Source organism: Meles meles, chromosome 1, assembly GCF_922984935.1.
Source record: "Meles meles chromosome 1, mMelMel3.1 paternal haplotype, whole genome shotgun sequence".
NCBI lineage: Eukaryota > Metazoa > Chordata > Mammalia > Carnivora > Mustelidae > Meles > Meles meles.
This window is the reverse complement of record NC_060066.1, coordinates 115641683-115749131: the sequence shown is the minus strand read 5'-3', so window position 1 is coordinate 115749131 and position 107449 is coordinate 115641683. Positions and strand designations below refer to the sequence as shown.

The 107449-nt window shown below is 49.4% G+C and overlaps 1 protein-coding gene across 4 annotated transcripts; it reads right to left on the bottom strand.

The window, feature by feature from the left end:
- Positions 1 to 2548: 2548 nt before the first annotated feature.
- Positions 2549 to 99670, bottom strand: IGSF3 (immunoglobulin superfamily member 3). 4 transcript variants are annotated; one of them, XM_046003812.1, is made up of 12 exons: positions 99534 to 99670; positions 98192 to 98864; positions 46549 to 46926; positions 43952 to 44362; positions 38639 to 39028; positions 37160 to 37219; positions 34339 to 34740; positions 30453 to 30857; positions 15457 to 15867; positions 11574 to 11981; positions 7697 to 8173; positions 2549 to 5721 (listed from the first exon to the last, which is right to left on the bottom strand). In XM_046003812.1, exons 2-12 carry the CDS (start codon positions 98232 to 98234, stop codon positions 5471 to 5473), a joined length of 3636 nt encoding a protein of 1211 aa, XP_045859768.1. In that variant the 5' UTR covers positions 98235 to 98864; positions 99534 to 99670; the 3' UTR covers positions 2549 to 5470. The 4 variants fall into 4 exon arrangements, with proteins under 4 accessions (XP_045859768.1, XP_045859783.1, XP_045859777.1 ...); XM_046003827.1 differs by having other exon boundaries at positions 37160 to 37216; XM_046003821.1 differs by lacking the exon at positions 99534 to 99670 and adding an exon at positions 99285 to 99305.
- Between the last annotated feature and the right edge of the window lie 7779 nt (positions 99671 to 107449).

The following is a 107449-nucleotide window of genomic DNA, read 5'->3' as shown; positions in this document are numbered from 1 at the left end:
TAAATCTTAAAAGGTATCCCTATCAATGAAATTTCTGGGACCAATGTCATGTACCAGGAAGCATCCTACCTGAAGACATTCCCTATCAACTGTAGATACTCGGAACATGAGGCAGGTGCAATGTATAGCACAAAATGTGAGAAAATCACACTTCTGCTCTGTGTGGCTGGTGGGAACTCAGGCCAACTGAGAAAGGTAGGATGAGGTCAAACTTTTAGATTGGAGAGCCTCTGAATGTTTTTGAACTGAGAAGTGATATAACAGCAAACATCTGCTGAGCACTTACTAAGCCAGGCCTTGTGTTAAGTCCATCACCCAAACTAATTTAATCTTCTTGCTGCCCCTATTTTCACAGAAGAGGAAACAGACACTCAGAGAGGGTAAATGACTTGCCCAAGGATGCACAGTAAGGGGCAGCATGGGCAGTCCAGCTGAAGTTAAATCTAAAACACCACTCTCGGGGCGCCTGGGTGGCTCAGTGGGTTAAAGCCTCTGCCTTCGGCTCAGGTCATGATCCCAGGGTCCTGGGATCCAGCCCCACATCGGGCTCTCTGCTTGGCAGGGAGCCTGCTTCCCTTCCTTTCTCTCTGTTTGCCTCTCTGCCTACTTGTGATCTCTGTCAAATAAATAAAATTTTAAAAAAATACGATAAAACACCACTCTCACCCTCTCATACAAAAACAGCCATGCTATGGACTGAACTGGCCAGCAGATGCTGTCAGTCCAGCAGGGCTGTGGAAAAGTCTGCCCAGGCACATGGGGCTGGGAAGTATGCCTCGGGTCATGGCCTCCAGACTTTGGGTAAGGAATGATTCGTTAGGTCTTCTTTGGTTAGATGTTCCTCTGACCAAGTCCAATGAGCAGTGCTAGCTTTCTCATTAAGAGAAATGCTATGCTTCTATCAAGCCATTTTGGGGGAAATATGTATTTCACACCCAATGTGTGAAATTGAACCCCAAAACCCAAGATTAAGGGCCTCAAGCTCTACTAACTGAGCCAGCCAGGGGCTCCTTCTACCAAGCATTTTTGAGGAGCTTCTACACGTGGTCTAGCAGACTTCATGAGTCAAAAGTGGCTCTGAAAAGTGGACCTGAGTTAGGCAATGGGCCCAAAAGGCTCTATTTGTATACTGAAGACATGCCCCCAAAAGGAGAGCAGATGTGTTTTTCATCCGGTACCAGTAGTGAGGACCAGTCACATGTGCTTATCACTGCAGATAAATCATGAACTAGAGGGAAGAAAGGAGGGCTCATCCAGCCTGCTCACGTGGCATGGGGTTGCTGCTCTTCCTAGCACGTCCCTCTCTGGTTCTCTGGCTCTAGTTCTTAGCCTACCTTGCAACTACCCCCCGGGAAGCTTAGAAATCCCAGAACGAGCTGAGCGAAACACTGCTCCCAATCTCACATATCTTACATACATGGAAACTGTCCCAGCCTCTTGTGGAAATATACATTCACTTCACTCAGATAAATACTGGGCAGATTTGCACCAAAGGCGTGGATGGGTAATCTTCCACAATACTCCATTTCCCTTTTTAAAATGTGCCTTGGCAGAAAGAGAGCATTTGGTAGAAAAATTAGGCAAAAGTAATGCGTAAGACATAACATGGAACCATTCTGGGTACCCAAGGGATAAACAATCCCATTTCAACTCCTGGCCAGGCCAGCAGCTGCAAGAAGTTGATAAGGATGCAGCAGATGGGGCTGCGAAGCCGAGGAAAGCACACATTAAAGCCTTTGAAAGGTTTGATTTTTTTTTTTTTTTTAAGAGGAAAGGAAGCACCTCCCTCTGCTTTTTACCCGCTATCTAGTTTCTTTTGCATAGTCAGTGCAATGTACAAAATTATAGATGGGTTTTTTCCAAATCATGTGTCACTGCTGTGATTTTAATCATTCTATCATTCTCACTTTGCGGAAGTGGTGAACTCCTCAGTACCATCCCAGTGCTCGAGTGGTGTGGGGAACGTGGACGGGTGTGCTGTGTGGGAGGGCACCCTGAGCAGGAAAACACAGCTCTTGCTCAGCTCCTGCCTCGCGGAAAATGCTTGCTGATAAGATAAGTCCACGGTTGATGGGGACAATACTCCATTGTTGGAGAAAGGCGGTGTGGTCTTGTTGTGGAGACTCTCTGTAGCCAAGGGGAAGTTGTTCCCCGTTCCTGTGCTCCATCAGTCTCCTCCTACCCCTTCCTGTCCCACCCCCTAAAAAGGAAAGCTGGTTAGGGAGCTCTACTTGTGAACCTGCCTATTGGGCCTCCATGTGTGTGGTGCCTGCGCAGATTTGGGGGCAACATGGTCTCGACTATGTAACTGTGTACATGTACTATGATTCATCTTTAGCAGTTGACAATAAAGCATCTTGGGAAAGGCCCGGCCCCCAATCATCTGTACAAGGCACTCTTCAGGCTGGGGGCAGGGAGGGGTAATTCAGGTTACAATGTTTGACCCTTGAGCCTAGCAGGCCAAGGCCAGGGGCAGAACACCACACCTCCAGGGCCCACTTTCAGAGGAGAGAGGCAGTTCAAGAGAAAGGAGGACAATGGGCTCCAGTAACTGTAAACAGCCGTTATTTTCAACATAATTTACTACAGTCTCTGAAGTGTATATAAAACATTTTAGTGCAACATTTTACAAATAGTTTTCCTTTAAAAAAAAACAACAAAAAACAAAAAAACCCCAAAAACAAATCAACAGCTCTCTACATCATGCATGGGTAGTTTTCTTACCCTACCTGTTTTGTCAACAATAAACGCAGAGAAACCATTGTTTGAAAAGAATATGAAAACCTGCTACAGAGACACCCTGATGAAGGAGGGTATGGTCATATCCGTATCCTGGGATGGGCCTAGCACAGTGTAGTTTTTCATGAATGCAACATTGTAGCTGTAGATAAGTCAAGAGAACAGCTGGTAGTTTTCCTCTCCGGGTCCTCCGCCTAGAACTCCAGTAGGCCGTGTGCAATGAGGTCTCCAGCCACTGGGGGGCACCATTACCACTCATCTGACACCACATTTCCATAGAAATGGCCAAACAAGGTCCTGGGTATTTTTCGAAAAAGCTGAAACGCTCACCCTTTGATGGTAGCCCCCAGCCCAAAAGAAAATATACAGAGGAAAAAGAAAAGAAAAACCCAATTATTAAAATACTGGCTTCGGTTTCTTTTCTTCCTTTTAAATTTCCTGCAACTGCTTCACATTATTTAATTTGTGCGTTACCTACTTTTCTATAGCTGAGAACCGATGCAAAGTCAACTCTTCTCTGTCGTTTATACTCCCAGTCCCATCCAGCCCTCTGGAACCTTCCCCTTCTCACAGAGGAGAAAGTAAGTCATCTTCCCTCATTGACTCAAGCTACAAATGAGGGGCCAATTTTCCCACAGAAAGCCCATGTGGCTGAAAGGAAGAAAGGGGGCCAAGAACTGCCTTCTTCCCTCACTGCTGAGCGGGCTGACTACCTCCAAAGTGTTGACGCAGCCTGCATCATAAATGGGAATGAGCACATCAGGCTACGGGGGGCTGAAGGGGTGGTGCCTACACACGGCCCCATCCATAGGAGAGCAGTGGAGTGGAGGGAGGAGAGGGAGGCAGGCTTCCCCTCAGCTGAGACCTGTGCCACCCGCACCCCCATGGACCCCGAGATGGATTGGCACCCATGTGGCCTCCTGCCATGTCTGTTCAGCCTCAGAACAGACAATAATCTCTCTGGTTAGACTTAGCTCCAGAATCCCTGGTGGCTTTTTCTAAACTGGGAATTCCCTTGGGATTCAAGATGCGAGCTCAAGAGTAGAGGAGACGGCGCTCTTGGCCGGCAAAACAGAGGAGCCCAGGGCATAAGCACTCCTCCCATGGAGTGGGCAAAAGGCAACACTTGTAAACCCAGATGGGGCTCCAGGGGAGCCAAGCACACTGCCCCGGGATATAAAGGAACAGGTGACACTGGCCTTGTTGGGCTTTGGTGGGCATTCAAATGAGACGCCACCATAACAACAAATAACCAAATCACCAAAACCACAAACGAGATCCAAGAAGGCGAAGGGAAGGCCTGTGAGGACTTCCCGCCGAGACTAGGGCTTCTGAATGGGTCACAAAAGGGCTGTGTCTGGACCTCTCCTGGGCAGATAGATATCTGGCGGTAAGACACAGGGGGAGAGAAATGGTGAATAAGAAAGACAGGGCTTTCTCTGAGGAAACTAACTATAGGCAAGAAGAAAAACCTAGTCTTCCTACCTCCATCGCAGCAGTTACATCTCCCCTGGTCTCCAAGGACAGGCTCCCTCCAAGGTCAGACTCCAGAAACCGCCTGGTCCCACCCTACCCTTGCAGGTACTTAGCCGTCAGCCCACCCTGTTTCCCCTCCAGGTATATGGTGTCCTGTGGTAGCTGCTCCGGCCCTGATGTGTTCAGCTCAGACTGTCCCCTTTCCAGGCTCCCTGGCCACTTTCCCTTCAGAGTCTGGCAAAGCACCTTAGAATGGAAGCCCACCGGCTCACAGTTATCAGTTAAGAGACTGCTCGTGCAGAACAGATCAAGCCAACAACTCGTCCTTTCTCCTTCCTTTGCTCATCACTGGCTTTGACCAATCCGAAAGTCAGGAGCTGCTAAACGTAGCCTCTCCCGACTTCAGCTGGCAGAATGTGTGCCATTTGGAGCTTTTGACTTCCTCTCCAACAAAGTGGGGGTTTTGTGTTGTTTCTGTTTTTGTTTTTTTGGCAAGCTTGGGATGAAGCCTGTTTTTCGCCTCCCTGACAGGCTGGTTCGGTACCATCTACTCCTAATGGGGTTATGCTGGATTTCTCCTGTATGTACACAGTTCTTTGAAGCAAAATTCAATGCTTTCATCTTGACTACAAAGGGGTTCCAACCACTCCAGCTGAGGGAAACGATAAGATACAAATTGGGCCCACACTACACATAATTTTCAAGTCTCATTAAGAAAGTAAAAAACGCTCGGGCAAGTTCTGATCCATGGGTAGCATTTTCAAGTATGCAAAAACAATAAGTCTTGGAAGAGATTCCTTTGCGCCGTAAAGTTCATCCTTCCTTTAGCCATCAGTGGTACGTTAAAGAGAAATTCGTCCGTCACATTACAGAATCCAAAAAGGGTAAACCGAAGGGATTTAAAAAGAGTCCATTACAAAGAATAAGAACCCCTGTAACATCTACCTGGGAATACTCTATAAATCAGTGAGTAGACGTGGTACCTGGAGCTACTCACTACGTTACTGGAAACAAAAACAAGGAGCCTAATTCCGCAGGATAAGGACTTCTGCTCCAGAATAGCTAACCAACCAGGACTGCCACCTCAAGGCAGTCTGTCTCTGTGACTGATCGGGGACTTCGAACGCTTCTCAAGTCTGACAGTTTTCAGCGCGAGCACTCCAGGGGTTGGGTGCCGTCCACTGTGCGGTCACAGAGCAAGAGGCAGGAAGGGAGAGTCTCAGCTCCTCCGTGGCTGAGGTCCGCTGGGCTCCCCTTAGTCTATGGCTCCTGGGTGGATGCTGAGCACAGGGGGCTCCAGGCAAGTGGGGGAGTAGTTGAGATGTGGCTCTTTGATCCACAACAGGGGCACCCCGTTCTTCCCGTCCGAGTTCTTGCTGGAGTTCCGGCTCTTGAAGCGCACCAGCAGGATGGTGATGATGAGGATGCCAAAGATGGGGAAAGGGTAGAAGAAGATGAAGTAGAAGAGGGCGTCGTTGGAGCAGATGATGGACTGCAGGGTGGAACCTGGAACAGAGGCAAGACTGTGAGGGCTGGGAGCCTGGACCTCTGGCCCTCGCTCCCGGAAGCCCTCGCCCAGCCCGACCCAGCTTCCGAACCCACCCTGTCTTTTCTCGGCTGCTGTGAAGAGAGGAGAGACCACCCCCCTAGCCTTGCTCTCCCAGCAGTGCCTCTTCCCATTCACAGCTGGAAGTTCATTCAAAGCAATGCATCCGTCTCCCATAGGGAGCCAGTACTGACTGCCTGGAGAGCCACAGAACCAAATGCGGTTTATTGATTGTGAGCCCAACGGGATAGTGAAGCAGCTGAAAGTTCTCACCACCTGCCCAGTGAGAACTTTACGCGTCCCTCTGGACTAAGTTCTGCTCCAAATGTCCTTCTTAGGAAGGACACGTTCTCTCCCTACCTCCCAGCTTCTGAAAGCAGTTTTACTGGAAATAATGCTTACTCACTTAACATTATCAAGTGAAATGCCATTACGGACCATTTACAAATGTCCACAGTGTGTGTGTGCCTGTAAGGAATTCAGTGCTAGTTATTCCTGGATGTGGAAGGGAATGAAACCTGCTCCCCCACACCCCAGACCCAGTCGAGGTCTGCTCTGGTATATGAGACCTCAGCAGCGGACCGTTTTCTCTGGAAAACAAGGCTGCTGGATGACCTCTATGTGCTATGAAACTTAATAAATAGGAACATCCACAGTGGGAAGATAAAATGTGGACTAAACACCTTTGCTTGTACTTTGGGGTTATTCAGTGGATGATGAGGGGGTCTGAGTAGGATTTAGGCTTTTCTCTGCTTCCCTTTCTACTGCATAGCCATTGCACAGTATCATTAAGAAAATTCAACACAGGGGCGCCTGGGTGGCTCAGTGGGTTAAAGCCTCTGCCTTCGGCTCAGGTCATGATCCCGGGTCCTGGGATCGAGCCCCACATCGGGCTCTCTGCTCCACAGGGAGCCTGCTTCCTCCTCTCTCTCTGCCTGCCTCTCTGCCTACTTGTGGTTTCTCTCTGTCAAATAAATAAAAATATTAAAAAAAAAATTCAACACACACTTATACTTGTTAGATTTCCAAAGCATATGAAATTGCTGATAGTCACCCACTTTCGACCTACGAAACCTCAAATTCATATGGTTCCATGTCCCAAACAGGAGGTAGTCAAAGAAAAGAAAAAGCTGACAAGACGAAAAAACCTCAAATCAAAATTACCCAGTACAATGTTTTGGCTGAAACGGAAAAGAGGTTATGGTTTCCCGCAGATTTTTTATTTGTGCATTGCAGGCCAGTTCTATGATGACACACGCCATCTTCTGTCTGCTCTATGCCACACTTGGACAGGAGGGCAACTTAAAAGAGCAACTTGTGAGAACAAATCATTCAGGCCAGCAATGACTTCTTCCAGTCTCTGGCCGTGGAGTCCCTTGATCTGATGGGAAGTCTGAGCTCTGGACCTTTCTGGAGCAGCTGATGGTGAGCAGGGCCCTACAGCATCACTGGTCATCCCAACTACTCATGCAACATCCAGCTCCACCTCCAAGTCACCCTCCAAAACACACATGAGCCAGGAACTTGAGAAAAACAGAGCAGCAATGTACTAGGGCTTCATTTTGTGTCCTTCTGAGTCTAAAACACGCTAGCTGGCTAGAGCAGGACTAGGTGAGATATTCTGAAGAGTGACACCATAATGTTGCTTGGATACTTGGATAATGAAATGTTACTAAAAGGGAATCTGGTGGAACATCCAGTTGATTAGTAAGATTACTGGGTGGTATGTTCCCACTCTAACTCCTACCCTCAATTGAAGGTCAACTATGCAGACTGGTATGGCAAAGCCAAAATGCCCTCAACAGGTGGGAAAACTGCTTTGTAAGCCCATAACCAAGCTCTGATTTTATTCTTCCAGATCGCTGGAGTCACCAGCTGGAACCAACGGTTGGAACCAGCAGAGACATCCTTCCCCTGTAACCTGGGCCGACTCACTTGTGTCCAGAACCCGGATGCCGATGGGGGCCGACTCCTCCTCCGTCAGCCGGTACCACTCCTTCTGAGGGCTGGGCAGCCATTCCTCCACATGGCAGGAGTAGTTCCCAGTGTCCTGGGGGCTCGCCTGCAGCACGGTGAGCCGGTAGAGCAGGGGGGAAAGCCTCTGGAAGCGAAGCCTGCCCTCCCAGGGGCTGCCTTCTGGGCCAAAGACGGCATCTGGGCCCACGCTCAGCAGGGCCGTCCGCTCCGTTTGGTCCTCCTCTTCCTCCTCTTCCTCCTCGTCCCCTTCCTCCTCCCGTTCACCCAGGCCAGGGCCGTCCCTTTCCCCTCTGGCTTTAGTCCTCAGAGAGTACCAGGCCACGGCGAAGCGGGAGTCCTGACTCGACCGAGACACAATGCTACAGTCCAGCTGGAAAGCTGCCTTCTCTGACACTGTGGCGTTGGGGACCACTGTGTCCACCTGCAGGGCAGCATCTGGGGGGGTGGGGGGCAAAAAAGGAAGAAGAGGTTGCTTTAATTTCTTTGCTCAAAATAACCTGAATGTCCATCACCACATACACTCTAGTAACACAGTAATAATATACAGCACACACCTATTGAAAGGAGCAAGGTGGTGCCGTGTGCCTGGCGTGGGGGAAGGAGACTCCAGAAAGATTGCTAGGCTCTAGAACACTGTGTACTTATTCTAGAACACTGCAGAATAAAATATATTTTATTTCGACACATGTATCTGTTTATGTTTGCTTCGAATATCCGCAGAATTCACAAGAAGTCAGTAGCATGGCTGCTTATGGGACTCTGTGGAGGAAGGAACATTTATTTTCACTGCAACCTCTTCTAGGGGCTGAAGGGTCCCCCTAAAACTCACATCTATCTGGACTCTCAGAATGTGACCTTGATTGGAAATCATGTCTTTGCAGATGTGACGAACTCACCCTGGATTTAGGGTGGGCCCACATCTAATGACTGGTGTCCTGATAAGAAGACAAGGGGACGCAGAGAGAGAAGGACCTAGAGGCAGAGACTGAAGCAATGCAGCCACAAGCCACGGAACACTCGAGGCCAAGAGACACCAGAAAAGGCAAGGAAAGATTCTTTCCTAGAAGCTTCATGGGGAGCCTAGCCTTGCTGACAGCTTGCTCCTAGACTTCTGGCCTGCAGAACTGTCAGAGAATAAACTGTTGTTTCAAGCTACCAAGTTTGTGCTAATTTGTTATGGCAGCTCTGGGAAACTCACTCAACCCTCAGCAGCTTCTGAGTTTGAACCGTGTGCATGGGGACTGTTACCCACATCACAGTGAACCCAGGAGCTAAGTGTTCTCCAAAGACTCAAGCCCGAGACCTGAAAGGGCCCCTCACCCTGAGCACAGACCACCCCCCACCTCACCAGAGGATGACACGGACAGCATCCTCCCGACTGAGACAGGAGACACAAAAGGGCCAGGGAGAGGGGCCCAAGCAGGTGAGTCACACGTCACAGACACCACCAGGCAGCATAATCAATTTCTTTATTTTGCTGCTGCCCTATTTTTTTTTTTTTTGACTCAGTGGGACAAGTACTAAACAAATAATCCACTCCCTACCTCTTAAATGGCCTGTTTAGCTCTGTTTATGAAATACTCATGACAGATGCCAACATAACGGCAACAAAAGTAGAGATACCACATTGGATTCTGCTTGGAGGAAAACCAAAGATGAGCATTTCCCAAGTATTGTCCTGGGCTTTCGATGAATTGGCTTAATGTTGCTCACAGGTGAACACAAAGCTGGGGTCCCCTCACCTCTGTGGGGCTCTGCCAAGCCCCTCGAAACCCCCCAGGGCCCATCTAGAATCTCGGTGTGCATTGCTGGCACAGAAAGGCTTGGGAACCTTCTACAGGTGGTGGGGACAACGCCTTGGCCCCAGCTCCCAAGGGGGAGGACACACCGGAGGGCAAGGCGGCGAGACGCAGGATATCCATTCAAAGGCAATTCACATTCCTTGGCTCATTGGCTTACCCTTCCAGAGAGCAGGGCTGACTGTAACCCCAGAGCCATGAGAGAGAAAAGCTGCAGCTCAAGGGGCGGTCCACATATCTTTGCTCTGCAGAGCCTACTGCACTAGTGTCCTAAAGCGCCTGGCAGCCAGCCAGTGAGAAGCAGTGGACCCCAAACTGCAAGACGATCAGCTCCTGGACATTTAGTTTCCCGGAAGGATCTGTTCCTCATCTACTCTCCCTTTGTTTTCTTCTCGCCTGAATGCTTATGATCTAAAGATTGATTTATTTATTCTAGAGAAAGAGCCTGAGCAGGAGGGGCAGAGGAAGAGGGAGAATCTCCAGCAGACTCTGTGCTGAGCACAGAGCCCAATGCGGGGCTCGACCTCGCAACCCTGAGATCGTGACCTGAGCAGAAACCTAGAATCAGTGCTTCACGGACTGCACCACCCAGGCGCCCCGAATGCTTAAATATAAGCAGGTGAGTTTTAGTTTAAATTTCCTGGCTCCCTCGAGTGCCTCGTCTGCAGAAATGACTCAATGCAAGTTTTTTTAATGAAACGAATGCCCACCTGCCCACACACTCCCCCTCCCCTGAACATACCTCTCTACTAATTTGGTTGCCCACGTCTGTCCCCTTCTAGAATAGGCCCAGCCATCTCCCTGTGCACACCTGAGTGCTCTTTCCTGTTTCAGGTACAAGCCCCAGGAAAGAAGGCCACCTCCACCTCTCTCCTGTATGTTGGGCTAGAATGCAGCAGGCACTTAGTAAATGTCCGTCCCCTCCTAGTTGCCCTGCAGCCCCGGAGTGGGGACGTGCACATGGTTGGGTGCTGGGGGACAAGAGCGCTGTGCAGTCACCTCTCTACAATTTCACCTTTGAGAGAAGACACGCAGCAGTTTCTAGGCATGGTAAAAAGAAGAAAAACAAAGGCTCTTGGGAACTATGAGTAACTCGAAGCAGAGGTGATTTCCCATTCTGCGTAGGCAAGACACAGAGCACTAAGATAATGCCTCTTTCCCAGAACAAATGGCGTGTTCACTCCGAGGTGTGTTCCGTGACACATGGGCCTGGGCACAGCTGCGAGGCTCCCGTGTCCTACCCACGAAAAGAGCGCTTTTGGGAGATGTGCCAATGTGACAGACACTTCCAACAGACTATAGACAGGAACGCTGGGATACGTGGGAAACGAACAAGTCAGAGCATTCACGTGGACACAGGCCACCAGTCCATTTCTGCTCCATGTCCTCTGGGGGACCACTGACTTTTTGCTGGGACCAAGATGGATGAGGATGTGGTGTCCCAGAGGACCACCTCTGCTTTTATTATGGGTGGAAATGTGTGACCATAATCGTACTGAGTAATTATGCTCATTTAGCTACTTTAGAAATGACAAGGACAAGAAAGGCCACACAGAGTGGTCACTGGCACCAAAAAATTATTAGGTAGTGAGAGATTAACTTTCATCTTTTCCTATGTAAAGCAGGCTATTTCTATTTAAAGCACGTGAATCAATTCTTTTCCACTGAAAATCCACAAGCTTAACTTTTTTAAGCCACATGGCTACTGTTTCAAGATTTTTGCATATCCACCACCTTCTGAGCTGGAATTGTACTCTTTAACAAGGAAATACTCCATGTTCTGCAACAGTTAACTGAAAAATGCTATTCTGGTTAAGAAATAGAACCACTTTAGGCCAAAGCCCAGATGTGCCATTTTTCCATTCACTAGGGGGAAAAAAATGTGAGACAATTCTGAATGCAAATACAAAATGTAAATGGTCATATATTTAACTGCAAACAATGTGTTAATACACTCAGTCTGTGCAGTGCACCAAGTATAACTCTTAGAGGGGAAAGACCCAGAGCCCCGTGGGCCTGGGGACATTAACGCTCACCTGGCCGCGTGACAGTCACAGCCATCGGCCCAGCAGTGTCCTCTGCCCGCTTATACCACATGCCGCTGGGGCTGGGCAGCCACTCCTCCACGCGGCAGCTGTAGGTCCCGCTATCTTGCACAGCCACGTTCTGGATGAAGAGCCGGTACACGCCGGGGGAAGGACTCTCCAAATGCAGCCGCCCCTTCAAGTTATTTCTGGCCGCCTGCTCCCCGTAGTGGAAGGTAGCCTCGCGGCTCAGGCGGGCCACGGTCTCCCGCTCTGGGTGGTTGGGCTTCCACACAAACCACTCCACTAGGAGCTGGGAGGCCACGCTGGTGCGGTTTAGCACCACACACTCGAGCTGCACCTGCTGCGTCTCCAGGACGGACAGATTCCCCTGCGCTTGGCTGAGCCTCAGGCGGCTGTCTAGAAAGGCGAGGAAAGACATATTAGCCTCATGGAACAATAGGCAACTCGCATACACCCTTTCCATGTGCAGGCCCATGGATGTCTTCTGCGTACTGTAGGGCAGCGGCCCGCTCAGTTAGCAGAAAGTTCTCCCAGCTGTGGCACCCCACACATTCTGAGTCCCTTGATCATGTACCTGAGTTCACAGACTGCAAGCAGTTCATGGAAACAGCTGTCCCCCAGTTTCTATCTCATCAGTTCAGATGCATAGGAGAGGATAGCACAAGGTACAGATGACTCCGCACCCAAATAAGAGCAGCCCATGAGCCTATGGGTGACTGGCAAGGCTGGCTGGGAAGGGCCAAGCAGATGAGGGCATGGTGAAACCCTCTTTCAAACCAAGAGCAAATTTTGAAAACTGACCACATGACGGCTAGAATATGCTGGACCATCTACCACAAAAGAACTGCAGACAAGACAAATATGTTCCCGAGTTGGCTCTACAAATCACAATTCTTACTTTCTTGGGGTCCCTCTCAAAGTGAGAACAGAACAGATCTGACCTTAGTAAAGAAACGTCTGATATTAATGGAACCAGTGACTTGAAAACTCAGCCAATCAGATTCTCTTCCAGAGAAAAAGTGTCACTGATGATGGTATGCCCTGATGACATGCGTGCTATTTCATAAAAGGTCCTGATGAGCCTACCTGGACCAGGGGAGCCAAAAACCTACAAAATTGTAAAAGCACAGAAGCACCTAGGGAAGGACACCTCCTGAGTGATACCTGAGGTGGGGGTGGCATGCATGAGCAATTTTTACTCTTTTTACACTTCAAAACTGTTGGAATATTTTCCCATGCAATTCAGTAAGTTTTATAATTAAAAGGTCAAACAATTAAAATAACAGAAAAAAAGGGGCGCCTGGATTCAGTTGGTAAAGTGACCAACTCCTGGTTTTGGCTCAGGTCACGATCTCAGGATCATGAGACCAAGCCCCAAGTTGGGCACCACACTCAGCACAGAGTCTGCTTGAGATGCTCTCTCTTCCTCTCCCCTCACTCATTCTCTCTCAAATAAATAAAATCTTTTAAAAAAAAACAAAAAATATTTTTTAAAGATTTATTTATTTAGAAAAAATATTTTAAATAACCAGTCTCCCCAAAATATACATATATGTGCACGTGCGTGTACATAAAGCTATTAACTCCGGTGGTCTCTGGGTTGAAAGATTATTTTCTTCTCTCATGTGTGTTTTCCAAAAGTTCTATAAGCATATTCTTTCTCATCAGGTAAAGAAGGAGAGGGGTGGTACGTAGAGAAAAAGAATTGGAAGCAGAGGAAGAAGAAAACAACAAAGAAACAAACAAAAAAATCACTGAAAAGGAGGGATGTGTTGTTTGAATCAGCATCCTGTGAGTTTTCTGTTTATAGTGCTGTATTCCCACCAACAGAGATCTCACTAACTATGTTTTGACAAAATCCGTGCAGCCCTGTGTGTTGGCCCAGTTAGCTTGCTGTAAGTCTGTAGTCTCAGATGGGGAAATTCCCTCGATAAATTTAGGATCCACTGAGAATCTCTTCATTTCTGCACAAATGAGCAAAAGCATCGTTGATGAATGGTGACTAAGAGGGAACTCGAGGTGGGCGGGGATCAGGTCCTCCCAGCAGAGAAAGTGACCCAAACTGAAAACAGGCAGGAAGAACAGAAACCTAAAAGAACATCTGTGGGCCAAATGACAACTGTCAGTTTTCAAAAGCCCCAAGGACCAGCCTGAAGTCTCTGGAAAAACCAAGAGGGATAATGGAGACCAGAGCTTCCTTCGCAATGCACCCGCAGAAGGGTTCACAGAAGTGTCACCGTGAGGGGCGGAGAACCCTGCATTGGGGCAGTTTCAGCAAGACAACATCCCGAGGGAAAAGAAGGGGAATGGCCCCAGTGCACTCAGTGTGGGCCAGGCCACGTCCTGGCCTCTGCCTCTGCTTCCCTGTGCTGTCTGAACAAAGGTGTACCGAGGGCCCTGGGAGACAAGCCGTGGGAACAGAAAGGTGAAGAATATATCCACACACATGCACATATTTAGTTCTACATATAATACATACTATCTGATAATAAATGCAAATAATAAATATATACTATCTGATAATAAATACAAAAAAATAAGCAGTTCATAATTACTCACATACAAATAGGTAAATAAACAGAATGTCAGGTGGTGATGTGTGCTGTGCAGGGCACAGGGAAAAGGGTGCAGGGGACAGGGAAATGGGTACAGGGTGCTAGTGACGGGTGCTAGTTTAGTTAAAATGAGCTAGGAACACCTCTATGAGGAAGAATGAGATCAAGGAGTATCCATGGTCAACGTGTTCCCGGCTAAGAGAACAGTAAGTACAAAGGCCTTGGAGTGTTTGAGGAAAGCTGCCATTTGTTTCTTACTCAATGAGTATTTATTAAGGGTGCCATGCCAGTGGCTGAATATACAAAGACAAAGCCCTGTCCTCAAAGTTCTTAAAGTATAGTGGAAAAGAAATGCAAACAAATAATTATTACATCAGGTATTTTATAAGGAAAAAGGAACCTCTGGTGATATGGGAGAAAGCAGGGAAGGCTTCCTAGAGGTGGTGCTGAGTGAAGTCTTGGGGATGGAGTGAAAACAGGAGAAGCAGGAGAGGGCCATTCCAGGCAAAGAGGAAAACATAAATGAAGGCACGGAGACAGGACTTGGGGTGCAACAGAGCACCCTGGCCCATCAGGAAGGACAGGCTAGTGACAACAGATTGCAGGCCACGTAGGAATGAGGGACGGAGAGGGAGCTAAATGGCCACATCATGTGGGGAGTTCAAAGAACCAGAAGAGCTCTTTAACAAGAAGAAAGGGAGACTGACAGGGGCACCCTCCACATGTGAAAAGATATGACCCAAACTTATTCTGGGTTGTTCCGGGGGCAGATCTAAAACCTGGAGGGGAATTACAGGGAGGGGTTTTTCAATGAGCAGGGCTGCCCTGTGGTGGATGGGAGGGAGTCCTGCAGAGCTCAGGTGCCTCCCCTGGTCTGTCAGAAAGCAGAATGGGGGCCCACCCACACACTCTGAGATGGGGGCCGAGGGTAGTCTGCTTTGAAGATGGGAAAGAATCCCCCCTGGGTGTAAATGGGTGGTAAGGAAGAAAGTGGGGGCAAAGGAGAAAGACCAGAAAATGCCTCCCAGGCAAGAATGCTGGGTATGGAGCTGACACCAGCCTGAGATCCAGGGCGCAACCTGCAAACCCAGAAGGAGATCCAGGAGCCGCTGGCCTCACCGCCTCGTGCCTAGCACAGCCGTCCCGTGGGGCTGGTCTAGTGAGGAAGATTCTGTCCCTAACAGCAGAGCAGAGGGTGCCTCAGCACCAGAAGGCGTTAGGATGAGTCTCCCTCCTCCCCCAGCGTGGGCCCCACAGAGCCCAGTCCCTCCATGCTAAAGCCACTGGCCTGGGATGGCCATGACCCCGGTCCTTACCTGGCTGCTTCACGGTGACCTCCGTGCGCCCCGAGACCTCCTCAGCCAGCTTGTACCAGGCGTAGTTGGGGCTCAGCAGCCACTCCTCCACGTGGCAATAGTAGCTGCCGCTATCACTGACCTCGGCTCTCTGCACCGTGAGGCTGAACAGGCCCCCGGAAACGTGCCTCTCGAACTGGAGCCTGGACCGCAGGCCCTCCTCCTCAGCATAGGTGCCGTACTCGAAGGCCGAGCTGTGGGTGGTCTTCAGGATGAGCTTGCCGTCGGCATCCGAGGGCTTATGCACATACCACAGCACAGCAAAGTGGGAGTTCTGGCTGGTCTGAGACTTGACGGAGCAGCTCAGCTGGATGGGCCTGTTCTCCACCAGGGTGAGGGTCCGCTTCGACTTGCTCACCTGCAACTTTGTCACTGCAAAGGCAAAGGGGGACAGTTCAGCGGAAGTTCCCCACATGCCTGGCCAGGAAACCTGGCCGTCCCCGGCCTCGCCTGTGGCCCCCAGCCAGGCTGTGCCCAGCACAGCTCCTGGAGGACTGAACGCGGGCAGGCTTCCCCCTAAGTACGGCTCAGAGTGAGGCAAGTGGCACGGAGCTGGCTTCACCCCGACATCCCTCCACCTTCCTCATATCACCAGCCTCCAGGGGACTCTGAGAACACTCAGATCTGCCCAATCACTTCCTGCTTAGGAAGTTTAATGGCTCCCAACTATTTATCGCTTATAAAGAAAAAGTAATTCCTTTTCCCAGTACAAAGTCCCTCTAGGATCTGGCTCTTGCCCAACTGTTCTGGCTCATCTCCATGACTCACCCCTCCAACAAACCCCCCCATCCCACCACACCGCTCCCCCAATCCCTCTACACCTCCTTTATTTTTTTAAGATTTTATTTATTTGACAGAGAGATCACAAGGAGGCAGAGAGGCAGGCAGGCAAAGAGGGGGAAGCAGGCTCCCCGCTGAGCAGAGAGCCCAACATGGGGCTCGATCCCAGGACCCTGAGATCATGACCTGAGTTAAAAGCAGAGGCTTAACCCACTGAGCCACGCAGGTGCCCCAAGCACCTCCTCCTTGAGCTCTGGTCTCTGCCCCTCTCCTTCCACCATCTCCCCTCTGGCTCTTCTGTGCATTCGTCTCTCCACTCCCCCTTCCTTCTTCCCACTCTGGGCCAGCAGCCCCAGTCAGCCTGGTATCAGAACCCTCTAAATATCTCCCTGCTATTTTTCCTTAGTCTCTCTTCCACCCTAATCTGTGAGCGCCCTGAGGGCAGAGATCAACCTTTTCCCGACAGTCTGCAAATATTTTGAGTGTACCCCTCCTGATGTTGAGTGCCAGGGATGGCCTGAAGAATACCACCACTGTGCCTAGTGGACGGTCTTATCATTACACCCCCCAGAGGCTGGCACGGTGCCTGGGCTTCAGAAAGTACGTGCTCAGTGTCTGCTGGGATCTGTGGGGGAGAGTGTGCCCGAGAAATGTGGTAGCAGGCAGTTGGAGGATTGCTGGGGATAATCTTCCTGCGGGCAGAGAGGGGGAGGAGGCTGAGAAGAAAGTGGCAAGCAATGGGACAGAACAGAGCTAACTCCAGGGTCCTTCCCCTCACTGCCCTGCTCCAAAACCAGAGGAAGGGCAGACTCCACAGTGCCACCCTACCTGCTAATTAAGGACTGGGCTCACCTTTATGGTGGCAAGAAGCCAAGGTCTAAGGAAATACGTCTCATGAAGGTAATCTGGGATCATACCCACTCCACCCTTATTACACCTAGCTCTGCTTACTCTACTACCCACCATTATCCCCCTACTGAAAAGGTTTAAAAAAAAGGAAAAAGACACAGTTCCAAGTTCCTCCTTGGGAGCTAACAGTGAAAACAGCTTTTCACACCCCAACTGAAATTTCTGAAAGCCCCAGACCGTCATTTGGACACCTTGGTCACACACAGATCAACATTCTGGATGGCAGAGAGGATTTAGCAAGCTAAGGGATGGTGGGATCTAATACCCAATGCTATTACTACAAAAGCAACTCCAAGAACAAGTAACTCAGTGTGAATTAGGAGACACTGTTCACGAAGGACTGCTACAAGCACATTCCCACAGACCTTCCCAAACCATTAAGAGCAAGCCAATATGAGTGGCGTCTGGGCGGCTCAGCTGGTCAAGTATCTTAACTCTTGATTTTGGCTCAGGTCATAATCTTAGGGTCATGAGATCAAGCCCAGGAAAGGGCTCCATGCTGGGCTTGGAGTCTGCTTAAGATACTCTGTCTCCTGGCAGGCCAGAAAGAGCTGGCATGAAATATTCAGAGCACTAAACGAGAAAAACATGCAGCCAAGAATACTATATCCAGCTAGGCTATCATTGAAAATAGAAGGAGAGATAAAAAGCTTCCAGGACAAACAAAAACTGAAAGAATTTGCAAACACCAAACCAGCTCTACAGGAAATATTGAAAGGGGTCCTCTAAGCAAAGAGAGAGCCTAAAAGTAGTAGATCAGAAAGGAACAGAGACAATATACAGTAACAGTCACCTTACAGGCAATACAATGGCACTAAATTCATATCTCTCAATAGTTACCCTGAATGTTAATGGGCTAAATGCCCCAATCAAAAGACACAGGGTATCAGAATGGATAAAAAAACAAAACCCATCTATATATTGCCTACAAGAAACTCATTTTAGATGCGAAGACATCTCCAGATTTAAAGTGAGGGGGTGGAAAACAATTTACCATGCTAATGGGCATCAGAAGAAAGCTGGGGTGGCAATCCTTATATCAGATCAATTAGATTTTAAGCCAAAGACTATAATAAGAGATGAGGAAGGACACTATATCATACTCAAAGGGTCTGTCCAACAAGAAGATCTAACAATTTTAAATATCTATGCCCCTAACGTGGGAGCAGTCAACTATATCAACCAATTAATAAGAAAATCAAAGAAACACATCAATAATAATACAATAATAGTAGGGGACTTTAACACTCCCCTTACTGAAATGGACAGATCATCCAAGCAAAAGATCAGCAAGGAAATAAAGGCCTTAAATGACACACTGGACCAGATGGACATCACAGATATATTCAGAACATTTCATCCCAAAGCAACAGAATACACATTCTTCTCTAGTGCACATGGAACATTCTCCAGAACAGATCACATCCTGGGTCCTAAATCAGGTCTCAACCAGTATCAAAAGATTGGGATCATTCCCTGCATATTTTCAGACCACAATGCTCTGAAGCTAGAACTTAATCACAAGCGGAAATTTGGAAAGAACCCAAATACATGGAGACTAAACAGCATCCTTCTAAAGAATGAATGGGTCAACCAGGAAATTAAAGAAGAATTGAAAAAATTCATGGAAACAAATGATAATGAAAACACAACGGTTCAAAATCTGTGGGACGCAACAAATGCAGTCCTGAGAGGAAAATATATAGCTGTACAAGCATTTCTCAAGAAACAAGAAAGGTCTCAAGTACACAACCTAACCCTACACCTAAAGGAGCTGGAGAAAGAACAAGAAAGAAACCCTAAACCCAGCAGGAGAAGAGAAATCATAAAGATCAGAGCAGAAATCAATGAAATAGAAACAAACAAAAAAACAATAGAACAAATCAACAAAACTAGGAGCTGGTTCTTTGTAAGAATCAATAAGATTGATAAACCCCTGGCCAGACTTATCAAAAAGAAAAGAGAAAGGACCCAAATAAATAAAATCGTGAATGAAAGAGGAGAAATCACAACTCACACCAAAGAAATACAGACAATTATAAGAACATACTATGAGCAGCTCTACACCAACAAATTTGACAATCTGGAAGAAATAGATGCATTCCTAGAGACATATAAACTACCACAACTGAACCAGGAAGAAATAGAAAACCTGAACAGGCCCATAACCAGTAAGGAGATTGAAATAGTCATCAAAAATCTCCAAACAAACAAAAGCCCAGGGCCAGAAGGCTTCCCAGAGGAATTCTACCAAACATTTAAAGAAGAACTAATTCCTATTCTCCTAAAACTGTTCCAAAAAATAGAAATGGAAGGAAGACTTCCAAACTCATTTTATGAGGCAAGAATCACCTTAATCCCAAAACCAGACAAGGATCCCACCAAAAAGAGAACTACAGACCAATATCCTTGATGAACACAGATGCAAAAATTCTCGCCAAAATACTAGCCAATAGGATTCAACAGTACATTAAAAGGATTATTCACCACGACCAACTGGGATTTATTCCAGGGCTGCAAGGTTGGTTCAACATCTGCAAATCAATCAATGTGATACAACACATTAATAAAAGAAAGAACAAGAACCATATGATACTCTCAATAGATGCTGAAAAAGCATTTGACAAAGTACAGCATCCCTTCCTGATCAAAACTCTTCAAAGTGTGGGGATAGAGGGCACATACCTCAATATTATCAAAGCCATCTATGAAAAACCCATCGCAAATATCATTCTCAATGGAGAAAAACTGAAAGCTTTTCTGCTAAAGTCAGGAACACGGCAGGGATGTCCATTATCACCACTGCTATTCAACATAGTACTAGAAGTCCTAGTCTCAGCAATCAGACAACGAAAGGAAATTAAAGGCATCCAAATTGGCAAAGAAGAAGTCAAACTATCACTCTTCGCAGATGATATGACACTATATGTGGAAAACCTAAAAGACTCCACTCCAAAACTGCTAGAGCTTGTACAGGAATTCAGTAAAGTGTCAGGATATAAAATCAATGCACAGAAATCAGTTGCATTTCTGTACACCAACAACAAGACAGAAAAAGAGAAATTAAGGGGTATTTACCCTAAAGATACAAACGTAGTGATCCGAAGGGGCACGTGCACCCGAATGTTTATAGCAGCAATGTCTACAATAGCCAAACTATGGAAAGAACCTAGATGTCCATCAACAGATGAATGGATAAAGAAGATGTGGTATATATTCACAATGGAATACTATGCAGCCATCAAAAGAAATGAAATCTTGCCATGTGCGATGACGTGGATGGAACTAGAGGGTATCATGCTTAGTGAAATAAGTCAATCGGAGAAAGACAACTATCATATGATCTCCCTGATATGAGGAAGTAGAGATACAACATGGGGGGTTAGGGGCACAGGAGAAGAATAAATGAAACAAGATGGGATTGGGAGGCAGACAAACCATAAGTGACTCTTAATGTCACAAAACAAACTGAGGGTTGCTGGGGGGAAGGAGGGTTGGGAGAGGGGGAGTGGGGTTATGGACATTGGGGAGGGTATGTGCTATGGTGAGTGCTGTGAAGTGTGTAAATCTGGCGATTCACAGACCTGTACCCCTGGGGATAAAAATACATTATGTTTATAAAAAAATAAGAAATAAATAAAAAATTTAAAAAAACAAAGATACTCTCCCTTCCTCTCCCTCTGCTCCTCCTCACCCCCACCTCCTCCCCCCTCTCTTAAAAAAAAAAAAGAACACACCAATAGGAGAGAGAAATCCTAAATCCCAGCCCCACCCTTCTTTTTGTCTTTTCTGTAAACAAGCCCAGTCCCCAGCCTTCTCCTTTCTTCAAACACACAAAGTCCTCCAGGGCACACAGGAATCCAGGGCAGGGTTTACCAGTAAGCTTCCCAGCTCTGCAAACTAGATGCATTTAGCTTGCCAGTCGACTTTTCCAATCCGATTCCTACAATACTTGAAACAACCAGCTCCCTTTTCATTCCCTTCCAACCCAATTCACCACATGCAAATGATATCTATATCAGCACAAATGATACCACCTGAATTATCTGGTTCTTGTCCAAAAAATTGGGTTGTTCAGTGTAGAGTAGAAAGAGCTTTAAAATGTATTATTAATTGGGGCCAGATTATTTTTGCAACTGTTACTAAGGAAACCTCAATTGCTATAGTAACTGCATATGTTAAACTGAAATCCTATGACTAAGCCTCAATTTGGTCACGTGGTCTGAGAACAAGAATCCAAGGAAGGAAGATGTTTTAAAGCATTTCCATTTTTTCTTTCCTTGCCATGTCAAAATATTGTGAAGTGTTGAAAAGCTTGAAAGAGAGGCACTTTTGAAATGTGGTGCCTGTCTGACAGGTGGGCAAGGGGTCAGCTCCTATTCTGTGCTTGGAATTTCCTTCCCCATCTCAAGGGCAGGGAGGGCCTTGCCTGAAGCCCAGGAGAGCCGGCAGCCCCCATGCCTAATTAGGAAGATCTCAGGAGTCCTGTCTGGTACTGCCCTGGGCGGTAGGAAGCCTGCCTGCACCATCGTCCTTCGTGGGGAGGGGGCAGCCCACTTTAGCTTTAGGACTAGTAGAATTTTCTTAAAAAAAAAAAAAAAAAAAAAAAAAGATTTTATTTATTTATTTATGAGAGAGAGAGAGAGAATGAGGGAGAGAGAGCATAAGAGAGGGAAGGTCAAAAGGAGAATCACACTCCCTGCTGAGCAGGGAGCTGGATGTGGGGCTCCATCCCAGGACCCTGAGATTATGACCTGAGCCGAAAGCAGTCGCTTAACAAACTGAGCCACCCAGGCGCCCTAGGATGGTGGAAATTTCATCAGTGTGATGACAATACCTCATAGGAGTATTGTGTAGCCTAAAATGCAATGGTCTATGGAAAGTTTAGGAAGAGTTTATTTACATTTTTACCACTTCCATTTCATTTGGTCTCTCGGTTTGGTGCCACGTTCAAAGCACACCACGAGATCCAGAACTGTCAAACAAAGCGGCAAACTTGCTACTAGACATGCAGCCCCTGGCCTGGGCCTGGCATTGCCCGGGGAACTTGACAGAGATGCAGATTCCCGGACCCCTACTGACTCAGAATCTGCCTCTAACAAGATCTCTGGGTGATTCACGTGCCCTAGAGCCTGAGAATCCACAGACGAAGCCCCATGAGTGAATGGATTTCGGGAGGGAGACAGCACACGGGTGATGGAAAGCCAGGGGCAAAGGCTGGGTTAATCCCCAGCTGGGAATCAGCAGGAGGTAGGGGCGGGAAGAGCAAGTGAGGCCCCACCTGCCAGCACAGGCTCCAGTGGTGCTGCCTCCAGGGGGCGCCTGAGGCTCCCAGGGTCATGCCGTGCCCTGTTTGAGAGATGGGCCCTTTCTTTGTGCACCTGGAGTCTTTCCTAGGCCTTTCATGGGGCGGGATCCTGGGTTTGGCATTCTGGGAGAGGTGGCTGTGTTACAGCAAGGACAGCGTTAGGAGGCGAGAGGCGTCTGGAGGAAGTCAGCAGCCGGGGAGAGCCGCGGCTTCACCGGCCAACCCACCCATTCTGCAGACCCTGTTTCTTATGCCATCCCCCAAGCCCCCACCCTGAACTCCTTTCTTCCATCAGTAAAGGATTTCCTTACACCCTGCAAGAGCTCCTAGAAGCTGTCTCACGTTGAGGTTCGTTTTCTAAAGGCCTTTTGTTTCCTAAGAAATTATAAGCATCTGAAGGCCAGGGACCATACCCAACCATTTGCTAAACAAATTAAGAAATGGGTGATTGAGGGACACCTGGGTGGCTCAGTGGTTTAAGCCTCTGCCTTCCGCTCAGGTCATGATCTCAGGGTCCTGGGTCCGAGCCCCGCATCGGGCTCTCTGCTCGGTCTCTCTCTGCTTGCTGCTCTGCCTACTTCTGATTTCTCTCTCTGTCAAATAAATAAATAAAATCTTTAAAAAAAAAAAAGAAATGGGTGATTGAATAAATAGGTGACTGATCTTTTCTTGAAGGTATGGGGATCTAAAGGAGAGGCGTTTAATCCCGGCTGCGACAGGAGGGACAGCACATTTCACAAAGTGTGTGACATCTGAGCTCAGCCAGCCCTTGAAAAACAAGTGAGTAGGTGTTGCCCAGGCACAGGAAGGGAGAGAGCGGGCACCCAAGAGAGAGGGGACAGGGGAGCAAAGGTGAGAACTGCTCGGCGCACCACAGTCAGGGAGAGTAAGTGGTCAGTCCTGCAGATGAGGTCAGAAAAGTAAGTCTCCACCGGTCTGCAAGGGGCCTGGGATGCATACCAGACGCTGAGCTTCGCGGCTCTCGGGGGGCCATCTGGGGCCTTGTGGGGCCCTCCGACATCAGCATCACCTGGGGACTTGCTGAGACCACTGAACCAAAAAGCTAGGGCTGGGGTCCAGTGAGCTGCAGCCTCATCAGCCCTCCAGCCAAGTGGGAGGCACGGTGAGTTGGAGAAGCCACAGGTGTGGCTGTGAGATGGCTGCAGGTAACGCAGGAGACAGCAGTTTCTGTACGGGGGTGTGCAGGGCCGAAGGGACAAGTGAGGAGACTCGGGCAGTGAAGGAGCAGAGGAGAGAGGAGGAACACTGGGCTTTACTAAAGACAGGTGACAGCGATCAGAACAGTGAGGCACAGACAGGGCCAGTGGCTGGACAGCAGACGTCTGTCAAGTTGAGGGAAGCAAGTCAGGCGAGGAGGGAAAGCTATGGAGGAGGAATGAACGTGTGTGTGTGTGTGTGTGCGTGTGTGTGCAGACGTCTGTCAAGTTGAGGGAAGCAAGTCAGGCGAGGAGGGAAAGCTATGGAGGAGGAATGAACGTGTGTGTGTGTGTGTGTGTGTGTGTGTGTTGCACCCTCCCTCAGGAATGAACGTGTGTGTGTGTGTGTGTGTGTGTGTGTGTGTGTTGCACCCTCCCTCAGGAATGAACGTGTGTGTGTGTGTGTGTGTGTGTGTGTGTGTGTGTGTTGCACCCTCCCTCAGAGGACAGGGCAGAGACACATGCCAGTCAAGCAGCTACCATACCCTACAGTCCCTCTATCCTAAGATCCTGCTCTTCTCTACCCCGACAGTCAGGCCCTACTTGACCCCTAGCATCTCTGGCTGGCCATACTTGGCCTGCAAGGGAGCTCTCCAGCCACCCCGCCCTGAACCAGCGGGAGCTTCCTAAACGCAAACAGGAGCTTGCTGCTCCCAGCCTGGGGCCTGCTTGGGGCTCCTCAGGACCACAGTTTTCAGCAGATGTCAGTGAAATCTGTGGGCAGGTCTGTCTTTGTCACGTTGGTTGGAAGTGGGGGTGGGGGTGCTGAGTGGATGAGGGCCAGGGATAGATGCAAACCCAGGCCTGGGATGGCTCTGGGCCCCAAACCTCTGGCTCTGTCCTGTGTGACTTTCAAATGACATTCATGTGGGGGAAAACGCCGTCCCTGAGCCCAAAACCGACTTTCATTTTCCTACCACAATACTTTTTTTTTTTTTTTAAATTTTGCATGGTTTTAATATATGCCAGGTAAACGAAGGGAGGATTTTCCTTTGTTTTGTTCCACATTGCAGCAAGGGGTGCTCAGGATTTCAGAAAGCATGTCGGGGAGAGCAGCGCTGCTGGGGCTGATGGGCCTGACAGTCGGTAGGTGTCTCTAGGGACAGAGTGGCTGCGTGTCCGCCCAGCGTAGCTGTCCCTGAGCACGGAGTCACTGCGCTACGAACTCCTTTTCAAAGACATTCATCCTTTATCCCACAATTAGGGCACTGTAACCATTTCTAAAGGTTATGTGAGTAGGAATGTTATACTGTCTAGGAATTTCATTTTAAGAGTAGTAAAGGGACTATTCTGAATTGTTATCAAAAGGATATGATCTGAGCACCATCAGAACTCCTGATTGCTCAGATTAGAAAATGTTATTTAACCAATTCACAGATTCCTTTCTATGTGCTAAGCACTGTTGTAAGCACTTCATAAATATTGGCTATTTGGGCTATTTGCTCCCTGCCAGATCTATGAAATAAGTATCATTATCCCCAAATTTAGAGATACTGGCCAAGGTCACCCTGCTGGTAAGTGGTAGAGCCCAGATTCAAACGCAGGCTGCCTGGTCTGTCCTTGCTTTTAACCATCACATGTGATGACCCTCCACACTTTGGTGTCTAAAAGGGGCTCCCTTGGCCCTCACCCACATACCTGGGGCCAGAGCCCTCCGTGACCCCATGCTTCAGTAACATCAAAACATGCGTGCTGCTTCCTCCCTCCATGATGTTCTCTGTACATGCTGTTCCAAGCCTGAACTGTCCCACTGCCCACCCCCAGGCCGGCCCTCCCACCATCCCTGTGACTCTTCCCCAAGCTTCGACATCTTCCCAGGCTATAGGACAGCCTGCCAGGCAGGAATAAGGACATGCCCTGTCTGCAGCTGCAGTACCAAGCATGGAAACTGGCACACAGTAGGTGTTCAAATGTGCTTGCAAAAGGCAGCGGGAGGGAGGACCGAGGAGAAAGCAGCAAAAGTTTGGAAGTGGAAGCAGCTAATGAGGAGTCACCCAGACATGCCCTGTCTGTCTTACCTGTCTGCAGACAGAGCAGTGACCCTTATGCGCCAACTGCAAACAGGTGTACCTGGCATCACCATGACAACGGGGCCTGAGGAGGTGGGGGAGGGCTGGGGGACTCCCCTAGGGCTCTGGCACTCCTGCTCACTGTCTCTGAGCCCCCAGCAGGCAGAAGCCGCATGCACCCGGCATGCCAGGAAAATGAACCTCAGGTTCTCCTAAAAGAAAGCAGGGGCCAATCCCACTTGGGATGAGGCGGGCTGTCACTTACCAGACTGTGACAAGGAAAGCCACTGTTCACATGCTCTGGACCCATGCAAATCAAAGAAAAAAGTGCTCAGCCCTCCCAATCTGCCAGGTCAGCAATAAGAAACTGGAGAAAACGGATTTGGCACCATCCACAGGGTATTAAATATTCATCCTGACTTCCCATCAGTAAAATCCCAGCAGAATATACCCACTGACAAGTTGGGCTTTCTACACCGGAGGCTCTCATCTTGGAAGCTTGTTTATTGCTTTGTCAATTTGAATGTGCAATATTTAATAGCCAGACCGAGAGAGGGTCGTAAACACTTGGAAAATGAGTGCTGACATTTCCCTTATTGCTTCTGTATTTAGGAATATGTGATTGGAGGTGTTTTTTGGAGCTAAAGAAAATCAGAAGAAAGCAAAGCGATGCTTGGAAATTAAAAGAGAAAAGAATTGATTAAGAGCGAGGAATCGAATTTGTTGAACTGGCTTAAAGTCTTGCCTAAATGCCCCGTGGGGGTCACACTCTGTGGTCAATGGGAGTCAGGCTAATCTAAATCAACAAAATGGGAGTGATGGTATTCCTCGAAGATCTCCTTGGGGACACGCAGATGGAGCAGGAAGTAGGTAAAAAGAATGGTCAATGATAGATCCACGATCAATCGTGCCATCCAGCCAGAGATTTTAATGCATCAAATACCTGTGATGTGGTCAGGCCAGCAGGTGGCCCTGGCAAGGACCGGTCTGGGCACAGATCACACAGAGCCCTTTGGGAGCAGGTGACATGAACAGTGAAAGGCTGACACATGGACCAGCACGAGACAGCCAACAGTCCCTGGGTTTCTCTGTGATTCTGTTGGAATAAGAATATTTGATAAAATATTCTTAAAAGGGGTTGGTGGCAGGTGTTGGGCGGGCGGACACTCGATGGAAAACACCAGAGCAGGGATAAGAGGACTGTTTTGAAGGGCAAGGACTGGAGGGAGAGCAAAAAGAAGAGAAGCCCAGGCTGGTTCTGAGCTCTAGTATCCCGAAGTCTTAGGAGCCATCTTGTGGCAGAAGTTTGAAGAAACTGGGCATTAGAGGAGACAGTTAAAATCCTTCACCATGGGGTGCCTGGGTGGCTCAGTGGGTTAAAGCCTCTGCCTTCGGCTCAGGTCACGATCCCAGAGTCCTGGGATCGAGCCCCACGTTAGGCTCTCTGCTCCACGGGAAGCCTGCTTCCTCCTCTCTCTCTGCCTGCCTCTCTGCCTACTTGCGATCTCTGTCAAATAAATAAATAAAATCTTTAAAAAAAAAATCCTTCACCATTAGCAGACTAGAACCTCTACGGGCACCGCGTGGCCCCAACTTGAAAAAAACAAACTGAAGTATTTCTAACGGGTGTCAGGAAATCACGGACGGTAAACCAGAGAGAGGTGAAGTCAAATAAAAGTACCTGGTACCGAAGAGGATCCCTGAGAAGAAAAAAAAAAATTGCCTAGAAACTATGCAATATAATCAAATTAAGAGCTTGGGTTGTGGAGCCAGACTGCCTGTCTGGATTTGCATCTTGCTTCTGCTTCTTATTATGGATCACTGGATAATTTATTTAATGCCTCTGTCCATGTCCTCGTCTATAAAATGGGTGAAACCTGGTATTGTGAGAACCAAGGAAGCTACTGCATATAAAGCATTCAGGCTGGTGACGAACACACACAAGAAATGCTCTGTAGAGATTAGCTGCTGCGTCGTCGTCACTGCTCTCACTGCTACAACCACCTGTGCTGTGAGACTCCCCATCAGTCAGCTCCAAAGATAAACTTCTTTCTATTAATGAGGCTGTTAACTCAATGCATTAAGTATGATCTCTGATGATATGGCCTTAAAGAAAGTCAAAGTCCCCCTTTCATCATCCAACCCCACTGCTTTTTAACAAGGCACACATGGGTTCAAATCCCAACCTTCCCTGCCCTCACTACTTACTTGACTTGGGCAAGTCAGAACCTCTGTGAGCCTCAGTGACTTCATTGATAAAGTGGGACAGCAAGAGCCTCCTCCCAGCGTAGCGGGTGAAGACGACACGAGATCACACATGCCAAGTGTCTGACACAGTCAGCCCTCTGGTATTTTCCACTTCTACTTCCCCTGCCTGCCCCACCCCACACCATGAAGGCTCAGTACCAACCCGAGTGTGTGGGGAGGAAAGGAAAAAATGACCGTGAAGCTCTTTGGGAAAGATGAAATGCTAACTGCATAAATATTTAATAGAGGAGAGATGGTAACATTAAGCGGGATGGACTCTCCCTCATGTGTCAGCCACACCCTGGGCGGCGGTGTGTGGCCCCAGCACCCACTGGGCTTTCTGCAGCCCCCAGAGGACCTGGCAGCAGAGGGGGCACATCACTGCTCACCTCGGAGCACAGGCCACGTGACCCGCAGCCCCTCCCCGCAGGCTCCTGCGCCACTGCTGCCCCTTCTCGCTCTACAGACTAGTTCAGCACAAGCCACAGAGACCCGAGACAGGCCTCAGAGCAGACCCTCACCCCTAGCTCTCCAGCTACATTTTCCACCCAGGAGGAATGAGATGGTGTGATGGAAAACGGAGAGACCTCTGGAAGCTGAGGAGACCGAGGCCCACCAGCCCCGGCAAGCTCGGTTTTCCACTTGACAAGCTGGTTCACTGCCATTGTGCCTCCTAAGCTACTGGGAAGAGAAACCACAACAGGGATACAAACATCTCCATCGTTACAGTGTTGGATGAATTTTTCACATAGGTGCTAGTAAGGACAAAGTCTGGCTCCCAAGAGGAACTTACCACATTTCTACCCTTTATTCTCTTTAGAAACACCGTAAGTTCATCGAAATCCAAATAACTTGAATCTTTGCTGAGCTAATTCCTGAGCCTTCCCTTACGTGCTCCAGCCTTAGACTCCAAACAGGGACAGAAGCAAGCAAGTATTAGGAACTGATTCAAAAAGGCAGTGTCAGGCAAAGTCCTGGGGTCAGCACCGAGCCTACCTTCTACAGCTGCAGAACCATGTGACGGCACCGTGGCTCACAACGGCGAGCTTGAGGGCCAGAGGAGACCACAAAATGCACAATTATAACTAGAATGTCCTAGTCAGTGAGACAGGCAAGTGTGTCCCTCAGCATTTCCACAACAAGAGGTCATACAAAATGGGGTCTCTGCTTAACCCTCCATTAACCCAAAAATCTACTTAAGCAGCACAGCATCTTCTTTGAGCTTCTTGTTGCCCAGGCTTAGGCTGTAACTGCCCAAGGAACCCCTTCCCATCATTTATACAACTTGCTTGTTTCAAACTCTGGTACAGAACAGGGCTTTCATGGAGCTAGAAGAGGCCAAGGGGAAGCTCAGACAATACCACTGTCACCATATGACGTGGCGGAGCAGACCAGGTTGGTGAGTGGGTAGAAAATCCTCTTTGCAAGGCATTCAAACCATCTTTGCAAAATGGGCGGGTCACAAAGTCAGAAAGTCATGTCTCATCCACATAACCCTTCACAGCGAGGGTGCCTGCCCTTTCCTACTTAGGGGCCCAGCGGCCATGGCAGGGAAGCCGGGCCCATAGCCTGAGCTCCACCTTCCACCAGCTTCCAGCCAAGTAGGAGATGGGACACACATCAGGGACACCAGGAAAGCACAGATACCTACCCCCTCCCATGCATTAGGAAAAGGGTCCAACGAAGGAGCAACCACTCCCCTCTCCCACCTCGGGAAAGAGCATGGGGGAAGAAATACAAGCATTCAAACCCTGGGTCCACCCTTTACCAGCTGCGTGACCCTGGGCAAGTCACAGTCTTTCCTGGGCTTGTGAAAGGCTCATAAAACCAGCAACACTAAGCACCTGCCACGAGGGAAATAACTCAGTAAGGGACTCTCCCGTTCCCTGTCACGCTCAACATTCCTTAGCTGCCAACAGGGGACAATGGTCCCTCCTCCATGGTGCTGTTGCAAGAATTTAGGAGATGACATTAAGTAAAGAGAGTCAAAAAGACAAAACAACTAAAAGCAGTTTGCAATCCCTGACTGGATCCTGGTTTGGAAGGAAGAAAAGAAGGAAAACTATAAAGGACATCATAGGGACAACAGGGGAAATGCTGGCAGCATCCCGCAGTGGTGTTGAATTCCCGGGCCCAACAGCCGTGTCCTGGTTGGACAGGAGAGGGTCCCTGTTCTTAGGAGGCACACACTGTAGGATCTAGAGGCAGGAGACCAACCCCTGCCAATGACCCTCAAATGGTTCAGAAACAACGACCCAAATCAAACACAGGGAGAAAATGAACGGGGTAAGAGGTCAGCCATGGACCAGCCAGACCAGCAAACGGTCCTCTTACAGCCGCCTACGGATCTGAAATTTCTGCAGCTACAAAGCAGGACCACTGAGGGCTCAATGTGCATCCCCTCTCCGTCCCCACGTGCTGGCACCCATGGCAAGCCCCTGCCTCCCCGCCCTCATGCCCACCCCACTCACCCCCCATGCCACTGACCTGGCTGCAGCACCCTGATCTCCAGGAGGTTGGAGGTCCGCTCGGCCAGCCGCGTCCAGGTGTTGTTGTAATTCCTCCGCCACAGCTCGGCCACACACTGGTACTTGCCCGCCTCCGTGTCGCTGGCGCGGCTGATGCTCAGGCGCACGTTGTTGCTCGACTCGGCCTTCTCGATGGCTGTTCGGGTTCGGAAGCTGGAGGACCTGTCCCCCCACTGGACTCCTCCATCCCGGGTGAAGGTCACCAGGTCATGGAACTCGAGGGTGCCTACCGGCTGGAACCGCCACGTCACTGACACGGGGACCCGGGCCGGGTAGTGGGGTTTGATGATGCACTGCAGGTCGAAGGAGTCACTGTAGGTCACTCCTGGCGTGCGGGAGATAGCTGTGACGGCGAAGCCCATTTCTGTGGAAAGAGAAGAGACTCCAGCTGTGGGAGGGAGGGGGGACACCTGGCTTTCTCAGGGCAGCGTGCCGCAGTGATGGGACTGCTGGCAAAGCGAACGGAGCACCACCGAGGCTCTGGGTCTCTCCTGCTGCCTGGGCCACAGCTACTTTGGCTCTCACCTGGAAGCATAAGCCCAGGTCCCAAGAGTCTGCAGACAGAGGCCAGGGCAATTCTCCTTGAGCAGCACTGAGCAAGTCCCTCCCAGTGAAACCTTCATTTTCATCTGCCTCCCATCAGTCCCCTCACAGGACCTGAGGTTTGTAGGCAGAACCCATCCTAGAAATCTTGGGATCCCGGGCTAAAACAGGAGAAAAGGGGTGCCTGGGCATAGTCAGTTAAGTGTCTGCCTTCGACTGAGGTCATGATCTCAGGGTCCTGAGATCGAGCCCTGCATCAGGCTCCCTGCTCAGTAGGAAGTCTGCTGCTCCCTGTCCCTCTGCCTGCAGCTCCCCCTGCTTGTGCTCTCTCTCTCTCTCTAAAAAATAAAATCTTAAAAAACAAAACAAAACAAAACACAGGAGAAAAAAGCCCCCAAGCCAACTTCATTCATTGCCTGCAAGGTGGACACAGCCTCCAGCCCCGACACCTCCCCTGTCTGGTCTGCAGCACATCGGGGCTGGAGAACATGAAGGCAGGTGGCAGCACATGTCCCATGTCCCTGGGCCCGGCAATGGAGGTTCACTCACCTGTCCTTCTTTCACTTTCCTTGTGAAATTCAAGGGAGATGGGCAGTGAGGGAGCCACAGCATGTGGCCAGACCTCGAGCAGGTGGGGACTTGGGGTGGGGTGGGCTTCTGCAGTCACAGGAGGCTGAGCGGCTCCCGATACTCCTCACGGACGGCCAGCTGACTAGTCCCTGACACCTCCTCAATGGGGGCTATCTGACTTCCCTCACCTTGAAACACTACTTAACATTAATACACTTGTTGTGCTCATAAAACCAGGGCCAGCCAGCATTTACGGAGCACCATGCGCCAGGCAAGCTGCCAATGGCTGCTTCTTCCACACTTCACTGAATCCTCAAAATGACCTCACAGGACAAGAAGACACACCATCCATTTCTTATGGGTGAGGAAGGGGCATGGAGAAGTGAAATGAATTGCCCACGGTCAAGCTGCTAGCCAGTGGCAGTCGGATGGTGTTATCCACGGAAAGGGGTTAAAGGCACAAACCCCTGAGCCAGATGCCTGATGGTGACACTTTCTAGCTATGTGACAGCAGCAAGTTACTTCACTTCTCTCCACCTCTATTCCCCACCTGTAAAATGGGTCCTTGTGAGGATGAAATGAGCTAATATTTTGCAACATACTTGGCATGGAATAGTACCTGGCCCACGCCCTATTCTGTCATATGTGTCATTTGCTGAAGAAACAAAATGCACATAAAGGAAAGTACTTCAGATTCTGTGGGTAAAAGACCAGGCACAGAATGAGTTTTTTAGATTTGTGTGGGGCAGTTAAGACAGCATAATCTGCTGAACACTCTGGATTTTCAGTTTGGATTTCATAAGCTATCTTTATGTATCCTTTAAAAAAAAGTTAAGACCCAGAGACCCAGCCTTAAGCCTGAAGTGGTTGTGGTGGTCACTTGGGTCTCTGCGTGCAGTATGTGTTGCCCCGAGGGTGGGGGAACGTAGGACCTCAGGGAGAGGCCATGTACCAGGGGTTCCTGGCCGCAACACCCTAAGGAGAGAGAGCTTCTCCAGGCAAGACTCTGTCCAGGCTTGACAGAGCACACACCAGGATCACGGAGCACAGGGCAGCCGGCTTACTCTAACTGAATGGTCATGATGGGCCAGGGCAGCTGGAGGGTATTCCCACCTGTCATCTTCCCGGGGCACCTGCTGAGAGCCAGCCGTACCTAACTGCACCAATATGAAAACTCGTGTGGGTCACGATCTAGACTGACAGGCAACGTGACCCCATAGTGCCCTCCACTCTCCCTGTCCTACCCCCTTGGGCTGCCCTAACTATGGCTCTGGCCAGAGGCGCCTCAGAGGTAGAGAACAGGGAAGTAGAACCAAGCCCTGGGATCCCAGTTCAGAGCCCCTGGTGACCCTGACTGTGAGAAGCACAGACATAAGGCGAGAAGGAAAATTCTCAGGGGATCAGCAGATTCTGTGAGGTGACCTCTGGAGAAGTGCTCCGGACGAATGTTAACCACTCCTTGGATGTCCCTAACTTCACGATGTGGGGAAAAATGCCCGTGACTGGAAAGTCAGACGTTTCTTCACAGGTAGCATCCCCAAAGGCCCATGCTGGTGCTGACTGAGCCGGGGGGCAAACTCAACCAGTGGACGAAGTTTCCACAGACGGAAATCTGAGCAATATGACGACTGCAAGAAGCAGGCCAGTCTTGGGGATTAAGCTTTTAGGGAAAAAAAAAAGGGTATTTGTAATCTTGGGTGGGGAGGAGAGAGTAGTCCATTGAGGGAAAAACCAGCCACGGCTGTCATCATTATGGGTGTGTGTCTAAAGGCGCCACCAGCTCTACCTATGAGGAGAGTGGACAATGTGGTCCCAGGGAGTGGGACACAAAGCCACTGAGGACAGCTGATGTCACAGCTGTCCTCATAAACAGGAAGACCTAACAAGACAACAAGTAGCCGACTGGCCTTTTACAATTTAATATGCTGATCATATTAGACAGATAAACATTGATAGACACCTCCTTCACGGCCCCGTGAGAAGCAAATTTAATTCTCTGGTTTTAGCAAATCTCAAGGTATCTTTTAATTTCATGCTAATGAGGAAGTGGCTTTCCTAAGAAGGTGCCTTGTAGACGAAGAGATGAAAGCACAGGCTTTGAAAGAAAAATGGAGAGACTCTTGGCTTCCCTGGTCTGGATGATGGGTCTGTCCTTTAAAAGCTGTGGCCCTGGGCATATGAGGTAACACTTCTCACGCCGTTTCCTTGTAAAATTGGGTTTAGCTCCTGGCTAGGTGAAAATTCAAAGGGACGATTGAGCTTAAGTGCTTAGACTCAGCCAGGAACATAGTAAATGCTAAATAAAGGGCGAAAAGAGGTATTTTTCTACCCTTGTATGTGCTGCTCTGGCCTTTTGAGGAGGGCTGAGCCCCTGGGCTGCAGGGCAGGAGAGCCTGGGGGCAGGCGAGAGAGGCTCTGCTCTGGGGGGCGGCTGGTTTTGGCAGTGGCCACATTCCTCCACCTGGGGCCACCACTCCTGCTGGATGGCCTCAATCCCCTGGCCAGAGTTCTTCCAACTTCACTCCTTCCATGCGGACCCAGGAAGAGTGAGTGCCCCCAGCTGCCACCAGTCCCCAAGGCCCTGCAACCCTACCCACACTTTGGTCACAGGCCCTTCAATAAACCCTTCAGAAGGTGCCACCGTTTCCTGCCAGAACTCTGATGGAAGTCAGGGTGAGGTTCTTGACAGGGGAGCAGCCTCCCCACCGAAAGACCACCAGATGCTGCCTTACCAAGAGCCGTGATGGAGACGGGGGTGCTGGCCCGGCGTTCCCCGACGATCTGCCACTCGCCATCCACAGCCCGCACCCACTCGGTCACATGACACTCGTACTGGCCCTCGTCCTCCTTCCTGCTGTTGAAGACGCCCAGGCTGAACGCGCTGGGCTGCACCTGCTCCATCTGGACACCCCCGAAGCTGCTGCGCTCCCAGTAGGACGCGCCTGGCTGCACGGTGCCATCCCGGTCTAGCCACATAATGTTGCTGCGGCGGTTCTGCCGGTCCACGAGCTGCCAGATGACGGAGAAGCGGCCCTGTGGCCGGCCCGCTGTGCGGACGCTGCAGGAGAAGTGCAGGTTCTCCCCCTCCAGGATGACACTGGCGTTGCTGGCCACCTCCACGGAGATGCTGCTCTCTGGAAAGAGGGAGAGAGGGCCACGCTGTGGCTTTCTGGCCGCTCCCGCCCCCTCCCCGTAGAGGGGAAAGGAGGACGGGGGCAGAAGTCATGCTATGCAGGGGTTGGTCACCTGGAGGGTAAAAGCCCCGGACACTTGCTGCCACTGCGAGCCCTGGCTGCTTCTGGGCACTGCCCTCCAGGATTTCAAGATCCATAAACTCAGAGGCCCTTAGCTGGGTGCCAGGGTAATGTGCGGGATAAAGAGGGTCTGAGACAGAGACTGAATTAGATCCTAAGAAACACAGAGTAATGACCTTACGCTTGGGGGCATAAAGGCATTTATCGGGGAACCTGCTCAGCTGGGGTTCAAGGATTTTTCCGCTTGGGAGTTTGAGTAAGCTGAGTGATTCTGGAATTCTACTTCACCTCCATCTTCCTGCCATTCGGTGATATGGCAGGCAAATAAATGCTGGACATCTGTAACATGTCACTAGAGCCCTTCAAGGCAATATTAGCAAGCAGCACAAAAACAACGGGACATACTTGGAAGATAAACATGAGCTTGCTTGGGTGTGGGTTATAATGGGCACCGGCGTCTCATTTCACAGAGGGGTGGAGAGTACGCTCTCATCCTTCTCATTAACGCAGAGGAACAGACCAAGGCCACCAGCTCTCCATCCTGCCACCCACGTTCAGCCCTGGTTCCACGGCTACAACCTCAAAACCTCCTGCCAATCAAAGTTCGGGCAAAGGATCCATTTCCCCTTGGCCCTTCACTACTCACTTAGTTTGGTGACGTCACTCAGTCAAATTATTTCAACTCTACATGCTTTGTCTCCAAGATAGGGATGGTGACATTTCTATCATGCATTTTTTTAAAGATTAAAAAGGAAATAAGACTATGTATTTAAGTCACCCAACACACTGGAGGATTCCAAAACGTGGTCACAGTGATCATGATTAACCAATCCTAATAACTTTTGTTTTCATAAACATCCTGGATGTTCAAATCTATCTTCATTACATATACATTCTTTTATCTATACTGAGTTTTAAAAAACCCACAAGTATTAAAGAATACAAACACCATAACGAATTCGGCTTCAGTTTTCCAGGTACCACCCACATGAAACACAATGATTTAAAATCAGTCAATGAAATCAAATCCCAGATTAAGCGGCACAGCCAATCACGGAGGGGGGACCCACAGACACCCGTCACCATGCAGTTGAATCGATCTCCTCTCCCCTGTATTTCTCCCACAGGCAGAAACAGACAAAGATGAGCACCGAGCCCCAGCAGCTAGTTCGTGCTATGGCGAGGGTGCCTGCTCTCCATTCTGGACTGGCTTGTTCCACGTGAAAAATCGATCTGGGTGGGGTGGGAAAGAGGACTTTTCCCAGGACAGCAACTCCCCAGGAGCCATATGAAGATGATTTACGGAGATGGTGAGGCTCCCGGTTAGCCATCATCCACGGCACTAAGAAGTCCTAAAAACATGGATCTGGAGGCAAGCAGATGGGGACTCTAGGCCTGGGTTCACTGCTTCCTAACTCTGTAATTTTGGGCTCTTCTTCAACCTCCCCACACTTCCATTTCTCCTGTGCAAAATGGAGGCGCTAAGAGTTCCTAATTCTCCAGGTCACAACACTGACAGCATTGGAGGAGAGTAATCATTTCGCTTTGTCATCGTCATTAATGATAATTCCTCTTTAAGTTAAAGACCCATCCCTAGCAAGATTGTTCCACGTGGGGAATTGAAAGGACAACTCCGCACGAAGTGATAAAAGTCCCTTCGCTTGCCTCCAGTCAAAGAACAACGTGCAGGGCGTCCCTGCCATTCCCTTTGGCCACCCCAGTGGACTCTTCCAGAAGCCCTGGCTGGGTTCTGGTGGGGGTCGCCTGGAAGAACCGCACGGTGAGATGTGGCCCTCAGAGAAGAAAGACCAGGCTGGCGGGCCAGGACCAAGGCAGGTAAGAACCCAGGGGCTGTGCTGCCTGTTAAGACTAGTTCCGAGCATTCCCGGGCCTGAGAAAAAGGCAGCCGACAGTGTAGAACTCTCTGGATTAAGCGAGAACGAGGACAGACTAATGAGAATCGGACGGCACGGGCGCCGGTGAGATGTCCCATCAGGAGGTGGGTGAGGCAGCACAGGCTAAGCATGGAGCAGCGGGTCTGGAGCTAGAAGCAAATATTCCTGACGCCACGCGCACTCAGCCGCTCATGGGACTGGCCCAGCCACGTCTCTGCACGGTGCTCTGGCTTCTTCCTTCCTAGGATGGATAGGATTGTGGCTTCTGCAGGGATCTCAGGGGTGGGAGCGCAGGAAGAAGTGATCTATGCGGAAGCACTTGGGCTCTCGGAAGGAAAAGCGCCATTAAAATCCAAGGTATTATCACCATTCCCGATGTGATCGCTGTACTTTGGTAGACTTACCCAAGTGGCCTTGGGGCAGGATCTGGTGGTGCTGAGGGACTTTAACTACCCAGTTATCTGCTGGAAAAGCAATATAGCAGGGCCACAGATCATCAAACAAGTTCTTGGAAGGGGTCGGGGGAAATCTCTTAGTACAAAAGACACAGGAAGTAAAACAGCATGGCTGCCCTTCCCTGGATCCTTACAGCACAACGAGGAATTAGTTGCAGATTTAAAGGTAGAGAGTCCGTGGTTAAGGCAAGCACAAACCGACAGAACACAGTCAGGAGAGTGGGCATTCGATTCAACCATTTCAACTCTACAAATACTCAGCAGGCACGTTCCCTACGCAAAGCACCATGCTAGGCATTGCAAGGAAAAAAATGAAAGAGTCTAAGAAACAAAATAATTTTGAGATAATTAGATGTGTGAGAGAGATTTTAAAAAATAAAGAAATAAGGATGAAAGAAAGGAATCCCATGGGTGAGAAAAGAGAAAAGTGGCAAGACCCCCCTCTGTCTACTTTATCCTTCTTGCTTGAGGAGAACTATATTAAAAATGGAAAAGGGAAAATCAAAACATAGAGAGAACCATAACAAGGATAAGGGAAAGAACAGTTGGAGTAGTTGAGAAAAAGGTTAAAGGTTAGTTTAAAAACTTCACTGTCTTATTTAAAATCAGGACATGGTAAGCTTTAACTCTCTTTTTAGTAAAAACAGAACTATGAGAGAACTGAGATGTTAATAACATCCCGATCCTAGGGGATGAGTAAACACGGTAGGAGCAAACTCGGGTAGTGTCCCCAGTTCCCAGCTGCAACGGCTCCCCGCCCAGCTGAGGCCGGCTTCCCTGGAGACAGGAGCCTGGCCAGAGCCTTGGAAACCGGCTAAGCTTTCACAGGAAGGCTATGCTCCAGGAAGAAGGGAAAGGTCCCATCCACTGACTTTTGAAAACACAACTTCAATAGGGAAGAGACCCTTAGGGAAATGCCAACCCTTATACACAAAAACCCAGACAGCAAATCCTTTTAAATAAGGGGCTTTATAACTGAAAATCCTCCCATTAAAGACCAACCCTTGTAAGTGATATTTCAAGGTAGGCATCTGCCCACTTCTTCCGGGCACTTGATTCCCACGTGGGAACAAACAGTCATTCCCAGATTCCTGATTTTCCTCCCAGCTGAGCTGGCCCGGCCAGCATTTACAGAGGGCTACTAACGCTCAGCTCTGGGATGCCCCTTCCAGCCTGCAAACACACCCCAGTGCTCTGAGTCACTTTGTCTAAGTGTGGGCAGGCAAGCTGGAGAAGGGAGAGAGAAAGATTAGCGGGTTTCTCTGCCAGCGCTGCCTGAACCCTTGGGTTCCACGAACCCCCGGGTTCCACGAACCCCCACCGCCCACATAGCTCATCTGTCCCCCAACTTCTTTTCAATGATGCCAGCTACAGACCAAACGGGGGTGGGAGGGGGGCAGAGAAGTGGCAGCACGTCTCTCTACTTACTGATGGGGAGGACTATGATGGGGATGTTCTTGGGCCGCTTGCTCTCCTTGTCAATGAACTCCCCGGTGACCGTCTTCTCTCTCTCTGTCACACGACAATTGTATTTCCCACTGTCTTCCTGGCGGAGATGGTAGATCTTGAGCACAAAGACACCGTCGCTCTCCTTGGCCACTTTGAGCTGGCCCCTGGCTTCCCGATGGGCGAATTCACTGTTGAGGACTGGCACAGCATTAGGCCCCATGCTGGCGATGAGCGAGCTGTTGAAGGCCCAGGACACAGCGAAGTAACGGTCAGGAACGTTCTGTGCCTCTAGGATGCATCTGAACTCCGCCGGCTCACCCACCGTGTACAGCCGCTTCTCGGTCTCCAGCCGAACGGTGAACTCTTTGTCTAAGGAAACCAACGACAAAACGGATGCATTCTGGGTGAACACAGGGACCCCCAGCTACCCCAACAGTATCCGCAAATTCCCACCACCGGGGCCTTCTGGGGGCGTGCTAACTACAGGAAAGGCACGTCCTCGCTAGTCTTGGGAGAAAAAGCCAACCCACACCCAGGGATGATCTGAGGACCGGAGAAACTCCTGAATATCTGAGAGAGAACTCAAAGGTAGCGAGACCCAGACAGTCTAAGGGGCTCATCATCCCAGTTGAGACGGAGGGGACTGTGTGTGCAGCCTATGATGTCCAGAATTAGACCCCAGAGGTCAATAAGGAATATCATTCCTGACATCACTTACCCAGATCTAGCTCTCACCTATAACCCCCAAAACTCCATTTAAGCAATAGGCCTACAAACATTTTCTGCCAATGTGGCGGGACCCATACAATGGAAATGTGAGAGACAAAGTTATACAGGGGCCGAGGCACTAACCCCAGTGCTAAGGAATATTCAAAAATGTACCTATAACTGAGATATGTTCTCAGCCCCCTGTGCACGCTGGAAATAAGACACAGGTAATTATGACAATCCCTCACACAAAATTCCACAAGGTGAAAATGAATGTCTCTCCACCAGTCACCACCTGTCAGATCAACTCTCGAGAAGGAGGGAGAGGGAAGTTCTGCTGAAAGTGAATGACCTCTGAGATGATCAGTGAAGCCAAGCACCCTCCAGAGAGCTGGCTGTCTGACCGGAAAGGAGCGGTGCTCAGAGAAGGAAAGGCTCATTGCCACAAACAGCGTCCCATAGATGGTGAGACACTCACTGCCCCTCATGGGCACCCATGGCTGAAGTGGGGGCTGAGATGAAGGATGAAGGTTTGCAGAAAACAGAACCACGGGGCCTTGGGTAGAAGGGCTGGAGCTAGGTCCCTCCTTCTTTCAGGTCTAGCTCTGTCCCCCTGAAGACGGGAAATCACATCCAGGTATGTTTGAATTCCTTGTAGACCTGTTGGCTCTGACCTCGACTACCTTCCTTATGCTGGCATTTCCAAGCTTCTACCACTAACTTTATGACCTTTGCCCCATTTTTGTCCCCCTGTCCTATGCACCCTTCGAGCAGATAAGAAATTCTACTTTCTCTGAGAAATCACAGGGATCACAAGTGTGCATCTTTGACATCCTCTTTTCTAGTCCAAACTCGGCTTTTCCTCTCCCTGTTCCTGAGGCTCTCAACAACCTCCCCTCATTCTTCAGCAAATTAACTCCTTCCTTTAGGATCCCAAATTCCTGACAAAGCAAACCCCAATCAACGACTCCCAAGGGCTCACCTCCCAGGGGACAGCTGCTGCCCTGCTTCCCCTTCCTCAAAGACCCGTCCTACGAGGTGGGAACTAAAGTGAGTTTTGCTCTCTCACCCCCTGCCCGAAAGGAACACACCAACAGGGAACTGTGCCTGTGTTATCGGCCAGATGGTGGCTCTGTGGTAAACCCAATTACAGTCACTTGACATCAGTGATTTTAAAAAAAAGGAAAAAAAAGGCACGCCTTCCAGATAAATGGCACGGAAGGCATGCAAATGGGTGCCTGAGACCTCAGAACTTCCCATTTCCATTTCCTCAGAGTTAGGCTGGCTACACCTGTGGCTTTCTACTTGTGGCAGCCAGAGACTCGTCTACTCCTGTGGGACGACCCCATGGTTTGGTGAAGCCTGCCGTTCCCAGGTTGAAGACACAAGACTTACAGTGTACCACCGCCTTCCTGTGCAGCTGGTCCTTGGGGATGATGCCCAGTCAATTACACCTCCAGAAATTGATTTCTGCTTTTTCCAATGCCTCTCACTCTTCAACTCCCTGAAGTTTGGCTTCTGGCCCCTCTCCCACACTTCACTGTCTTAGCAAATGTCCACAGTGATTCCCCTGCCCACCCTGATCCCCACCCATTGCACCGAAGGCTTCTCTCAAGCAGGTTTCAGTGGGACCCACTCTCCTACATTGGGTTCCATGACACCTTCCTTCCTGATTCTCTTCTTGCTTGACTGACCCCTTGGTTTCTTTTTCTTTCTCACTGAGACCTGCTCCTCTGACCTCTCACTGCTGCTGTTCTCCCGGGCCTTTGCAATTACCACCACATGGGCTCCTCCCAGGCCCTCATCCCTCCCAGGCTCAGCACGGACAGTGCTTTTATGTACTGAACATCTCTGTAAGCTTCTGCGTGAAGGATGGAGTCCTGGACTGAAACGGACAAAAACTGAAGAAAAGACAACCAGGGCTGCCACCGACCGGGAAGCAGAGGCTTTGAAGTCCTGCTTCAAATACCTTTCCTTCCCCCGCCCTCCCCATCCCAATTCAAGGAATCACCCAGAGCCCTGGCCTCAGGGTGCCCAGTACGTGGATTCCCGCTCCGTGTGGTGCTCCCCATTCTTCTGTCTCTAGCACCCGCTGCCTGCTTTCCAGACTACCGCCCACCCACCCTGGTCTCAGAGCTCTCTCCTACCCGGTCTCTCCACGGCAGGACCGACCTGTTTAATCAACCTCCTTCTGGAACCAGAACTCATTGTGTCACTCCTTGCTTTAAAATCTCTATTTCCCCCTACAAGTGTCTGCAGCAGTGGTTTTCAAACAGTCCTCGGGAGGGGGCGGAGGAAAGGGCAGTTTCTTTATGTAAAATCTTCTGTTGCTCAATATAGAAAACATTTGGTTGAGGCCAGTGAGGGAACACTGTGGCCCTCAGCGTGCCTTCCTCCACCACCTCCTGGCAGGCACCTCTAAGGGGGCTCCCAAGATCCCAAGAAGGACAGCTTGCAAACACTAGGGCTATGGAGTCAAGGCCGAGCTCCGCACTCCAGCACATGGGGCCTCAGGCCTCCTCTCGTCACTCATTTCTGGGCCTCAACCTCTACCCATGCCGGACTCCTGTCTGCTGGCCAAACATGGGACACATTTTTGTGCCCTTAAGCTTGCCCCTCTGGTGTCTCCTCAAGCTTCAGACTCAGCTCCACTTGCCCAATTTGCTGGTTTTCCTGGATTCGCCTTCACTCCCCCATCCAGGGAAAACTTCAGGTCGCCAGGGCACTGCTTATTCACTGTGTCCCAGAGCACCGTCCACATAGCATCACAGACCTCAGGACACCCCACTGAGCCACCGGCCCTCACAGCTGCCCCTTCCCTGAGGGCAGGCCCCAAGAGCTGTTCATCTGCAAATCCCCAGCGGATCTCACCGGACCTTCACCGCTGCAGAGACTCACTGAATGTTTACCAAGAGGGACTAAGGGAAGGGCCGAGATGGGGCTGCGATCGTTGAGCCTGAAAGCTTGGGGGCACCGAGTAAAGGCATCAACTTCTTTTTGCATCGAGTTTTCTCTTGGCTGGCTTCGTCTGAATACATTTGCTGGGCAAATTCAAAAAGTCCTAATCCCAAATTGGTAAGATTAAAATAAAGAAGATTAACTGATGCCACCTAATTTGAAAGCATTAAGATTCAAAATTTGGTCCAGACTCCTGAAGCTGATCTTAAAGCCAACCAGAAAGGGAAAGGATAAATACGAAATGAAGTGCCTTCCCCAGAAGTCTTAGCCAGAAGATCCAAAAGCTGCTAACGGCTCTGGGCCCGACAGAGCAAATAAAGCACTCTCTTTCCCGGAGCCGATCCTTCTCATGAAAGCCCATCCGCTGTCCAGAGAATCCCTTCTGCCCTGTTACCTGTAGAGCTGTGCTGGACAACACAGACAGCAGAAGAATCACCTGGGATGTGTACTGGAAATCCAGCTTCCCAGGCCCCCCAGCCCCGCCCCAGCAGCCTGATTCAGGAATCCAGACCATTGGGTAGATTGGAAGCACTACTCTAGACGGACACAAGAAAAGTGGCAGAAGGCCAAGACCACAGACTGTGTGTAGCAAACAGGACAGTGAGGTCAAGGTCAGGTCCTGAAGATGAGACCCCAAATGTACCACAGCTCATCTCCCATAAACCACACCTCCAACTGCAGCTCCTCCTGGAGATGAGGAACACAGGAATGTCCTCGGGCTGCTTACTGCACCTCGATGATGGCACGATGACCAAAGTCAGGGCACTGACGTTCTCATGGAGGGCCTGCCACTGCCCAGCCAAGGCAGCCCGCGACAGACGTTAGCTCTGATCTGGAGCATGGCTGGACTCGGGGGCACGGGGCAGTCTGAGAGTGTGGGGAGTCAGGGAGGATCTCCGCTCACGGTGTCATCATCTTCTCGCCCCAGCTATAAACATGTCAACTCAGCCTCCTCAGGGAGCCCCCTTTCCAGGTCTTTCACCAGTGAAAGCCCTTATGGGAGAATCTGATACTCGCCAGGCTGACCTCGATGCCCTGCCCTGGGACTTCTCCCAGGGCCCCACCGAAAAGCCACTGCCCTCACCATCTGCCCCACCACTGAGTTACTTTGCAGAACTTCTGAGGAACCCTTAAGTAATACGTGATAAAGCATTCTGGAAATTATAAAACACCACCAAGGACATAGTATTAATATAGAAAATAATAATTTAAGCCAAAATTTCCCTAGATCATAATTTCAGACTTCTGATGGAAGGCTCATAATCTCAAATGTCTTCTACAAATAAAATAGGACTGGTCACCGAAACAGGTAATGTCATCAAGGGGGGGGGCAGCCCCTGGGAACCCAGTTCAATAGATACAAAACAGTTTATGTGAAATCTTCCAATTTTTAAAAATGAACCTGTAATTCAAGAAAAAGTATCAAATACCGCGTGGGTCCAAGAAACCCTGTCTGTAAGCCGAATTTGGGCTGGCTGGCTACTCTCCAAGAGTCACTAGAAGGTCAGATTTTAGGCAGGCCCCTCTATGTTCCTAGTACTTTCAGAGGTCACCAGAGAAGGAGTCTGCACCTTCTCCCAGCATCAGACAACCCTTCCCACCAGCAAGAACAAGAGAGAGACTGACCTGTGGGCTGGACGTTGACCACAGTCCCCTCGGACCGCTTTCGGGTCATGGCGTACCACGAGCCATCCGGGTCCTGGATCCACTCGGCAGCCTCACAGTAGAACTCGCCCTGGTCGGAGGGCTGCAGGTGGAAGACGGTGAGGCGGAACGTGGTGCTCCCCAGCTTGTCCAGCCGCACCTCCCCCAGGCTCTGCCTCTGGGCGTACTCGCTGCTGGAGTGCAGCACGAAATCTCGGCTCAGGGCAATGACCTCTGCGGGCTTCTCACCCCCTCGCTGCCGGAGCCAGGCCACTGACAGGTGGCTGTGCTGGAGCGTCTCTGTGGTCACCTCACACGTGAGCTCCAAGGGGTCCTGCTCCACTTTGTGCAGAGTCTGGGGCACGGCCGTGGTCTGTAGGGTGTCAGGAATCACTGCAACACAGAAATGTCCCGGGCGCATGGTCCCAAAGCTGCAGAACCTCACCCTTGCCAGGGGGCCAGCCACTGACCCCGCACGGCCAGTCACCGGGAGGCCCCGGTCAACCCCGGATGGCACAGAAACAGAAGGAGTTTCCTGCATGGATTTGGACTGCAATTTTTTGGCACTTAACGCTTACCTGTTTGGTATTTTAATAACACTTGGCTAACATAGGCGGGATGTACTTCGTTTTCTCGTAGTAAACGAACTCCCTAAAAATACCGTGTCAATAAGAATTCTTTTTTAGGCCAAATGAGATTTTGTTGTTCCTTCTGGTACTGCTTCAAGATACTTTTGCTTGGCTTCTGACCGATCCTCCAAAGGAAATAGTTCCTAGAAGTTGCATTTTCACATATCTGTGCACCTTGCTGACTTCCTCCCCTCTCACTGCCCCACCCCCACATTCTCCCCCACTCACTTCAGCAATGCAATGCTCTAGCAAGGCTACATTGAAAAAAAAAAAAAAAAAAGAAAGAAAAGAAAAAAAAGTCTTTGGCAGAGGAAAGCAACAACAACCTTGATCATCAGGTAGGTGGAATTTTCCTGTAATTCATGTGTTAGAGGGGTCCATGCTGGAAGGAAGCCTCAGTTCTGGCAAGTGAGAACATGGCCCCATGGCCCCTTGGTCAGAACTATACTCTGGGGGTGCCTGGGTGGCTCAGTGGGTTAAGCCTCTGACTTAAGCTCAGGTCATGATCTCAGGGTCCTGGGATCAAGCCCCACATTGGGCTCTCTGCTCAGCAGGAAGCCTGCTTCTCTGCTTACTTGTGATCTCGCTCTCTGTCAAATAAATAAATAAAATCTAAAAAAAAAAAAACCAAAAAAAAAACTGTACTCTGGAGACTCAACAACCCCCTTCTTGGCCTACGGCCACCCCAGTCACAACCAGTGTGTGTTTTCTTACTGAGCTCATCTCAGGCCTGGGTCTCACAGGACTGTCGATAGGATACAGACCAACAGAAAGGAAAAGCAAGTTTGGTGTGGGGTGGGGAGGGGAGAATTCAGTGTGGACAGCACTGGGGTGTAATGTTCACCCATGCGGAGGGTCAGCAATAATAAAGCTATTCTGTTTTTCTGCTCAAAACATAATTTCCAAGCAGAACTGTGATAATAAAAATTGGAGATTAAGATTTGGGCGGAAAAACAGACCAGCCTTGATATCGTTGACCCTTCCAAAACAGCAAGCCTGGTGGCCCACAGCCGTCCACACTGAAATCTGTCCCCTCCCCCCAGCAACCTCCAACATTCAGGGGGTACCAGGGCCAAGGGAGACAGCTGGTGCACAATCCCTTGCTTGTGCAGCCGGAGGACCTAGGCAGGGGCTCCAGGTGTGAGCAAGGACCTGCAGGTGCACTCTGCAGGTGCACACGCCTCCTGATTCAGCAACACTCGGCAGGTCTCAGAGCCCCTGTCACTCTGCAGTTTCGCTTCTCTGCTAGCTGATATCCTGTACTCCAGCTCCATCACTTCTTCAGACAGAACATCCACCACAAATGTCCTTGCCTTCGATTTCCGTATCTCCTTTCCCCAGCTACAGGGCCAGTTAACCTTCTCCAAATTCTTAACTCCCGCACTCGATCTTTCGTCTTAGCCCCAGCCTTCTATTTACAAGGGATTTACAAGGGAACCCACAACCTTTGTTCACTCATGCTACTGGTTAACCACTAAGACATGTGGGGAGCTTTGGGTTTTTGTTGTTGTTGTTGTTAAGTCAAGTAAAGTTGCACTACGAAAGCAGGGACTCAGTAATCTGGACTCAGTATTTATTTCCTCCCCTCCCCTACAACCCAATGGTGAATCCTAATCCTTCCTTCTCCCACCCCCAGTGGTGTTTGGAGGTGAGGCCTCTGGGAGGCGATGGGGTCATGGAGGGGGAGCCCTTGGAAAGGGACCTCAGTGAGCTCTCTCATTCCCTTTCTGCCATGGGAGAACAAACGAGAACTCAAAGGTTGGCAACCCAGAAGAGGGCCCTCACCAGAACCAACCGTGCCTGCCACCTTGACCTTGCACTTCCAGCCTCCAGAGCTGTGAGAAATCAATGCTTGTGGTGTCAGCCACCTGGGCTGTGGCATATGGGTATAGCACCCAGAGCAGACTCACTGGGGCGGGATGCCAGCCATGGGAAACGTCATCTCCTTACCCACGAGGTTCATCTTGGCACTGTAACTCCCAAAGTACTGGTTGTCCGTGCTGGGCGTGTGGCACTCATACTCCCCGGCGTCCCGGGCCTGCAGGTCGGTGATGTGGAGCAAGGCCGAGTTCCCCTGGACCCTCTCCACGTAGATCTTCCCCCCGCGGACTCGCTGGGTGTAGATGGCGTAAGGGAAGGAGGAGTCCACGGTGCTGACGATTTGAACCTCCCTTTCTGGGGCAGATGGCAGGTAAATGGACCACTGGAAATTCTGCTCTGAAGGCCCCTGGTAGCCGCTCACGTTGCACCAGATGGTGATGTGGGAGCCCTCCGTGCGGTACAGGGGTCCTTCCTGGACGGCGACATGTCGCTGTGCCAGCACTACACCTGTGGGGGACACACAGACAGGCTCGCTTACTTCCCAGACCAAAACGCAGAGTAGGCAGCTATCTTCAAAAGCGTTTGTGATTTGTATGACATGATCATATAAATAGCTTCCTGGCCCTCTCTGAGGTGCTCTGTGATTTATAAATATTAATTAAAACACTGTGCTAAAGCTCTGTCCTGAATTTGCATATATGGAGATCTGACCAAGCAAAGCCGCAGTTGGTTACTGATTCAACGTCTGAACCCTTGGGAATTTCATTTAGTCCCTCTGTTTGTCATTTGTGTAGCGGCTTTATATCTACTTATTAATGCCGTTTATAAAGTTTTTAATGAAATGAGCAGGAAACGTTGACTCCTCGACACCCATTCCCAGGAAAACAAATAAAAGCAACCGTCCTGCAGTCTGGGCCTATAGGTTGAAGGGAGTCCTGCGGCCCTCGCTTTGGTGCTGCGCCCTTTGTTTTTAGATGTAGCTCTTCCCAGCACAGGCGGTAGAGGAGCCGTTCCTTACCTCCTAGAGCTCCTGCAGGCCACTGCGGCTTGAAGCTGAGTGCACATGAATGTGGGAGGACGGCCCCGATGCCCGCACACTGGCCATGGCGGGAGGGGAGCTGCCAGTCTGGCTGGCTATGCTGCTCTAGGGTCGCCCCTGCCTGCCTTCTCCACGTTCTTCTCAACTGTGCTCTCCCCCATAGACTCGAGAGCGAGGAAAATGGTTTTCATTTCTCATTCCATGCTAGCCTGAGGTTGCTACTGCCTGAGCCCCAGGGCAGGGAGGAGAAGGCACCCCCCACATCTCCTTACCACCGCCCTCCCCACCCCCAGGCCCCAGGCCGAATGGCCTTCCTTCCCTGTAGCAGCTGGGTACAGCAGTGAGGCACAGGGGGCAGGTGAGTTCCAGCCCCTGTTCTGCCAGTAACTAGGACTGGCTGTGTCATCTTGGACAGGCAGCTTTTCCTTTATAGACCTTGATCTCTTCATCTGTAAAACAATTTCTAAGAAGGCTTGGGAGTGGACCAGCACCTACGTTAGGGCTGGCTTTGTCACTTACTAGCTGTGACCTTGGCTTAATTACTTAAAACCTTGGGCCCTCAGTTTTCTCATCTGTAACACCAGGACAATAACATGGGCCTCACCGAGTTATCAGACTCAGTAAGATAACACCCATAGGGGCCCCTGGGTGGCTCAGTGAGTTAAAGCCTCTGCCTTCCGCTGGGGTCATGTTCCCAGGGTCCTGAGATCTAGCCCGGGAGTCTGGCTCTCTTCTCAGTGGGGAGCCTGCTTCACTTCCTCTCTCTCTGCCTGCCTCTCTGCCTGCCTCTCTGCCTGCCTACTCGTGATCTCTGTCTGTCAAATAAATAAGTAAAATCTTTAAAACAAACAAAAGCACCTGTAAAGCCCCCAACACAAGGTCTAGCCCACAGTTACTCTTTAGTGCAGGGCTGCTAGCTGAAAGCCCCTCCTGGCTGGAACATTCTGCAGCGCTGGATCCATGGGTTTGGCCAGACATCCCCAAGGACAACCCAAGGGCCCTGGACAACGACAGCGTCTCTGGCCCACCCACCTCCACCCACAGCAGCAGCCCCCTTCCACGGTCATCACATGACCGTGACATGACACGTTCCCCTCTCCCTCTCTGAAAAGGAATCCAGCTGCCCAGATGTGAACCGATCTGATGGGGATCCAGCTGGTGAGCAGCCCGGACAGCTCGAGGACACAGGGACACAACTCGAGGCCAGTCAGGGGCTGCACTTGGGAGGGGGCAGGGTGGGCACCTCCGAGCAAGCTGGCCTCAGCTACAGGATGACAGACTTTACTACAGACTCTAGAAGGAAAGACGGGGGGCTTCCGACCTATAATTCACGGAGACCCTTTCCTCCCAATCCAAGTCCTACCCGGAACTGAACAAATGACGGGGAGGGAACCAAATCAATGGATCAAAGTGGTCTGTGAATGTCACTGATCCATCCTGGCTGACAGCCCTCATTACTACACTGAGAGCCACGGAGGAGACAGCTCATTAGTTATTTTCAGTCTGTGAAAACTGTGGTGTATAACATTTGACTATGTGTACTCTGTCTATGACAACTTAAAATATCTGTATGGTGACATTCTGAATCAAATGTTTGCACTCCTCCAGAAACACAGAACTCTGAAAACAATCTAACTGCATTCAGAACATTCAGGTCTCTTTGTATCTCAGGGCTTGGGGACACAAAAGCCACAGCCGCTTGCCAGGAAGGCCACTAGAGGCAGGTGAGAGGGAGCCAGCTTCTCCTTCATGCTGCAGCCACACTGGAATCACCCGGGGACCTTTCCGACACAGCAGGGCCTGGACCCCAGCTGGTGTAACTGGTTTGGGGTGCAGCCCGGCCAGTAGCAATTATAGAAATCCAAACGCATGGCACGGTCGACAACTGCTGCTTCCATGGGTCTCTATGTGCTGGCAACCAGGTGTCCAGATTTGGGAGGCCATCTCCTCCCTTCTGCAAAGACTCTCCATGAATCTGGGTCAAGAGAGCATCACTCTTCTCTAGTGAATGGGCGCAGCAGAGGCCCGTCCGACGATGCTGGCTCTCCTCACGTGAGGCAACCCGGAGCTTTAGCTAGCCCATGCTCTCCTCACAGACCTTACCACAGCATTCAGCCGTCAGATCACACACGTCACCCCCTGGAAAGTAAACAGCGTGAAGCAGCCTTGATGAGCTGAGGCATCGGGGTCAAACTAACTTGTCCAAGCCCGAAGCAGGCTGCAAGCAGCCTTGTTGAACAAACAAATAAACAAACACCGGGCTGGACTTGAACCACACACATTCGGCCACACTTGTTCATTCAAGATCTCCTTCATTTCCTTCCTGCCCCACAAAGGGCCTCTGGTCCCTGAAAATAACACCGTTCTTAAAGAGTGGACCCTAACACAGAAGTAGAAATTACATTTTCCTTCTCAGTTTAATTCCCTTTCTGCACCCCGCCCTCCACATTTCCTATTCCTGGCACTGCCCCCTCATTTTCCGAGACAGCACCATGTCTTCAAAGAGACCCAGGTCCCCTACCTGGCCAAGGCCTGCGCTGGCCTCGAGGCCCCTTCCATCTTCCCTCTCCGCCTAAAACAGGAGACTCCTCCTGGGCAGGGATTACTTTTTTTTAGTGTTATTGCTTTTTTGCACTTTAGACATTCTTATATGTTTTGAATTACTTTGCAACAAGCAAATACCACTTCTGTAATTTAAAAAGAAAAGAACAAACATACACAGGGTCATATACAGCCATCTAAAAAGGACTGAATGCAAAAGGCAGAAAAAGAGTGGAAGACAAAAATAAAAGCAAGGAGCAAAGGCTACAAATACAAAACAGTAATGTGTGTGGTAGATATTAATACAACTATATCAGAAATCACTCTGGACGTCAATCAATGGTCTAAACGTGCCAATTAAAAGGCAGATTGTGAGAGTGGATCAAAACATATGAGCCAAAAATTAACAAGTCAGGAAATGACAAATGCTGGTGAGGATGTGGAGAAAGGGGAACCCTCCTACACTGTTGGTGGGAATGCAAGCTGGTGCAACCACTCTGGAAAACAGCATGGAGGTTCCTCAAAGAGTTGAAAATAGAGCTACCCTATGACCAGCAATCACACTACTGGATATTTACCCTAAAGATACAAATGTAGTGATCCGAAGGGGCACATGCACCCAAATGTTGACAGCAGCAATAGCCCAACTATGGAAAGAACCTAGATGCCCATCAACAGATGAATGGATAAAGAAGATGCGGTATATATACACAATGGAATACTATGCAGTCATCAAAAGAAATGAAATCTTGCCATTTGTGATGACGTGGATGGAACTAGAGGGTATTATGCTTAGAGAAATAAGTCAATCGGAGAAAGACAACTATCATATGATCTCCCTGATATGAGGACGTGGAGATACAACGTTGGGGGTTTGTGGGGTAAGAAAAGAATAAATGAAACAAGATGGAATCGGGAGGGAGACAAACCACAAGAGACTCTTAATGTCACAAAACAAACTGAGGGGGGCGGGGGGTAGGGGGATAGGGAGAGGGTAGTGGGGATATGGACTTTGGGGAGGGTATGTGCTATGGTGAGTGCTGTGAAGTGTGTAAATCTGGCAATTCACAGACCTGTACCCCTGAGGCTAATAATACATTATATGTTTATTAAAAAATTAAATAATTTTTAAAAAAGAAGAAATCATAGAGCAACACAGTGTTTGGCGCAGTCATGAGAAAGCACTCCATCAATTTTCACAATTTTAAGCATAATGTCAATGCTTAATATCAAATGAGATAATAATGTGGAAGTATTCTGTAAAGTGGTACAGGGCTGTACCCATTGTTGAGAGTTTCCTCTACATAAATGCCTCACATTTCTTTGATGCCATAGTGACAATAGTCCAGTGTCATGTTATTGTAACTGAAGGGTAATTCTCTGTATATTTTGTCTGTTGAAGGCGTGGATAGAAATTAATTAAGCTCCCTTCACTCTACAAAAAAACAAAAACAAAAACAAGACACACAAGCCAATATATAATATCTTATATATCTTGTAGAGGTTATATATCTACAAGAAGTCCACTCTAAATATAAAGGCGCATATAGATTATGGGTAAATGGATGGAGAAAAATACCCCATGTGACCACTAACCAAAAGAAGCAGGGAGGCACCTGGGTGGTTCAGTGAGTTAAGCCTTTGCCTTCGGCTCAGGTCATCTCAGGGTCCTGGGATCGAGCCCCACGTCGGGCTCTCTGCTCAGCAAGGAGCCTGCTTCCCCCTCTCTCTCTGCCTGCCTCTCTGCCTACTTGTGATCTCTGCCTGTCAAATAAATAAATAAAATCTTAAAAAAAAAAAAAGCAGGAGTAGTTCTATTAATCTCAGAACAGATTTCAAGGTAGAGAAAGTTATCACCGATGATGAAGGACATTACATAATTCTCCACAAAGACATAACAATTCTTACGAGTATGCACATGACAACAGAGCATCATATGGATGAGGCAAAAACTGATAGAACTATACGGAGAAATGGATGAATACACTAGCAGAGCTGGCGACTTCAGTACCCCTCTCTCAGAAATGGACTGCTCCATCAAGCAGAAAATCAGTAAGGATATAGCTGAACTCAACAACACCATCAATCAACTGAACGTCACAGATGTCTATTGACCACTTCATCCAACAGCAGCAGAGTACTCATTCTTCTCAAGCTTGCATGGAACAGTCTCCAAAACAGACCACATTCTGGGCCATAACACACACCTTAGCAAATTCTGCATTAGCAAATGCAGAAGACTAGAAATTGCAGTGTCTGCTCGCAGACCACAGTGGAATTGTATAACAGAAAAATAACTGGAGAATCCCCAAACATGTGGATATTAAACAACACACTTCTAAAGAACACCTGGATCACAGAAGAAATCTCAAGAGATATTTAAAAATATTTTGAATTCAATGAAAATGAAAGCACAACTTACCAAAATGTGTGATATGCAGGCAAAACAGAGCTTAGAGGGAAATTTATATCGTTGTACACATGTATTAGAAAAGACAAAGTCAAAAGCTCTTCTTTGAACAGATCAATAAAATCTATAAGCCCCTGGCCAGGATAACTAAGAAAAAAGAGAAAGGACACAAATTATCTAATATCAAAAATGAAAGAGAAGACATCACCACAGGGCCCACGAAAATTAAAAGGATAATTAAGGAATCCTATGAACAAGTCTGTGCCTACAAATTTGATAACCTACATGACATGGATCAATTCCTTGAAAGACAGAATCTGTGAAAGCCCACATGAGAAACAGATGATTTCAACAGACCTATAGTCCTATCAAAGAAATTGATTCAGTAATTAATAACCTTCCAAAGCAGAAAGCACCAGGTCCAGATGAGTAAATTCTATTGAACATTTAAGGAAAAAAGTATGCCCACTCTCTACAATCTCTTTCAGAAAAATAGAAGCAGACGGAACACTTCTTAATTCATTCTATAAGGCCAGCACTACCCTAACACTCAAACTAGACAAAGAAATTCTAAGAAAAATACAGACCAATATCTCTCATGAGCATAGATGCAAAAATCTTCAACAAAGTATTAGCAAATCAAACCCAACAATATATAGAAAGAATTATACACCAAGATCACATAGGATTTCTCCCAGGTATGCAAGACTCGTTCAATATTTAAAAATCAATTAATGTAATCTATCACATCAATAGGCTAAAAAAGAAAAATCACATGATCATATCAAGAGAAGCAGGAAAAGCATCTGACAAAATAGAACAATATTCATCATAGAAAGTTTCAATAAAGTAGGAACACGGGAATTTTTCCAACTTAATAAAGAATATCTACAAAAAACCTATAGCTAACAGCAGACTTAATGGTGAGAAACTCAAAGCTTTTCCACTAAGACCAAGCACAATGCAAGGATATTCCTTTTTACTACTACTCCTTTTCAATATCATACTTGAAAGTCCTTGCTAATGAGATAAGGCAAGAAAAGGAAATAAAAAGTATACAGAGGGGGTGCCTGGGTGGCTCAGTGGGTTAAAGCCTCGGCCTTCAGCTCAGGTCATGATCCCAGGGTCCTGGGGCTGAGCCCCACATCAGGCTCTCTGCTCAGTGGGAAGCCTGTTTCCCCCTCTCTCTCTGCCTGCCTCTCTGCCTACTTGTAATCTCTGTCAAATAAATAAATAAAATCTTAAAAAAAAAGTATACAGTTTGGGAAGGAAGACATAAAACTGTCTTTATTAAGAGATGACATGATTGTCTATATAAAAAAACTAAAGGGACTGACTAAAAAAACAAACAAACCCTGGAACAAAAGGAATTTGAAATTTTGAAAACACAATACCATTTACATTAGTACTCCCAAAATGGAATAGTAGAAATGTAACAAAATATACAGAAGATATATATGAGCAAAGGTACAAAACTCCGATGAACAAAATCAAAGAACTAAACAAATGGAGAAAAATTCAATGTTCTTGGATAAAAGGACTCAATATTATCAAAATAACAGGTCTTACCTGCTTTATCGATTGAATGCAATTCCAATCAAAATCACAGTAAGTTATTTGTGTATATCAACAAACTGATTCTAAAGTTTATCCGAGAGGCAAAAGACCCAGAATAGCCAACACTATAACGAAAGAGGAGAACAAAGCTGAAGGGCTAAAGCTATGCAACTTTAAGACTTACTATAGAGTAAGAAAACAGCATGGTATTGGAGAAAGAAAGGGCAAATAGATCAATGGAATGAAATGGAGTCCCATAAATACTTCACTGATCTTTGACAAATGGGCAAAGGCAATCCAATGGAACAGAGATAGTCTCTTCAACAAATAGTGCTCACATGACTGTATAAACACATGCAAACAAATAAGCAAAAAACCCAAATCTAGACACAGACCTTTTTCCCTTCACAAAAACTAACTCAGAATGGATCACAGACCTAAATGTAACACGTGAAACTATAAAACTCCTAGAAAATGACCTAAGAGGAAGCCTAGGTGAGATTGGGTACGGTGATGACCTTTCAGATACAAACATTAACGGCATGATCCATGAAAGAAATAATGGATAAGTTAAGTGCTCTTAAAATTAACTCCTCCTGTACTCCTGGGGCTAATAATACATTATATGTGTATAAAAAAATAAAAAAAATTAAACTCCTGCTCTGTGAAAAACAAAATCAAGAGAATTAGAAGACAAGTCACTGACTGGGAGAAAATATTTGCAAAAGACACATCTGATAGCGGACTGATAACCAAAATAGATAATGAACTTTCGAAATTCAAAAATAAGAAAAAAAATGATTAAAAAATGGGCCAAAGACCTTAAGAGACACCTCACCAAAGAAGATATCAGATGGCAAGAAAACGTATGAAAGGCTGCTCCACATCTTGTCACCAGGAAAACAGAAATGAAAACAACAAAAAGACACCACTCCACACTTGTAAGAGCTGCCCAAATCTGGAATACTAACATCACCAAACGCTGGGGAGGACTTAGAGCAAGAACACTCATTCATTGCTCATGGGGATACAAAACAGAATAGCCACTCAGAAAGACAGTCTGGGGATTTCTGACAAAACTAAGCACACTCTTACCATATGATCCAGCAACTGTACTCCCTGGTATTATCCAAAGGTGTTAAAAAACTTATGTTGCTACAACAATCAATACATACATGTTGATATCAGCTTTATTCATAATTGTCAAAAGTTGGAAGAACTCAAGATGGTCTTCAGTAGAGATCAACAAACGTGGTACATCCAGACCACAGAAGAGAATTCAGCCCTAAAAAGAAACGGGCTTTCAAAATAAATAAATAAAATATACAATAAAAAGAAATGAACTTTCAAAATAAATAAATAAAATAAATAAATAATAAAAAGAAATGAGCTTTCAAACCATGAAAAGGCCATGAAAGACCTTTACACACAAATAAGTGAAAGAAGCCAATCAAAAAAGGCTACACGTTATGTGCTTCCAACTATGTGACATTCCACAAGAGGCCAAACTATGGAGACACTAGAAAGATCAGTGGTTGCAGGGGGCGGGGAGATGAACAGGCAGAGCACAGAGGATTTTTAGGGCAGTGAAAATACTCTGTATGATACTGTAATGATGAACACGTTTTATTACACATTTATCCAAACCCACAGAGTGTACCACGGAGGAAGGGTGAACGCTAGGGTAAACTACGGGCCTCAGGTGACTCTGCTGTGTCAATGCAGGTTCATCCTGGGTAACCAACGTGCAGCTCTGATGAGTGATGTGGGTGATACGTGAGGCTACCTATGAGTGGAGAAAGGGGTGTACAGAAAATTTCTGTATCTTCCTCTCGATTTTGTTGTAAGCCTAAAAAAGTAGAGAGAGAAAATACTAGGTAAAATGATGGCAAGTGATTTTTATTTTCTTTTTTTCCCCCACCCTTGTTTCTCTGCAAAGAGTATATACTAGTTGCATAAGTAGGAAAAAAAAATTTAACCAAAAACAAAAGTAAGGTATGACTGCTGTATAAAATTTCTTCTGTATTGACTAATATGGTAAGATAAAAAAAATACATACTTGGTTTTTGTCCCTGGTTCCTGGCCCAGAGTTCCTAAAACCCTTGGAATTTCCCAAGTGATAGCAATGTCTTTTGTCATTCATAAAGAGCCCCTTTTGCCCCCAAGGAGTGATGCTAATGATTTAAAGCAGGCCTTTGACAGTTTTAAGAGAGGAGCTGGCCCAGCTTAGAGAGCTGATACTTTCTACCCCACCCCACATACTCCAGGGAGGAAACAGGGGCAAGAGACTGAGTTCAACCACCAATGACCAATGATTCAACGAACTATGCCAGTGTAATAAAACCCCATATAAAACCCCTAAATGACAGGGTTAGGAAAACCCTGGAGTCAATGTAGGGAGGGTGGTGTGCCTGGAGAGGACAGGGAGGTTACCCTCCATACCTTGCCCTCTGCTCTGACTGGAAATGCAGAACGCTGGAGTATGACTCCCAAGGCTAGGCGGGAAAAGACACCAGGGTTTCTGCCTTGCTCTCTAGGACCACAGACAACATGTCAGGAGGATATCAAAGCAGCCCTCAGGGCAGGTCTACCTGAGCGCCCCACCCCACCCCGCTCAAAGACCAGCCTGTAACTGGCCCATGCTGGAAGCGGGTCCTCCAGACCAGTCAAGATGACAGCCCCCCACCAGGAGTCACTGTCAGAGGTGTCAGGTGTCAGAACCACCAGAGGTAAGGGCTCCTGGATTCCTGATGCACAGGAACTGTATGAAATAATGTTTACTGTTATCTTTGTGTGTTTCTGACTTTTTGTATCATTTTAAGAATTTTATTGACAACTACAGTAATTCCTGCTTTCACGGAGTGCACACAGCTTCTCCAATCAAAATTCTTTTTTAAGATTGCACTTTTTTTGGTGGGGGGAAGACAACAATTTTAGGTTTATAGTAAAACTGAGAAGAATTTACTATTGATTTCAGCCTGAAGTGTGGGGGTAATTTGTTTTGCTCCAATATATGACCAGTATCGACACCTGTGAGTCTTAAGATTTAATGAAAAACTGTGTTCGCTGCCCATGCATATGTTTTCTAGAAGAGGGGTCCATCAATTTTAAAAGATTCGGAAAGCAACTCAAGGCCCAGGAAAAGAATTCAGAATATTGCTTTAGAGAGTACATGATCATTAGGACAGGCCATGTCCTTTCAGATTTACTTGTGACCGTCTCCAGTCACATAAACAAACACCAGGTATCTATCACTTCACTAGTTTTTCAAGATCGTGCATGTCCAAGGACGCCCTTTTTCCTTTGTTCCCAGATGAAACTGGCTAGGGGTAGTATGATTCAGGAGTTACAGAGCAGGAGGGGTCACTGTGCCTGTGAAAACTAGCTTCTCATGCATTTTTTTGGAATACGCCTGGGCTTGGGGAACCCACGTCTCTAGGCAAAGGGTCCAACTGCTATGTTCAAGATGCATGACCAAGCATGTCGAAGTGTCAAAGTATCTAGCTCACCACTCCACGTCTGCTCTTCCAGTCGTGGCCTCTCCAGTTATGAAAGCTCCCTCCACACCCAGCTGGTAGAAATTCTACACGCAACCCTGCCACGCTGGCGTATCTCCTTATCCATACGATGGGAACAATGTAAGGCACCGTATCTCGATCTCGCAGGTAGCCCCAGAGATCAGATAGTATTGTGAAAGCCACCCAATGAGTATTTCAAGATTTCATTTTCTTCCGCCCCCTAGGAGATCATCTAAAACCAGGGGAAAAAAAATCTTTGTAACTACAAAAGCATAAAAAAAGAACATCGACGTTTAACTTTTGGCTAAAAATGCAAAACTGCATAGGTAGTAAAATTATGTTTTAAAAAACCCAAAACTATACCTAGAAAAATGACCCCAGAAAACAATGATCCTGGGCTAAATCTTTGAGTGGTGAGAATGCTGGTGACTCTCCCCTTCTCTTTTCTTTTTATTCTCCCATTACTTTACGAGACCAGTGCTCTAACCCCTGAGCTACGGAGCCTATTCTCCCATTACTTTAAATTGGCAAGTCTGTGTTGCTTTACAATGAAGAAAAAGGATGGTAACGACCGGCACTTTAGGGGACCAGACACTACCCTCACAGCTCCACGTCCATCATCTCATTTAATTCTCACACAACGAAGGTTAGTTGATGTCATTAGAGCCATGCTGACCGATGAGGAGCTGTCCTTCCGGGTTAAGCCACTTTCTCAGGACAAAGAATGTGACTAATACTTTTCTTAGTCTGTGGGGCATGCCGAACGTGGGAACATCAGAGTTAAGTGAGAATAAACCACAGACTGGCTTTCTTACCAACCTCATCCTGACAACTGTCGTGGGGAATCTCTAGAGCCTCAAGTTTAAATTGCCAAATGGACCCTCTGCAAGGTGGAAATTGGACCCCATAGAAGCTTCCCAGAATGTAGGTTCCTGAGAGAGAGCAGTCAGGGAGGCGACTCTGGTGACAAGGTCTGGGGGTCCCCACTTGTTGGCCTTCAGCCAAAGGAGGACAACAGTAGAATCAGCGAAAAGGATCCCCGTGTGATCCCCTTCTGGACCAGGGGATGGACAGATGGACAGACACAGAGGTTGGCCCTTGCGACAACAGCCAGCACCTGCTGGACCCCAATGGGGTACCAGACACTGTGCAAGTGCTTTACAGGTATTAACTAACGCATGTCAACGCTCGAAGCAGCCCTGGAAGGACTATATGCTTAGCGACTCCACTTTACAGATGTAGAACCTGAGGCAAGGGATGGAGGAAGCCAGACTGCTCGCGCCCGCACCACCCAAAGCACCTTCACAAGGAGGGTCCCGCTAGGTCAATGTCAGCACCCACGAGAGGCAGCCTGACGGAGGTGTGCATATACACACACACGCAGGAAACCACAGGGACAGGACAGCTGTCTGCTCCACTTCCCCAGATCATGGGCATGAAGACCTCTAGCTCAGTCCTCGTTTCCATCGAAATGTCCCCTGAAACAGCCTCTGACTCCCACGAGACGTGTGTGCAGTGCCGCCACCCAGCAGCAGATCTGAAGAATGCAGATGATTCCAGAAGTTTCTCCTTCCTTGATCTTGCACAGCACAGGCTGAGAGACCTCGGCTGGGACTATGGAAGCTCTCTGTGCCTCAGCATCGCCCCATTTGTAAAGTGACTTAACTGTCACCTTGTCGTTGAAGGATTAAATGAGTTCTTCCTCCAAGATTCTGAGCGCGTGGCCCATCCTAAGTGCTCCACGGGCATGAAGTGGCCGAGTGCCAGAGGGCCTGCAGGGGTGACACGAGCTCTAGCCGTGAACCCAGTTTCTCCCACATGCCCTGGCAAGGTGTATTTTCTTTTTTCTTTTTTCTTTTTTTTTAAAGATTTTATTTTATTTATTTGACAGATAGAGATCACAAGTAGGGAGAGAGGCAGGCAGAGAAAGAGAGAGGAGGAAGCAGGCTCCCTGCCAAGCAGAGAGCCCAATGCGGGGCTCGATCCCAGGACCCTGGAATCAGGACCTGAGCGAAAGGCAGAGGCTTTAACCCACTGAGCCACCCAGGCGCCCCAAGGCCTATTTTCAAACACAGCTCCTGTCCTGGGTGCTCTTCCTCAGTGGGACCAGGCCATCGGGAGTGGACTTTAATCTCCCTCCCTTTGAACCGGGGCAGGCTGGTGACGCTGTGAGTGTCAGGGTCAGGTCGTAGCAAGTAACGCAGCATCTGCTCTGCCACCTGGTGCCCTGTGCGGCCGTGGACAATCTCCAGTGTCCTCAGGCTGCCGGGCTATGAGGAAGCCCAAGGCGCAGGGAGGGGCCTCCCTCCACGCCGTCCACAGCCGGACGGAGCTCACCACCCACAGCGCGCCGTGTACGTGATCGAGCCTTCATAGGACCCCTCAGCTACAAGCAGCCTCCCAGCCTTGAGTCTTCCTAACTGAGGCTCCCGGATAGCAGCACAGAGAGAAGCCATCCCCGCCACGCCCATCCCAATACCTGACCCACAGGTCCATAAAATAGTCTGAAGCAACTGAGTTTTAGAGTAACTGGTTACAGGGCCAAGAGGACTGGAACCTACGCTACGCTTTCAACCAACAGTTTCCAAGTACCTGTTACATGAAGGGGGGCCCAGCCCCAAACTAAGGGAGGGATTAATAAGACATAGTTGTATGCCAAGCTAACAATCCCAAAGGAAATGCACACGACCGATCATTACTGTATAACAGAAGGTAACCACGGTGAGGGGCAGAGTGCAAGGTGAAGATTCCCTCAGAAGGAGACTGCAGGCTTCCAAACAAGCTTCACGGAAGTAGGAGCATTGAATTGGGTCTTGAAGGGTGGGCAGGGAAGTATGTGCCGCATAAAAACACTACCAGGTCACTGCAGGACCAACGAGAAGCCTGTCGGGGGCTCTGGTCACACGACAGGAGAGTAAGGAGTCCCAGGCGGGAAAGGGCACCGAAAGGCACACGGATACAGTCAAAGCTCTCCTCTGGGATAGGGGAAACTGATAAAGAGCCTAGCACAGGAAAAGCAAGGACACAGATCGGGTTTGTGTTTCTGAGTCCTCATTCTGGAGGCAGGTGGAGGACAGAGCAGAGGGCAAGACCCGACGAAGCAGGGAGACCAAACTCACAGTCAAGTGAGACAAGATGATGGTCTGGCCTGGTTTTAAGTTCAAGGACAAAAATATCACTATTCCTTCTCTTTTTTTTTTTTTTTTTTTGGTTTAAATCCCCAGTGGTACCTAAAATAGAGCTCGTCTAAAGATGATGATTAGTTAATGTTACATTATTGATGCCACTTGTAAGGAGGTATGACTACCTGCTACAGAACCAGCAAAGAAGATGGCAAACACAATGATTCACTTCACCCCAAACCGACTTTGATCTCTGTGACATGTGTCCTGCTGAGTCACGACGAGGCTGCCTGCCTGTCTGTCTCCGGTAGGATTCCCAGCGAGTGAGCCCCTGGGCGGGGTCCCTGCTTCCCAGCTGCAGCCTCATTTACTTGGTCCTAAATGCTGAAGCTGCCACCTTAGAATGCTGCTGAACGATGACTTCAAAAATACTTTAAACATTCTAATATTTGCTTCAATTAGAATATTTAAAACAAATGATAATGAAAATATTCTAAGCCTTCAATCTCTTCTGACTACCAGCCATCATCTTGCTTCCCACGTCGACTCCTCAGAGACTAGCACTGCTATGAACCACTCCAGACTTTTCTTAAAAATCCACGTATGTACAGAAATACAGACACAAACAGATATGTGTATATACGTATATAAACATATATATACACAATCATTGAAAATACACAGTATCATTACATAAATACTTTGGTTCCATACAGACACATTCCTTGGTTTTGCTCCCTAATGTTTTTGAGATTAGATATAATTCTAGTTCCTTCCTTTTATATAGCTAAATGGTATCCCCTCCTGGGATTACACTACATTTTATTTGTTCCCTTATAGATGGATATTTACGGGATTTCTCATTGTTTTGCTATAGCCAACACGTCCTCCTCTTTACGCATGCCTCCCACTGGAACTGCACTCCAACGGGTCTTAAGGGATAACTTGCTTTGAGCTTATGCACTCCTTGCTTGCTGACCTAAGTCCCTTGGTCTGGAGCAGAACTAACCTACTTTCCTTGAGATTTGCAGACCACTGGCCTTGAGGAATGAAGGAACAGACCTTCCCAGAAGATAAGGTCTGACTCTATGAAAACAGATGCCCCAGAAGCCAGCAAGTCTGCTCAGGTTCACGTCCACCTCGGACTAACCACCAGGGCACCTGCTTCTCCTGCTCGTGTGCTCCTCTCCCCCTTTATACCTTTCCAGCCTCAACTATACGGGGAAGACAGTCTTTGAGACGTTAGTCCACCACCTTCCCAGGCTGCCGGTTTCCCGAAGAAAGCAAGCTATCCTCTCCCACCATCCCTTGTCTGTCAAGTATTGGTTTTTGAGCAGCAAGCATCTGAATCTGAATTCGGCTCCTGCTCTCCGTCCAGAAGCACTAGGTCTTTGTCCTCTCCTCGACCGAATTTGTGCAATCCCCTAGCTTCTCCCTCTTTAACCACTGAACCCACAGGGGAGAACTGAGCACTTCTAGGAAGTCCATGGCTCTTTCACCCATGATGTGCCTGGCACTAGGACCAGCCCCCAAGACCACAGCCCCCTGCTCTTCTTCCTCAGCCACGCCCCCTCCTGTCACTGAGCCCTCCCACGGCCTTCCACTCCCGGAAAAGGCAGAGCTAATGCCCCAGAGTCCTCCCACCCCTCATACCGCACCCCCTCCCTCCCCCCCCCCCACTCCCATCCCAAGGTCGGCACAGCCCGGAAGCTTCTGGAAAGGCAGATGGGGAAGCCCTGCAGCCTGCCCTCACCCAACCATGTCCACAGCTAAGGTAACAGACCCTCTTCCCAACTGCACCAGGAATGAGGGCAGCATATCCAGGGGAAAATGCTTATAATTGAACAGAAGTACCAGTATTCACCTTCTATTTTCTGGAGGAGAAAAAAAAACAACAACAACAACTAAAAGACGGAATCAGATTACTTGCCTGTAAATGCTCTCCCTGTAATTACCCTACATCTACTGACCACTGTTTCCTTCCATCCGGTTTCAAAGATAACAGAAATGGACTGAGTGTCAGGCAGTTGTTTTTAATAAGAGGTCAACCTCATGGCACAGTTCTCTGGCCGAGTCTGGTGGCCTAGGAGGCACTAGTTTCACGTCAGTTCCCGTAAAAGGACCCTCACTCAGAATCAGCAAAGGCCCCCTCCTCACCACCATGCATTTCATTACTCTTGCAGCTGACATCCTCAAAGGAAACATTCTGGACCTGGAATGCCTCAGTTTCACCAAGTTCTTAGACAGTTTGAGAGGCACCTGCTGGATATCCAAGGAGTCACTTTACTGGCCGTCACCACCGTCCCCCATGAGGAGCAAGGTAACGCCTCCTTGGTTTGCCCCATCACCCCTGTCCTCCGGTTCTTCCTCCTAGAAGCTGGCAGGCTTCCTGTCTATGTCTCCCTTGATTGTCTCGTGGCCCCAGGAAGAAGATGCTAAGCCCCGGTCCTTCCTGAAAAATGCCCAAAGGGCTCCTGCGGATTGCATGAGGAGGTCAGTTCACTGGGGCAGCAAGGAATGCAGGAGACCTCGAGGGCCATGACTTGGGAGGGAACCAGAGGCCACGGCTTCAGGAAGCTCCTGAGAGGTCTACCGTGGCCCTCAACACAATTGTCCCACACCCTCCCCATTGTCTTCCAATGCCAAGGCCACAGGTATACACAGACACACATAAGAAATGGGGGCTGCCCAGCTGCCAAGGGATGTACAAGTTTTGAACGGGTGGTCTTCAGATGGGCCTCAGAGCGGCTTCCTACTCCTGGTGCAGACCCTCCAACTTCCCTCCAGGGAGCATTCCTTGTACCAACCACTGATGCTCTTCTCTCAATTCCGCCCAAGACCACAGCCTTCTCCCCTGGGTTCTCTTGGCCTCGTGGAGGCCGTGTGACTCCCAGCGGGAACCTCTGCACACTGAGGAGCTCTGTTACCATCCATATGTGCCCTGAGCTCAGCGCTTGGGGCTTGTCAGACACTTCAGTATATGTCGCCAATGGGGGAGCCAACAAGCACAGCAGGGTCCAAGGGCCCCTTCTCTCAAGTTAGGAAAAGCCCAGAACATTTGCCTTCAGTCCCAGAAGTACTCGGGCAGCTTCCTCTGGGAGCCAGGCTGGCTTTGCCGGCCGGTCAGGGAAACAGATGCGCTGGCAGCTGAGATGACCATTGTCCTGACTGTGACCATGCTCATAGGTGTGTGGGCCATCCTCTTGGTCGTTAGCCAGATCTGAGCTCAGGGACCCATTCAACTAGCTCAAGTGGGTATGTGTGGGGTGGGGCAGGTAGGACAGGGGACACCATGGACGTTCAAAACAACCCAAGAGTATGGGTCACAGTCCTTAGAAGTCCCAGAACTGGAAACCCACATGACCTAGACTACTTCCTCAGGGCAGCTGCATTCCTCTCTGCAAGGATGGGCTTCCTCTACTTGGCCGAAGTTTCTGGGCTCCAACAGTCCAGCTCGCATATGCCTACCGTTACCTGTGCACTCACCTGCAGCTCCCCACTACGGCTCTGGTACACTTTCCCCAGACAGCAACCTCAAAGGCTCCGGTGTGGATCTGGGGGGTTGTATATGACACACACTTCACCCCACCCAGGCCCAGCCAGACTTGACCGGGTGGGCTTCTATATTCCATTATCTAGCGTACAACCACTGCCCCCTCGGTCCCTGCTTCAACTGTGAGCAGCCAGGCATCCTGAAATATGTCCAGCACACTAACAAAGAATCAACATCCACACTCAACTAAAAATTAATAGTCAAGTGCATGGACACCGCCTCTGGGGATTTCCCAAGCCCCTGTTACCTCTATCATAATAATTCACAGCCATTCCTCCTCTCAGCTTTGACTTTCATTGTTGGTGGTTCAGTCTCCTCCTCTGAGGGCCGCCCTGGGGATGCCTCATTTTCCAATTTAATTCAAGGAACACGCTTTGAGCAGGACTGTCACAATGGAGTGAGCAGCAGGTCCCTTGGTTGTTCTTACCGGAGCCAGGAACACATAAAACACCACTCTGCCGCAGCCCAGAGACAGGAACTGGGGAGTTCGGAACACAGCCCTGGGAGGTGTGTGGGGCTGTGCTGGGGGAGAGCAGAGGAGCCTTCCAAAGGGTGGTAGAATGAGGAGCAGCACACGGCGGGTGGGGATGGAGGTCTGCAGAAGCGGGGAGAGGTCCAGCCAGAAGGCTCTGTGACAGAAATGACAGCCCTTCTCCAGCAGGTGAACTATTACACAGTCATCAAAAATCACAGAGCAAAATATTATGAACCCCTAAACAGGTCCGAAGCATTTTACTAAGTTAGAGGAGGAAAAGGCTCTAGAGGGTTTACAAGTGTTTTTATCAAGAACCGCTTACCCCACTACCTATGTATGGGGAAAGTGCCGGGCCAACACACAGGAAATTGCTAAAGGACAGGAAGGTAGTAAGTGACTGGTGTTCTCGGTGTGTTGTGTTTCCTAAGCATTCTGCACTCCGCATGGATTACTCTTGGAAGGAGGACAAGCAGTCACAAAGCATTTCTCAGACTGCCTTCCCCTGCACCCTCCCTCTCCCAGAAAAGGAGTCAGAGAAGGGTGACTGTTATTGTACAGATGAGTCCAAGGCTGGGTGAGTGGGGGAGGCGGGGAGGGAGAGGGGGCCAAGCGGCCTTTGGGGGTGGGGGAGGGGGAAGGGAAGGGCTGAGAGACTGGATAGCAGAATCGGCCAGGGCAGGCTGGCCAGGTGACCTGGCAGGTGTGACAGGTCGCATGGTTAATCAGTTGCCCTCTATTTGAGCTTGGTACTTGCTCAAGGGCCTGGTTGAACAGGTTCGACCTCATCTCCTTTTTTTTTTTCCCCAAGCTATTTAGTCACTTTGCTAAAACTCCTTATTTTCCGAGTTATTAAACTTTCAATTCCGTGTTGATCCATTCCTAGCCCTTGTACACATCTCTTCTGTTTCTTCCAACTCGATGCCCTTGTGCAGCACGGATGGAGACCATGAGCCCTGGTGACAACCATCCTTCCAGGGTACAGAGAAGGCCCCTGAGTGACAGGTGGCTGGGAGAGTTCTGAGAAGGCAGAAGTCTAGGCATCACCATACAGGCTGCCTCTGACTTACCCGAGGCCAAGGATGCACCCCAAGTCCCATGACTGTCTGCAGTTCCCTACTGAAAGAGAGGGCAGCTGCACCAGTAAGGCCCTAGAGAAGCCTTGAGGAAGAGAGATTTCAGGATTGGGATTCTGAGCATTGGCTCAGTGGTCCCACGAGGGTTCAAAAGCCTCTGCCCCTGGTGGCACACTCCGCCCAGAAGCTGAAGGCACTCCCCAGACACCCTATCCTAATTAGAGGTGAGAGGAAAAGCCCTCTGGGTGAGACCAAAGACACAATGGGGTCACAAGATGCTCCCCCTCAGCTGTCACCTGGAAAGGGCCATAAGGACTGAGTACCTGTGAAATCCCTGGGTTGGCCAAAGCTGCACCATGCAAGCGGTTTCCACAACTGTCCTCTCATCTGAACTTCACAACCGCCTTGCAAGAGAAGGATGCTATCGCCATTGCACAGAGGACGCGCGCAAACGGAGGCTCAGAGAAATTAAGCACCAAGGGGATACGGGGCCAGTACTACACACTCCTTTCTCATCCAGTCCACAACTGCAGGTGTTGCCTCTCCCTCACCAGGCCCCGTGTCAGGCTGATGAGCTACAAGACCCACATTCTCGCCATCTAGGAGGTGGAGACAGATGTGCAAAGTCAGAAGGGCTAGCGGTGCGGCGAAGGACACATGCGGGGCATGGGGCAAGTGGTCCCCACTAACTGTGGGGAGTCAGAAGAGCTTCAGAGATCAGAGCCTCCTGGTGCCAGTTTTAATTAGGGTGAGCAGATATGCCTGCTTGGTGAGGCTGGAGGGACACAACCAGGCCCTCCGCCCAGAAGAGCCCACATGCACACGGATCCTGGGGGGAACAAGAGGGTTCACAGTGTGGACACACTGGGGGGTCAGACCGATAAGTGGCAGGAGCAGCAGGGCAGACTCGGTGGGGCTCGGTCGCCACACTACAGAGGCTATGATCCGAGGGCAGAGCCACTGAGGTGTCCATATTCCGAATGTATATTCTGAGTCATGTCTTGGGAAGGTGGTTCTGGCGGGAACGATGGGAAAGAGGTCCTAGCAAAAGATCCTTGCAACGGTCTGGAAGAGTGCCACTGAGAACCCAACGAGGGCAGACCCCAGGACGGGGACAGAGGCAGTCTGGAAGAAGAGATGCTAAGGAAATGTGGTCAAGAGCCCAAGTGTCCAGTAGCTGTCCAGAGCAACTCACAGATCTGGGTGACAGGATGCGTATATGGAACAAAGACAGAGGAGGCAGGATGGCAGGGGGTGGGGTTGGGGGTGAGGGGGGTGGGGGGAGATGAGTCACCATCGGACTGAGAGTCCATTCTCCTGTGCCCGTCCGACCCTCCAGACCACCATGCCACTTGCAGCTAGAAATCACCTCCTCCCACCACCCTCTGCAGGACAGAGGGGGCAGAGAACAGTCACACAGCTGATGGAGGCAAACACTCAGACAGGAGGTGCCTCTGAGGCCAAAATAAGCCATCGATCAATTGGATCAATTGGAAGTTGCCAGAAGACAGTTAATTCAAAACTGCTCCCAAATAGCTGGCACTCAGTCCCCCTCAAAACCTCTGTCAGTGGAGGACCCCCCAGCTCCCAAATGGGCATCATTACCACAAAGGTCCAGACATAGCAGAAGTCGCCAAGGGCAGAGCCGTTCCTGGAAGGCAGTCAAGGATCGCAGACTCGCTCCACGCAATCAATGAAGGCTTGATTGAGAAAAGAGAGGAGAGGCAACCAACGTTCAAAATAGAAAATGATCCCATTAGTGAGAGCCCTGATGATACGGCTGTGAAGGTTATCGCTTTGCTAGGGCTGCACGTTTGAAACAGTTATAGGTAATCAAAACCAGAAAACGCTGACCATCCCCAAAGGTCTCCAACGCATCTAGTGCTGATAAGTGGAGTTATCAGCTGTCTTTTGTGTATACGGCCAGAAGAGCTATGGATCTGTGTGGCAGGGGGCTGCCAGCGTCTCTCGGCACAGCAGACCGCCATGGAGAGGCGACATCCTCACCAGGATTTAAAGAGCATCTCAGAAACCCCTTTCAAGATAACTGTGGAGTAACTAAGCATGCCACACACTGAATGAGGGGCGCTCTGAGGCAGGGTAAAAAAAGCAAACCTGGAAGGAACAAATGGGGACCCGGAATCCCACCCAGTGACCCTTTTTCAGCCACTTACTTCTGTCTCCCCAAACTCACAAGGATTGTAAAGGAAATCCACGCTCTAAAAAGGAGAAGAAAGATTGTACCCATTACCTTAGAGCTCTCCTTGGCTGGCAGGATTCACTCACTGTACCTATAGAGCCAAAAGCAGGACCCACAGCATGGGGTGCTTTTCAGGGGCAAAAGAGCTGCTGTTTAAAACCTTTTAATGAGTTGGATGGCACAGTCAGTTAAGTATCTGACTCTTGGTTTCCGCTGAGGTCATGATCTCAGGGTCAGGGGATGGAGCCCCAGCCCCGTGTGCATTGGGCTCTGCTTTCAGCATGGAGTCTGCTTGAGATTCTCTCTCCCTCTGCCCCTCCCCTGGCTTGCACACACATGTTCTCTAAAATAAATAAATAAATAAATAAATAAAATCTTCTTTAAACACCCAAAAAAGCGTTTCTCAGAAACTGTAGCCAAATCCAGAAAAGTAAAGGGCTGCGGCCAAGAACAGGGGAGGCAGCATCTATAAAGGGGCTCGGAGAAAGTTTTAAATCCCCATGCGTGTGGTGGTGACATTAGTGTGTACAGAGCATTTGATTTACTGGCTAAGGCAAAATTCCAGAAGGATGAGACACTGGGACCTGAGCAGAGAGTTTCTTCACTGCAGCTGTCCCTGACAGGCTCATTGTAAAGTAATGAATTCTGTGGACACTCAGAGAGAAAAAAGAGCTTCAGATGCTACAGATCGATGCTGCGCACTGCAGAGACACAGCCCCTGGTGTCGGCGAGCTGTGTTCGGGTACCGCGCGGAGTTCAGCTGCAATCTGTCCCTTTGAAGGCCGGCTAAGAAGTCCCCCCAGGCCTGGGCACAGTGCCAAGGTCTTGCGCTCAAGCCGTTTGGAATCTCCTGGGCTCAAGCGTTCCTACCCAGGGCTGGATCAGGCACTTCCCACCACCTGCTCCAGGGACTTGGGGGTCTCTGCAGGGCGACGTCCATCCCAGGAAGTAAAGCAGGGCTGGTTTTGTGGGAGGTTTGTGGGGTTTTCTGGCACAGAGAGGACTTTAATCTCTCAGTTTTCTCTCTGGAGCTGAAATCCCTATGTGTGCAAAAAAAAAAAAAAAAATCCAAAACAAAACAAAAAGGGAAAACACCTAGACAATCCTTAAAGTCCCTTTTCAGCTCTAAGTTTGTGTGATTCTGAGACACCAAAATTCAAAGCCCCTGGGCTCCCCCAACTATATGTATTTCCCTCTGCCAGGGAAATGTACGTGTAACTGACAGAATAAAAAATACCAGAAATCATGGTCTTGGGAGTAAAAGAACACTTAGAAACCACACAAAGCAGAAATGAAGAACCAGCGTGGAATGAATCCAACCTGAATTAGAAGCAACATCTAAAATGACAGGCTCAGAAAAGCCTGATCCGAGCCCCAGGCTGAGGCTGACCCTGAGTTCACAGGCCCGGCCTTCTGGTGAAGGTGGGTGAGTCCCTCCGGAGGGGAGGTCCGGGCTGGGGAAGAGCCTGGGCGCCAGACCAGAGAGTCAGCATCACGGCGGCGGAGCCCAGGGTGGGGAGAACACTGCCTGCACAGCAAAAGCGGTGGTCTCTAGAGGGGCGGGGTGAGGAGCAGACTTAATTTCCACTGTCTATATCCTTCTGTATCTTTTTAAATTAGACACGTGCATCTCTTCGCTTATTCCAAAGTAAATGAATAAAAATGCATGCTATGCCAAAGTAAAATCTGGATACAATAAAAAAGACGAAGATTACTTAAAATTTCTCCCAATTAAGTGTCGTTTAGCAATCTAAGGGGAAGGTGGGGGGAGGGCTCCAGATAGTGAAGAAAACAACACATCAACAAGAGCCCCACACGTCTGGCCAAAAGCACTTCCCCCTTGTCCTCCCTCTCCCGCGGAGGACAGCTCTGGCGTCCCTCTTCTGTGGCCTGCATCCCTGGCTGCCTCCTCTCCTGCGTGCCCACCAGACCATAGGCGGTGCCCCCCACCCTCGGCATCTAACAGCACTACGGGGTAGTTCAACTGCTCCTGCCATTTGCACACCTGAGCGAGTGTATCCCGAAGGTGGCCGCAAAGCTCCCTTCCCTTCCGTCCCACGTGCTCTGCTCACCTGACTCCACGGCTCCCACGGAGAGATGGATCTGGGTCCTCCCCTTGGACCTGGGCGGGCTTATGACTTCAGCAGCAGTGACACAAGTGACTTCAAGGCTAGGTCATGAAAGGCTTCCTCCTGGCTCGCCCCGGCGCCTGGCTCCCCTGGAGCCCTGGGAGCAGCCCGATGGCACTGAGCCCGCCATACTCTGAGGAAGCCAGGCCAGCCCCCAGGAGTGACCACAGGAAGAGAAAGAGATGCTGTGCCCCCACACCCCACCCCACTGCTCCACCAGCTGGGGTCCCAGCTAAGAGCTGCCTGCAGCTGCAGGAAAGACACCAAGGGAGGATCACCAGCCAAACCCTTCCTGAAGGCCTGGCCTGCAGGATTCCTGAGAGAGAATAAAAGGATTATTCTCGTAAGCCACTAAGACTAGGGTGGTTGGTTGAAAAGCCCTAGGTAATGGATAACTGCCTCTCCACAACAGAGTCCCCAAGGTCTAGACCCCATCTCAAACTCACTTCAGGTTCCCACTCACTGGTTTTAAGGCACAGAGCTTGGTTAGCCCTTGAGTCAAGCTGTCAATTCCAGAAATTTGTTTAAATAAATTCATTGTATCTGTGCATATTTGACTATTCCTCCAAAAACAATCTCCACTGATGTCTGCCTTCCCCGGCTCTCTTCCTAGCAGAGAGTGGTCCTCACTCTTCTCTCCAAACGAACTAACGGCCAGTGAAGGGCCGAGGGACGGGTCCGATATCCTGTTTACTCCCAGTCACTGTCAGCCCCTCCCAGGCCCCCTCCTGCAGCCACACCTCCATCCACCCGCCACCCTCCGCACCTGGCCCTCCGGCTGCCTCCCAGCCCTCATCCCGCCCAATCCCCCACACGCAGAGCAGGAAGAACTATTTTTTGTTTTCCACCCACGGTGTTCCAGAAAAGACTGGTGGCAGCTTAAGCACAAAGAATTCTCAGCCTCAAACACTGGGATGGCTACCCTCTTTTTTGGGCACTGAAGCACAGATCCCCCATCGTTCCAAGAATCAAATGACCAACGCCTGGTGATGGGGTCTCTGCTTCCACCCACAAGAAGAAGTCCAAAGACTTCAAAACCCTTCCCTGGAATGGCTCTTTCTGTGCCCTGCACCCAGCCCACTCCGAGTCCCTCCTGAAAGCCCAGCCCATTTGTCTTCTCTGCTGGAAAGCCTCTTACTTCCTCACCCCCTCTTGTGCGGTGTGCCCCCAGCTGCACCGTGGAGGGACATTTCCACACCAGTCTGCCTCCCAGGCCTCCGGGCAGCCAAAGTCAGGGCCCCGACGTAACCCAGCTCTGTTGGCCCCTCTGGGCTTCCGCGGCAGGTGCCCAGGACATGCGTGGGACGAATCACACACTCATTCTCCTGGAACCCTCTTTCCCAGTGCACCTCCACTCCAAAGAACAACCTTCCCCACGGGTGCCTCACTCCCCCCACCAGCTGAAGTGAGTCCCTGCCGTGCAGACAGCGCCACTCCAAAACCACCTTCCCCACACCCACTTTCCGGCTCCTTGCACGCTCAGAGGTGCTCTGAAGGGCATCTGTTCAGCTCTCCAAATCTCCACAGCCTGATTTCATGCACTTCAGAGTTGGCCCTCGTTGCGCCCTCTCGGGCCTCAAGCACACCAAGAGGAAGCCTGCTGATGACTTTTCCCGAGCTCACAGCAGTCTGCATGCCCACGGTTCTTACGCCTGGAAGAAACACTGCTCTCTAGTACGGAGGATGCCGTTCTGCACATCCTAGGTCTTAAAACTAGGAAAGCGTTGGTGCTGCTCTAAGAACGGTCCCTGGTACCAGAGGAGCTCCAAGTATTAGCTAAATGAATGAAAGGAGGAAAGCTCACTGACCTGAAGAAGGTGTGCTCGGCTGAGGCTCCTCTCCACCAGGCACCAGGGACTGAGAGAGGTTGCATGACTCAGCCAAGGTCACCAGCAAGCCAGTGAGGGCAGGTGGAACCCCGTCTCTTGCCTCCCTACCCCTCCTTCTGCCCCACCCCAGCTTTCTGGAGCCACCCACCACTTCCATGTTCCAAAGGCAGCATCTCCACGAGGAGTTCTGGACAGTGGCCAGGAGTATTTTTCTTCCTGGCTTTAAAACAAACTGTGACAAATGGCTCTGCGGATCTGGGCCATGAAGCTGAGCAAATGGGACTGCGATTCACACTATTAACTTAAATCTACTCAATGTTATTTCAAATTAGGGCATTTTAACCAGAAATTATAAAAAGCATTGTTTGGGGAGGAGGGGGTGCGTTTCTAAGTTGCCAACAGATTCATTTACAAATCTACTTGTTCCTGGCCACCCTCAACCATCACAGATTGGTACCCACTCCCTTTCCTTCCCTCCACACTAGGTCCTGACTCAGGGATATAAAGAATGATTCTTGGGGCCTGCTGGGCTACTGACTCCCCACACCTGCGGCTCAACTCCATGGGTGGCAGCTCGGGTCAGGAAGCTCTGTTAGAACACTCTACTTAGAACTGAACTTGGGCGCAGGGGTCCTGGACACAGACTGAGCTCAGTCTCTCATTTACCCATTCACTAGGTAGTAACTGAGCACATTCTAGGCACTGAACACTGAAACAATAAGGAAAACTACAGAGAGATGCCCAGCAACCATCCTGACACCCAAGGAGCCTGCCGTCTAGATGCTCTGCGGCTTCTCCTCCCCAGGCTGAAAAGCCCGAGACCTTCCACGGCGGCACGCGTGACATGGGTTCAGTTCTCTTCCCCGTTTCTCACAAATGGGCTCCTGGTTGCCTCTGTGCCTCCACCTGTGTTGCCTATAACCTCACGCCATCCCCCACCTGTGGTGTGACCGGCACAGAGGAAGGACACCAGCACCCTGGTTCTGGACACCAAATTTCCTCCAGTGCAGACAAGATGGCTTCGTCCGGGGGCCCCGTCACATGGTTGACGCCTGCCAGCTACACAACCTGCCACCCCACCCACAGCCTCCCCCTCTCACACTTGGGTAGCTGGATTCCAAACCTTGCCTTCATCCCCGTTCCATGCTAGCAGAAGGCAGCCCATCCGTCTGCCTCGCTTTTTATCTTCCCCACCAACCAACCTGCCTGCTGTCTCTTCTCATTTTAAAGTCCTTTAAATGGCTTTAAATGAGTGTGACCTTCACCTCCATCAAAACTCGCTGGAAGAATGCGGAAAGGTCAAGGACAGAATCCCACAACACCCTAATGCACCCAGCGAACTCTGAACGCAGTGCTTGGGCACAAGACTTACGCGCGCCTGTCCTGCCCTAGGCGCATCACGTCACCCCACCTCCTGCTAGCCCATGCAACAGGAATGCTCAACAAATGGAATATGATGCCAAAGCCTAAGCCATTCCACACTTATCAAAAATACAAATAAACTTTGAGAAACTCTATTGGCTCCACTCTGCCAGTCCCTTCTTGTCTAAACACCTCCTCTTGGTCATCAAGGTGTGCAAATTCACGGCCCACTCCCCCATCCCTCTGATCTCCCCCCAGTCCTTCCAGAATTAGCCTCCCACTCCCGCCCCCCCCCACAAGACTGCCGTTTGTCATTCCTACCGACAGGCTCTTCTTATAATGTCTTCCATCTCCCCACTTTGGTGGGCAAACAACAGTGAGCACAAAGGAAGAGGAAGGAGGGAAGGTAGAAGGAAGACAGGAGGAGGGAGGAACGAGCGGTTCTCAGCACTGGGTCTTGCCAGGCCCTGCTCTGGATGCCTCACGTGTGGCACAGGTAATCCCCACAGCAACAATGTGAGGCGGGTGCCTTTCTCCTCTCTGTCCACAGATGAATGCTGAGCCAGGAGCTTAAGTCCTCTGCCCCGGGCCACATGGGAGTTTGTGCTCTGAACCATTCCACCGGCATCGCTGTCCGGGAAAGGCCTAGAATGAAGCACCAACCCGCTGAGGAGTTATCTGTGCCAGGGCCGCAGTGGGTGTCAGCCTGGGGACGCAGGGAGGGCATCTCATGGAGGTCCTCTTGATCGGAGTCTCAGGAGGTCAGCAGGAGTTGGGCACGCAGCTCAGGGACCAGTGTGGGGAGGCACTCGTCCACATGCGAGGACAGGGCACAGGCAAGGCCAGAGAACAAAGGGTGAGCTCACCAAGAGGACTGCTGTGGGCCCTGGCAAGAAGGATACTATGAACCCCTGTGACAATGGACAAGCAGGGACCAGGTCTGCACGGTCTGTGTTTTGAGAAAGATGGGCCCTTCATCCTGCGTACATGCAGTAACCCAGGCCTTGTTACAAAAATCTTACCTTCTCTGAGCCCATCTGTCCTACCCCAGTGCAAGCCTCTGGTGTTAACCAACCGCAGGTAAGAGGGAGGAAACCACATCTAGGACCAGACTACATATAGGGAGGGAAGGGGTCCCCCTCCACCCCTCCCTCCACTCTGTTCCTACCTTCTCCAAAAGGAGAAAATACAAAGTAATTGATTCTTCTATAGCCTGTTAAGTCAAATCATTAGGGTTTCGTTACTTGGCTTTCCCTGTCAATATAACATTCTGGAAAATACGTAGAACTCTATTAAATTTAGGGGGATCCGTGACCTACTGTCATCAGATAACAAAATATGCACTTTCTCTGGACTGGATGAGTGTCTTAGCTTCAGTCTGGATGCTTACGACATCACGTGAGCACAGTGGCCATCTCCCGCTCAGAAGATGAAAAGTAATTACAAATTTCTTGAATTTAATTTTTAAATGAGGAAGACTTGGAAACCTAAAGAAGAGTACACAGTATAGGAAACAGACATGCCTATCCAGGACTGTCAAATCCTGATATTTTGTCGCACTTGCTTAGAATTTTTTTTTCCAAGAAAATAAGCCTCACAGACACTGCCCAAGTCCGAATTTCCCAGCTCCCTATCCCATGGCCCCACCCACCCCCAAAACAACATCCTGACCTCAGCGTTTACCACTCCTGTACGTTTTGATGCTTCAATATAGTCTTTGCACATTTCCAAACTGTTTCTGATGGCACCATAGCATGCAGTTTGCATCATGTTCACTGGACCATTTTTGAGGGTAATCTCTGTTGGCATGTGTCACTCCAGCACGTTCATTCTGACTGCTGCATATCACAGTCCCTTCCATGAACGTTCACTGTATATATACAGATAGATAGATAGATCATAATTTATCTATTCATCTGTCTGTTGATGAACTTCTAGTGGTTCCCAACTCTTCACTACAATAAATATGCCTGTAATCATTCATCTGAGGGGATCTCCGGTCATGCTGCGCATGGCCCAAATGGCTCTGCTATCCTGGGATGCCAATTCGTATTCCCAAGGTCAGGGTTAAGTGTTCTTTCCGTCCTAGGTGCTTGTCAACTCCCCGGCATGGTCTGGCCATTACGTTTTCACCAATCGGATGGGGACAAGATGCTACCTCCTTGTTATTCTGGAGATGAATTTTGAATGCAAATGCAAATTACTAATAAGCATGGCCTAACAGCCAAGAGTTCTCCACAACACATGGGCAAATCATAACTGTTCCTGGGGTTTTCTGGAAAACAATACAGGCAGGGTAAGAAAGGGAGCAAGTGCAGATAAAACAAGGCTGGGGATGAGCTGTTAATGGCTGGAACTGGGTGATGTGTGCGTGGGGGCTCGGGATCCTATTCTCTCCACTTGGCGATACACTCACAATTTTCTGCAATACGGAATTAGACGAAGGAAAGGCAGTAAAAGTATCCGGGGCAAAGAATGCTCAAAGAACAAGAGCAGGGGTCACGGCAGAGGGCAGCCTTCAGAGCAGACAGAGCGCAGAGCACAAAGGGCAGCAGAGGACAAAGGGAAGCCAGGAGAAGGTCTTCTGAATTGTTAGTATGATTTAAGTCAGAAAACTTAGGAACCATATTCACGAAATGTTCGTGATGACCCTGCCTTGGCTGACAGAATGCTACATGGATGAAGGATGAAGGTGTTGTTCCATCAAATTTTCCTTTGAAATACAGCACATTTCATTTGTTTTCATGCTCCCAAATGTGCTTTTTAATATGTGCAAGAATTATCTGGGACAAGGAAAACTTTAGAATGACAAGAAATTGGCCCTCAGGCTTCCGTTCTTGACATCTGGGGTGGCCTCCCTAAGGGTAAGAGCTCATATTGCGTGCTTCTGAGTGCAACTGCGGTCTTGAGGACTAATCTTAGAATTCCGGATGCTTCCAAGCACCTAGAGCTGGAAGGACCTGAGTCGCCCTGCTTAAGGGGCAGGGCTCCAGGTCTGGTATGACAATGGTCAACCTCAAAGAAACAGAGAGTGGGATTTGGGACAGAGCAAAACTTGACCAGGGAGAAGGCTCAAAACTCCTGTCACATGGGGAGCAAGAAGCACATTCACTCAAGTGGGTAAGAAAACTTAAAAAGGCACCTGGTGGGGCTCAGGTGTTGAAGCATCTGCCTTCGGCTCAGGCAATGAGCTCAGGGTCCTGGGTTTGAGTCCCACATCTGGCTCCCGGCTCAGCCGGGAGTCTGCTTCTCTGCCCTTCCCATGACTCATACTCTCTCTCCCTCATTCTCTCTCTCTCAAATAAATTTTTTTTTTTAAGGTGGGAAAGAAAAGCCTCAACCGAATCAGAGCCAGTGATTTAGAGCCGGAGATGCGGGCTGTCTGGGAAGAGGTGTCCTGAGCCCAAGGGCGTGGGGGCCACAAGCAGAGCCCCTCAGGGACATAGGCTCCTCCATGCCACCATCGATCACCACCCGCGGGTCGCAGGAACTCAGGGTGGCAGATGGCAGCGTGGGGCTACCAGGGCCACCTGCTGGCAAGCCCGCAGCAAAAACTGCTTAGCGAAGTCACTTTTGGGTTCCTCTGCATATTGCTGCCTAAAATCATCCCAGCTCAGAACCCGCATCCCCCCACCTTCCCAAGCAGCCTCCCCCCTCCCTCCACCTCTGCCCCAAAGCAGTCTTCATTAACCACAGGGACTGACCACCTAGCAGTAACAGAGGCGGCTGGCACATCTTGGTCCGAAAAGCACAGGGTGAACAGCGAGAGGTGATGGGGTTGGAGGGCCTCATTCGCCAAATGCTGTGTGAAAACTCTGGAGTGGGGTCATGCCGTCCTGCACCCGTGTTCACAGAAAAGGAAACAGAGGTCACCCCGTGCAAGGTCACATGGTTAGTTCCTGACAAAGGGGCTTAGAGAATGCGGGTCTCCGGATTCCTGAGCAGTGCTCTTGGCTCTCCCGCAAGGCTGCCCCCTCCTAAAGACACACTCGCCTCTGTGCTAGACTCCAACTACTTTTGTATTCACACCCCCGGGTCACCGAGAAATTCCATGTGGGATGGACATTCGTCATGTGACCTTCAGGGGCCTTGACTCACTCCCCTGACAGTCCTTTGTGTCCTTGACTCCTGGGCACTCATCAGTGGCTCTGTTCTCTTTTATGCATTTATTACTGTCAGTCTGTGGGAGCAAGCAGGAACTTCCCATGCCCCGTGCTCAGAGGACAGCCCTTCTCAGCTGACCCCACCCAGGGCCAACCTACCCCAGTCACACCGGTGTTTCAGGACCATTTCTGGGCTCAGCGCTCCCCCGAGACACCAATGCCTTAGAGCAGAGGACCCATGCTTCCTTCATCCAGACCTCTGCCCAAGAACAGCTGTTGGTGGTCCCCACATAGGAAATGCCACCGCAAATAAAGAGAAAAGCGAACCCAAGCAAACCACATGCTCCTCAAACTCCTTCTCTCATCACCAAGGCTAGCTGTAATGTGACAGTGGGCCTGTCCATTTGGGGCCGTCAAAACATCAGGGATCTACCTGGAAAGTACGAGAAACTGCAGTTACTGGACACCTGCTAAGGACAGACTTCAAATTACGAACAGAGGTGACGGCAGCAAAGAAAGCCAGCAAAGGAGGACCGTCTGTGTGGGGGCAGTGGTCAGAAAAGGAGGCTGCCCTGAGTCACTGAGGGCCACCTGGAGAAAACCTCTCTACTTTTCTAGAACCTCATCTGGCTCCAAACATGACAACTTTTCCAGAAATCCTGCATTAAAAAGGCGGCCTCCGTAACTTGTTACTATAACCTGCCACCACAGCAGCCAGTGACGGAACCAAACACATCTGTGAACCGTGGAATTCAGAGGATCTAACCCTTGAGAACATGCGTGGCTCTCAGCTACTCGGCTGAAATCTTCAAGAGGGAAAATGAAAGTTATCCTAGCGAAGAAAAAAATCACGCCTCAGACCACAGGGTAAAATCCTGCTGCATTTCCAGTATGTGGGCCTGCCCTAGAGACTTCAAACTTGCCAACCCCACAACCGCAAGAATCATTCCAAAATTTAAATCTCTTTACGTGTGTGTCTGTGTGGACATCTGGACATTCATATATATGTGTACATGTACATATCCACATACACATGCATACACGCATGTATGTTCACGTTGTAAGTACTTACGGGTTTTTCCTTAGGAGACCCTATCTGAGACGGATTTTGGTGCCTAGCATGGTTCTAGAAGAACAGAGTCTTAAATATGTGTCTTCTAAAATGGTTCTGGGGTTTCTGGAATTGGCTCACTAATCTGAATAAATTTAAAAGCAAACAACTCTTTAAAAAGAAAAAGCAAGCATGAACTCAGGGCAGATTACTATGATTATGAGTCATTTACATCACAGCAGCTCATGACCCTGAGGCTGGGTGACCAGAAAGACCCCAGACTAGAAGTCAGTGGTGTCAGGTCCCCCTCACACGCTGCCGGTGGGCATGTGGGGTGGCACAGTCACCTGGGGAGACAATCTGGCAGTTTCCTATAAAGTTACACGTACACTCGCCGTACGACCCAGCAATCCCGCTCCTGGAATTTACCCAAGACAAATGAAAGCCTGTATCCTCACAGAGACTCACATGTGAAACAGCAGCTTTATTTGTAATCGCCCCAAACGGGAAACAACCCAAATGGTCACCCACGGGACATTTCGTCCATCATGCACTGTGATCTGTCCGTAGCACAGAATACTGCTCAGCAAAAAACTAAAGTACATCTTCACAACCACGTGAATGAACTGGAAAAGCATTATACGGAGGGAGAGAAGCCAAATTCAAAAGGCTCCAGACTGTGGGATTCTGCGTGGCCCACGCTCCAGCCAAGGCAACACTGTGGTAACAGAAACCAGGCCTGGGGCCACTGCGCCTGGTGGTGTGAGGAGGGGGAACGTTCTAGGGTGACAGGAGGGCTCTCTATTTGGTTATGACGTGTGGTTTACATGAATGTTTGCATCTGTCAGGACACAGAGAACAGCATATTCGACACTTAATTCTGCTGTACATTAATTACACCACAATAAAGCGATTAGAACATTACTCAGTTCCTCTTCCTTAGCAGGAAGGGGCCCCTGTTGGCCGTGACTTGGAGAAGTCACAGGACCCTGCTGTGCCCTGACTGTCCGATCTGAAGAGGGGGCTGTGTGACAGTCCTCAGACCTGAAACTGTAGGGATGAGGTCAGAGAATGCGAGAGAACGCACAGAGCGTGGACTGACATGGGAGTTCAACTGATGTCTGCTTCTGCTTCCCTCCTTGGTGCAAAGGAGCCACCCTACCGGTGCAGGAAACCCCGCAGCCAGCCGGGGTCAGGGACGAGCCAGAGGACTCGGTCAAGTACCGAACCTATGGGGAGAGCAAGGGACAAAGGCTGGGCCCAGCCAGACAAGGATGGGGGCCTACAGCTCAAGTGGGGCACCGTGGGTGGAGGGAAGCTTGCGGCTGCAGCCATTTATGGGGCTGGAGGGAAGACAGAGGCCAGCACGGAGAGGGTGGCGAGGGCCGGACCTCTGTGGACCATTTTGCACAAGGCCAGTCTGGCTGGAGCCTCCAGGCCTCTCATTTCCTCTACCTTAATAAGAGGTCATGCAGCAAGTGCTTGCCCACAACTGCATCATCTCCTGTCCCCAGCTTAAACACAGAGCCGAGCCGGAGCAGGACAAAGTCTCCTTTATAACCCACTGCGGCCTGTTCCCACTGCTGCTTGAACCCTGGGGCTCTGTGACCTGGAACACCAGCTTCGGCCACTCCCCGGCACTTTCCGCAGGCGCAGGCGCCAGGACAATGCATTCCTCTGCCTGGCTTCTGGGTGCATGCCATTATTTATCGTTATCTTCAGAAGGAGCTAGAAACTTCTGTGGGCTGGGGTCAAAGAGAGGACGGGTCTGCAGGACTTCGAGGAACCGTAAAAGGCTTGGAAGTGAATGGTGCCAGCTCTTTGGTGTCTCACTGTCCTTGAGAAGTCCCTCCCAGCACAATACACTTACCAGCCAAGGCAGGGTTAGGTTTTGGTTCGTACAGAGCAAAGGCGAGAATTTGGTCAAGTCCCTGGCGGAGAGTAGGAATGAGGCAGAAAGGGGCCACTTCAGAGCACGTACAGGACACCAGCGCTGCCTGAGGCAGAAGTGAGCTGTCAACGCAGAAACAGAGGAGGAGGACAACGAAGCTGGGACGACAAAGGAAAGCAGGGGAGCCAACGGTGGGTGCCTCCGGTCCTGAGCCACTGCCACCGGCAGGAAAGCCTGGCAGCTGACAGCATATCCCTCTTCCCGGGTGTCCCTCCAAACCCTCCCTGGCATGCCGTCCGGCGACAAACAGCTCACTTGCCAGGACCCTCTAATCACTCTGCAGCTCCCTGACACTCAAATGCCCACCCAGGTTCTCTCCATAAAACCCAGCGTGCTACGTGAGATGACATCAACACCGCTCCCTGAAAGTGCTGGAAAACGAGGCAAAATGAACGAAACCCTGAAGAACAGGCAAGAGACAGGGGCCCCGACGGAAACAGGAGCTCGAGCAGATGGAGAGGGCTGGAGAGGAAAATGGCTCACATATCGTATGAAGGCAACATTTAGAGGCAGAGGTGTGACAGGTGGCGAGAAAAGGTGAGGCAGGCGAGCAGGTGAGACCCAGGCAGTGAGGCCCCATCAGTGGGCTGAGGACCCCCCTCCCCCAGAGCTGCCCACGCTCTCAATATCTCAATATCTCAATATCTCAAGATATCCCAAGGAATGCGACAGTGGGGTCCAAAGGTCTTGCATTTATGGCTCGGCAACTATGTACTGTGGCCTAAATCCAATCTCCAAATGGCCACAGGTGTCCAAGGCAACCTGCAGCCGGTCAGCTGACTGGGGAGTCGCCCAGGCCCTGAGTGCCAAGTACAGTTTCCTGAGCACGGACCAGGCCCCAGGCACATGGCGGGCGCTCAGGTGCTCTCCTCCCTGGGCCCCATTCCATTCTGATACTAACCCCCATGAGTGGCTCCTATTGTTTTACAGATGAGGAAATAAATGGGAGCTTAGAAGAGTTAAGTAGCTTGCCCCAAATCCTACTGCTGGCTCAGTAGCAAACGCTTATTGAATGTTGGCTGGGTGGACAGATGGAAGGATGACTGAAAGGACAGATGGACAAGGGAAAGGCCAGGCTGACAGATGGCTTCAGTGTCATCCTCCTCCTTGGACGACACTTGGACCTTCGAGGCCTGTCAGAGGAAGCAGGGAGAGCAAAGGGGAAAGCAAGAGTGGCTGCCCAGGAACAGAATGGCACCAACAAATATTTAAGACACCTCTGTGTCTTTGGAAGACGAGGAAAAATTATTAAAAAAAAAAGAGAGATGGCTCCTTCATGCCTTTAAGTTTTCAAATTCAGGAGGACCTGGAAACTTCTAGGGGGTAGGGTCCAAGGGGTCCATGGCGGCTCTCCCACCCCAACCCCACCCCTGCCTCAAGGGCTTTCCTCTGGGTATTTGTGGGCTCAAAGTTTTCAGTGAGATGAGAAACAGGACACCCCAGAGATCACACCCAGAGCAGGAGAGGCGCCTCACAAAAGCCCTTCCCTTGCAACTAACTCTGCTTTGTTTAAAGCGAGATCAGATTGGGCATCTGCACTTTTACTCGATGCCTGATGAAAACCAGATCCCAGATGCCTCCCAGCACTGCCTCCCAGCCCCTGCCCTGAGGAAAATAATGTGAGTCAGCCAGGCCCAGTGTGTTCCAGGCTGCAACAAAGACTGGCCTCATCCAGGGGCCTCACTCCACGCTCCTGAGCCTTGAAGAAAAGACACACTTTCCCTCTTTGGAGAACAGGAAAGAGTAAAAAGCACCTTGTGCTGAGTCTAAGTTGGAGGTCCAGACCTCCAACTTCTCCCTGAAGCTCCAAGTCCAGTTCCACTGATGAACTGAGACACTCAAGCTGGTCGCCAGTGGATACCAGCCACTTGACATTTCTGGAACCTGTGGAGAGAGCAGCCGTCTCCCCACCACAGCTCCTGAGCAGGGAGCCCATACTGTGGGAAGCTAAACAGCCTTGGGGGACAGGAGCAAGGAGTGGACTCGCCCTCGGAGAACACCAAGAGCCCCAGAGGGAGAAGGAGGGGCAGCCCACTCAGCTCAGACCTCTGAGCAAACCATGGCAGGAGGAGGTGTTAAAGTGTAACCTGAAGGGGCGCCTGGATGGCTGGGACAGACATCTGCCTTAGGCTCAGGTCATGATCTCAGGGTCCCGCTCAGCGGGGAGCCTGCCACTCCCTCTCCCTCTGCCCCTCCTCCTGCTTGTGCTTTCACACTCTCTCTCCATCAAATAAATAAAATCTTTAAAAAAAAAAAATGTAACGTGTAGACCCCATAGCAGCTGGATCCTACACAAAGAGCAGTTAGCAATGCCATCGCATTACAACAGCAGATCTAGCTTCCATGACACTCTCCCAGCCAAAGGCAGAGCGAGCTAAGTCTGATGCTGGGAGGAGACCCTGCTCTCCTTGTGGTCCCTGCCCCTCAGTACCAAGCATGTTCTGGCCGGGTAGGAGGGCGGGCGGGCGGGCTGGGGAAGGGAAGAAATGCAGGAATACCAGCTCTTAGCTGCCTTCCTTCGCCAGGAGATGACACCTGTTACTTCCTTACCATCTCACTGACCCCACAACACTGCGAACCTGGAGGAGTGTGTGCAGATCTGTGTGTCCCTGCCACATCATCCTAAACCCCGGTCTTTCATTCCCAAGGCCTGACCCATATTTTGAGAAGAATTCAAGGTCCCAGTGCTTAGATCTTCCACCATCACCTCAAAACCCCAGCGACAGAGACCAGACAGCATCATCCTAAACTCGATCCCCTCTTTCAAATTTCCATTTTACGTCATTTCCCAAGCCATCACACTCAGACACTTAGAGGCAGCTTCTAGACTTCCCCTTTTTTGCCACATTCAATCAAGCCTTCTCTCAGCAGTTATTTTATTCCTTTCCAATTTTCCTCTGCTATCTTCCTCCCCTGCCTACTGCTTTCACCTCGCATCTCACCACCTGGAACTAAATTATTCCACTTGGCTTTTCCCGTCTCCCCTTCTGACCGGCCTGGTACATGGCTGCCTCCCCATAACCCTCAAGGTCCCCTTTCCCAGCTTCTTCCCTGCTCCCAACCCTTTCCACTGCATGGGTCAAGGGTCACCTTCTGAGACTGCAGCTGGCCATGCTCTAGAATCTGACTATGGCATTAGTCAGGACATAATCTCAACTGTTCTCCAACAGCGCCACGTCCACTCCCGTCCCTGCAGGCCTGCTCACGCCATCCACTGCCCGGAATGCCCTTCTGTCTTCCCACACAAATCCTAATCCCACCTCAGGATCCAGTCCAAACACAATTGCCTCGCTCCAGCTTTGCCCACCCATAGACTTAGCTCCCTCCTTTCTGGCTTACCCGAGGGCTCAGCACTGGCTCTGAAGAGAGTGCCTTCTGGTGATCAGCTGAATTGTACTGTTTCATATGAGTAAATCCTACTTCCTGCTCCTCTGAAGGAGTGTCTAATATAGGTGGCCTTCGACTACAAGTAACAGAAAACAACTCAACTGGCTGAAACAGTGAAGACAAGAAGTACGGAGCTCGACTTGCTCAGTGTTCAGTGGCTCTGGATCCTCTCCCTCTGATGGCTCAACAGCTTTACTTTCCTCATGGTGACATGATGGCTGCCTCATCTCCAAGACTCTAGTGGAAGGAGCAGTCCTTCTTCTATGTTTCTATGAGAAGACATTTTTCCCAGAATCACCACAGCGGACTTCTCCTCATATCTCACTGGCCACGAACGACTCTGTCACTCACTCATGTCTACACTACCGGCCTCCATAACTGTCTTAGATTGGTCAGCTTTTACTCTGGAGCCAGAGGCGGGGTCACTTTTCCTTGAGTGGTACCGGAAGAGAGACATGACTTTCGAACCAAATGAGGGCTCTGCCCTCAAGAAAAGAACAGCTGTTGTGGAGGTAACCAAGGGTCTGCCATAGGCTGAGACCAACATCACACATTTGTGTTTTCTGAACTCGCCACCCCCATCCTGTGCTGGCACATGAGACGCTCAATAGCGAGCTGTGCTGTTGAGCCAAACTAGAAATTACCCTGTGGGTGTGAGAAAATAGTGAGCATTACAATGGAGTGACACAATTGGACATTTGTGCAGAGAAACCGGAAAGAGGGCCAATAAATCCAAACAGATGCAAAAAAAAGTACTCAGCAGAGGAGGTTTGGGAAGCTCTGGTCCCAGCCCTAGGCTGGGCCCAACTCCCAGTTCCCTGGATAGGGAGTAGGCCACAGGCCAGAGCCCTGGGCTTCTCCCAGCAGGGCCCAGCTGGGCCTTCTCCTCAGTTCAACTCTTGCCTCCAATGGGCCCGTGATCTACGAGACCAGCCCACAACCTGGCAGGCACAAAGGAAGCTCACAATGAGGGCTATCAGTGCCTAGCGAGTCACCGAGCACTTCGTGGGCACACACGCATCTGTTGACTATGAGAACGCGTGAGGTCTGGGCTGGAAAAGCAACTGTTCCCTTTCCTCTGGACTAAAGAGACGGCCCCTTCGGTTGCCCCGATGAGGCTCTCATCCCTCATTCCTCTTGAGCCACCCTGCTCAGATCTTTGTCTTCATCTCAGCTTTCCAGTACTTTCTCCCGGAGTCTCTGGGCTACAGATAGCACTCCGGGCCCCAGATACACATACCTCCACCTGAGGCTGGGAAATGTGCCAAGAACTGCACAGAAAACACACGCACCACAAGGCTGTGAAGTCCCACTGGTGCACCATCTCTACCTGACGTCACAGGGCCGCGAGTTTTGGCTCCTGGAAATTTCAGAGCTCCTTCTCCAGGACCATAGCGGTCATCTCCTTAGCTAACGAGAACTGTGTTAAACGCAGCGTACTCTAAGAGCTCAGAGGATTAGAATACGTATTCAAATTTCAATACATATTGACTGAAGAGCTATTACGTTGAACCGTATGGCACTGCTGATACTCAACTGTTGCTGACCTACAAATGGGGCAATGTTGCACAACTCAGTCTAGTACCTCCTCCGTGCCAGGCAACAGGCTAGGAAGGGCTTGGGACACCATGGCCGACGACACCCACATAGTCCCTGTGCTCATGGGGCTTACAGTCTAATGCATTAGACCGTGCATTACAAAGTAACAGACTGTCTAGCTTCGCTCCTGTAATTAACAATATGCGTGCTTATTTGTGGACTGCTTGACTTCTTTGCTAGCCTATAAAGCTACACAAGGATGGCAATAGTTGTCTTTTCCGTATAACACACTGCCAAGCACGTGGCAGAAAACATCAGATATTTGCTCAACTTACTGACTCATGTTAAGATAGGTAAGTGCAGGTGCTGCAGCAGCATGGCGGGGAGGGTAAGATCAAGGACTTGACTAACTTAGAGGAGTTCTGATATTGCTAATAGGGTTGAATTAGGTCTTCGCGAAACAGGTCTTTATACCACACAGAGTCTACCGGCAGCGAACATACACAGGGTTTCATAGGGACTACTTAAAATACTTAAGAGAACAAACTGTTTTCATGCACAATCCAGTTTTTCAGAAACTCCATTTACATAAACAATTGGTACGCTAATTGCAAATCATTCTTATTTCTCTCCTGAAGCAGGATCCCCAAGGATCTTTTATTAGGCGCTCTATGAGCCTCGTTTGATAGAGCCTCCTTTGAGTTACGGTATTTACTTAAAAGTAATAACAGTGAAGTTCTTGGAAAATATTTGGTAATTCAAACATTTTTCTAATTTTAAACTAATCCTCATTGGTCTCCATTTTTAGGGATTTTACCATCATATGGAGAGAGAGTACCAAAGTCTGCACGTGCAGGAATATTTGCCAAATTTCTTTGCAGGAGGACACTTCTGACAACAAGAACTCGAGCTAACCACATCAAGAAATGACAATTTGAAGAGTGATCATAAGGGGCGCCTGGGTGGCTCAGTGGGTTAAGCCTCTGCCTTTGACTCAGGTCATGATCTTGGGGTCCTGGGATAGAGCCCCACATCGGGTTCTCTGTTCAGCAGAGAGCCTGCTTCCCCCTCTCTCTCTGCCTGCCTCTCTGCCTACTTGTGATCTCTCGGTCAATTAAATAAAATTAAAAAAAAAAAAAAGTGCTAAACCAGGCACTCACGTTGAAGAGTGACCGTAATCCAATTTAGTCTAATCAATGACGCACACACAAAGTCACATTCCATTTCTAAGCAAAGCACATGAAAACTGTAGAGCCTTAACCCCTGATCTTTCTGATTGCCCTGCTATAACATAATGACAAATGTCGGTGAACAGCACAGACCAACAGGCCTCTTGTCTATCTTGCAGCCTCTCTGAGAGAGCCAGCCCCAGACACAACCCACAGACATTGGTGAGCTTGGCTGGTATCTTCATGCATGTTTGGCCTCTCCTCCTCTGCACCGGCTCTGAGATTTACTGACACACTGGTCACATTCATGGAGCATCTCGAATGCTCTTGCCATGGCAAAGGATCAGCAGGCCCTCTCCCCAGGCCGAAAGCCAACAAAGATCTGTTGCCAGCAAGGAGGACGCCGGACTCTCCGAAGGATGCCAGAGTCCCCTTCCCGCCTCCTCTGCAGAACCTCGCAAATCTCAAATCTCGTGGATGCAGGCGGGATGATCGGGGTTGGAGGAGATTATGCTCTGAATGTCTTAAGAGATTAAGTACTTAAAATCCTCCACATGACTTCAGTCATCCCCGTTACAGATGACAGAGTAAAAGCCTACTTGATTAAAGCTGAAGGCCTATACATTTGCAAAAGGGAAAATAGGCAGAAGGAAACAAGAGTCAGATTACTGATGGGCACAGCACCAGCTCTGGGACACCGGGGGCTGCTGAATAAATTATGACAAGGAGGCACATGCAGTAATCACAGACTCACCATAAATACCGCAGCCCTCAAGGCTCTCGTATTTACTTACTTTCCCCCAAAGCATAGATTGAATCTGGCCTTGTCCTCAAAGGAGGCCTGGCTCTCCCCAAATTCCAAATATGGAAAATTACAGCTCTTCTGTGGTGATGGGTGGGGGGGTAAAAGTGGAAAGGCAAATGTTTGTATTACGTCATGTTTTCATTTTAAAACAAGGACTGCGCACACCAGACTCCCTCTCTCTTCTGTGAGGGGTGGTCTCCAGTCCCTCCACTCTCCCCCATTCCAGGCCTATGGCAGTCCCTTCGACCTCCAGAACACCTGCCCTTTAAGAGAAAAGGATTACACATGAGATCCCTAAGGATTCTCTCCAAAAACATTCAAGCCCAGAGGCACATGAGTTCTTAATCTACTTTCTCTCTTCCAGAAGTTCACCAGTGGGTGGAGGGCTGCTCAGAAGGGTTGGAATCATACGTGTGAGAACGGAGTTACACATGCTGTTCCTCCAGCCAGTAAGGTAGCGGGACCCCCAGCAGGGAGCCACAGCCCATTCTGACACAGGGAAAGAAAAAGGGCTGGGCAGGGCACTCAGATGCGAGCTTGCTTGTTGGTAATGGAAGACTAGAAGACAGATGGCAACACTGTCCAGCATGCTTCCTTGGATACTAAAACATCAGAAGACCTTAAGACACTATTCAGCAAATCATCTCTAAACAGCATCCTAAAGGGTGGTCTAGATTCAGGAGAAGCCTAGAATGATTCCACGTGTCATCTCTGATAATCTAACTGACGTGTCCATGTGGGAAGCAGAATCCCCAAAAGACCAGCCAACTCCCAGCCAACACAAAACCAGCATGGAACAAAACCGATGAGGCACACCAGGAAGGCCTTGGAAAAGCGCTGCCTACGGGGAGGAGGAGGGCTCCAGGCAGACGCTCTGGGGAGCGGCAGACGCTCTGGGGAGCAGCAGCCACCAGCTTTGGGGCTGGGGTGACTCCCACCCAGCATGGTTTCCAGCCTGCCTGGAACCTGCGACTTGGGGGACTGGTGGGGAAAGGGAAAGCAATGATCGATGAACGCTTAGGGGTAGCAGCCCTGGGTCAGAGGATGGCATCTGGCAAGGTGCAGGCCTGGAAGAGCCTGGACCACCCTGAGTGGACACAACAGTTTCTGGAACCCAGGCCCACCACTGGAGGGGGCCCTGATCTGTCCCCACAGCCTCCCCCGACAAGGCTCCCCAAGGGGAGGAAAGTAGGAAAGTAGGGAGGAGGAGTATAAGACAGGAGACACATCAAGTTTACCACCATCACAGTCCCCACATGAAGGGTCCTCGGGAGAAACCCTGGTGTGGAAGCCGCCTCCGGTGTGATGGGATGTATGTGATTGCTCTATTTTTCTTTTGTTCTGGCTTCCTAGAACTTCAGAGCTGAGGACGAAATTCCCAATTCCCAGAGACAGACAATATCCGCAGCAGTAAGTAAGGACATTCCACGTATCCAGGACTTGGGATATTTGTGTATTTTCAAAAGAAAGAATTTGCACTCGCGGGGCCACCTACCCCAGTCGCCCCCAATCAGTGGCATTCATGTCTTACTCCTTCAGAGGCCATTGTCAGGGCCAATGGGGTATATGTAATTCACAGCTGCTAAAGCAGAGTTGAAAACAAACCAGGAGGAAAAGACATTCAGTAACAGTAAGAGAAAAGACATACCTCAGGGACAGAAAAGAGTTCCCCCACGTCAGAGTGTTATTAATTAATTTTTCTATTTATTAAGATTAAAAATACAGATCCAGTGACTTCTTAAAATGTTTCTCATGATTTTACCTTTCAATTCTTAGTTATGGGAGGTAACCGAACAAGGAGTTGCTTGGAGCCCACATTCAAATATGTGCTGGACGAAGAGACCAAAAGTCTTCTTAGGAAAGTCATGTAAGTGGTTTCTAGCAGAAGAGCAGTCTCAGGTTGGGGAGGAGCAGGTCAAACCCCGATGCTGAAGAAGCATTGACTACGATACATGAATCCAACCAGCACCCTTCCAAAATGGGGCCTATTTTAAAAATCTGGTCTAAAGGTGACCGATCCAAGAAACCTGCATTTGCTTCCAGGGATTTAAAGAAAGTCACACCAGTGAACCTGAGAAGTAACCCAACACTTTGAAATGATAATCTTTTTTTACAGAAATAGCTGCTTCCCCAGGGGTAGAGAAAAAAAAAGTGCTCTTTTGGGTCTTAAACGTCTGGTAGCCAGTAACCTCAGCAGTTACTCTAGTCCAGTTCATTTTAAATGAAGAATCATTGGGGAATTGAAAATGCAGGAAAACTTCCCTCATTTTCCCCCAGTCTACGAAAAAATATGAAACTTGACTAAATTAGATCCCAAACCCAATATTTATGGTTATTCTCTTAACAAGTTTTAAATATGCTTCATTTGAATTCAACATAATTTCAAAATTATAACTAAAACAGTCAACAAAATATGTGTGTACCTAATTTGTTAAATGTATGTGTTTGGGGAGAAAATACTCAGAACAAACAAGTCAATTCTTTTCATTAAGTACATTAAAATTTAAGGGTAGTGTTTATATTATGACTCTTGATACGGCAAGACAAAATTATTCCATGATATAGCTTTTGAATGAGGCTCACTACTCCCCAATGATTTCACAAATTACAGTTCCAACTAGCTATAAAATAACCAAATCAGTTCTGATATGGCCATAAAATTAAGCCTGAAAAAATAGTGAGGTAAATTACCCCTTTAAAATCAAGTTGTTGAACAATATGTTCTGTATGATTCTATTTCTGTCAAAAAAAAATCTATATTGGTTTGAATATATGCATAGAAATTATAAAAAAAAGATCTGGAAGAATATTTATGACACTGTAAAGAATATATATCAGACTCAGTAAGGGACATAGGGCAGAGAGGGGAACTTTCACATTTTACCCTCCAACTGCACTGTCTAGATTTTTTATTCACAACTATATTCCCCTGTTACCTCTGTCAACAACTTAAAATCCAAAAAACAAAGCAAATGATAGAAGCTACCTTCTGAAATTGAAACCAATCTCTCATGATCTTATTTTTATACAATATTATACCCTAAAGCACTTTATTTGTTATTGTAAATTATGAGTTAATTCCAATCAAGTCTTCAGTAAATTTAAGATTGATGGGATCGTTACATCTAAGAGGTTGTAAAACTTCTCTAGAAATCTTTTAAAAAAAAAAAAAAGAGGAGAAGGTTGTCCCTGAACAGGACAAGTGTGGACTGACCTACAGCAATGGCTGGTTTTTCAGCTCCATACCGAAAGTCCTTCCTAGCAAAGTCAGTCAAGGTCACCAATGCAATCAAGGAATGGGGCAAACACCATCTAGGTTATCCAACGGCCCTGAGGCTCTCGAAGTAACACGTGGGGTAGGAAACCTGGCTGCCTCAGACATTTCAAAACACCCAACCACGACTCCACTTCCCCTACGCTGCAGATACAGGGCTAAGGTACCCAACAGATAAAATCATGTGCATCCTTTGGTCACGGGCAATACAGAGTGTCAGATTAATTTTGCTTTAGAGCTGAATAATATCACTAGAGCAACAGCGAGCAATCATATTGGTTACCACATAGGAGAAACAGATTAATTACTACTTAATGCTGAGAGACAGAAGATTTCAAATGGATGGGGCGCCTGAGGGAAGGGAAGTTAATAAAAGGGGTCTGTGAGAAGGAGGTCAACAGCCTGCCTCATGACACATCTCTGTCGCCAGCACGCCACAGGCCGGGATCCAGTGCCCTGAGGGCAGAGACGGTGTTCTCAGAAGTCACCATGAGAAAGGAGGCATGTAGTGCCCTCCAAAGAATGGGAAAACGGGTGCTACAGACAAAAACAGTATTAAACACACAAAAATAAGGCCAAGTTTAGGCAATCCTGAACATGCTCCCAGACTTCAAAGAATCAGATTTGGGGAAAGAACACACAACTGGTATCAGATTCTCCCCCCATCCCCTGCCCCGTTTTAATAAAGGGAAGTCCTGGGGACCTGAAAGTCAAGGGGAAGAGGCCACGCATTTCTTAGAGTTCACAATTTTGTTAAAATGTCTTTGCCCTGACGATGTTCTGATGGATTCACAAAAGCTCTTTCCTTGGTACAGAAACAGGTCCCCTTCACTTCCACTCTAGACCCTCACCTCCAGGAATGCCTCCTACCCTCCCCGGCTACTTCTCCAGAGGTCCTCCAGGACACCCACTTACAGCTCTCTGGTATTTTCCTTCCATCTCAGGTCCAAATACCCAGACGTCATGCCAACTGACTGACTGCTCCTTCCGGCCCCAGCCACTGACACTCAGACTTCTCCAGTCCTTGGGAAACCTTCTCAAAGCAGCCGCAATGTGCCCATGGTGGCCTCCAGCCCCGCAATTCTGCCAGGTCCTCCCTGTCCTATTACTTAAGAAATGCCTAACATTCCAGCTCTTCCACAAAGCCTTTCCAGACTGACCACTCGCAAGCTACTCCAGACTCATCCCTCTCCTAGACAGAAGTTCCCTCCCTACTCCTGCTGAGCTGAAAACAAGAACAAACTTGCCCACCCCCTCCTTCCCCAAAAGACGCCTGTCCTCGGAGAGCACATAGTGTCATTGTCTTCCTGTCCATTTGCACAGGGATTTACTGCTTGCTTTACTGCTGGCCTTAGAGGATCATCGCCTAGAAGACAGGGACGTTGGGCAAACCAGGGTCATTCCCCTGGAAGAGGATATGTGGGGGGAGTATAATTAAAGGGTTAATAGAGGATTAGGCAGAAACTTCACTTCAACTCTCATTATCACAAAGCCTGTTATAAAGGTTTTTCAAATACATCTGATCACTTTCCAGCCTGAGTAGAGTTAATATAATTTAATCTTTGATTTAGGATCTTGCAGTGCCCTGAGGCTCATCACTCTCTTCTGCTACTATAATGATAGATGCGGAAGATGTAGAGACTGGACGGATGGTGGCCTGGAAGTTAATTTCTGGAATAAATCCTTGCTACCACATCTTGTGATTTTTTGCCTTTTGGAAAGCAGAGTTCAAAAATAAAAAACAAAATCTCCCTTAATTGAAGGTTCCAGTTAAGGGAGGTTCATTGCCACGGTCTTTGTTAAGTGCCCACCACTGTGGCCCACAATTAGTCACTTAATAAAGCGTTCTTGATGAGGGAATTTGGCAACATGTGATTTTCTACAAATGCAAGCTTGATTTTGACGCAACCACTCATTTCTTTGAAAATCAGGGGGCATTCACACACAGGTGTCCTAAATTTCCTTAAATTAAAAACCAGCCCTTCACGAGGAGTTAGCTGTGCTCACTTTCAAGCAGCAAAGAAACAGGTGTCCAATCATGGCAAATGAAGAGCTCCCGAGGGAACCTAAAAATATTAATCAAGGAGCCATAATGGAGGATGCACGAGGCCAGGGACCAGGGGAGGCCAGCAACGGCGCCACTTCATTCAGTTTCCAGGCCAGGGCTCAGCGGAAGTGGTCCGCCTGGGCTCCTGGAGACTCAGCCTAAGCCCAACTCCCAAACTCATTACAGTCAAAGGCGGTTCTGTGTGTCCTCATCATCCCAGGTGAACTGGACCCTAAAACTACGGCCAGTCACTTGTCCAGACCCTACAGGGCCACCCTACCACCATTACGACTGCTGTCTCCTCTGCGCCCTGAAGATTCTACTGGGAACAGAATGCTCCCCACGTGGAAACCCTGCCCGTTTTGGAAAGCTAATGAAGTCCTCTCACACGGCGTCCTCCCGGCAACCACCGCCTACACTGAACTTCACTTTGCACTTCACAGGGGTCCTTGAACAGAAGTCAGGAGCTATGTGAACCTGAACGGGAAAGAAAAATATGCCTTTATTTTCAACTAACCTCTTTGTGAATGTGGACCGTTTGATTATGGATGCAGGCAGCCGTCATGACGATGTCTCTAGGACTTGTGACTCTGTCACAACAAAAATCACACATGCTTTCATATCACATCACGGTTGACACTGATACCTCAACATACCGTTTTCGTGCCTCACTATGCCATAATTACAGTAATTGTTGGACCTGCTGCTAGAGGCTCGTTGTTTAATGCGTTACTAAAGAAGCGTATTGCTATAATCATAAATTGGTTTAATGTTTTGATGACTATATTTCAATATAATTGATTTCCTTTGTTAGCCGGTGTGTTTTTATTTGCACATTTCAAAATGTTCTCCAGAGAAAGGGTCCAGAGGTTTCACCATACTGCCCCAAGGATCCAGGGCCCAAGAAAGGTTTAAATGTCACCGTTTGTCGACATTTTAAAAGCACAAGTTCTAGAGCCCAACTTGGATTCAAATCTAGACTCTGCCCATCTCTAGCGCTTGTCCTTTGAGCAAAATGACCTGGGCTCCCTGAGCCTTGATTTTCCTTGTCCTGGGCAAGGAAGAATACTGAAACCATTTAGTCGTCAAAAAATTAACTGAACACCTACTTACTTTGTGCCAGGCATAAGGCTGAGTTCTGGGGCTACGGCAGAGAACATGATAGGGAGGGTCCTCCGTATGGAAGGGCTTTGCTCCGCCAAGTGTCTAGCAGTGACTGGCACACGAGCGGACTAAAAACACTACAGTCGCTACTGTTAAAACCACAGCACTGCCTGCATGATGGTATGTGGATCTATGTTGCTTCCCATTGCAACAACTGTTGGCTCATCTGGCTCGCGCCCTCCCAGTAAGGCTTCTCAGAGGCCAGGGGCTGGGCCACACACTCACAGAGGGGCAGCTGGCAAGATGGAAGAACACAGGCTTTGGACAGAAGATCTTGGCTTCAAAACCCTGTGCTGTCACTCACTAGCTCTGTCGCTCAGCCAGCAAGCCACTGCTGACCCTCCACGTCTGTTCTTTCCTCAGAACCCTCAGTTTTTAGCTGGACAGTCAGAATTAAGGATGCCATTTCTCAGCCTCCCTTGCATCCGAGTACAGTCATGCACTCAAGTTCTAGCCAATGGGGGTATAAGCAGAAGAGGGGAGGGCAACCTTCCAGAAATGTCCTTAAATTATGAAGTCTTGCCCTTCGCCAATCCTTTACCCCCTTCAGGATGGCTGGGGCTAGCACAGCCGTCTCAGATCATGTCATGACCTTGGGAATGGAGGCATGGAGGGAACGAGGGACAAGACAGAAAAGGGCCTGGATCCCTGCCACTGTGGGACACCATATCGAGTTAGTACAGTAGTCTTCCTGAGGCAGGTTCCTTAACCTCCCTTGACCTCAGGAGCTCCATCTACACACGGGTGATGCTGGGAGACCTCTATCCAGTGAGTGTATGTGGAAGACTTCATGAGACGGGGCTCGCTTCACAGCCAAGGCCAGAGCTGGGAGAGGTGGTATCATTACTGTTCTTCCCTTACTGCAATGCGAAGTGCAGGGCATGGGGGCATCTTAACACGGCCAGGTGGGCATAGTGATGACTCAGTAATTCGCAGAGTTGAAAGGCCTCCTAGCCGGTCTAGTCCTCCTGATAATTCCCTTCTCAGGCACCCCGGTCAAATGGTCCCCAGGAAAGGGACAATGTACCACCCCTGCAACAACTGCTAGGGACGGTGTTTGTTCACCCATAAATTACGATCTTCAGAACTCATCCCCTGACCACCCCCAAGCTGCTTCGCTTGTCTCTTCTGCCTTTGATCATGAGTCCTGCCTCCGAGCTCACTCTCATCAGAACATCAAAGTTCCCTTCAATCTCTTTTGGAAGAACCCTCTGGCCTCTTCCCTAACTAAAGGCGTGGTAAGGGATCACTGCCTCAGTCCCATCCTATTCAAGCAAGCAGCCTCTCAAACTCTACACATGAAATTTGCCGCCGCTGGAGGAGAAGACGAATGGTCATGAGCCAGCTACAGGTTCTCCTGGGCTGATCCACAGATGTCCCAAATCTCTTCTTTCCAGGCTCACACTTTTAAAGTTATTTCATTTTGTTTGCAACATCAGCACTGGCCTAGGAGGCATAACTCTTCATGGCTATGCAAAACCGAAATTTGCTTTATGGGCCTGAAACTTACAATCATCTTTCTTGATTGTCCCCTTCCTGTTCCTGCAGACACAAATCCTAGTCTGTCTCTCCCACATGGCTGTCATTTTGCCACGTCCCTGTCACTCATACAGGCTGCTGCCTGGCACAGCCCCAGCCCCCTCTCCCTCTCTCCTCATTCCCTCCTTTTTCACACACACGCCACAGTCATGCCACGGGCACACCAGTCCCTGCTCGCTCGCGCGCTCTCTCTCTTCTTCTGCCCCTCTGGCTCCGCCCATTCTCAGCAGTGGAGACTTCACTAACCCTCGTGGCTCAACCAGGCCTGGGCTTCAGGTGGCTCTGGAATTGGCACAAGGGTGGCTGTGGCAGCCAGTGGCTCCCAAACTGGGTGGGGCAGCCAGCGCTGCAAGAGGAAGAGACAAGACATAGCGGTCCCTGTGGCTTCCGGTAGGACAGACCCAAGGGCAGGAGTCAGCCCCCAGACAGGCCGAAAAGGAGGAACCTGATCCAAATCCCCGATGCTGGTAAAGGAAGGGAGCACAAAGCGTGGGTCCACAGGTGCGGAGGGAGTTGCTGGCATGTGGGAAATGGACCCCAGATCCGCCCTCAGGGACTGTCACGGGGCTTTCTGATTCAAACTGCTGTTTCTGGAGGCTGATAGCACCTGTACCCGCACCATGGTGCAAAGTACTTAGCCTCATCCTACATTGTACAAACAAAATCTGATTCTGGGTGTGCGACCCACATGAGCACAAAACCTTGGGATTCTTTGCTCTTTGAAATTCACATTACACATTAATTTACATTACACAGCAAGAATGCTGACGCATGAATCAGCCCATGCCAGACTTCAGGCAGGAAATAAGACCCCCAACCTGGGTTTTGTTCCCTCCCCAGACACCTCCAGTTCTCCAAGGTTGGGGGGGGTAGCAAGAGCCCCTTCCCCCCCTGCTGACAGTCACCCAGTGATGGGAGAAGTTGAGCCTTCAGCAGCGGGATGTAAAGCACCAGGCACACCCACACTTCTAAACCTTCCCACCCTCACCCAGGGCTGGTCCTCTGGTCAGCGGCCAGTGCTCCCCTTCACCGCCACCTTGAGGCTCCTTTCCTCCCCGGCACCTGTTTCTAAGGGGGCGAGGGGGGAGGCAAGAGAAGAGTGTCAGGGCCCGAGGACCAGTCCACAGAGTGGCCCAGAGGGCGAGCAGCAGAGGAACCTGCAGGAGGCCTCCCATTTCTAGAGCAGCCAGAACAAACAAAAGGCACAAATGTCCCATTTCCTTGTTTTGCCATTGGTGGCTCGTTCTCCTGCCCTGGGCCCCACCCTTCCACCCAGCCCTCTATCCCGCCTTAGCCATCCCACCCTCCTCCAACTCCCCAGGGCCTTCCTTGTTTGTCCTCTTGAATCCCCATGAATCACTAATTACTGATTTAAACTCGCACATGAAGTCAATGACAAATGCAGTATGAACAAATATCAATGGGATATTCCGGACTGGTGCAGAGAGAGCTATCTGCTTTCTTAACTGTGTCTGAGTGTGTGCCGAGGCGGGCAGGGCTGGCGCTAATGAACTCACACACTGCTTCTTTCACTTGGAACTACCTGGGAGAGCAGGAAGACTGATGCCTGGCTCACCCTCCTGGAGAATCTGGTTTCATTGGTCTGGAGTTGCTGCCGGAGATCAGGACTTTTAAAAGCTTCCCCCAGGGATTACGACATGCACCCAAGTTTAAGAACCACTGACTGCACACGTTTATTATGTGTTCCAGACATTTTTCAAAGCAGTCAAGGTATTCAGGACACCTTATAGCCTTTCACTGCCAAGATAGTCCTTGGAGGTATCATCCCATTTTACTGAGGTTTATATGGCCATCACGATGAGGCTCAGATTCAAATCAGGCTCTCAAATTCCAAAACCTGTTCTTTCCACCTAATTGTGAACTCCTACAAGCATACAAACAACGCATCAGAGCAATCTCCACTGCCAGCAGGTCATGGATAAACTCCGTAAATGCCAAATATCTAGATTCGGAAATGCAGATACCATAGGCAGCCAGGGTGACCTCTTCACACAGGGGACAGAACCACACAGAGAGGTCAGAAGGTGGGCTCCTGTGGGAGGTCTGAGGAGATGGACAGAGAGGATGCATCAGATCCTGGCTAGGAAGTTTATCCTAGACCCAAGATGTGTCCTCAGATATTACACACAAGCCAATGTTTGATGGTATAGAAAGTATGGGCAAGGTGGGGGGAGCTCTGCAATGGGAAGGGGATCCCTAGGGCAGGTATCAAGGGTTTACCTCTTGGGGCCACAGCTCCTCATCCTGCTCTAAGCATTCTGGCCTTCTGTAGGGGCACCAAAACCATTCCTAACACATTCCCTCGCAAGCAGTTTCCCCTCCTCCAGTCTCTCTTCTCTCAGAACTACGCTCTGACTTTCCTTGGTGAGGGGACATAAGACTTGTATCCTCAAACACTTTCAGGCTCCAGGCCACTCAGTCAGGCCAATGAATCCCTTCGCCACCCTATCCCATCCATGACTACTCCCCACCCCCCAAAAAAGGCAAAACAAAACAAAAAATGCAGCATCGTTACCACCAAACTAACTTTCCCCACAGTAAGAATAACGCTGCCACTTCGAATCTGGAATTAATGTGGACCAGCACAGCGGGTAAGACACTGAAGTTTATAAGGCACACGGAGCCCCTAAACCACTGACATGCAGATGGGGGGATCTCACGGCAAGACAAGGCTGGGGACAGACACTTCAAGGACAGGAGATGTTCCTTCTTAAAGACAGCAAACAATATCTCACCGTTCCTCCCAGGTCAGAATAGGGCCTCTTGGTACCCTATTCCAACCTGTGATACATATCTGCTGTGTGCCGGTGTCCCCCCAAGCCAAGTGTTGATGGGAAAGAACCACAAGGAATTACAGGAACCAACATCACGTTAAACTTTCACATCGATCGCACTGATAAGTAGAGCCACTTACCCAGCACAGCCAGACAACTCAGCACTGGGAAAAAGCACTTCATGTCGGCAGCAGAGAAGAGACACAACACAGGACGCTCCCTCTTCTCTCGCACTTAATCTCTCATTTCTGGCAATCCACTTATAGTTCCAGAAGACAGTTTTGGAAACAGAACGTAACTCAAAAAATGAAAACAGGTTAAAGAGAAGAGATCAGCAAGATGGGGGGGAGGGGGGCGACCAGTGGCTTGTGTTGAACTCCCCTATGTTAAAAGAAGGGTCCAGAACAATTCTGAAGGCCCTCTAGGCTTCTGCCACATCGTGTGCCTTGCGGTTTCCACTGGAATTGTAGATTGCAGTGAATTAATCCTCAAGGAAAAGGGAAAAAAGAGTCTGAGAAAATCCTTTCATCCACTGATTATACAGAAATGTCCTTGGCTTCCCAGTGAAGGTGTCTGTAAGCTCCCTCATTCGGATTCCCCAAAGGAAACAGGGCAGGTTTTGTCAAAACCTCTGACAGCTAAATCGCCCCGGAATGGCACCGACTGTCTGGGTTTCTTCATCAAAAAGTCCGTCTCCATCCATGTCGGTAGGTCAGGGAGCTGCCACCTGCCCCACACCTACCCAGAACACACGAAGCAAGTTGGTGTTCAGCGGTCCCGAGGCGAAGCCGGTCCCACAATGCCAGCCGATTTCTAAAACAAACACAACAGAGATGTATCAAAGGCGAACACCAGCGCCGCAAAACCGAGAGGCGCTGAGCGCTGGGCTGCTCTGGACGCCTGGGTCCCGTTCCCGGATCAGGACAGTCAACCCGGGCGTTCTGACCTTGGGCAAGTCGCTACACTGGCCCCCGCCTCAGTTTCCCTGCCCATAGCAGGGCAACTGCGGGAAGCCCGATTGTTCCAGCAATACTTTGCCCACACGCCTCACTCCAGGGAATTCCCTTCGCCTCCTGCCGAGCCCGGCGCCGCGGGGAGCCCCACCCTTCGCGGGGGCACAGCGGGAGGGGGCTCAGACGTGGGGCCGCCACTCCCGGTGCCACCTCCGGCCCCCGCCCTAAACGTGGGAGCTCCGCGCGCGCCGCGTCCCAGGTGGCCCCGCTATTGTTTTACCTTCCCGGGTGTTTATTTTCGCTGATTGGAAAGAAAAGAGACAGAGGGAGAAGGGAGCGGGGGCTGCTCTTTCCGGGGCCGGGGCGCGCTCGTCGCGCGCCCGACCCGCCAGGGGAGGGTCTCAGGCCCGACCCCCGAGCGGAGCCGGCCCCGCGCCCGCCGCCGCCCTCCCCGCCCCCTGCCTCGGGTTCCCGTCTGCCCGCGCCGCCGCCCCTCCGCGCGCCGCCCGCGCTCCCACCGGATACTGACCTCGCCCCCGGCCCTCTCCCTCCGTGCGTCGGTCGGGCGGCCGGCAGTCTGGGCGCACGCCTCCGGGGACGCACCGCCTTCTCCCTCTCCCCCCGCAGCCGCACCGGCAGCCGCGCTCCGGCCCCTCCCTAGTCCCCGCCCCTCCAGCCCGGCCCGCCGCACCCGGTGGAGCAGCGCGCGGGGCGAGGGGGGGGGTGGCCTGGGCGAGAGGCCCCGCCCCCGGCCCGCCCCTTCCCCGCCCCCGGAGAAGAGCGGCCTGGCCCAGGGACCCGGTGGGGGGCGGGGCGGGGGACGCGGGGGACGCTGCTCTCTGGGGCGCACCTGCCCAGGACAAGAGTCGCCCCAGGGCCTGGGCACAAGGAGCGTGTGGGCCGACAGCCCTGAAAGTTAAGTAGGGCGTCACACGCAGGCTACCGCGCCGTGGGCAAAAAGCACAAGGCCCTTCCCAAAGGCCTGCAAAAGACCCAGGAGCCTTGATGAGGGCGGCAAGGGAGCAGTGTCCTCTCTCCCAGAAATAAAAACAAAGCCCTTAGCAGGAGACTTGAATCCGTTCATGTAGTGGAACCCCATATTGTGCTTCATTCTAGGGCAGAACTTCCTAGAAGTTGTGGCCGAATTGGACTCTGGACCCAACCTGGTTCTAACCCTGGTTCTTCCACGTCCTTGCTGCCGACCTTGGAGTTACTTCACCTCTCTGGACCTTAGTTTCCCCATCTGTTGTATGGGGAAATAGCCCGCCCCTACTATATAGGGTTATGGGAAATGTCCAGGGCACACTCGTAAAGCACTTCAGGATGGAGCCTGCCCCATCTTAAGCACTTGGTAAATGTAAGATATAATTATTTTATGAGGAACAGCCCTATCCAAACAAGTGCATTTTCATCCATTCAATACTTAATGAATACACATGCCTTCTGGGTAGGAATGGTCAAAAGGTAACCAAGATAGAGGAAGACAGTCCTGCTCTCCTGGGGTTTGCAGTCTAGTGGGGAGACTATAAAAGGAGTAAGGCAAGAAAAGAACAAAGGGTTGAGGAAGCACATTCTAAGACTCGAACCCTGTGTGGTGGGGTTGGGACATGAAGAGGAGGGCTTTGGTCAAATCGGGTCAGGTGCCAGGAAGGCTTCCTGGAGGAAATGAAAACCAGGCAGAGTCCAAAAGAGCAGAAGGAGGCTCCAGAGGAAGGAGAGGAAGAAGCGAAAGAGTAACTGAGTCAGGACCCTGAATCAGTATCCTCTAAGACCTAGAGGGAGGAGAGAGCAGTCCAGTTAAGGACCCGCAATCTCTGCTGGGCACAAATTAGGCTGTAAGAAAGTGGCAAGAAATGGCAGAGAAGAAATCTGGTGTCAGAACCTAGAGGGCTTTGTATGGTGTTTTAAGGGGTTTGGACTTTAGGGACCCCTGGGTGGCTCAGTTGGGTGGCATGATCCTGGGGTACTGGGGTTGAGTCCCGTTTCGGGCTCCTTGCTCAGCAGGAAGCCTGCTGCTCTCTCTGCTTGCTGCTCCCCCTGCTTGTGCTCACTCTCTCTCTCTAACAAATAAATAAAGTCTTTCAAAAAAGAGGGGGGTGGACTTTAGCCCAGGGCAATGGTGAAACCCCTGAAGGTTCTGAGCAAGGCAGTACTATTCCCAGATGTACATTTTAGAAAGACCACTCTGGCCTGGATGTGGAAGATGAGAGGGGAGTGGAGTTCTAGTAGGTGTTGCTGAAAATCCAGACAAGAGGTTCTGGTGACCAGGACCACAGAAGTAGCAACAGGGAGGGAGAGACACGAGCAGGTCCCCTGGATGTTAGGAAGTAAACTCCACGGAATGCCATGTTGAAGGTGAGGAATGGGGCAGAAAAACCAGCTCCGCCTCAAAAACTGAGATCAAGATACATAGGATAAGATTGGATGTATTGAGTTTGAGAGGCCCAAGAGTCATAGAAGTGAAGATGTCTGAAAAGCAGTTGGGGGACGGGATGTGGAGTTCAGAACTCAGAAAGGGACTGTGGGTTTGTAAGATGTTTTTCGCTCTATTGTACAGTGTGGTAATGAAAGGATTTCGTGAAGGAGTATACTGATAATTAACGTATTAAAAAAGATATTAGTTACCCACTCCCCCAGTGCGCAAGGCAATGAAGAACAAGCCGTGGGGAATAAAAACAAAACAAAACAAAACTAAGGGGTCTCACTTGCCCTCACCCCTCTTCTTTGCAGGCAGGATCTATACTTTAATTATCTTTTATCTCAAACATCTCTCTCTCTTTTTTTCTTTAAAGATTTTAGTTATTTATTTGACAGAGAGATAGAGAGCTCAAGTAGACAGAGCAGCCAGGCAGAGGGAGAGGGAGAAACAGGCTCTCCACTGAGCAGGGAGCCTGACACGGGGCTCGAGCCCAGGACCCTGATCATGACCTGAGCCAAAGGCAGACGCTTAACAACTGAGCCACCCAGGCGCCCCTATCCCAAACATTTCTTGGCATTGTGATCTGCGTACAGGAAGCGCATTATAAGTACTTCAACTGAATTGAACTGAATTGGATATTTATCACATATACCGAGTGTTATATGGAAAATCTCTTCTTGTGCATTAAATATTACCTCTTTCCCCCAAGACAACACGGAATCTGACATCTCTCACTCCTCTTTATCTGCTAGACTTTTTCATTTATTTATTGAGCATATATTGTGTGCCAAGAAAATTCTCCACTCTCGTTCGTGGCACTTATCTTAGTGGAAAACAGAAACAATGAAATGAGTAAATATGTAACATAACATGACATGTGTTCTTAGGAAAAGTGGGAGAAGGGGATCGTGTGTATGTGTGTGGGATGGAGAGGAGTATTCTGTTCTATGTGGGTGACCGGGTAAGACGACATCTCATTAGAAGGACTGAGTGAGCCTTGGAGATTTCTGGAAGAAGAGCATTCCAAGCTTAGGAAACAGCAGGTGCAAAGTCCCTTAACATGCTCAGAAACTATAAGGCATGTTGGTGTGCCTGAAGGGACATGAGAGCAGAGGAGGAGGTGAAATGTGATCAGAGAGGTCACAGAGGAAGTCCTATAGGACCTCATGGGCTAGCGGGCAATTTGTGTCCCTCCGGCCGCAGGGGAAGGAGGTATGAGTGGAGGAGGGACACTGAAAAGGGGGCCCTTGTAGTTGTGCAAGTGAGAAAAGACCTTGGCTAGGCCTGGGATGAAAATGATACAGGTTGTGAGTTATGGGTGGAGTCTAAAAGCATTTTGAGACTATGTTCAATGGTATGTTCTGGAGAACTGCATATGGAGGGGGAGAGAAAGAAGAGTCAAGGGATCTTCAAGAAGAGCTACCTCAGCCTGTGTCAGAGCTCTCTGACTCCCGCAAGATTGCCCAACCCCTTATCCAAGACCACACTTCCTAAGCACTCAGTCCCTAGACCTGTGCCCAGGGCCACTTCCTCCATCCTTGAACCCTATACTCAGTATCCCTTCTCATTTTTAACTTCTCCACCTACCCCACCTCCTACCATCTAGACCACTGGCATTTTTTAGATGGTTTGTCTACCCTTGACTTCCATCATCACCCCAGATATGCTACGGCTGGTTCCCAGTATAGCTTTCTAATTTGCACATGGATGGACCATCTAAGATATTCCAAGGACTGTGCTCACCGTAAGGCAGGAGAGTAGAGTAGAGGCATGCCTCCTTTTATTGAGATTCGCTCTGTTGTGTTTCTCAGCTACTTGTTTTTTATAAAATGAAGGTCTGCGGTGACCCTGGTCAGAGCAAGCCTGTTGGAGCCATTCTAACAGGAGCGCTCACTTCATGTCTCTGTGTCACTCACATTTTGTTAATTCTCACGATATTTCCAACTTTTCCATTATTATTATATTTGTGGTTATCTGTGATCAGTGATGGTGACTGGCTAAAAACTCAGATGACGGTTAGCATTTTTCAGCAATAAAGTATTTTTTAATTAAGGTGAGTACATTATTTTTTAGACATCAAGAATTGCACACTTGGGCGCCTGGGTGGCTCAGTGGGTTAAGCCACTGCCTTTGGCTCAGGTCACGATCTCAGGGTTCTGGGATCGAGTCCCACATCGGGCTCTCTGCTCAGCAGGGAGCCTGCTTCCCTCTCTCTCTCTCTGCCTGCCTCTCTGCTACTTGTGATCTCTCTCTGTCAAATAAATAAATACAATCTTTAAAAAAAAAAAAAAAGAATTGCACACTTAATAAACTAGAATAGTACAATAGACTACAATAGACATCAGGAAACCAAAAAATTCATTTGACTCACTTTTTTGGCAATATGCACTTTATTGTGGGGGTCTGGAACTTGACCCTCAATATCTCTGGGGCACACCTGTACAGTGAAAAGATTGTCTCTGCCCTCCAGACATAGAAACCATTAAATGAAGTGCCGAACAGTGGTGTGACGGTGGCCCTTTCAGGAGACCAGCTACAGACAGCGAAAGAATCGTAAGGGAAGGAGAAGCGGTCAAAGGAGAGGAGGGGACAGAAGTCCCCAGTCAGCAAATACTTCGGGTGGCAGCTTGCTTCAAAACAACTTACGCTGGAATGTCAAACCGTCTCCTGGACTGGCCTGGGCTCAGGTGACTATTCTGGACATTTTGGAAGACTCCTTAATCTTCTCCCCTGGGGGCTTAAATTCAGAAGCCCACAAAGCCAGGCTGAAGCATAGCTTTAGCAAAGAAGCTGTGGTCAGGAACAAAGATCCAGTGTTGCCTGATTTTCTTAGTTTTTCAAGAAAAGCCAGAGATCCAGATTTTCATTCAATTTCCCCTAATTTTATTCATTGGAAGATAGTGTTTAAAAATAATGTAAACACTGTGGGGGGAGAGACAAAATAAAATTGGTAGATAAGATATGGGCAAGCGGTTCTATCAGTTGGAGGTCTCCAGACCTACTGGAGCTGTAATCAAAGGCTAATATAAGGGGTGCCTGGGTGACTTAGTGGGTTGAGTGGCTGCCTTCAGCTCAGGTCATGATTCTAGGGTCCTGGGATCAAGTCCCTCATCAGGCTCCTTGCTCCGTGGGAAGCCTGCTTCTCTCTCTCTCTCTCTCTCTCTCTCTCTCTCTCTGCCTGCTGCTCTGCTTACTTGTGCTCTTTCTCTGTCAAATAAATAAGTAAAATCTTAAAAAAAAAAAAAGACTAATATAAAGCCACAAGTGACATAAAGTTATGGTTTTAAAAACTGGTGGGGGCGTGGTGGGAGAGAAAGCATTAGCCAAGTTCTCTTTTGTCAACTGAAAAAAAGCTGAGGGCAAAGCATTTAGTCTAAAGATAGCCTGACACCTTGTGCTCACAAGTGCCCGTGTTCATTGCGCTTAAGCCATGCAAAATGCCAGGTGGAAGGAGCAAAGCCTCCCCACCCCAAGAACAGCCAAGTCAGAGCTAAAAGTACCACTAAACAATCCTGATAGCAAGCTTTCTTCTTGGTGATTACCCTCCTACGCGGGTGAGGCTCCCCAGAGCTGGAGACTAGCAATAGCTTACACAGGATACCAACTGTCTTATAAAAAAAAAGTGGAGTTCACTCTTGCATCTCAAGATCAAGGTGGCAAGGGAGTAGAGTAGGCCCCTAAGGCCTCCCCACGGGTAGGTTCTCGGAACCTGGGGTGTGCCATCTGGGTGTCAGCAAAGGGTCTGGATATGCCCCCCTGGAACTCTGAAGACTGGTTTATCCCAGGGGGGACGTAAGAGTCTGTGGAGCTAACATCGTTCCTCCTCCACAAAGCCCCAGAGCTGTGCTCACTGACGGAGAATGGTGGTATTTGGAGAAGGACGCCAGGTCTGAGCCCCTGACACTTAACTCTGGTCAAGGTACTACCCCTCTCGCCTAGGTTCCTCCTTTAGACAGGGGGTAACAACAGCACCTGCCCTCCTAGGGTACTTGCAAGGATGAAATGAGCTGATATATAGAAGAACTTAGTAAGATGCCTCTAACTAGTTCTCATTACTCACTGGCTATTGTCTGGGCTGACTCTGAACTTCGCAAAGTATAAGCAGCAAGGGACTGGGAGCCCGACATTCTAGCTTTCTGTCTGGGCTCTGCTGCTCATGGTGTCTTTTGACCTCTCTGGCCCCAAGTTTCTTATTCTGTAAAGCGAGGTTGGTGAGACTAGGCAGAAGGTCCCAAAGTGGCTGGGCAGGAATGACTCCAGCAGAATGACAAATACAGATTCCCAGGTCCCGTCTGGAAGATTTAGTTTCTGAGCGTTGATGTGAGACTGCACTAGATGATTGTTGGAAAAAATTTCCCCCCACCCTCCTGGTTCTCCTCCCCCTCCTTCTCGGAACCATGCAGGTACTGGCAGCAGTGGGGGGCAGGGAGAACGCACAGAGACTCCCCACAACCTGGCTGCCACTGCCACCTCCCCTCCCCCTGCTGGGGCTCTTCCAGCTCAAAATCTTGGGATAGAGTTTTTACAGATTCATGATCCCATGTCCTGTCTCTAAGCCCAGTTCTGATTTTGATTGCTGGGTCCCTCAACTGTACAGTTTGTTGCCCACTTCAAAAGAATTAGAAGAGCTCATTTCTCTACCAATATTCCCTTCTGAAATTAGTCCTGACCACACTCAAGAGGTTCCCCATCCTTCCCAGCCCCAACCTTGAGGATTTTGTTGCTGTCCATTTTCTTAGCCAAAACCTCAGCTAATCCTGATTTGGTTGGGTTTGGGGTTTTGGGGGGTTTTTTTGGGGGGGGTTGGGGTTTTTTTTTGTTTGTGTTTTAACCCAATGGCAGCCTTAGATTCGATTCTTCCTACACTCTGCTCTGGCTCACCACCTGCGTGCGCTCTTCTTCCATGGGCCACCTCCCCTTGCTAATGAATGGAACAACCCAGAGCACGTGTGAAGGCAAAGATTTTGAGCTCAGGCTGAATGCCATGACACTGTCATGTTGGAGTCACTTCTCTGAGTTGGATTGGCTGACACCCCCCCCCCCCCATCTCTTGCTCTCTCAATGTCCCAGGGTGGCAGGGCTGAGAGCCAGGGCAGGCTGCCACTTTCAACCATGCCGTTGCCCAGGTGGAGGACACTCGAGAATTTAGCTTGGCCCCTACTGGTAAAAAACTGTGAGTTCGATCACAGAGCTTCTGTCCCTGCACAGGGAAAGGGGTGTCACCCCGGATCTGAGATTCTAAGAATCCAAACAACCACGAACTTATAGCAGAAGAGAGCCTTCTGGATGTGAGGGCACTCTTTCTGAGACATCTGTTATCCCACTCATCGCCAGGGCTGTCTAGCCTGATCTGGCTGGCGTGTTGCCTCTTTCTATAAAAGAGTGCAAAGACATTGGCAAATCTCACCCAAATATATATGAGCCCAGCTGACAGTTTCCAAAAGTTCACTTGGAAGTTAATTATTTGGAACTCAGAACATATTTCCCCATAACAGTAATATAGTAGATGATGATTTTATTTCCAGGCTGACACACAAGTCTTTTTAACCCTTAATACACTTAAAATGATACATATTTAAGAGAAAAGGCACAAGCCAACAATACAGATAAAACAATACAGAAAAAAGACATAGGGACAGGATTTTTTTTCCTTTAAAAAAAATAATATTCACACTGTTCTACACCCTGAGGTGCAAAAGAAAGCAGGCAAGCTTCCTATCCTCACGGAGTTTACTTTCTGTATTTATTTTCCTATTTATTGTTTGTCTTCCCCGTGAGAATGTAAGCTCCCTGGAGACTGGTACCTGACCGGCCTTGTTCTCTACTACATGCTCAATGCCTAGAATAGTGCCTAGCACATAGGATGTGTGCAATAACTATTTGATGCATGAATGAGTAAACAACTTCTAGCTGGGGAGACAGACAATAAACAAGGAAGCAAATAAATATGCAATCAAATATCAGATGGTGATTAAGCTCTATAAAGAACAATAAAGCCGAGAATGCTGGGATAGCAGTGGCTATTT

Excerpts from the sequence above, each read along its gene's own strand:
- IGSF3 (XM_046003812.1), bottom strand. The coding sequence starts at position 98,234 with ATGAAGTGCTTTTTCCCAGTGCTGAGTTGTCTGGCTGTGCTGG. Across the intron at positions 46,927-98,191 it reads GAGTTGTCTGGCTGTGCTGG|GTGTAGTGCTGGCACAGCGA; the intron begins GTAAGTGGCTCT and ends TGTCCCCCACAG. Across the intron at positions 44,363-46,548 it reads TGCCAAGATGAACCTCGTGG|TGATTCCTGACACCCTACAG; the intron begins GTAAGGAGATGA and ends TCTGTGTTGCAG.